At 43.5% G+C, this 135,836-nt stretch overlaps 2 protein-coding genes across 3 annotated transcripts; one reads left to right on the top strand and one right to left on the bottom strand.

The window, feature by feature from the left end:
• The first annotated feature begins 16,393 nt into the window (after positions 1-16,393).
• Positions 16,394-44,582, top strand: MATCAP2 (microtubule associated tyrosine carboxypeptidase 2). Of its 2 annotated transcripts, XM_058812498.1 has the most exons (7): positions 16,394-16,545; positions 24,105-24,754; positions 33,097-33,240; positions 35,337-35,469; positions 36,710-37,015; positions 37,531-37,628; positions 41,549-44,582. In XM_058812498.1, the coding sequence occupies exons 1-7, from the start codon at positions 16,521-16,523 to the stop codon at positions 41,708-41,710; spliced, it is 1,518 nt and encodes a 505-aa protein (XP_058668481.1). In that variant the 5' UTR covers positions 16,394-16,520; the 3' UTR covers positions 41,711-44,582. The 2 variants fall into 2 exon arrangements, with proteins under 2 accessions (XP_058668481.1, XP_058668490.1); XM_058812507.1 differs by lacking the exon at positions 33,097-33,240.
• Positions 44,583-51,729: 7,147 nt separating this feature from the next.
• Positions 51,730-114,732, bottom strand: EEPD1 (endonuclease/exonuclease/phosphatase family domain containing 1). Its single transcript, XM_058811713.1, has 7 exons — positions 113,597-114,732; positions 81,540-81,591; positions 64,728-64,838; positions 61,102-61,236; positions 59,669-59,801; positions 52,328-52,522; positions 51,730-52,230 (listed from the first exon to the last, which is right to left on the bottom strand). The coding sequence occupies exons 1-7, from the start codon at positions 114,448-114,450 to the stop codon at positions 52,031-52,033; spliced, it is 1,680 nt and encodes a 559-aa protein (XP_058667696.1). The 5' UTR covers positions 114,451-114,732; the 3' UTR covers positions 51,730-52,030.
• Between the last annotated feature and the right edge of the window lie 21,104 nt (positions 114,733-135,836).

Genomic DNA, 135,836 nt, shown 5'->3' with positions numbered 1-135,836 from the left:
CCCTTCACTGTCTCCTCCCCTCACATGATGTGGTTTAAGATGTCTTCTTGCCAGGCATACGCTAATGAAAAGAAATTCTTTCTGTAACAATAAATAACACAATACAAAGCACTGGGGGAACAGTTTTTGCTGGCTTGCATTTTTCATGGGAGTTAAGAACTTATACACTGGAGCCAGTCATTTTTCTTTTAACATGGCTTGAAGAACATTTTTACTTTGCCAGGTTTTCCTTCAGGATGTTTTAAAGTGTAATGACTGTTTTCAGGGGTGCATTTTCAGATGGTTATAAATGTTTGCACTAGCACTTTAATAAGAGTGGAGCATTTTTTAACTAATAAGGAGAACACTTGCCAAAGTGTTTTTTATCTCTGGCTTCCTTACAATACCAACACAATCAGAAATGTAAAATACTGACATTGAAAATGCTGATTACACTGTAGTCCACTGTGTAGCTCCATTCTGTAATTGTCAGAGAATATTTCCTAAAACTTTCTTTCTGCTGAGAAACTGAGTTCATAATGCTGATTCCAAAGGAAAGATGAGCAAAGTGCTTCCTTGAGCACAGAAAAATCCTGTCAGTTAGAGAAAAATTATTACTTTCCATCTTGTAATTTCCTTTTATTCGTTGTTTAATAACTCCAAAGTTGATGTTCACCTATCTAGCACTTGCAAACACATTCAATTTATAGCATGTAATTAGAATACAGTAGTGTAGTATTCCTTGTAGTGTAGATTTCCTTTCAAAAGGTGGTTTTGGCAGGAAAAAATCCACTCTTCCACTAATAAGCTGAAGAACTGTCATGATTCTGAAAGCCATTTCCCACCTAGTAGTAGCATTGCATGGGAATCCACAGAGAGGAGAAGAAAATGTGTGGCCTAGCACATGATGGTATGCATCATAATTTCTGGGCTATGGTTCCAATTAGAATTAATTCTTCCCCATGACTTCAGACAAAGAGGGAAGAGACAAGGTGACAGCCCTTGCAGAGCTTCTTGAGGACATCTCCTTTTTCTAGCCCACCTTCGTTTTTGCCTCTCCTGGATCCTGGAGGATGTATGGCTCAGGTCTGACTCTCTGGGTTTTGGCTATGTCTAAGTTGAAGTTATGCTGTAGGAAATTCCCCTCTTCCCAGGCCCCCCAGCAAGACCCCTATAATAAGGGAATCCTGCACCACACAAAAGCAGTAAGAATATAATATCCATTCTTTCAGTGATTCTGAAATGAAGAGCAAATTGTGCTCTCAAATCCTCTTGAATATCCTAGTATGCCATAGAGCTGGCCTGGAAAAAGGCAATTTCACCTCCAAACACTGAATAGAAGGGCAGATCTGTAGTCTGGCAAAATGCTGCAGTTTGGATTAATCTGTACTTTCTATTACAGATGTTACATAATCAAAAACATTTTGATGGGCAGCATTTTGGATATGTTCTCTAAGCCAAGCCAAAGGTGATTACACTGCTTTTGTCATCTCCTATGATAATCACAGAGGCAATTTAGACTGACATTATCCAGTAAAGGAATATATTTATGTCAGGAACAAGACAGGTTTCGTGAGAACTAACCCAATGTGTGACACGGATTAAAATTAGCAATGCTCAGAGCACAGGTCTCTCTCCTAATAGTCTGAATAGGAAATTCATAACCAGCTCCCCCTGTGGCAGCAGATCTCTGGGCACAGAGAGCAACAGGCACAACTTTCCCAGGCATTGTCCTGGGGAAGGCTGTGAGAAGATCAGAGAAAAGAATGATAAACAATTCTTATCTTCACTTGCTGCAGCTGTTGAACACGTGGACTGTATTATGGAGATTTGTTTACCAAAGATGGTTTCTTATTTGGCCAGTGGTGATGGTGTTTGGATGGAAGGACCAGTTGAGTCCATGTGTATCATGAGTGTAAGGGCAATGGGTTTCTTAATAAGGATAGAATAATAAAGTGATTGATCAGCCTGCTGACAATCATGGAGCCAATGCTAATTATTACTCTGCAGCAACATCACCCAGACTAAAACAATGCCAGACCCCATAGCCATTATAGCATAACTTTTACCTAGGACTATTTTTTCTGTTACCAAAAGGATTCATTCATTACTCTGCCTTGACAAGTGTAGTTGGGGGAAAATCCTTAAAGTGGATGCTGGCTGGGGGAATATAGTACAGAAGCTCTCTTATGAGGAGCAACTGAAGGAAAAAAATCTCACGGAAATCAAAGCTGGAGGGAAAAACAAAAACATTATAGGTTAATGGCTGGACTTGATGATCTTAGAGGTCTTTCTTCAACCTTAATGATTCTATGATTACGGGGAGAAAGAACTAAAATAAGATGAGTGAAAAATGGCAGACAACAAGGGAGGATAACAAAGAAACATAGGAAAAGAAAGAAGATGTATTAAAATGGAAAAGTTGTGAAATAAGGAATGAGATAAAAATCATATTTCATTAACAGCAAAAGACAGTTGTCAAGTGAACTCAGTTTCAGAAAAAGAACTCTGGTTGAACTCTGCTTTTTTTACAAAGCTGTAGGAGTTAAGAAATATTTGTGTTTCATGCAGTCTTAAAAGATTTATTGTCTTCAGTCAGTATAATATTGCATTTGTATCACTAAATCACAGAAAGTTTCTCAGGGCTGTTCATTTAGGTCTCCTAACTGATTTACAGAGGAGGAGGAGAATTAGACTTCTTTCTTTTGTGTCTCAAGGTAAAATACCCCCTTTTCTTTCTTTATCCATATTGTACAGATGTACCATTTGCTGACATAAAAATTCTAAAATTAAGCAAAGGGCATGAGAGCACTTAAGTGCTGTTGTGTTAATTTAGACCAAGATATTACTCTCAGTATCTGAGACTTGCTTGCAACTAGAACATAGTGCAAATGGAGTAATCACATAATCACATCAGCAATTTCACCAGCCAAATTACATTTTATGGTTTTGTAATATTTTCTGAACAATGGAAAAATTAGGACATTCTTGTTGAGAAACCATTTTTCACTAACCAAAAAAAAAAAGTGTTCTATCAGCTCTAGCTTTTTTTTTTAAAGACTCAGGAGGCTGAACAGGTGATAATTTTCTGACCTCTTGCCATTATATTATAAATAAATAAATAAATAAATGAAACTGCAGGACACACATAAAATAAATTATTTATAAGGAAGGCCAAGAATGCTACCTACAAAATCACCTGAAAGTTTTTAAAACCAAAATAGGTGCTTCAAATTAAATGTAGTCTATATGCTTTGCTAAATAGGGAAAAGATATGATAAGGATACAAAATGGGTTTTACGTGAGTTCGCAGTAGTTTTTTTCACTTTATGTATCAGCTCTTTAGAAAAAGTCAGCCATACAGTATAATTAAATCCTTTCTGCAAAAGTAGCATATTTACACTAGAGGGTGCTACTTAGACAGGATTTTAGGCTGCTCAGTGTCTTTGGAAAGCCCTTTTTCAACATTTGTAAAAAAATGCACATCTGAAATAAGAAACAGATGTTTCTTATGGGACAAATTCTACTGAAATTTAAATAAACATAACTGAAATTTTTTTTCCCACACACATACCCAAGAGGGACACTGGTCCCTTATGTCATCTCAGCTTCAGTACAAACTGCATATATAATTGCACTGAGGATATGTTAGAGATAAGTAAATATCCTTAATATTTCAATCTGTTTCTGGTTAACAAACTAATATGACACAGAAAATAGACTAACTAAAGGAATTTAAAAATAAGACCACGTCTTTTCATTAATGAGAAGGACTGAAACATCTGATGGAGTAAAACTATATTAGTAGTCTCTAGTACAAACATAGTGTTACTGAATGCCTGGGTGTGATATGACAAAGAGTTGCTTCACCTTACAATAAAGCATGAAAGAAGGCAAAGGGATTGGAAATGACCAAGAGGTTATTTAAAATAATTCTTCCTTAATTCTTCCCATGGTGGTGAGATTTGTGAGCACTCTGAATGTGTTTCTCTGCATCTCCAGGACCTTTGGCTGCCTCAAGTCAGAGCCCACATGGAGATGGTGCAGATCTTGGGCCATGAAGATAGCTGCTGCTCCCTAACAGCTGTTTGCAAGCAGGTTGGTATGGGCACATTATTTTCTTATATGTCTAATCCAAAAATCTCTTTTGAACTTGGCAGGTCTGTAACAAGGTAAGACAGTGTTTGCCCTGCTCTGTCCCCATCTCAGAGACACTGCAGTTCCAACTCTGGGACTCTACTAACACCATGATGAGGAGGTAGCCAGGGAATCTCCAAAACCAGTCAGGAGGTATAGGTGAATGAAGTCTGAAAATACCTCTGGTTTGGTTTACTCTTTTCCCCAACACTACTGAACACTTTCCATTGGCTGAATTTGTCACTGATACCACTTGGAAGGTGTTATTATTCACAGAATAAATAAAATAGCCTCAGCTGTTTTATAGCCCCATTTAACCTCATAAACTATGTGGGAATCTGCAAAGTAAAGCTCAATAGCAGTGCCAGACATGTACTTGGAAAAAGAGAGTGAGTTTATACCTTGGGTTCTGCCCCTCACTGAGTCAGTGTTTCTCCTTGAAAATACGTTTTACCAGAAGACCACCTTTTCCAGGCCAGGAAAAGTCCCTTCTGCTTTACAAAACCTGTCCTAACTATGAGAATCTGGATGTCCCATGAAATGAAGTGCTTTGATGAAGAAGTAACTCATCATTCTTTCCACAGCTATTGCATCACTGCCCCCTAATGTTAGCTGGAAGGGTCCCCTGCTCCCAGCACTGGAGCTCCTGCTGCAGGAGAGTGCTGGGCCCAGCACATAGGTGAGAGATGCCTCCAAAACTCCATGTACTCACACTTACTACTGCACAAAGAGTTACTTTCTTTCTTGTAAAAATCTGCTAAGGAGGTGTTTTGTGTTTGTTGGTGTCCTGGTTTAGGACAAATTAGGGGAAATCTCCAAAAGGGAGCCCCCCAAAAACAAAACAAACCTCCAACCACCCCTCCCCCAACACCGGGTTCGGGAAGGAATTTCTCGGAGGAGCAAAGTGGAAAACAAAACCTATTTATTTACAAGTAACAAAAGAACACTCCCCAACACAAGAAAAGAAAAGAAAACAGAAAAAAACAGACTGTGTGTTGAGAGGGCGCGGCGCTTCTCTGCAAGCTTCGGGTGTCCTGGACGTCTACAGGTCACGTCCGGAGCCGGTCCAGTATCTTCAGGGGAGGGTAAGAAAGAGGGAGCAAGAGAAAAGGAAAAAAAAAACAGCACAAAAAGCAGAAAGCAAGCAAGCAAAGCGGCTAGCCAAGCCAAGCAGCAAAAGCCAAAAGCAAAAAAGGCCTGGTCAAACACTCCCCCCTCTCTTCCCCGCCCCGCCGCAGCAAGACGGCTGGGGGGGGGGGCGAAGAGAGAAAAGGCACAGCTGCCAGACACAACACACGATATTGGGATAAAGGCTGTCAACCCACGACACTCCACCCCTTATCCCATATCGTGAACATACAATAAAAAACTTTCATTTCACTTACTTACACCTTTGACACTTACGCATTCCTCTCATCTTACTTGCTCAGACCTTTGACACTTACAGTTTCCTTCTGTCTCACATTCAACAAACAATGACATTCATATATGAGTCTCATCCCACAATCAGGTCTCCCTGAGGTACACACCGTGTTGTTCCATCTTTCTGCATTATCCACCATGTATAACCTGGTCCTTGAGCAAAGACAATCCCACGGATGGGTTTTTCTGTACTCGAGGCAGGGTTGATCCATACTGTCTTTCCCAACAAACCTCTGACATGGGCCACTGGGGCTTTATCCCCATCTACTATATTAAGGAGCTCACACTGAGCAGGACCCGCTCGGTTGGTGGAACCTCGAGTGTTAACTAACCAGGTAGCCTTTGCCAAATGCTGCTCCCAGTTTTTTAAAGACCCCCCACCCAATGCTTTTAAGGTGGTTTTTAACAATCCATTATACCTTTCCACTTTCCCTGCAGCTGGTGCATGATAGGGGATATGGTATATCCACTCGATGCCATGTTCCCTAGCCCAAGTATTAATAAGGTTGTTTTTAAAATGAGTTCCATTATCCAACTCAATTCTCTCGGGAGAACCGTGCCTCCAAAGGACCTGCTTTTCAAGGCCCAAGATAGTGTTACGGGCTGTGGCATGCGACACAGGGTAGGTTTCCAACCATCCCGTGGTGGCTTCTACCATGGTTAGTACATAGCGCTTGCCCTGGTGGGTTTGAGGCAGTGTGATGTAATCAATCTGCCAGGCCTCCCCGTATTTGTACTTAGACCACCGCCCCCCATACCAGAGGGGCTTCACCCGCTTGGCCTGCTTGATGGCAGCGCACGTCTCACAGTCACGAATAACCTGAGAGATACTGTCCATGGTTAGATCCACCCCTCGGTCTCGTGCCCACTTATAGGTAGCATCTCTACCCTGGTGGCCTGAGGCATCATGGGCCCATCGTGCCAAGAATAACTCTCCCTTATGCTCCCAGTCGAGATCTATCTTCAACTCCCCTATCTTTGCAGCCTGATGGACTTGCTGGTTGTTTTGCTGCTCTTCATTAGCTCTACTTCTGGGGACATGGGCATCTACATGGCGAATCTTCACAGGTAACTTCTCTACCCGAGTAGCGATATCTTTCCACTCTTCCGCAGCCCAAATTGGTTTTCCTCTTCGCTGCCAGTTCGCCTCTTTCCATCTCTTCAGCCATCCCCATAGAGCATTGGCTGCCATCCAGGAATCGGTATACAAATAGAGCCTTGGCCACCTCTCTCTCTCTGCAATACCTAGGGCCAGTTGAATAGCTTTGATTTCAGCAAATTGACTGGATTCACCCTCTCCTTCAGTAGCCTCTGCAACCCGTCGAGTGGGACTCCACACAGCTGCTTTCCACCTCCGTTTCATCCCTATGACACGACAAGAACCATCGGTGAATAGAGCATAACGTGTTTCTTCTACTGGTAACTGATTGTATGGCGGAGCTTCCTCAACCCGGGTCACTGGCTCTTGTTCCTCATCTGCGACACTAAAGCTTTCACCTTCAGGCCAATTTGTAATTATCTCCAGGATCCCAGGGCGATTTAACTTCCCAATTCGAGCGCGCTGCGTAATGAGGGCAATCCACTTACTCCAAGTAGCATTGGTGGCATGGTGGGTAGAGGGAACCTTTCCTCTGAACATCCATCCCAACACCGGTAGTCGGGGTGCCAAAAAGAGTTGTGCCTCTGTACCAATCACCTCCGAGGCGGCTTGGACTCCTTCATAGGCGGCCAAGATTTCCTTTTCTGTTGGAGTATAGTTATCTTCAGACCCCCTGTAGCTCCGACTCCAAAATCCCAATGGTCGGCCTCGGGTCTCGCCAGGTACCTTCTGCCAAAGGCTCCAGGACAGACCATGGCTCCCGGCTGCAGAGTAGAGCACGTTCTTCACATCTGGTCCCGTCCTGACTGGACCAAGGGCTACAGCATGAGCTATCTCCTGCTTGATTTGGACAAAAGCTTGCTGCTGCTCAGGGCCCCAATGGAAGTCGTTCTTCTTGCGGGTAACCAGATAAAGGGGTCTCACAATCTGACTATACTCAGGGATGTGCATCCTCCAGAAACCTATAGCGCCTAAGAAAGCTTGTGTTTCCTTTTTATCAGTTGGTGGGGACATGGCAGTGATTTTATTAATAACATCCACAGGAATCTGACGCCGTCCATCTTGCCACTTCACCCCCAAGAACTGAATTTCTCGGGCAGGTCCCTTGACTTTGCTCTTCTTAATGGCAAATCCAGCTTCCAAGAGAATATGAATTCTCTTCTCTCCTTTCTCGAACACTTCTATTGCCGTGCTCCCCCAAACAATGATATCATTAATATATTGCAGATGTTCTGGAGCCTCACCCTCTTCTAGTGCAGCCTGGATCAGTCCATGACAGATGGTAGGACTGTGTTTCCACCCCTGGGGCAGTCGGTTCCAGGTATACTGCACTCCCCTCCATGTAAAAGCAAACTGAGGCCTGCATTCTGCTGCCAGAGGGATGGAGAAAAACGCGTTAGCAATATCGATGGTCGCATACCACTTTGCTGCCTTAGACTCCAGCTCGTACTGCAGTTCCAGTATGTCCGGTACAGCCGCACTCAGTGGTGGAGTCACTTCATTCAAGGCACGATAGTCCACAGTCAGTCTCCATTCTCCGTCAGATTTTCGCACAGGCCAGATAGGGCTGTTAAAGGGTGAGTGGGTTTTACTGACCACCCCTTGGCTCTCCAGCTCTCGGATCATTTTGTGGATGGGGATCACGGCATCTCGATTCGTCCGGTACTGCCTGCGGTGCACTGTTGAGGTGGCAATTGGCACTCGCTGCTCCTCTACCTTCAAGAGTCCTACTGCAGATGGGTTCTCTGATAGTCCAGACAAGGTATTCAATTGTTTAATACCCTCTATCTCCACTGCAGCTATTCCAAAAGCCCACCTGAATCCCTTAGGATCTTTGTAATAGCCATTCCGGAGGAAGTCTATGCCCAAAATACACGGAGCCTCTGGACCAGTCACAATCGGGTGTTCCTGCCATTCCTTCCCAGTCAAGCTCACCTCAGCTTCCAACAAAGTCAACTGTTGTGATCCTCCCGTCACTCCAGCAATGGAAACAGGTTCTGTCCCCACGTGTTCCGATGGCATTAAGGTACACTGTGATCCAGTGTCAACCAATGCTTCATAGTCTTGTGGCTCTGATGTGCCAGGCCATCTGATCCACACCTTCCAAAAAACCCGGTTCTCCCGTGCCTCTTCCTGGCTGGAGGCAGGGCCCCTCTAAGCCAGATTGTCCTTCTTTCCTTGGGCATATGCCTTAGAAGTTCCTTCAAGGGGATCGGACATGTCATCGTCATCATTATACTTAACATCTCGGCTACGAGCGACCGGAGCTGCTATCCTTTTGGTGATACTTTCTCTTTTCTTCAAATCTCGCACCTGTTGTGCCAAAGCAGCGGTGGGTTTTCCATCCCATCTCCTCATGTCTTCTCCAGACTCACGCAGAAAAGCCCATAACTCAGTCCGTGGGGTGTACCTTCTCTCCCCATCAAAGGAGCGCCAGCGTTGGACACCAGGACCTCTAATTTGTACAGCTGAGATTTGAATAAGGTCCTCCTTAATCTCTTCCCGGAGTTTCTTATGATTCTCCTCAATTTTATCCTCTAGTTTCTGCAGTCGGGTTTCCACTGCTGCAATTCTGGCATGAGTTGGGCCATGCACAGCATCTGCATACGCTCGAAGCTTCTTTGCCATATCGAGCACAGTCTCATATGTATCATCCCGCTTCATTATTGCTAGGGCAGAAGCGTATTCAGGTGGCCCAAGTCGCACGAGTTTCCTCCACATTACAGGTGTGCATGGTACCAGGTCCGGATTTCTAGTTGTTGTGTCATCTGAGAAAATGAGCTCTGCCACCGCCATCTCTCTCAGGCGTTGGATCCCCTGTTCTATGGTCTTCCACCGTGTCTGCTGCATATAGAGATCATCCGTACACAGGTATCGTTCTGCTACGCTTCTTAGGACCCGTTCCCAGAGGCTGTGAGGGTTAGCCCCCCTCATCATACCTTGATCGATGACAGGATCATGTGACAGGGATCCCAAATGCCTCGCTTCAGTACCATCCAAAATCGTAACCTCCCCTGCAGCATCCCAAAGGCGGACTAACCAACTAATTATAGATTCGTCAGGTTGTCGTCTGTAATCCTTTCTTAGGCCTCTGAGGTCCTTCAGAGAAAAGGAGTCAATATTAGCTCCAGATTCTGTGCCCCTTGATGTGGCCTCTGATTTTGGTGAGGGTCCTTCTCCTGCATCATCATCCTCATCATCCTCCACCTTTCGATCGGTCTTGCCTTTACACTTTCCACCTCTTGTATTAGCTGCAACAGCCATGGTTTGGGGCCTACTGTCTGATGCAGCTGCTAGCCTGGAGCCTGGGATGTTAGCTGCAGCCTGGGTCACTGGGGTAGTAACTAACTTATCACCCTGTTCCCTTTCTGCTATCTGCTGCTCCACAGTATCTAGCAGAGTACGGTAAACAAATGCCAAGGCCCAGCTCACTGCAGTAATCCTTTCTTCCTTAATGTTACCATGGCACTTCTCCCTCAAATACTTTGCCACCTCGACTGGATTCTGAATTTGATCAGATGGAAAGTCCCAGTCCATAGGATCAGAAAATTCCTTTAAAGTCTGGCCCATGTCCTCCCATTTCCCACTCCAGTCAAGATTTTTCCTGCTTTGTTTTACTCCTAAGTCAGGAGTGTCTCTAACCCCTCTAGAAATCTCAGTCTTCATTTTATACACACTCCAGACAGTATAGAAAAGGCTTAATAAATTAAATGCCAGAAAGATGGTTTCTTTCAAACTCAGGGGAAATTCAGTATTTTCTAATAGAGATGTCAACAATTTGGAGGACAAGAAGGAAGACAAAGGCTGAAAAGCCCCTTCCCCTTCTTCTCCCCAAACAAACTGAGTAAACAACCATAATAACAGTCCATACATTCCTGAAATAAAGTCCAGCATTTTTATCCGACACATCATCATACATAAGACCAGCACAATGACTATTCTGGTTAGTGCCCCCCGCTTACAAAAGCTACTTATTAGGGCCAACATCAGAGCTATTTTTGGGTAAGGAAATAACCCCAGGGACCACAAAAGTATTAAAACTTCAAAAACCCCTAGGGACCAGAACGACCGGCAAGCTTCCACTCCAAATGACATTATGAATCACCGATATGCCCACAAAATAGCCAAAACCAAAATATTATTGTTATAGGTTTTTTTTCCACTGTTTTTTGGCCTCCTTTTCCCGGCCAACGCACCAAAAAGTATATTGTCCTGGTTTAGGACAAATTAGGGGAAATCTCCAAAAGGGAGCCCCCCAAAAACAAAACAAACCTCCAACCACCCCTCCCCCAACACCGGGTTCGGGAAGGAATTTCTCGGAGGAGCAAAGTGGAAAACAAAACCTATTTATTTACAAGTAACAAAAGAACACTCCCCAACACAAGAAAAGAAAAGAAAACAGAAAAAAACAGACTGTGTGTTGTGTTGAGAGGGCGCGGCGCTTCTCTGCAAGCTTCGGGTGTCCTGGACGTCTACAGGTCACGTCCGGAGCCGGTCCAGTATCTTCAGGGGAGGGTAAGAAAGAGGGAGCAAGAGAAAAGGAAAAAAAAAACAGCACAAAAAGCAGAAAGCAAGCAAGCAAAGCGGCTAGCCAAGCCAAGCAGCAAAAGCCAAAAGCAAAAAAGGCCTGGTCAAACACTCCCCCCTCTCTTCCCCGCCCCGCCGCAGCAAGACGGCTGGGGGGGGGGGGGCGAAGAGAGAAAAGGCACAGCTGCCAGACACAACACACGATATTGGGATAAAGGCTGTCAACCCACGACAGTTGGATATCCCCTTCTCTTTTTATAAGTCTGTTGTATAGCTTGGACTAGCAAAAAATAGGGGATCAAATAAACAAAGTGGAAGAGGAAAAGATAAGAAAGTGAATGGCAATAGAGAGAGGAGCATGGTGTTTTTTTCAGGCTGGTTAAGAAATAAGTGAATTGCTCACGTGAGAAGCCAAAAACAATGATGCACTACTAGGAAAACTTTGCTTTTTAACTGAAATTATCCCAGCACCACAAAAGAGCTGACCAACTTCAAAAGGCACAAAGTACAAATGTATAATAGATTGCCATTTTTTGTGGCCTCTGGTTTAATCCCAGCCAGCAGCCAAGCCCCATGCAGCTGGTCCCTCACTCCCCCACCAGTGGGATCAGGGAGAGAATGGGAAGTGTAAAAGCTAGAAAAACTTGTGGGTTGAGATAAAGGCAGCTTGATAGAAAAAGCAAAAGTTGCATGCACAAGCAAAGCAAAACCAGGGATTGATTCAGTGCTTCCCATGGGCAGGCAGGAGTTCAGCCATCTCCAAGAGAGCGGCGCCCCACCACACACAGCAGTGACTTGAACAGACAAATACCATCTCTCCAAACATCCCCCTCTTCCTCCTTCTTCCCTCCAGTTTATATACTGAGCGTGATGTCACATGGTCTGGAATGTCCCTATGATCAGTTTGGGTCACCTGTCCTGGTTCCATCTCCTCCCAATCTCCCATGCATTTCCTGGCCAGCGTGGCAGTAGGAAAAGCAGAAAAGGTCTCGGCTGTGTGAGCTCAGCTCAGCAATAACAAAACCTCTCTATATTATCCATGTGTTCAGCACAAATCCAAAACACAGCCCCACACCAGCCACTGTGAAGAAAATTAACTCTAGCCCAGCCAAAACCAGCACGGGGCAGATTGTATTGTGCTGCCTGTGCTGCCTGACCTGGTATTTGTGTTGCCACAGCAAGGCACCTGTGATTCATCTGCTGGTGTTTGCAGTTCAGCAGGCAGCTTGTGCTCGGCTGCCTGCCATTGCTGCCTGCCAGCCCTGTGTGCCCCTGCCAAAGGCAGCACCCTGCCTTTCTGAGAGGGACCCCTGCAGTGACAAGGCATTGCTGCACAAGTGGACAGACGGTTAGAGGAGGAAAGGTCAAGAGGGGTGAGTTGGTCCATCAGTCCATACTGAAGGAGTTGAATGCTTTACTGTGACTGTTATATTTTTATAAGCCATTTCTCTGCCATAGGAAAGCAGCCTCTTTCATTAGTAGGTATAAGTGCATTTGTGAGTGTACAATAGATATCTTAGATTTTTTTCCTCATATGATGGCAGACAACAGTCAGGTGCACTCATAGGTTCACATCACAGGGATCTTACATTGCTTTCACTTCTCTGTACTTTACTGCAAGGTTTGCCTATGTTTTGTTTGCCCTTCTTGCATTGAGTGTAGGGTTTTCAGCTTCCTTAGCATAAAGTGTGAACAAATTCAGTGGATAAATCAATCTGAATACTGGAGCTGTATCAAGTTGTGCATCTTAAAATAGCACTCCCATTGAATAAGTCTATGAGTAAGCAGCTCCCACAAGCATGTGCTGCATTTGCTGTGTACCAGGAGTGTAGAACCCAGCTGGAATCAGAAGGCAATGTCAGACATTTCTGAAGGAGCTTCTAGAAAGAATATGTCTGGAAGGACAGTCAGTTGGAGTCACTTGGTCAGTGAAATTGTTTGGTCAGGAGATACTCAGCCGGCTAAGTCATTAAGTGGGGAGGGAAGGCTGACCTTCCCACTCTGAAGGGCCTGAAGCTGTGCCAAATTAGGCAGAGTTAGTTAAGGACTCTCGTTCTCAGCTTTCATAGTTCATCAGTGATTCTTTGTTGTCATAGAGAAGTGGTGGAAAGATGGTGTGAATATGAGGGAGGAACCAAATAAAACCAATGTTAAAACAAGTGTGTGTACACATACATATATATATAAAATCCAAATGCAAATATACACATATATATTTTTATATGCATCTATATGTATGTGCATTTATATATGTGTGTATGTGTTGGAATTTTGCAGTGTTAGCTTCCGACAGATACAGAGATCAATAAAATGTGTGTCACTGCTCTTCCAAACTGTACACATTGCAGAGCTTGTTGATGCTAATATTCCTATAAAGATACTCCTCTGTGTGCAAGACATTGCAGTGTTTTTGATCAAGTGACGATGACATTACCTCTGAAGACATGACCACGTAAATCCGAAATTATCTGGAAGTAATGTTCCGTTAAAGCTGAAACACAGGATGCATGTCCCTTTTAATTCTGGCTTGTAACAATGGGTATAGATCCATTTGGACTGTGGAACTGTGTCATTTAAGCTGTATTCCACAGTGTGGCTCATCTAAACATCACAATTTGTCCCTATGTTCCTTCATCTTGCTACAAGTGCCAGCTGCACTGATAGCCTCCAGAAATTTTTTCATGACAGAATAGCTTGTCTTTTTCCCTGCTGTCTTTTCAGACAGACTTGCAAGATAAGATGTCTTTAAGGTCAGAGCTGCTAGAGGTACACTACACACACACACACACACACACATATATATATATATATATATAAAATTATATAATTCTATATGTGTGTGTGCAGCATTTTTGTCATGAGGTATTCAGTAATGTTTTTCTCAACTGACCTTTCCATGTTATGCTTTTCATCGACAAATGTGACAAAATTTGCTCGTAGATGAAGCAGAAAGCTGGGACAGGTGGCCCTTTAGCATCCCTCCTCTGTGCCTTCTGCTGCTATTGCTTTTGGCGTCCTCTTGCTACAGCCAGGAGCTAGTATGACCTAAAAAAACCTTCACGCCATCCTGCAAAGGAAAAGGCTAGTGGGGAAGGAGAAAAAAACAAAGTGGAGGCAGCAGATTCAGGGGTGACTGACTACCCAAACAGGGAAAAAGGACACCAGGGAGAAGCAGGCAGGAGATGAGAGAGATGGAGAGAAGGCATCCACTGGATGGAGCAAGGACAGAAGGTTGATGTGTAAAATACACAATGATAGCCAGTTAGTTACTAATTTCATTGCTATGGCATCCAAGTATATATAAAATAGCACCTCTAGAAGGAGAATTAGGGTCTATGCAGCTAAATGCTGGGAAGTTTCATTAAAATGGTACATTGACGTTATATTTTAGAAGTTGTCTATCATTTCTTCATCAGCTGTGCTAATTATTTGTAGTGCTTGAACAGATTGACTGGTTTTTGGGTTTTTTTCCTGTAATTGCCATGTATCACAAGCAAATTCTAACCCATTAAGGGATAGCTTTGTCTCTCTAAATTTAAAAGTGTTTATTCAGTTCCTGCAATTTGAGATTTGGAGACAAGCCTGCAAGTTCCAGATGCGATATTGTCAGCAAAATAGTTTAGAGGGTATTTTAGGTGAAACTTGGACATGTTGACAGAGCATATATCTTTTTGGATCTTCAAAGAATTTAAGTTAAAAGAGACATCAAATTTGTCAGCTAGGTAGAAGTGTGTTTGAGCACTGGCTCCTCATTAGCCAACTGAGAAAAAGGACACCTCAGTCTTTTCATAGCTGGTCTTAAGAGTACCTGGGTTTGACTGTGTGTGAAGCAATAGAAAATAAAATGAAAATATTTGCTTTAAACCCTTATTTTTGGTTTTTTTTTTTAATAATTGCCTGTGAAGACTGACATGAAAGCAGACAGAGCTCTCTGAGCAGTGTTTACTCAGTCTCGGGATTGCATACTTGCAAGTATGCATGTCTGTCTAAGAAGGATTCACAAATCTCGGTGAAACTTTTCCAGATAGGAGGCAGAAGGGGAACCTCTGAAGTATCAACAAGCTGTGATCCGTAGAATTTCCTCCACTGCTACCTGATGATACAGCCAGGTGTACTGGACAGTGCTATGGAGGGAATCTCTGTGTAGAGTACATTGCAGGTACGGATTTATTGATGAGATGGCAGATATTTAAGATACTCAACTAAAGCACCACACAACTTCCCAGCTCTCTTCTCCTTGGGAGATCACTCCCATAATCTGTGTTAAGCACTATTGTGCTGGTAAGTCACTTTCAATTAAATTGCTCTCTCCAATAAATGTTGACCATTTAAGAAAAGTAAACGCATTATTAACACAATGAAATGTATTGATGTGTAATCTGACTTCAGTACTCACCTTAAGCCTGCATGAAAAGTACAGAATCTTCCTACACCATGCCTACATTAATGGGTTACACAACCACGATTGCTAAGATAAAATAACTTGTTCCTATTTGATGTTCATTTTTAAAACGCGCAGATTGTATTTCAAGGAGTGAAAGGTTTCACAAGCAAAGCAACAGATTGCACAACAAGTAAGGCGACAGGAGGGTGTAATATAAAGTCTGTCTTCTACTTTAAATTCTGTTTACTACCTATCAGTGTATGATAACCATCAGTTACAGCCCTAAACCGTTGCCCTGATGCAATTCCTCCCTTCATGTTGCATGGGACATTCCCAAGCACAAGACCCGTCTCCTAGGGTGGCACATGTCCTGCTAAGCACCCTTGTCCCATGCAGTCCTTCCTCTGCCTCCCGCAGATCCAGCAGATAATTACCAATCACACCAACTATTACCAATTGCAGCGATGATGGTAGCTGATGATTATCAGAGGACTGCAGCCCTAGTCTGTGCGTGAGTGATGCTCGCTGGATTCCTGCAGAGGATGGCACTAAAGCCTGGCCTATGCTGCTGACACTTGGGACCAGCCGTACCGGTGGGATACAGCGCGCTGATGTTCCCGGGGGGCGTCGGCGGGGTGGCACTCCGGGACAACGACAGGTGCACTACAGATCCCAGGGTGCAGCGCGTCTGCGCCCTGCCCCCCCTCCAGCGCTCAGGCCCCGCGGAGCCCGCCGGGACTTGTAGTCCGCAGAGGCGGGCGGGCGGGGGCTCTGCCGGCGCGGCTCCCGCCTGCCGGCCCGGGGCCAGCCGCGCTCCCCGGATCCGCCGAGGCGGCGAGGCGGGCGCATCCCGCGGCGCCGGGCGCTGCCTCCCCGCCGCCTCCCCTCTGGGCTCCCCGCCCGGGAGCCGGGAGCCCGCCGCGCGGGGGGCAGCCGGCGGGGCAGAGCGGCGGCGCTGCCCGGCGGAGCACCATGCTGGAGTCCATCTGTGTCACCGGTGAGCAGCGGGAGCAGGAGCGGGAGCGGGGGCGGCGCGGTCCCCGCCGCGCCCGGGGCAGCCGGCCGGCCGCCAGCGCTTCCCCGCCCAGCAAGCAGGCATGGCCCGGGCGGCGCCGCGGGTGTCGGTGGGGACCGGGAAGGGCTCCACACCTGCCTGGCTCAAGGAGCGGGAACCCCCCGGTGTCCCCTGGGGACCGGGAAGGGCTCCACACCTGCCTGGCTCCAGGAGCGGGAACCCCCCGGTGAATGGGAGTGAGGGTATCAGGAGCCCCCCGGTGAATGGGAGTGAGGGTGTCACTTTGCGGGCCCTGCCCTGCGATGCCGAGGAGTGCGGCGGTGACACCCGCTCCGCTGGAGCGAGGGACAGACCATGCAAGGGAGAATGCCACTAAAACTGCTGGTTATATCTGGTGCTTACGCGTTTTGGCTCTACCCTTTGCTGTGTTCTCAGAGAAGTTAACAAATCCCTATAGGATGTGTGTATACAAACCTCTGTTACGACTGTATAACGATAATGTAGGCAGGTACGTGGTGCCACACAAAACTGGCTTCTTGTGCTGTGTACATACAGTTGCTGCTTGAAAACAGATGTTTTCCTTGTTTAAATTTGACATCCTTTCTTGTGTCATTTCTTCAGCTGGCTCAAGCCAATGTTACTTTTCCACAGGGAAATCTATCTACAAGAAATCTGCTGGAGGTGTCTTGGTGTGCCCTCATTCAATACCCTTGCAATCATAACTAAGATCTCTTGCAGCTACTCTTTCTCTGCATAATTGATATGCTGTTCCATCTGTGCATGGATATGACTAGAGTGTTACTCCTGATAATGGGAACAGAAATAAAGTTCCATGGGATCGATCAGAGCAACCCTGGAGATACGCAATAGCCACTGCAATCTGAAAGGATGAGATTTTGTGAACAGTAGTTATTTTTAGTCCATATCCTTCCATCAAAATTCCTGACTGCACCTGTATTGCAGAAGAAGCCAGAGACCTGCTTGGATGAGAGTTTCATCCTGTGCAGGTCTTCCTGCACAGGATGAAATCAGTGTTCTGTGATTATAATCCTGAGTTTATTACATCAGTAGGAGTTTGTTGTTTGATTTCATTAGAGCCAAGTCTTCCCTTTTATTGATTATTACTGTGCGCATGTAATTTAATTTGAAGGGCCCGAATTTGGAGTCAGTTACATAATACTGTATTTCAATATAGAAGTAAACGTGCAGAAAACTGCTTGCGGGTAGTTTTCTTTTTTTTTCTTTTTTTTTTTTTTTTAGGGTAGAAAGAGTACATCTCAAATAGCATTGTCATTTTAAAGAAGAAAATCCAAACTGCCAGTCATCCCTAAAATTGCAGAGTTACTTATGGACACTGACAGCTAATTAATCAGATATACAAGTTAGCTGATAGCTGAAACCTGCCCTTGCTTTTGAAGCTCAGAATAAAAGCTGGATGACAGATAACACCTTTACAGGAGAAAAGTAAATAGGTGGATATTTTTGGGTGGGGGGGGGAAAAAAAAGAGTCTTAGATGTAAAAGGTCCCAATATCATACAGGCTCTAGTTAATAATTAAGATGCTTGTGAAAATAGAAAGTAACTCAATGTCAGTGTTTTTACAGAAACTCATTGCCTAATTCTGCTGTTAATCCATGTTCAATCATAGACAAAGCTTCCAGTGCATTCTAGTTCAAGTTGCATGACAGCTTCTGTTCAAAACTGGAGCGTTTTTAAACTTTAAAGGGGTTTCCAGTGGTGAGGAAATAGAATATAGGATTGTGGGGAGATTCAGTTATGCCACAAATACAAGCCTGTAGTGTTTGAGAGGCAGTGGAACATGATAGGTTCATATACAACACTTTATGTTGCCTGCTTTTTTTCCGAATATTCTTTCTATAACCCTCTGCACAGACAAACCATACAGTCTAGAGCCCATAAACCACAGGGTGTTGTGAATCTATTCAAATTTTCTGAATATTGGAGATAAACATTTCTTTGTAATGTAATTGTACCTTTGCACAGTGTGTCAAAGGAAGAATCTTACTTGTCACATCTGTGTAGTTCCTTCTCATCTCACAGTTTCAAACTTAACTATTGCTTGTAAATAGATCACATACATTGTTTGCATTCCTATAAATTTAAAAGTTCAAGTCAGCCTTGAAATGATTTCTGATTTTGAGCAAAAAGAAACTCAGCCATATTCTAACATGGTAATGGTAATCTTAAAAACAGAAGTAGTGGCTCAGACCATTACATCCCAAGGATAGGAGGAAGTTCTCCATGAACATGTTTGCTAAGCACCTTAGTGCAGTTTGGACAGGATTTGCTCACTGTGCATATATAACCTGAGTGACAGCAGCTCGAAAACTGCAGGAGCTCTCTGCTATTTTAGAGCCAGGCTAGCCAGACAGAGATATCCGTGCCACAAATACCTGTCATTAACCTCATTCCACCTATGGAACAGGTATTTAAGAAGCTGCTTGGATAGTAGTTGCCCTGTAGTCTAGAGGAAGATATTATTTATACAACACACTCCAAAGGCTAGAAAAATGCTTACACTGGGATTTTACTATGCATATTATTGACTTATTAGCTCAATCCATCAGTTTCTAAAGGACAGACCAATATGACCTGGCTCCTAAATATAGCATAAAAATCTAACATTTTATTCTAACAAATAACCTCTGACAAGATTAGGCAGTGTCTGCAGTGATGCAAGGCTCCAGGTTAGTGACTGGGATGCAATTTATACATAGAATGTGTTTCATAAGTGAAGAATTGTTGTGAAATTTGTGGTTCCCACATATTCTCTGTTAGCACTCATGGACTCCCTTTTCCTGTACTGCTGTGACACTGGAATAGCTACCTGTGTATAAATTGAAGTTACAGATAAAACTCCTCTTTCTGCAAAATGAAGCCTGTGGTATTTTGAATTGTTCTGTGACACGTAGTGCACTTGTGTCTGCAGGATGGAGTAAGTCCAGTACTGCCAGTTCCAACTGATCTCTTGACAATGATGGGATTTTGGCTAGGGCACAACCTGCTCTCTTGTGAGATTCTTTAGACTCACAGGGGTAGTTGTCTTTGGCTGGCTGGCTGCCCTGATAGCCCAGCTTATGGAACTGCAGACATTGAACACCATTGCACTCAAGAGTGGTAGAGATCTACTCATTAAGCCCAAGACCGAACCAAGTTGCCATTAACAGGAGGGTTTTCTGTTCTTTGGTACCCTAAATTGTGACAAAACAGGGACAGGCAGCCCTTCTGTCCCCTCCTTGCTTATCCCTTGCCATCACATTGCACTCCCAATGAGGCAGATTGTTGCATGTAATATTTCACCTGTGTCTCTAGGATCATGTTTTTATTAGTGTTGTTGCAGAAAGGAACAAGATAGAAATAAATGGAAGTAAACAGGATGGAGAGAATTTTTTAGGAAGAGACTGTATTAGTTTTGTTGTGGGTTTCGGAGTTTTTTTTTGATTGCTGAAGGGCTTGTGGCTTTGTGACTGTTGAGTATTAGGAAGTGAGAACAAAGAAAAGAATCCTGGTACATAAATTACATGAGGGAGATTCTCAAAGGTAACTAGAGCCCGGGGCATGTGTTCTTTGACAGTTTCCTGCTGGAAAAACAGAAGTAAGTCAAGTCAGGAAATTCAGATTTGTACTTCTCAGAACACATGTAGCACATGTAGATGAAATACAAAAGATAAATCCTATGGGATCTGTAGTGTGATATCTGTATTCTGGTATGCAGGGTAGCGTTCCACTATAGCATGGTGGTTTTCAATTTGCCTTTTTCATATCTTTTAGAAATAATCTGTCCAACGGTATCCAGAATTTAAGAGCTGGGAATCACTGCTAAGCAATCCATGCAATTAATCTGGGTTGATAATCCATTCCAACTGGCTACTTTATAGCAGCACAGTATCTCAGAACTTTTTGTAATACTCAAGCAGGTTTTCAAGAGGCAGTGAATTTTTGTGCAATGAATTTGTTTTATATTGAGAATACTAGACCTCTTTTTCAATCACCAGACATGGCTAGTCATTAGAAACCCTTGGATGTAGTAAGTCAAGTTTTCTAGAAGACGGTATATTCTTAATTTGGTTGATGCCGTCCGATTTACAGATGTGAGTTTAAAATATGTTATAGCTTAAACAAATGTACTAGAGAAAGGATTTTAAATTTGGTGTTTGGCAACATGATTTTGACATAGTCTCAAATATTTTTTTCTCATTTATTTGGTTATGATGATCAGAAGACCTGTACAAAATTTTGGAATAGCAGTTAAATGAGTTCTGTGAAAACTACTTTGTTGTCTATTATAATATTTCAAATGTGCCAGATTACCTGTTGATTCTAGGTTTTGAGCACAAATAGGCATGGAACAGTATCCTTTAGTCAGAAGAAAATTAAGGACACCCACCCTTAGTTTGGCAGCTGAAAAATCACTTTGCTACGAGATTGCGCTTATAGAGTAACTACAGATTGGGAACAACTATTTTTGATATCAGCCATGTGCATGTGAAACCTGCCAGTGCATGTTCAGCACTCAGCCACCATTTGTGACACTTCAGGAAAATTCTGACTTAGGGTGCTCAGTGATTGTCTACATATAAAAGCATTTATTACTGGCCAGCTGTACCTCTTAGCTCTAACAGCTTGCTGTCATGGGTTTTTGGTATTAGATTGACACAAGCTTTGGGGGAGGGAGGCAATGGGTAGTTTAAGGTCATTTTGAGTTGTTTCCTTGAATTAAATTTCTATTTCTTTTTTATTTATAATTTCTTAGATACTTGTGTGATATTAGTTCTATTTGTTCCATTACAGCAGAAATTTAAGGCTTCTATATTCTTTGTGGCTTTTAAGAGCTGGTTAATAGAGAAAGTGAAACATTAATGCCTCTGGTATCATATTATTTCTTTGTCTATATTTTAAGAAGTAGCTGTGTAATTCCCAACTCCATTTTTGTCTACCTAAGCAAAGTTATGTGCTCAGAAATTTAATATGTGTTCAGACATTCTGGAAACCTTAGTTTTCACTTACCCTTCTTAAAAGTAAGGATTCTCATACTGTAGCAGTTGATACAGGTCTGAAGTCAGTCTCAAAGACCAGAAAATATGAACATGGTCATCCCATTCTGTTATCCAAAAAATGAGTCTCTCTTACGTATTTAGTTTGAAGGTGTTCTCCTTGTGATGGGGAACTGTGGTTTCTCACTACGACAGCTCATGGGAGAGCAGGATAAGCCATGTAGGCAGGTTGTCACGTATGTGATGAGAATGATCTGACAGAATTTGAACAGGAATGCCAAGGAGCATGCTCCTATGCCAAGCATGGAAAGAGGATTCACAGACTTATGATGGAAGAAAACTGAGTTTGCAGAGGATACACGTGCTTTAGTGAAGGGGAATAATCTAATGCTTCTACCTCTCTTCTTTCCAGTGGAGAAAACACCCTGGCTGCAGATCACTCATCACATGTTCATGCAAACTGGATCTCTGGTCTTTTTGGTTCTTAGGGCAGGATGTTTGGGAGAGCTGAGGAACACAGGTTGATATGGAACTGACAGAGGTCCAACAGCATGAAATACATTGTCATGGTGCTTATGTTGGGAGCAAAACTGAAATTTACTGTGAAAATAAATCCGAAATTAAGCCACTGTTGATTTTTTTTCCACTTTGGAGGCATTTAATGATCTCTTGCTGCTATTACCTTCAGAGTATAATTACTGTATGTAAAGTAATTACAGTTCAACTACATATTACTGGGGGATGAAGCTCAAATCCCTTTTGCAGGCTTTAATCATGCCACAGCCGTATATCCTATTCTGTGAATCTTTTTTTTTTTTAGGTACAGAAGTAGGAAATATTTCTCTGTGGCACAATTTATTTGTACGTGTAGTTTCAGCTCACCTAATGTTCTGGGAAGAACTGGTTGTCAAGAGGAGGGGTTAGAACCAGTGAAGTGAGGTCACTTCTCTCTGACAAGCCAGACAAATGTTAAATTCAGTTTTAATCCTCAATGACTTTTCTGTGCAGCCGGTTTGCACCAGGGACCAGTCTTCCCCAAAGGCTATGCCAGGGGTCAGAGCAAGAAAGGATGGTTCACTCTAATTAAAGAAACCTTATTTGCTTCTTGCACTTTGTTTCTTTTCAAGTGTTTTTTTAAGCCAGCTGTTATGGTAGAACAACTTTGATTAGATGAAACACACACTATTGTCTTAAGGCCTTTCAGGAGTGTAGCTAGCTGATCTCTCCTGCCTCTCCAAATATAGCTTATTGTCTGTATTAAGACTGAAACTGTATTAACACATGAAACTGAAGTCTTTTAAACATATATTACTATCCATATACTGTTGAAAATTGTTTAGAGTGGCTGGCCCTTTCTAATATTCACACCCTTTTCTGAGAGTAAACTCTGTGAATCAGATTTTGCAGATGAGATCACACCAGACTGCTTGTATCGCAGCACAGATCCCTGTGGGACTGCTCTGTAAACACTGCTCACATGCTCCTAGGCAGTTTCCTATTTTTTTAAGTTATTCTCTGTCCTTACAGAAAGCCTTCCTTGCATGATAAAGATCACTCAGCTCAAAACTATACATTTGTTAATGTAGCAGTAAATGTTTGTGAAGTCCTGCAGAGTCTTTTTTATAAACAACTAAGTTCTCACCTGCCAGCAGTGTAGTTGTGCATTGTGAAAAATGCATGTATTTTATGACTGGCTTTTTGCAAATATTAAAATTAATATTATATGTGTTGTGTTAGAAAGTAATGCTGTATTGATTCTCTTAAGTAGTGTGTAAAATATAGTTTTAGGTTATAAAAAATGTTACAATAGAAACTATGCTATGCTATGTAGGATAATTTTTTTAGGAAAGGACTTTCAGCGAGATAGCAGACATAGGACACCTAAATCTTTCAGAGAGAAAGAATTTGTTGTCCTCTTATCAGAAGAAACTGAACTTCTTCCCGCCTCGAAGGCGCTGTTCAGATTCAGAGGAAGAAGTTGATGATGACCAGACAGAATCCTGTGTTTGAATGGAATTTATGCATCATGTATGAAGTGTATGAATATGCAACAGGCTATTGCTTTTAGGCGTTAATCCTTTGTTAACGTGTGTCCTTTTTCGGGCTTATGCTGCCCAGAAAAAGGTACCTGGACGTCCGTAACTCTTTGTTTCTATTGTCTCATATTGTCCTAATTCAAATTGTCCAAATTATTATTACTCTAATTGTATTACTATTTTATAACCATTTTATTACTATTAAACTTTTAAAATTTTAAAAATAAGTGACTGGCGTTTTTCACACGCATGGAGATGCAGGCATAAAACTCTCATATAGCTGGACCTTACAAATCCAGTCTAATTGTTCAAAAGTGATATACACACTCAGTTCTCCCTTATGCCTAGAAGTCAAGATTAATGTGATGTGACTGCAGTTAAGACATTTTGTGTTTCCTTTATGTTGCAGTTTTGAGTCCTTAAGATTAGTTTCACTTTGTGAAAATCAAGTTTGTCCTCATTATTTCCTTTTTTTTCCCCCTAAACGCAGAAAAACTTCACTGGCCTAAGACAGAGCTTTCTAGGAAATCAGTCCTGAGTCTGGAAGTACATAAACTGAACCTTAACAATGAAAACAGCCTCCAGCATCCTCCTTCTGGCATCCTTAAGGACATTTTCACAACAGGAACCAGCAGCTACAACGTCCTTCTGCAGAGCAAAGAGGAGAAAAAGCACCACGCTCAGAAGCAGCCGTCCTCGCACCACAGGAAGCACCGGCGAGCCGCCGCCAAGCGGCCCTGCAGCCCGCGGGGCAGCCGCGGGAGGGCGCCGCTGTCGCTGCCGGCCGGGCGGCGCTGCGGGCCCCGGCAGCCGCCGCCGCTGCTCGGCAATGGCCCCGCGGCCGCCGCCCTCAGCAGCGCCCCGGCCCCGCCGGCCCGGCCCCGCAGCAGGGCTAAGAAGCACTCCCCCCTCGCAAAGCCAAAGCAGGCCCCGGCCTCCAGAGGCCACGGGCAGGAGGGCGAGGCCGCTGGGCAGAAGCTGTGTTTGCTGACTGCGATCAAGCCGTCCAACGTGGAGAAAGAGAAGGTCAAGTTTTTCGACTCGGATTTCACGTACAATCCTCAGTTTGAATATGAAAACCCTGCTCTGCCACATGTGTTAGCTAAGCACAGCCATGCGTCCGACAGATTTCTTAAGCAGGTAGAGTTGCTTTTACTCCCCTCCATTTCCATTGATTATTTCTTCCTACACCTACCTGATATTTGGCTTTGTTTGTGGCAAGTAATTTCTCCTTATTCTCCCCTGTGTCACAGACATCTTTTATGAAAAATCCTTTCCTTAGGATTTTTCCTCCCGAGAAGCTGAGAGGCCTCAGGAACAAAATGTAAACAATGATTATCTGCTGCTGTGGAATGCAACAGGTGGATCTGTGATTGGTCTCGTGTGGTTGTTTCTAATTAATGGCCAGTCCCAGTCCAGCTGTCTCGGACTCTCTGTCCGAGACACAAGCCTTTGTTATTCATTCCTTCTTTTTCTATTCTTAGCTAGCCTTCTGATGAAATAGTTTCTTCTGTTCTTTTAGTGTAGTTTTAATATAATATATATCATAAAATAATAAATCAAACCTTCTGAAACATGAAGTTAGATCCTCATCTCTTGCCTCATCCTCAGACCCCTGTGAACACTGTCACGCCCCTGCTCTTTGAAACATGCATCAAAGATGAGAATGCACTAGTAGAACCAAAATAAAATCTTATTAATAAAAAAAAAAATTAAAACCTTTCTGAAATTTACAGGATTTTAAGAGATTAAGGCACAGCTCCTTCTAAATGGGTTTACGTGAAACATAATTTAAAGCAAGGAAGTTTTTGTAGGCAATGAAGCAGGATCCAGTAGAGGAAAAATACAATGCCTAAACAGGCAGAGGAATAAGGCAGCATAGAAATCCTGCCAATCCTCTTGGTGACACAGGGATTGAGAGGGGATAGCAATTACTTGAGGTCATAGTTATTGGATAAGCATATGTTGATGTTACTTGTTTTAATCAACTTTGAAAGGGTATTTGGATATACATTAGACTCAATCAAACAGCTGCCAAATTCCATTCCAGAGAGAGGTAAATGTTAAGAAGACAGTTTTGGTTTTTCATAACTTGCAGCCACACTGGTAACATAGCTACAGACATTCCCATTCTATGTAACTGCCTTGGCTTCCTACCTGAATTACAAAAAACCTAAACAGCAAAAGCCCTGCTTTTAACTTTGACCTAAGTGACAAAACGCAGTGCTTATCTGTACAGTAGCAGTATTCTTCCCACTTTTGCTATTTTTAAGTGGTTTAGAAGATTTTTTTATTTTTAAATGATTTAGATCTTATTTAGGTCTGACAAGCTTTTCTAAACAGAGACTCTTATGTATTCAAGTGATACTTAACTTGGGAAGACATCCTGCCATTCCATGAGTTTCACTTCTTTGTGATATGAATATTTCACTTAAAACTAAAATTCCTGGTGGCAAAGATACATGAATTAAAAGGACTAGGGAATGTAAGAGCTGATCCCTGACTTGTGAACAGACTGATATTTTTTTTCTTCTTCTAAATCAAAGAATGTACAAAAGTGTTGCTACCCATTATGTCATTGTATTGACAGTCTCCATTTTCACACTGAAAATGTCTGTATATTTTAACAACTCAGTTTCTGCATTTTTATTAAAAATTTATTTTCTTTATGAGAAAAGGGAACAGCTGTTCTGTTCTTAAAATCATATTCCTTACATCCAAACAATGAACTAAATTGTAATGACACAAATAAAACTACTCCTTGACTAGAGCTTTTAAATAAGTTTTCCTTTGATTTTTTTTTTTAGCAATATTAGCAACATAGATGACAGCAAATCAACAGCTACTGATTTGAAAAACTGAATTTAATACAGATTATCCCTTTTAGCATGGGCTAGCAGAGCCTTGGAAGTCCTTTTATGCATGATGATTTTCTTGTCTTTGGTTTACCCTTCTTTTAACAAACACCCATAAGTGTAAATATTGACTATTTTAAGAATTAATGATTCCTCAATATTTTTCTGATTTGTAACTCTACCTTTTTCCCTGTCCGTAAAAAGTATGGGAAAATAAAGGCCCTGTAACAACTTTATAAAAGGCAGTAAAGGATTTAACATTCAAGGAAGGATATTTCTGCCAGTTAACAAGAAATATGTAAATTGTTTCACAAGATCTAGTTTGAGTCACTAGAAAAGCATGTATTCAAAGTTCAGCTCCTAAAAATACCAAACAAAAATACCTTGCACTTAAAAATCCCAAACCAGCAGCTTTAACTCATCTCCAAGCCCAGCAGGTGTCACTCTCTCTCTTTTATCTACAACTAGCTTTAGAAATTTTCATCTCCACGCAAATTTGAATTTAATTTCATGCAAATTTACTATCCAGAAAAAGCAGCATTAATCAAAAATTTTAATCAGGAAGTATTGTGGGAGCACTTGCTTTTCCTCATTGCTATTTTTTTTTCAGGCAGATTTTACTTGTCAGAAGAAACACGTAGGTATCTTACAGGAAATTCAGAAAGGATGACTTCAGTTGCAAAAAAAGTACTCAAAGTGTCAAGAGCTGGGTCTGCAGTAAAAATGCAACTGTGTGTAGTCATCCTTTTGCTACAAGAAGGTTCAATTCAGTTTTGTTGGTTTTTTTTGTTTGGAAGCATATTTGGCTTCTGTTTATTGCTCCACTTATTTTATTTTAGAAAGCCTTGGTAACTGTGAATAGTTATTCCTATTTTTTTTTCTATACAAGGTGCTCATGGCAACTTACACTTGCTTGCTCTTTTATGAGTAAAAAGCTGTAAACCCAGCTCTTACTGACTGAACCCACCATGTTTATAGGGGGCTTTTAGGATACTTAAGCAAAATGAGCCCAAAACCTGACATTTCAGAATTTTAGAAAATTTTTCAGTCATCTCAGAAATCTTTTTACCCACAGCTGTGCATAGCCTGCTAGGACATTGAGACAGATTGTGTTTTTGTATTGCATTTTCTGCATTTGTGCATGTCTGTGAAATTGGTTAATACAGCGTTACTGAAATATGTCTGGAAGACAAATCACACTCTGCCTCATTTATTTACTTTTTTTAAAGGAAAAGAGCACTGAAAGTTTGCAAACCATTAACCCAGCAATGCTGCAGTGGGGAGCACACAGGCTTGTGAGCACCTTCTTTACCCCCTGCCTCTGCTTAAATCAGAGCTTTTAAACCTTGGGCACAGCCCAACCTTTCTATTGATTGACTTTTCACAAACATAGAGAAAACATTTTTGAGTTAGCAATGCATTTGGAAAATGCTAGTTTTAGTGTCGTCCTTCTCATACGGTATTCTGTTTTTTTCTCCATATATACATTATGATATTTTCTTCATAATAAATATGTTCATGAGTCACACAATACAGTGCCCTTAGGGAAGTGAACTGGAGAATAGAAAATAGCATGCAGATTTGCACTCTTCAGAAGGATTAACATATCTGGTATTACAGAAGTTAATTTTCTTACCACTGTGTTTCAAGGTCACTGCAGAAGCTCTGTGCTCTAGAAGTTTTCTGGCTCAAACTACTTATCCTTCATTGTGAAATTTCTTAGCCCTCAAAGCATTTGTTATTTTTGCTCAGATGCTAGAGGTGGCAATATTTGCTTAGAAATAGTTGTTCCCAGTGTTTGCAGGGCAGATGAACTTAACAGTTACAATTTGCTGAACCAAAATCAGCAAGTTGTAATTTTAGGGACTCTGTTTCTTTGAATTGTACATGGCAGCAAGAATTGTATTTCTGTATACATTAAAAAAAAAATCAAAAAAACAAAAAACCCCCAACCATTTCATCAGATGAGTGATCCTCCCACAAAAGAGTTATACATTATCTTCCCTTGCTATACATACAAGTATAGCAGTTTTAAATTCATAAATAAACCAGTTACACCACATTGCATGTGTTTGTGTGACACCTTTTAAGGCAATAATAAAAGTAGCCTACAATTAGCAAATTTATCAGATGTTGGGGAAAAAAAAATCTAGGTGGAGCAGGAAGGCTAAGCAACATGGTATTCAACACTGAGTAATCCTTTGCTATGTCCAAGTGATGTCACAGCTGAGGCATGTGGAAGATTCAAGGACACAACACTGTCTGTATAAAGCACATAATTGTAAAACACCTCATTCTGCACTAGTAACAAATTCCCCTGCTAACTAGGATTTATGGATAAGGTGTGCTAATACATAACACAAAGCATGGCGGGCCATCCAAGTGGCACAGGTTCTCAGGGTCTGACACAAACAGCTCTCTTCCCCTAGAAGGGACTAATAGATCACTTCTGGTGATACCACAGTGGGAAGATAGCTTTACTTCAGAGCACAGTCTCACACAAAAACCCAGTGAGTATTAATTTCAAATTCTTTACAAAGCAATTTAAAAGTTTTTAATTGAAAATATTTCTACCAGCTCTAAATTACTTAAATGTGACCATTATACCACTAAGAGCAAGCATGCAGAAGAAAAAACCCCTATAAACACTAAATAAAACCCCAAATACTACAGCCTGAGCACACTAGAAATGGATACTTACCTTCCTCCCTCCATTCCTCTTGACCCAAACAGCCACCATTTTATGGCTGTTGATTAAACTAACAAGCTCAGCCTGGTACTAAATGTTACCTAATGATGCACCTTGGAAGCTTTTTTCTCCCCAGCAGATAAGTTATGCAGGAAGAAGAGCAATGGTGTGTGTCTACCTTATCTGTCTTACAAATCTCTAGCAGAGATTGCAACTCCTTTGCAGCAGAACTAAATGTAGGATGAGCTGACTCAAACAGGGAGCTGACTCCTGGATCACTGAGACCCTTCTCTGACTTGCTTGCCTCACACTACTCATAAGAAGTCTTATCAGTACATATCTCTACAATAACTCTCAACCATTGAGCTGAGTTGCTGGACAGGGTGATTTGAGATTCAGAGACCTACTTGGCTGTAAATAATTTGTTTTAAAAAGCCAACACCACCGTAACCTAATCCAGTCAGTGAAACAGTCTTGCCTTGCTCTTGTTCGTGCTTCTGTGTCATTGCTTTCTTGAGCATCAGTAGAGTTTGCTGTGCAAAGGGGCTTGTCTTATGAGTGCTATGTCTTTTGGCACTCTTTGGTAGTGATCAGAAGGATAAGCAGACATTTTAGGTAATATTGAAAAGAACAGGAATTATTACTCCTAACCAGTAACCTGGTACAGCCACATAGTTCTTCTTTTCTTCTATTTTTTGACTTGTTACTGAAGAGTTCACAGTTTGGCCTTAGGAAGTGCAGCAGTACCAGTGTTCTGCTGGCCCAGAGGCTGGAAAATTAGCTCACAGTTGGATGCTGCAGTAGGCAGCAGCTGGCATGCTGGTCTGGATTTTCCCCTTTCCCAGCAAGTTCTTGCAACAGCTGACTGAGTCATCTCACCTTGGAGGCAGGTGCAGAATCCCAAATTAAGGGCTTGGTGTTGTAGTCAGTGCCTGGAAACCAAACATTTCCCAAACCATTTCCCTTCTGGAACCACCCCAGCAGGAGTGGTTGTGGCAAGAAATGTGCAAACCAGGAGCATCACTGGGGATGGGGCTCACCCCAGTGTCAGGGCCATCTGCCACTCCCTGGGAATTTGTGGGCAATGTGTCTGTGTGTGAAGGCTCTCCCCTGTTGTTTCAGTGCTTCCAGAGCCACACCTGCCCACTTGGAAAGAATTCTTGGGACGTTTTTCTGTTTCACTTGAAACAGAGTCAAGAGAGAAGGTGATATAGGGGTGAGCACCCTTCTTAGTAATCTCTGAATATCTGTTCAGCAAAGAGGAGGTTTAAGCTTAACAACTTTCTCAGTATGCAGGAGCTCAAACTTGCAACACATATCTGGATGTGGATGGACTGGCAGGATGTGGGTTACCTAGTGTGGCACATAAAGAAGTTTCCCCTTGAAGTGTGAACTCTGTCAGGTGGAGGTAGGAGAGGTTGGAGTGGGTCTGTGTTTCTTGAGGAGGACCTGTGTCTGAGAACCTGCTGTTTGTATTGTGTTTTTGATTCAAGTGTCTCACAGCATTTAGGAAAGTTTCAACAGCCCAGGAAGGTGCCTGCAAGCAGGCAGGAAGAGTTAGAACTTGGGTCTCCTGACTCCCAAAATCATGCTGCCTTCTGTAGCCCAGAGGTCTCAGCTCCAGGGACTTTGCTGTTACAGACAGCCAGGCAGGAGGTTTGATGTGTTCAGTGCTCATTTTCTCACTGTTCATTGTGATGAGGTGGTTTTAGAAAACGCCTGCACTCCAGCTAAGGTTGGAGAGTCCTCTGAGATTTCACAGACTTCACAGAACCACTAGGCTGGAAGAGACCTTATAAAGATCATTGAGTCCAATCCATGCCCTAACACCTCAACTAAACCATGGCACTGAGTGCCACATCCAGTCTTTCCTTAAACACATCCAGGGATGGTGACTCCACCACCTCCCTGGGCAGACCATTCCAGAACTTTATCACCCTTTCCGTAAAAAATTCTTCCTAATATCCAGCCTATATTTCCCCTGATGCACCTTGAGACTGTGTACTCTGGTTCTATCAGTTGCTACCTGGAGAAAGAGACCAACCCCCACCTGACTACAGCCAGCTTTCAGGGAGGTGTAGAGAGTTATAAGGTCACCTCTGAGTTCATTTCAAACAAATTTAGGCATCCTAGAATTTAAATGGGTACTTAGTGTTTAGTCCTATAGATTTAATTGAAATTTAATATCAACAAGTTGTGAAGACAAATTTCATGCTGGAAGGTTGATTGACAGATGACTTCTTCCAGAGTGAACAAATAAAGTTAATTAATTGTTCATAGAAACCCAATATTCCAAACAACTAGTAGATGACATAAATATCTTAAGGATCTGGCACCTGGCAAAGGAGACTGAAGAACTGTTATCATGAATTGTTCAGGCTGCTGGCTGAGAATAAACTTTCTGGGAAAAGGGTGGGAATATTTAGCTTGCTTCTTTAACCAAGAATTTTGTATAAATCAGGCAAATGCCTCAGAATGTGCAGACACTAAAAGAATTATAAAACAGACAATGTTTTGAGAAGTTAAAATTCATAGGTAATTTTAAAAAGTTTATAGGGAAAAAACTGGTTTGGAAAAACATACAAGACAAAGAAATACTAATCATTAGGTACAATATTTCTTTGGCATTCAGGTAAGTGACATCTCCTTCATCAAAGAGCTATTAGACTTTAAGGATATGTCTAGCTGTCATTTATGGGTTTCAGTAGCAATTACTCAGGGTTGATTAGTTTCAACTTGAAAAACATTAGAGAAGGATTGTTGGTAGCTGTGAAAGATAAAAAATTAATCCAATTTTTGTGGAAAATCAGTCAACCTGCCAATGTCAGAATTTACATAGCTGTAGACAAATGCATTTATGAAGGGATATAAGTGTATAGTGTAAAAAGAGATTCAGTCTACAAGATTTTCACCTTTTAATGTTAGTGGTATTTTCTTAGCAAGAACATTAATTTTTTAAGGTAGTGCCAGGAGCTTCTATTATCAAGTCTCTGAAAAAAACTATTCCCTGTAGTTGGACTGTTGCAGGGAAAGGAGTTATTCCATACCACATTTTCTTTTAAGGTGTGTAATGATGTGCTGGAAAGAAGATAACTAGGGATGAGCATTTCACACCCCATCAATAAAATCTTCAATATGCATAGTCCAGATCATGGTTATGGGCATTGTGCTGAGCTTTGCTCAAGGGAACTTCTTCTAGCAGCAATTCATAGGAGAGTTGTTGATACTACTCTATTTATCTCATGAAATAGGCCTTCATTTTGGGGGGTTTTAAAAAAGTACTGTGGTTTAAATGAAAAGTTTAAATGAAAGTTCTGTAAATAAAAGTTCCTGCTCTCTCTCCTCCTTTCTCACCCAGACACCCATGGTACAAGGGATTTTATTGTAAGGAGATATTTTTGGTAGAGGTATTATTGTTAAAATTATAGTTACACATCTGCTTAATCAGTGTTCTTAAATTAGAACATGCCAAGAAATGAAGCAAGATGACAGTAATAGTTGATCTTTTTCAAATTCTTTGGAAAAACATAAAAAGAAACAAGCTGTCAAACTGCAAATGTCCTGGAGACCTGTTACATCTGTTTTACAAGGCAGTTGTGCAACATTGCCAAAATTAAAGAGAAAATAGGTATTATTTCACTAGACTGATAATCATCTAATCATCACACTGATGTATGTGGGTCTAAGATGAGTTGATCAGAATATTTTTTCAGTACTTTGGCATTAATGTAAATCTGAAGATGGCATAAATTCGTTGCGGAGCGTGTCGGCATGTATTAAATGAGTACAGCCTGTTAGTGAGACTGCGAGTGAGTTAAGAAAAGGAGGATTTTAAACTAAGGAAAAAAGAGAGATTGAGAAGGAGAGAAAGATTACAAGTGTCAATCTGGCATGGGGATCTTACTGCCCTGATATTTGCTGTTTTTTTCATTTTATAGTCCATTAACATTATGAAGCGGACATTGCAGAAATATGGGAGCTATGAAAAATTTGAACAGGCCACTGGAGGCAGCTTGCTGACCAAAAGTCGTATCTGGAATCATGTCAGGAAGTACATGGTGAAAGAAGGCTGTCTTGGTGAGGTAAGTCCTGCCCTGGATCAGGAAAGAAACACTTGTGTGGACAGACCTTAGACATTGGGTGGACCCAAGAGACCATCTGGGAGGCCTTTCCTCCATAATCACAAGAATATTCCTTACATCATACTTTTCTCAGAGCTAAGCCCAGTCTAATGTAACAATTGAAACGACACTCATTAATTGTGAAGGCTTCAGTCATCTCTCTGAGCCTGTTTCCTGGTTCATATATGCTTGTTCTTAAATTCTCTTCTTTGGGAGTACCCAAGAACGACACCCTTCCTTCCCTTCTTTTTTCAGCTACTTGGAGACCAGCACATTTCCATTTATTCATCAGTTCTGCCATCTGTTCTCCTGTATCAAATTATTTACACCAAAGGAAAGAGTTAAGAAAAGGCCAAGAAAAATAAGCAACAGCCCAAGAGAGTGATTTATAAGAAGCAACACAAATGAAAGTGACATAAGTGAATAAAAATGTCTGAAAGAACTTGTTGAGTTGGTTTAAGTGCTGTTTTTTCCTGGTTTTAACCATCTAATTTTTAGAGCCCTGTGGAAAAAAACCCTTATTTTCTATATTCAGAATTTTAGAAGACTAGTTTGATGAAGTTACATGAAATTGCTTGGAAAAGTCAGATGAAATTGAATGTATAAAAAAGGGATTAATCCAAATGAAATCACCAGATGACAAAGACTTGGATGAGATCACTGGCAGTGATCAGGAGGAGTCTGGAATCATAAGGCAAAAATTAATTTCCCAGAAACTAGGTTTAATTGGTAAACATAATATTATTAGAAGAAACTGCCAAACTCATCACACATTTTTGTGAGACTATGATTTGACAGTGATAACCAGACTTGACCTGGGTTTATAAGCATGGGATTAATAAACTACAGTTTAGAGCAAGCAGAAAAAAATGTATGTTTTGTCTTTTCTTGTACTTTTATCTCCCTCTTCATTTTTGGCCTGGTTTGACTTCATGGCAACTGGATCATACATCCTCATCCAGCAGCCCATGTCCTTCTTAATGAAATGCTTCACTTTTTCTGTGAAAATGGGGTTAATACATCATGCTTAGGATGGTCTAAAATATTAAAATACTCTCTTCAGCTGAAGAGGTGTTAATAAAGCTAAGTGGCACTTGTCCTTTAAATCTAAATGCTTTGGGATTTACCTTTTTTTCCTGCCTCTTAAATGTAAGTTTTGTGGGACTGATAGTTTGCTGTTGAACTTGAAGTTGAGGGTGAGTTTTGAGTACAGGGAGGTGTTATATTCATGCCTTTGATCTCTGGGTCCTTTTTTTTTTGGATACTAAAAAAGTAATCTTTCTTTAAAGTAGTATTCCCTTGTACTCTTCTGAGCAGTACTGTTCCATTAGGCTTTACATGAAGAGGGAAAGGTGCTTAGTCTTTAACAAAGAGTTTCACTTTTCCCTCGCAGTCACTTGTTTAAAAAGGCTTTTTTAAGTCAAATAATACAATATATCAATATGCATTAGTTTCCTTCTCTGCCAGTTTTTGTTTTTATTACCAGTTTTCCAAGAGAGAACAGGAAAGCAAAAGCTGTTCTGCTGTGTAGAACAAAACAATGCCAGTATTTCAATATTTCATGTAACAGGAGAAAATGTACACAGTATTTCCCTGTCTCATTCAAGTGGCTTTAGAATTGCAACTGAAATGCATTCAGACAACTAATTATATCGATACCTAGTCAATTTATGTGTTCTTGTCTAGTATTTTTCAGTTCTCAGTAATACTAAGATAATTCAACACAGGTCAAAAACTGGTATTTTCGCTAATTTATTGTGCATGCAATTGCTCCCTGCCCTCTGAGTCTAATCAGTGTTCCCTTACTAAATTTTTCAGTCTTACTTTGGTCTATGTTCACCCTTACTCACCCCATAAAGTCTGATCTTCTGTCAGTAGCCCAGGTGAGCAGGATAAACTCATTCCGAAGGCTCTCTCAGGTGACCGGTGATCGCAAGATAGAGTTGTGGAGGGTAAGGGACCAAAGAGACATGAAATAATGGAAGAGCCAGAGGAAAAAGCAGGATCAGGAGTGAGAAGAGAGCTTTTCAGTTCTGCCTGAACTCTCTCCTCTCCAGATCGTGGTCCATCTCACGGAGGACCTGCTGTCGCGAGCCTCCATGACGGTGGTGAACGGCCGCCCCACTCTCACCATCAATGTCTCCACCGCGCGCGAGCACTGGCTGGAGGGCATGCTGAGACACGAGATTGGTATGAGCATCACACCCCTGCTGCAGGCAATGGGGAGTACTTGCATGCATTCTTACCTATGGCACAGTGGTGGGCCAGGCACTGGACAGGTACACAAGGAGGGAACATCCCTATCCAAATGACCTGTGCTGGAGTTGTGCTAAAGGGAAGAGAAACCTTCTCTTTCCCTAAAGGCAAGGAGAAACCCATTGAAAAGGATTCCTAGGGTTCATGGACACTAGCATTTTAGGTCAGATCCAGAGGAAGCTTTCAAAGTAAGCCTACCAGCCAGTCCCACTTACAGCACTGAGGTTCTCATGCCAAAGGATTCTTGGAGCAGAAAGAGAGTAATCCTTTCAGATGATGCTAGCCCAGAGGCTCTGCTCCAGGGCATACCTTCTGTGCTGTCATTGCTTAAGGACATTTTGCTCATTAGAGCAATTTTTTTTAACTACTCTAGAGTTAAAAAAAGGAAATAAAAATAGTGTGACTGTTCAACCTCGGCTCCAGCCATGTCACTTTACAAACCTGCGTCTGTCACGCTGCACTGCTTGCAAATGTAGGTATGCTTTAGGTATCAAGAATTGACCCAGTGATCCTTAAACTGGTGTAAAATTGCTGTGATTTTGCATTACACAAGGTTGGCCCAGCCCTGTGGAAAATTTCTACAAATTTTTCAGTGCATCTCTTTCAACAAAGTACTTAAAATATTGATAAACTTGTCTAGTGCCTGAATAGCAACCGAAGAGTAAGCCTTGCAATTGCCTAGAACCACTGTTACTCACATTTTAGGGGACATAGCATCTTCCAAGGCTGCAGTAGTGCTGTTTAATCACCTTCAGAGGCAACATTTCTGCCCTTTTACTTTGATTTTCCTTCCTGCTGTTCCCCTACAATGCCTAGCCTATGCCAGATACAATTCAGCTTGTTAGACTTCCGAAAATTCCTTTTCACAGATTTAGGAAGTCAAGTCCTCCTGATAATTGCATTACTTAAACATTTTCAGGAGTTTCACTTGCAGTCAGCAGGTGAATATTTGCATGGTATATATATCTCTGACAAAATAGTCTGTTGTAGACACAACTGAAGTCATCACTTTTCCCAGTGCCCAGTCCTACCAGCTCAGAGTTCTGAAATGGGTATCTCCTTATATATTTTATAACTTTTTGTTAATCATTGGATGATTAACATGTTTAAGTGCCAGGTTCCTACTGTTCTAAGTGCCAGATTCCTCTTTTTCTTTTTTTTTTTTTTTTTTCAGGAACTCATTACTTTCGGGGTTTCAACAACAACAGCCAGCCTTGGTGCAACCGCAACGGCCGCAGGAAACACGGGTTAAAGCCAATCAACCCCACAGAAGAGGGGCTAGCGAGCATTCACAGCGTCCTGTTCCGCAAAGACCCTTTCCTTTGGAGAGCTGCCCTGCTCTACTACACGGTGTACCAGGCCAGCCAAATGTCCTTCAGTCAGCTTTTCCAGGATGTGGGCAAATTTGTCAAAGACCCCAACACTAGGTGGGATTACTGCGTACGGGCCAAGAGAGGGTGGACTGACACCTCACAGCCAGGTGAGTTCTCTCTTTGTCTTCTCTTGTTTTGTACTTCAGGGGGGCTTTCAGAACATGCACAGAGCTCCCTAATCATGTCACACAGTAAAACCTTTGCAAAAGGGAAAAATCGGACTCCACACTCTCTGAAATGGGGTCTCAGGAATTCTGCTATGGAAAACGAGGCTGAAAATGCTCTTCGGTGAGACCTTCAAGCTGAGTCAGTAAAGGATTTTTGTATTTTTTGGTGGAAATGGAACATAAATGCAAAACTTTGAAAAAATTCATACTTACAGTTTGACCTGCTTTCCACAGATGTAACATTGCCTGTGGTTATTCACAGGCCCTATCTTCTATGTTTGATTTCTTTTTCTGGCTAGTGGGTTTTGCCTTCTAGCTAGTTTTTGGAAAGGTGTTCAAAGTCAGGGATATAAATATCTAGTTTTTAAAAATAAAATTGCTCTGCTCATAATGGCTTCTGAGAACATGCCTTGACCAAACATTGATAGAGTGCAATGTATCTCCATTCCTTTCAGGCTGTTTCAATAAGGACCAGGTGTACTTGGATGGCATCCTCCGAATCCTGAGATACAGGGAATCCATTGATTTCCATCTTCTGACAGCCCTTGGAAAGGTGATTGAACTCATTATTCCCAAGGGTGCAGTTTTATCATTTCAGCAAGCCTGCCTGTAATGAACTATGAGTCACGGTGCTTTTACTTTGATCTAGAATTCTCTGCTCTGCACAGCACCTTCAATTACACTGTGCAAGTTGCAAGTATTTTGAGGTCCTAAAAATTTCTATCAGCTTGACCTCATTCTTCACTTATCAGATTAAGATTTTATGGTTATAGTTCTCAGACTTTCCTACCTTTATGGGATACTACCTGACTTGCAGTACAACAGACTGCCTTGGCCAAACAAGACAGGTACTAAAAGATGACAAAAGGAACCAACCATTTGACATTAATGCACCCCCTTCCACCACAAAGACTATTTAATCTCAAAATTTTCTCATTGATGGCAGGTGTTTTTAAAAAATGAGGTTTTTGTCCCCCCCAGAATAATGATATTTCTGCATTCACAAATTGAGAATGAATTTTAGGTCCATTCTAACTAACATCATTGCTTGTTCGTTCTCAGCTCATCTGAAAAAGTGCAGAAATTTTGTCACACTTCCTAAACCCAAGGATTGCTTTCACAGTTCATTAAGCAGGGTTCATACTCACATAAACAGGGAATCAAATTGGCTTGAGCTTGAATTTAGAGCTGGTATACCAACATTTCTGCCTACTTAGCAATCAATGGGTGATAAAGGGAAGGGGCATATTATGATAGAGGGTTTTGGTCCACATTTGAGTTTTCCCTTTACTGTCAGAATCATCCTTATTGATAAGCAAGAGCTATTTAGGTAGCTGAACCAAGTTAGGAAGCTTTGAAAATAAAATCACACTGTCAAATAAGTCTGACAAGTTTTTCTCTGAAATTTCCTTGGGCTTTAAGCCTGCTTAACTCCACACAGCTTCTGCCTACTAAACCACTGAACACACACTTCCTTTACTGCTTTATGCCTCTCTTCAGGGAGTCTGCAGGTTGTCAGGCCACTTGAAAAACACACTAAGTCATTCCTCATAAAATTACAGATGATCCACATTGCATGGCACCCACATTAAGGGTCTACAAACAGTTTATTTCTAGGAGTATAATAATTTATAAGTGCTTGACTTTACAACTTTTAAAATCAAGGGATCTTAAAATGTGTTCTGAATGGTTTAGTTTCAGACATCTGCAGTCAAGCTGGAAATTTGTGTATCAGGGCAATGTCTGTTCTCAGCATCACAGATTATCGAGGTCTGCAGAGATCTCAACATCCTCTAGTCCAACTTTCCTGCTTAAGCAGTGTCAGCTAGAGCCGTTTGCCCTGGAACATGTCCAGCTGGACATTGAATATCTCCACTGATGGTGACTCCATAACCCCTGTGGGTGGCCAGTGCCAGTGTTTTTCCACCCTCATTGTACAAAAGTGTTTTTTGTTCAGATGGAATTTTATGCATTTTAACTGGTGCCCACTGCCCCTTGCCCTGCCAGTGTGTGCTGGTGAGAAGAGTCCCATTCCCATGTTTATACACAATGATGATTCCTGTGAGCTTGCTTTACTCCAGGCTAAACAGTTCCAGCCCTCAGCCTTTCCTCACAGGAGGGATGCTCCAGTGCCTCAATCATCTTAGTGACCCTTCACTGAGTCCTCTCCAATATATCTTCTCATGAAAGAGGGAAGCATAAAACTTGCACTGGGATCTAGGCTAGTGATTTATCACCACTTTAAATGGGGGATTTACTTGGATTTTTTAGGTTGGAATGGGAGGATCATATTGTTCCAAAGGGAGTATTAAGCTTGGCTGGCACATTTTCCAGGCCCTGCCTTCCTGTTGCTTCTGACATTACTTACAGTGTAGAAGAGTGTGGTGTGGATACATGCAAACTGTTCAACACACCTAGAAGTGACTAAGGGAAACACTTGAAACCTGAGAAAAGGTGCTTCTTAAAAGGAGCAGTCTTAAAACTTCACAGGAAAGACATAAAAACAGGAAGCACTGCAAAATATTCATATGGTAATTGCATGCAAATATTGCCAAAGAGAAATAGAATGCAGATATTGGGTGCTCTTGAGTTTAGAAAACTACTAGAGTTTGAAAAAGTAAAAGCAGCAAAATATCACCTACTGTTGTGTTTCCCGAGAAACACACAAACACATTACAAAGAGCGTAAGTAAGCTTGTTTCAGCCTCAGTCTTTTTTATCTAGTGCAATGACAATAAAATGTGGCAAGGCAAGCAACCTGTTTCCACCATAGGATGGGATTATTTTTTTGATCTCCTCAGGATGTCAGCTTTGGTAGTTTTTTAGCAATTGCAAGGACTGGGGAAATGCATCCCATTCAAACCATATCTCAGATTATAGACGCATGTTTCTTGTTTGCAGCAGTAACAGAAACCTCTGAACATAAATATGAGGGGAGAAGGATCCTTTTTATTTCTTTAGGCAGGAAAAGAGGTAGAATTTAATTGCATGTGGTGCTGTGTGTCCAGACTGAGAGATGGTATGGTTTTGTGGAGCTCCTCTCTATCCACTTCTAAGTAAGTTAATTAGGTGTAATGCCACACAATCTTCAAACAGCAGTATCTTGCTGACTTGAATAAGCCTGGGCATGGGTGTCTGTTTTCTTAATTGGGTGCATCTTGTCCTTGCAACTAGGAAAGCACACTTGTGTACTGAGATGCAAATTGATTCTCCTTGTGGGCTTTGTTCCAGTTGTCATTGCTGAGATATGCACCTGTCCCTGTGGATCAGGTTTAGTGCAGTCTGGATTGCACTGTCCTGTTTTTGCAGGAAGCCCTTCCTGCCCCTTGCACACTGGTGAATCCTTCATATGCACTTCAATCGCTGCTGAGTAGAAACCATCACCTGCCAAGAGGGCCGGCTGCTTCCTGGAAAACCAGGCCCTACAGGGCTCAGCTCCTTAGGGGAAACATGGGGCAAAAAGGTTGGAAGGAGCAGGCTCCACTCAAGCCACCTGGCACAAAGCTCGTGTGAAGCACAGCAAGGCTGGGGGCATTGCCAGAGCATATGCTGCTGTCTGCAGGGTGCCCAGAACACACAGCTTGGAGACAAGGTGACAACCACGCAGATTTCATCACACTGGACAGCTGCCCAAGGAGTCCTGCTCTCTGCTCCCATGGCAGCTTGTGCCCAGCTAAAGCAGTCATCCCTTCTAGACTATCATTCACAGCATCTTGAGCTATTGTGATTTGAAGTCCTAGCTTTTAGAATCATAAGACTATGAAGATAGAAATACCAATTTTCCTTAGGGAAGAAAGCTACCAGATCCTCTAATAGCTGCAAAATGAGAGTTTAGCACCAATACCCAGAAGGCTCTGATGGCATGAGGCAAACCCAGTGTGCACTCCACTATTGAATGAGGAAACAACCTAAAACTGGGGTGCTTAGGTATTGTTCATGCTGTAGTTAGTTACTAGAGATGCATTTTAATTTAGCTTTGCATAAGCACATTTACTCATGAAAATGAAACAGCAAAGTTCAGGTCAGCTGGCACCATGCATTTCCCAAACTGTTTCCTGTGCCATGCCTGTGCTGCCTTCACTTTTTAGTTCCTTAGGCTTTTGCACAGCGTTTTTTCCATTCTCTTGTAAATCTTTCTGCCTTTTTGAGAAGACATTCCAAGACTCACATGTGCTCCATGCTTTCCCTCTTTATTCCTGCAGCTGCTATAGATGATTCTCATTCACATTCCTACAAGTCTGTTCACTGACTGAATCCAAACAGAATCAGGAATTATGAAGGCATTTGCTAAATTTACACTTCTTTTGCATCTTCCACTGAAGCGCAGAGTTGCTCATGTTTCCAAACGCTTCTCCAAGGTTTTAAATTCTCCTGCTCTGAAACATTTTCTCATGTACAGGAGAGAATTTATAGCAGCAACAGCAGAGGGGCAATGGGACTGTACTGCTAAATTGACCCCTGTCCTTCCTTACAGATCTCCTATGAGGACGTGGATCGCCTGAAGGGATTGGCTGTGATTGAGAACATGAGGGTGCCACACTTTTTGCAAGACCACGCCCGGTACATGGAACACTTGAAAAAGATCATGGAAGTCAATGAGCTGACTGATGAGGAGCTCCAGGATCTCATAAATTAACAGTATTAGACATCCATTCACTTACTGTGTGAGGATGTGCAACTGGACTTCCCAGAGCTTGCAAAAAGGGACTTATGAGGAATGGGAGGGAAGAGTGGCCAGAATATGTGGAATTCAGAAAAAGCCCCTTTATGTCCTTTTGCATTGTGATTGTATACTGATTATTTTTTAAAGGGATTGTGCATTTTTGTAAAATTTGGCTTAGAAATTCCTCTGCAGTGATCTGTCCAACCATCTACTCTGTTTTGTATGCTTGTATAGTGCTCAGTGCTGTCTCTTGTAATATATTGCCTTTTCCCTCCCAGGTTTAGAGGTGGAGGAAAGGAGACAGAGGAGAAATTCCCCCTTAGTTCACTTTTGTTTGCCTTATCTTTGGTCATAGCTGTCACGGTTCATAGCAATAGAACTGCTGTAGATTATGCTGCATTGCTGTCTGCATAACTTTCCCATTTAGTCATCACTGCAATGAAAACAGAAAGTTTAAAAACAGTGCACAGAAGCAGGTCTTTGTGCCATGGGATTGAAACCTGTAACATTACAAAATGTTTCAGGGTTTTGTTTTTTTTTTTGGTGAGAGGATTAGCATTTTAAAAAGAGAGAAAAGGTAGGTAGTGCTGTTTTAATGGTTGTAAACGGGTAGCAAAGCTTTCCCTTTCATTCCCTCAAAAAGTTACACTGTTTTACATCTTTATGTGTATAGTACTTGTTTCAGGAAGCTGAATTCTGGGAAGGGCCTCCCTCCTTTGAGGACAAGCATAGCATGTTTAGGAAATTCAGCATGGCAGTGTTTTGGAAGGAGGATCGAGCAAAACTGTGATTTCATGACCTATAGTTCTAAATAAATTCAGGAACACAGGGCCACAATCCAGCACAGCAGGCAACACTCACTTCTTCTTTGGATCACCTGAGCCCACAGAGGACCAGGTCACATTTTTGAGCAGTGCCCCCACACAACAGCAAGCTTGAGCTTGCAGAGCTCATTTCAGAAACAAGGTGTGACTGGGGGAGGGAAGACAACTCTCAAGTGCCCTATTCCTGTGTTCCAGTAGAAGTGCTGCACCACTCTGGAGCAACTTTACCTCTGTTTTAACTGCCGGTGCTATATCCAGGACCAAGGAGAGAAAGCTCCTTGCAGCAAAGAGAGCTTTCTTTAGTCACATGATGAATAACATAGATGATGCAGGAGGACTTACTACATAAGCTACATTTTCTGATTGGGGAGTGTTATGGAATTAGTGAGGCAAAGCATTCTGACAAAGGGTTTTGTTTTAGTAGACAGAATTTTACAAGCTGCTCCTGGGAAGCAGCTGTGGTCAGAGAGGCTGGGCAGAAACTAGTGGGAGCCTTGGACAGGGCTTCTGCCCTTTCTTATCCTGCTGCTCTTGCCCACTGGTAACAGGCCTGGCATGGGACAAGGTGAGTAGATGGAGCCAAGGTTTCCTCCACACCACATTTGCATGGACCTGAGCCACAGTATCCTTCCCCTCTTATCTGTTCTTTAATGTAACAAATGCAATAACTCTCCCACCTTGTTTGGTACCAGGACAGAACCAGACAAATCTTGAGAACATGTTTCCTGATCTGTAGGAAAATCTGTGAAGAAAAGGTGACAGCTGGCTAAGAGGTCTGAAGGTTTATGAATAATCCCATAAAAGCAGCTGCCTTTCAGATACTATTGCAGATTGTTTGCAGTGGCTGGCTGACTGCTGTGAAAAAGCAAATGCATTCAACAAGCATAAATTTAGTAAATTTAGTTGTTTTCAAGGCAGGGACAGAGAACTGCTTGCAGCAGCCTTAATTTTGTGTTGTCAGTATTGTTGAGGAGCTGAAAGCCATTCAGCCTCTGTATGCTGTTTTCTCTCCTTTCCTCCTTCAGGCTGTCCAGTTTGATCACTGGTGCCTTGGCCTGCCCAGCTTTGTTTTGGAGCTGTGCAGAGCAGGCACAGAGCTGCTGCAGCAGCCTGACAGGAGCCATTTGCAGTCAGTCCTGCATGTGTGCTCCAGGGTTTGGCTCCTTTGCCAGAAACAGCAAGAAAGTCACACATGACTGAAGTCAAGCCAAGGATTACAGTCAAAAGCTGTCTTTGGAGTGAACTGGGCAGAGATCATTTGAGCTACACTGTGGAAAAATCTGGCTCACTTTGCTGACCCTGGGGTATGCAAAAGGGACAGTCCTTTAAGAAAGGAACAATTTTGAACTGATTTTATGCTGACAGGAGAGATCCCTGCCTTTCTCCCATGACTTTTACATAAGCAAAGTGGTTTTCCTCCTCCCACAGAAGTAGCATCTTACAATCAAAGTGCTCGTGCATAATGTGTCCTCAAAACCAGGAGGCTGTGCTAGTCACACTTTTGCCACAAAATGCCATGCCTGCAGGCCTGACTCTTTTACACTCTGTAGCCCTATACACTACTACAGGCCTTTTTGCTTTACTTGAAGACCTGCAGCACCTTTTTTTGCAAAGCAGTAGGTGCCATTAAACTTCCATTCTTCATTATTCTAGAAATAGACTTGCCTGGTGCAAAGTTTGGAGTTTGGAAGTGGTCAGCATCCATATGTAGCAATAGGTGAAGCTGTCAGCTTCTGGTTTTGGCATTGTGTCATTCCTCCTTTCTAAAAATGTCTCAAATTTTGAAGTGTAGCTTTTGTAAATTTTCCTGAATTTTTGTTCTTCACTGTGAAGAGGCTGGTTACTGAGTTGTGGTTCTGAAGTTCTGTGATGGAGTGTGTGGACAGCAGTGAGCTCATGTCACTGCACAGTTTCATGGTGTCAGTGCTGTGTTGGCAGCCTTTCCTGGCTACCTGCCTCGGTTGTTTTGGTGTGTATCTATGTCTTGCTATGTTATTCCTATACAGAAACCTTGCTGGCATTGGAAAAGCCTCCCCGTTTCACCAGACCAATTTTGAAAGGCGTTTTATACAACTTTTACAAATAAAGACAAAATACTGACAGAGATGAGAGTACTGAAGTGTTACATCATGTTGTGTCAGAGGGTTGCTCTCTCCAGTGGCCTCGTCTCCACAGCAACTTGGACATCCTGTGTTGTGTGTGGAAGAGGGGCCTTTCTGACTCCTTTTCAAAAACATCACTTAGGGCTGGAGTCATGAAGGGTCTGTTGAAGTCTTACACTGGGTATGGCTCTCCCTGCTCAGTCAGAAGGCCTGGCTGCTCATGAGGAAATTATCCTCCTATTTTCTAGGATATGGTCTGAGGCAGCGTTGGAGCCTCTTTGCTGCAATGCAATTCTCAGCACCATCCATGTGGGAAATGGCAACTCCAAATGTTCCACTTTAACACTTTGATCCATCCCCAAAACTCCCCCTCCCCTGCTGCTTCATTCCAGTGCTCTCCATCCCCTCTCACATTATAAAATGTGCTTACTTATCTCCAGGGAGTCCCATCAGCTCCTTATGTGTAAGTAAGGGTAACATTCAAGGGTTGTGGTTCTTTTTAAAGGAAATATTTTCAAAGGCAATTGCTAATTTTCCTTGCAAGCCTGCTAAGTATTATCACACCATATTCCCTTTCCCTCGCTAGGAGGTTTGGAAAACATGGCCTGAAATCTGTTCCCTTCAAAGGCTCCCAAACCACCACTGTTCTCCCTTGCCCTGTGCATCTCTGACAACCCTTCTACAGCATCAGTAGGGGGAAACACAGCCCTCAGCCATCACTGGCAGGTCTATTTAAGTACTGAATAAATCTCACATTTCTTACAGGTGATCTGCAGGACCAATGCAGCTCTGAAGTTTTTTTGCAGCACTCAAGTGCCAGGCCTGTGAAGGTGGATGCCCTGCCACCAGTTTGAAAAGCAACTTAAGCACCAAGGTTCTCTGAAAGGAGGGAAAGATGGAACTCATTTATGCTGGAAACTGGGATGGAAATCTGGAGACCCATGAGTCAGCATGGAAGCTGAGAGACACCTTGTCTAAGCCAAGAGAAAGGCAAAAGGAAACAGCTGGAATAATTCTTTTGTCTGGGTTTGTTTGGGGGGATTTTTGTTATTTATTTATTTTGTTGGTCAGTTTGGGGTTTTTTAAGGGAATAGTCATTTAAAAGTGTCTTAATAACTTCTGCAATATATTAACAGAAAATTAAGTTAGAGGGGGTTTTTCAGTATGAAATTTAAAATGAGTGTCTGAGATACAGAAGGGAGAATCTATTTGGGCTTTGCTGAACAATTAGAGACTTCTCACAGTCCACATTAAATCCAGAAAATCTGGATATTGAATTTTAAACCCTTTCATTTTCATTGATTCCATTGCAGAAAGATGTCATCAGGACTACCTTTCAAGGAATATCCTTACTCTTCCCATTAAAATTGTCCAAATTAATTTTTTATGCTGCTACTGAAATGGTTTGTATCCTCCCCAATCACACAGTGCCCCTGAGACACTTTAAACATCTTTTTCTGAGGTGTCTATGGACAAGCAGGATGAAGTACAGTATTGTTTCAGCTCTTCAGAAGAAGGAGGTGAAGAAACTGAGGCTGAAGTTGGAACTGCACTGGCCACAGCCTGAAGCAGGAAAGAGCAGGGGTAGAGAGCCCACAAGCAGGGCTCTCATGAGTGAGCAGGGCCAGGTTGTACAGGCATGGTTTTGAAAAGAAAAAATTCCTGGAAAAAAATCCTAAAAAAGTTGGTGGCAGGAGAAATGCAGATGGTGGCACAGGAGGGGCTGGCATGAAGCCATGGGACTCCTGCCATCCCCCAGGGTCAGAGTGGGATGGACACCTCCCTGCAGGGACCTTTTCACTGGATCTGTGCAATTCCACAGCTGCTCCAATACAGCAGAGCTGGGCTCATGTTCAGGCCTGTCCTAGGAGTGCTCTGAAAAGGACACTTGGAGGGTCTCTCATTTATACTTTAGGGCCCAATTTCCATCCTGTGGCACATTCCAAGCCACAGGAGACCTGTCAGGCTGTTGTCTCCAGCTTACTGGCTTATTTCTGTCTTGTCTGACTTTTATCCTGCTCTCTAGCACTCATCCATCAGGCTGCTTTTTTTCTAATCCAAGTCCTTCACATTCCATTTTATCTAAGGAATATATTCACTACCATATCATGCATCTCTGAGCCTAGAAAGTAAATTTACTCCCACCCACCAAAAAATTCACAGGTGATCTGGAAGTCAACCTCTTCTTCCTCTCCTCCTGGCAGTGTTTTAAAGCTAAACTGTTCTGTATTTTTGATCTTCCCATAGAACTTTCAGCCAAGAAGCTTTTCCTGGCATGGGCAGGATATGTCACCAGAGGATCATGTGGAGAAGCCTCCAGTGGAGATCACTCCTCCATCTGTTGTCTCATCTCTGTCCTTCTCCATTTTCCACTCTCTAGTGCACACTCCTCCAGCTCCCAGCTCCCTTGGTCAGTAAAAGGAACAATGGCTGTGCACTTGAAGGAATCAAGTTAAGGTTCCCCCAAAGGAGGGGGTGCAAGGGTACCAAGGTGCTCTTTGTGGGAGCCTGCTGAGAACTTCAGGCAGTAAGAATGGCGGGAGGTAAATTCACCACCAAGCTGCAAGGCAGCTTCTCTCGTCTATAGACAAGGAAATAAGGAGGTCGGAAGAGCTTCCCTGAAGGCCACTCCCTAAAATCTGATGGGAAAGTGCTCTAAGACCCTGGCGATCCTTGTGTTTTCACATAGTTTGAGCAGTGTTGCAGTTCAGGTCTGTGCACATTCCATTTTTTTTCCCTTTTTAAATGAGGTCTTTCACACAGCTGATAAAGAGAACTTTGGACATCCCTCAGGCTGGGAACATCTGATTGTGCAGGGTTATGAGACGGCCAGAAGGATGGGTCATCAAAGGGTCATCCAGCAACATATTTCCTAAGTATACCTAAGCTGTAGGTACATCAGAGTAAATCCTGTTAGCTACTTTGATTTTACAAAGGAGCTTTTTTACCTACAGATGTGGAGGTAAAAATTGCTTAAGGCCTAAAACCCTAAAAACCAGGTAAGCAGACAAGGGCTCTGTCTGTAATTGTGGTCTTGTCCTGCTCTGTGGAATGTGGGAAGCAACCCAGAACTGCTGAGTGGTGACAGTGAGAGCTGTGCATGCCCTGCTGGCATGGCCCTCCAGTCACCCTGAGAGCAGCCAGCTCACAGAGACCTGCTGCTGCATCTCTTCTGGGCATGAAAAAGCTGCTGCAGGCTGTTTCCCACAAGAGCCCTGATTCACACTCAGTGTGACTCCTCATGTGGGGAAGAACTTTTCATTTTGCTTAGGAAAAACAAAGAACATAAGCTTCCTATAAAGTTTTTCCCCTCTACAAACTCTGTGCAAAAGTATTAAAGTCAGCAGTCAGGAAATGCCTGCATGACTTTGCTTTGCTTCCTGCAGCTAAGGAAAAGCTCATAACCTAAATATGGGACATTTCCACCTAATTTCTGAGTGCTTAAATTTATGACCTGATGTGCTCCCAGTGAACAGCAGCTGCTGACCCAGGAGCTCTGCTTACCATCGCATCTGGCTCCTGCCCGTGGCCAGTATGCTCCATCAAAACACCAGGTTTAAAACCAAAAATCAACTCCATGTCAGAAGGCAGCATTTAGATGTCTAGGAAAACCTTGAAGTCCTCTGGACTGACCCTTTTCTGCCATTTTCTAGGAACACTGAGCACTGACTCCCCTTAGGGTTTAAGAGTGCCAAGACCAAGGCTGATTAACTCGTACAGCCAAGCCTCCACTCCTGCCTGCTGCTTCAGGATTCGTCAACCCACTGCTGCCACAACCTGGTTCTTGGAAATTCATCTCCAGGACAATTATTTTCTTGTGTTTGCTCCTCAGAGGTTTTTAACAACTCTCCAAACCCTTCTATATCACTTCCTTTTTTAGATGGCTTGCAACTCTGCAGTGCAACAACACTGCAAAGCCAAGTGACCAAATGGACATTAGTTCAAGTTAGTTAAGTAAGTTATTTTAGAAAGCCCACAGGACAAAGCAGAGGTCTCCCATGAAGCAAATGGGCCAGAGCAAATAGGAAAGGAGAATAATTTGCTGAAAATAATTTAAAAGCTTTCATTGTGAGGAGCAAAAGGCCAAATGCTAGAAATGGCTGTCTCAGCCTTGGTGAGCTGGGTGCTGCTTTAAGCTTTTTCCAGAAGATGCTAAAAGGTAGAGAACTCAAATGTGTCCTTCCAGGAGCTGCCTCCCCCTGCTAGAAAGAGGAGTGAGCTCCCTGCAGAAGCCACCACAGGGACCATGTGCTGTCTATCAGCTGTCACCATGTCCCCTGGCCAGGGGAGGTCTGAGGCTGGCATGTGTCAGCAGGGGACAGGAGGCAGCACTTTGCTGGAAGGAAGAGGCCAAGGCTGCATGTGCAGTGGGCGGGGAAGAGCTTCACCAGCCTTCACTCTGCACAGCTGAGATAAATGGCCTTACAAAAAATTAAACCCAGACCAAATCATTCTCTAGCCATTGGTGACATTACTAATAAAGCGGGACCCTGCCTCACAAAATTTGGTCTCCTGAGGGACCCAAGATGTGTAAGGTGTATCCACACTTTTGTAAGAACGCTTCACTGCTTCTGTACCCCCTCCTTAGCTGCTGCCTTCCTTGGCACTGCCTGGGCACTAAAGCCACAGCCAGCTGGGCCAGCAGAGGTTGCACCAGGGGCATCTTGAAATAAAATTGCTGTTCAGGTTTGCTCCCACAGGGGCAGGAGGAACACAGCCACCACTTCAGCTTCTAAACAACTATAGAACAACAGATATCCTTGGGAACTCCAAAATCCATCAAACTCACAACCATCTCATCTTCCTCCAAGGTTGTCAGAAAAAAGCAAACTTCTGAAAACCAGTGAGACACAGCTGATTGCCAACATGAAGTAACCAGGTACATACCTCATAAAGATGCTCCATGCAAGGCAGAATCCCACCTGTAGGTATCCAATTCCTCCATCTTCCTCCCATCTTATCTCAATCCATTTTTTATCCACCAAGTAATCATCTTTCCAGAGCTCTCCACTGGGCTGAGGAACCTCTGGGCTACAGAGCAGCCTCATTAACTCTCCCTACAGCTCACCCATGGGTTATGAAGGGGGCTCAGCTCATTTCCCACACCTGCAGCCCCTGTTAACTCATGAGCCAAAGCAAGGGCCCCTGCAGCACCTGTGAGCACTGTCACCTGCTCAGGAGGCTGCAGGTGCTTCTCTCAGCTTTGGTGCCTCTGCACTTATTTAAACACAGCAGAATAAATGGAATCTGGCCTTTCCAAGTGTTATTTCTAGAGCTATAAAATAATTTCAGCCTCCAAACAGATTTATAGCAGGGAAACAATAGCTGGTGCAAGAGAGTGAGTGTGTCTTGGGTATATTACTGCATCTCACCTCATGGAATATTCATCTGACTAAAGCAACTCTATTGCATCTTTGCCTATATTTTTCAGTTATCCACTGAGAGTTTTTTGGGGAATCTGGTGCTGCTCAAATTAAAAGAGGGCAGCAAAATTGTGCTTGATTGAAAAGGACAAAGTTGCAGCAAGGATTGAGAATGAAAGCTGGAGCCAAGGTCTCAGCTACTTATATAATGACCAGAAATAAGTGCCTGCACCTTCTATTTTCAATAAGGAATGTTGAGCAACTAAAGGTACATTTTTGGGCTGATGTTCTGAGTTCTTAGTCATTCACTTGGCCTCTTGAAACATCCTTGAAATCTCCCTCAGTCTGAGAGTCACCCCCATGCTATGCCACCTTTTTCTAGGTTTAATTTTGCATACAGATAGAAAAGCTGTTCAACTGTGTGTGCTTGCAAATTAGTTATTATTGAAATTAGTTATTATTGAGTCGTTAGAAATGAGGTGATATGTCAGAAAGTTCCAGTAATAAAAATACTGCAAGAATATTTTGCTTTTTCACTCTAAAACCCTCAGTTACAGCATCTCCTTTGGTGTGGCACTGCTGTCAAGAGTAGTGAGCCATGCCAGAGAGCTTTCCTTTCCTCTCAGCAGCAAAATGTGTGGTCATCTGCAGCCCACAGCAGCAGGCACTGGCTTAGGGGGCAGCTCAGCGCCTTTCACACTCTATTTCTTTTGCAGTTGCTGAAGTGCTGATCTGTTTCCCTTCTAGGTCACTGGCTATTGATTGCTGCATGAAAAATCTCATGTGGGTGGCAAATTCAATGTTCCATTCCTGGCACTGCCAAGGCAGCGACTGAAGTGCCCCCACCCAGGACTTGCCCAGAACCCAAACCCCCTTGGAAGCAGCCCCATCCCTGCCATATGGACAATGACCACATGCTGGATTTATGGTGGTTGTGGTGAGTGCACCAGGCTTATGCAGCAGTGAGGCTCAGGAAAGGGATGCATGACTGCCTGGTCTGCCACAGGGAGAAACTGAAACCCTTAAAAAAGCCAATGGACTTTTGGAGGTCAGTGCATCATGTGGGCCAGCCCCTGCAGGGATCACATGAATATGGGCTCACCTACAGACCTCCAGGATGCATGGCCTGCAGAACACCAACTCCTAGACAAAGATCCATGGCTACATCTCACTGATGCCAGCTGCAGGCACAGAGGACACAGGCTGTTCCTGTGGGATGCCCAACAGGGAGCAAGGCAAAGGGCACTGGAGAAGTGGACCTGGCTATGCAGAGAGACAAGTTGGTGCTTTCCCAGCTCCTAAAAACTATTGGGCAGGAAGAAAACCCAACACTGAATGTTGCACCACACAAAAAGACAAAGTCAAGTTCCAGGAAGCTATTCAGGGGCAAAATGACCCTGCCAGCTGTGTAAGGAAGGAGGAAAGAAAGGATGAGGGGGTGCCCACATGGGTCTGCAGAGGAACAGTGTCTCTGCAGGCTGGGGCAGAGGCATTCAGGTCTCACTGCAGGTCACATAGGGACCAGCTCCAGCAGCTTTTGCAAGTGCTGAATGGCATTTGAGAGTCGTCAAAAATGTCCACCGTGTCTCTCTTTTTGGGGCCTCTCTTATTACCTCAATCTACAAGCAGGCAAAGGAAAATAACCATCACCTGCCCTTCCCCCTCCCAGCAAAACCCTGTTCAGCTGCATTTCAGCAAAGAGCTTTTCCAATATTAAAAGTACACTTTATTTTTCTGTACAATTCTTATCCAAATCTCCAGGTGTGGAAATGTCCACTGTGTCCCCGGAAAAAGCTGCAGATTGTTCTGCTGCCATGAGGCTCCGTCCCAGAACTGTCCACGAGGGGCTCAAAGCCAGGACCACCAAAATCAAGTGCTGATGCTTTCTAGGTGCAGCGAGGAGAGCAGGAAGGAGAGGGAGGGGAAGGCAGTCCTGCTCTGCTGTGGGGTCATGAGTGACCAGAGCCTTCCCTGGGTGGCAGGAGAGGCACCCTCGAGTTCACGTCATCGTTCGTGCTTCGTGTGGGAGTCGCTGCGTTCCACCGTCACCCCGTTCCCATTCCGCGTCACCTCCTTCCTGTTCCAGTCCTTCTCCAGGTAAAACTCAGCCAGCACGGGACAGTGCTCCGAGGCCACCCCACCCCAGGACCAGTTATCGGGGATCCATGGGTTTGTGAGCCCTTCTCGCACGACAGCCCAGTGGCCTGCAGCAAAGAGAGGCACAGGGAAACGTTAGGTGACACTGCCCAGAGCGAGCCTGACACAAATAAAGGTTACACGACTTCAAACAAGCAGCTCTACCTGTGAAAACCTTTTTCAAGCTCCGGCTGATCCAGATGTTATCCAGCGACTTGGACCCTTGTGGGTTCTTTGTGCTGATGTTGGTGAAGGTGCTGGAAGGGACCAGGTGGTGAAACTTCTCCTTCCTCAGGATGTCATGGTCGCTGCTGTCTGGGGCCTGGTTAAAATCTCCAAGGATTATTACATCTTTTTCTCCTGGAAAACAAGAAAAATAGAAAAGAATGGGAGGAATGGATATCCATCACTCAAGTACAAGAGGATTAATGGAAAGAGGAAAAGTACAAATACTGAATAAACAAAGTGATTGTATTCTGAACTCCTGAAAGAAATGCTGTTTAAAGCCCTTCTCACTGACTGTTCACTCATGGCCATTCTCTTCATGACAATAAAACCAGCCAGTATACATTTGATGCTTATTTTTAAATATAATCTCATTTATTATGGAGTCAAAGAATCTTAGGAAATGCTGAGTTGGAAGGGCCTCAAAAGGGTCATTGAGTCCAATTACTGGTCCGGCACAGGACATCCCAAGTCACACCATGTGCCTGAGAGCACTGTCCAAACACTTCTTGAACTCAGGCAGGCTTTGTGCTGTGGTCACTTCTCTGGGGAGCCTGTCCCCAACCACTCTCTGGGTGAGGAACTTCTTCCTAATACCCAACATAAACCTCCTCTGAACTCAGCTTCAGGCCATTCCCTCATGTCCTGTTCCTGGGCACAAAAGTGAAGAGATCAGTACCTGCCTCTCCTCTTGCCCTCTTGAGGATGTTCAAGATCACAATGAGATCTCCCCTCAGTCTCCTCTCCTCCAGGCTGAACAGACAAGTGACCTCAGCTGCTCTTCATACCACTTCCCCTCAAGGCCCTTCACCATCCTCATGCTGCTCCTCTGGACACTCTCTAACAGCTAAATTCTTTCCTATGTTGTGGCACCCCAAACTGCCCCCAGAACCCAAAGTGAGGCCACCACAGTGCAGAGCAGAACAGGACAATCCCTTCCCTTGCCCAGCTGGTGATGCTGTCCCTGATGCCCCCCAGGACACAGTTTCCCTCCTGGCTGCCAGGGCACTGCTGACTCATGTTCAACTTGCCATCCACCAGGAGCCCCCAGTCTTTTTCCCACAGGGCTGCTCTTCAGCCTCTCATTCCCCAGTCTGTGCACACAACCAGGGTTGCCCCATCCCAGGTGCAGAATCTGGAACTTGCCCTTGCTGATCTTCATATGGTTGGTGATTTTCCATCTCTCTAGTTTGTTGAGGTCTCTCTGCAGGACCTGTCTGCCCTCAAGGGAGCTGACAGCTCCTCACAGTGTAGTGTTGTTTTCAAACTTAGTATTCCTTCAAGTCCCATGTCCATTACTGAAGATGCTGAAGAGAACTGGGCCAAGGATGGCGCCCTGTGGAACCCCACAAGTGACTGGATGCCAGCCTGATGTCACCCCATTCACTGTAAATTTTTGGGCCTGATCTGTGACCTGGTTGCTCACCCATCATGTAATGTGGTTATCCACATGTGTGCTGGACGTTTTGTCCAGAAGGGTACTGTGAGAGACAAGCATTACTGAAGCCCAAAGATCAGTGTTTTTTCCTTGCTACTCCCTGTTAGTGACAAACTCAAAGACAAGCAGTTTTAGTCTCAGAAATTTTTAGAAATCTGTTCCCCTTTTTTGTTTCATTTTTCTGCAAGAAATATCTTCTGGCTTTAACTTATGCAGACATTGTTTTAAAATATATTTTCTTTAAGATTCAAGAACAGTTTTGTGAGGAACCCAGGAAGATGCAGCCTTATGCTGGTATACACCACAGTGCCAAAAGTGCAGTGTTCATTCTAACCTCTGCATTAAAAAATCCCAAGGAATAGGACCAAGGAGCAGTCTGCAAACCTGATGGCAGAAGATGAGGTGAGAAACCACACAGACACTCCCTGACTAGACCAACTTTCTTTTGCCTGGCTGACGGAAGGGATACTGCTCAACTTGAAACAGAAAATTACTTCAGTTATGTTTTGTTTCCAACCCTAATGAAGGAGAATAGAAACTCCAGACCCCGATCTCATATCCACGAGGTGTGCTCTCCTAGCCTGACAGATGTGGATGCAGACATCCCACCTGTGCCCTTGGGTAAGAGGACAAAGCACACACCTCCGTGCCCATCTCAAACCACTGCCAGAAATGTCTGACAAGAAAACTGAAGAAGAATACTGAGAGATGACCAGAGATGCTGCCAAGGCACTACTTGACACTCAAGAAGAATGGTGAAATGAGGCACAAATGCACAAAAAAAAAAAAAATCCCAAAGTTGACTTCAGAGAAGAGATCTATGAATAGCCTATAGGCTTTTTCTTTCCTGGGATTGAAATGTGAGAGGGGATGGGATGGACAGACTTTCTCTACCACACTCAGTGCTCTGGATAAACCTCCTCATTTTTGCTGTTGCTGTAGAAGTCGCTTTCCAGGAGAGGGAGCACAAGCTCAACAAAATCTATTCCACTCCTGTCTTGCAGTGCAGAAAAGATGAACTGGGAAAAGGCAAGAGAGCAAGCAAGATCGAAGGGATATTACTTACAAATACTTCAAAACATGGTACTTGCTAAGATGAAGAGGGGCAATGAATAGTTAGTGAAAATATTTGTGGTTTCTCTGCCCTTTCTAAGTCACAAATCATATTGTAAATAAAAGAAATTTAAATACTGTTCTATAAAGCATTCATTACAGCAGTCTTCCCACCTTTGAAGGAAAAAAACCCAACTGAATCTGAACCTGAGTTTTTTAAAGCTCCATCAGAGCCCAAAAGAAAAATCAGTCTTTTTCTAATGGGATGACCATGCCTACTGTGAGTTGGTAGTTGTGCATACATCTTATGACAAAGATCTTCTGCAAGATTTCTTGTTTGGCAGGACCAGGAATCCTGAAGTGTAACTTTGGTCCTTCCGTGCTAACACTTGCTTAATGGCCCAGGCAGCACTTGGCTCCTTCCATCTCCACACTATGCTGGAAAAGGCCATTACAGAAACCTCTGGAGCACATCCCTGGTATTTAAAAATGACAGACAGGCTGGGACCTTAACAGCAGTACCTTGATTATGCACAAAATCTAATCTATTCATCTATTCTATCCTAAACTACTCATGCTTTTTTTAGCAAATCTTCAAGACTACCTCCCTTACATGAAATATCTATGGAAAAACCCCACTGTACTTACAAGTGAAAATTTTAACTGACTGAAAATTTTAACCTTTCCATTCTGGAGAGGTTAGAAATAGCAGAGGATACATGATCCAGCGCTTGGATGCGTGCTTGGAAGGAGGTAAGAAGTCAGCTTGCACCTGACTGCCCAGGGAGGAAATCACTATATTCTTCACCCGTTTAGAATTTGCATGCAGAATAACTAAGCATAAAATCATAACAAAGTGTAAAGTTGACAGACAGAATAGGCTGGAGCTTGTTAAAGAAGCTGAAATCCCACTTGCCATTGGGGAGAGAAGCGAGTACTTTTTGTTCCCCTCTGAGAGGAGCTTCTGGGGCTTCTCAGACTGCAGAGGAGTGGGGAATACATCAGGCAGCCCTGATGTATTCCCCAACTTCATTTCCCCTTTGTCCTGGCTCACTCTCAGCCCTACTCCTACCTCTGCCAGCTCCTGCAACAACAACATCATGCATGCCAGCAGTGCAGTTTCGTGTCTGTCTGTCTCCCAAGACCTTGACAGACATCCAGCCATGAGAGGGAAGGAAGTGAACCTGCCTGGTTGTTCCCAAGTGTGTGACTCTGTCTCACTGGACACTCCCGAGTCTCTCAGCAGAGGCGGGGAGCAGAGCTGCCCACAGCAGCTGCAGCTCTCAGGGGTCTCATGGATGAGCCCCAATGGCTCTCAGCCAAACTTAGCAAAAGTTCTGGAAGAAATCATACCATTGTTCATTATGAGGGATGATAACTGATCAAAAACTGCAATCATGATGCCCACAGCTACAATCAGATGGAGAGAAAAACAGAAAATAAGACAATCCTATTGGTGCTGTGCAGTGATTCTCCTCTTTTGGAGGAAATGAGTTTAAGACTGGCAGGGCTTGATTCTGCCCCTCAGGAGCCAGAGGCTCCTCGGCTAATGCAATCTGGTCCTCCTCCTCCTCCAACAGACAGAGCAGCAGGAGCTCTCTTAGCAACCAATCTTCTGCTGCAAAGGTCCCTGACACAGACTGCACTGTCCGCAAGGACCCAGAGCCTCCATCTGTTGGGACGTGGTGGCATACAGCCCACAGCAGCCAGGCACGTGTCCTGTTTGTGACCTCTCAGCAGTGCTCACACACATTCACACCCTCTGGGCCCAAATGTGCCTTGTGCCTTGTCAATGGAGAACTCCTCAGGTGAAAAAATAAGTCTGGTCTGTTTGCAAAGGCATCTTCAAATTCACTAAAGCACCGGCAAATTTTGGCAGTGCCTGCGGGTGGCTCTTGGCCAGCGAAGCAAAGCAGAAGCTTAACTCAGCCCTCTGCTGCAGTGGCTGAGCTCTGGAGTGCCAAGGCAATCAGCTGAGGGACTGAGAGTGCCTGCAGAAGGTCTGCAGTGCTTTAATCTGCCTCTCTGCAGGAGCTGGGAAACCCTCCTTTGCTTCATGGCAGGGCAAGGGGCCCTCTGTAGGAGATACTTCCTGCCATGCCCTTTATCATGCTCTGGATGATTTCCCTCATGAATTAAACAGACTCTTAAATGCTCAAATCCTTCCTGGACAGAGTGACACACATATGATGGAAGGATGTGATGTTACATTGGCTGCTAAGAAGTCTTCTCAGAAGTCTTGTAAGCCCAGTCCCTGATGCATGGGTAACCCATGGAATATGGCCAAGCCAAGTGAGAGAAGATATCACAGAATCACAAAATGGTTTGTGTTGGAAGGGACCTTTAAAGATCATCTAGTTTGAGCCCCCTGCCATGGGCAAGGACACCTCCCACTAGACCAGATCATTCAAAGCCCCATCCAGCTTGGCCTTGAATACTGCAAAGGAGGAGCATCCACAGCTGCTCTGGGCAACTTGTGATTCACCACCCTCACAATCAAGAATTTCTTCCTAACATCTCATCTAAAACTACCCTCTTTCTGTTTAAGGCCATTCCCCCTTGTTCCATCACTACACGTCCTTGTAAAAAGTCCCCCTTCAGCTCTCTCATAGGCTCCTTTTAGGTACTGGAAGACTGCTGTAAGACATTCCCTAAGTCTTCTCTTCTTCAGACTGAACAACCCAGATACCTCAGCCTTTCTTCACAGAAGAAAGGTGCTCTAGCCCTCTGATCATCTTCACAGCCCTTCTGTGGACAGGTGCATGTCCTTCCTACGCTGGGGATCCCAGAGCTGGATGCAGCTCTCCAGGTGGGGTCACATGAGAGACAGAATCCCCTCCCTCACCCTGCTGGCCACGCTGCTTTTGATGCAGCCAGGGATGAGGCTGACTTTCTGGGCTGCAAGTGCACATGGCTGGGTCATGTCCAGCCACTCATCCACCAGCACTTGCAAGCTCTTCTCCTCAGGACTCTCTCAATGCACCCAGCACCCTGGTCCCTGGGTCCAGCCACCACCAGGACATCCAGAATAACATCTGTGTGTGCCCATGGGCACCACACTGGAGCCAAACTGGTGGAGCTCTTGGGAGAAGACAGAAGAGCTGCTGCAAAGAGGTAGCTATGAGCAGCTAACAGCCACTGCATCTCTCAAGTGCTGATGAAAGGAAAAAAAAGAGAGGGAAAAAGGATCCAGGACCCACCAATCTAATGGGAGAAATATGGAGATACTATACCCTGCGTCAAGGGAGGCTGTGAATAGTAAACATCGTTCCTCAAATGCTCACCTGTCTCTTAGTAAGAATAAAAGGTAATAGAACAGGCATCTGTTAGCAAAATGGGAACAGAAACTCAAATTTACTGCAGTACCCACACACAAACCAGTTCATACTGCCCATATTTTGTGGACTAATTTGGAAGAAACTGGAGGATGGTGGCCATTTTTAGCATGAAATTCATTTTGGCAGGGTAATTCTGTACTTCAAAGTCACATGTGTGCACTACCATTTCCTTAGGAGACCACACCTGCATCCCACAAGTTTGGAGGAATCTGAATTTCTTCTTTGGTGAGAGACTACGCCAAGAACAAGCGTGCTCCAGTAATGTGCTGGCCATATGAAAATATTAAAACATGAAATAAAGAGAACACCAACAGTCTAAATTTAGATGCAGTGGAAGTGCTGCTCAGTTGACTTCAGAAGAACTACACATTTATCCCATGTTTCAGTTCTGCCTTTGGGGATTAAACAAATGATCCTTTTGTTTACCTTCATCCTTTCCAATTTTAAAGTACGCGGACAAACACTTAAATCAGTAGCACTCAAAATAGCTCTGACTGGCTTCTGCAGCTCAAAAGGAACTACAATAGAGCACGCAGAGAAACTGCAAATACCTCTTGAGTTATACAAGAGGGACATTAACACTTCCAAGTGACCAAACTTGCTGAGCTGGGCCAAGTTGAAAACCATCACGCGAATAACCTTGCAACCCTTTCACATCTTTCTTGAGCAGTAAACAAAGGGCTGGACTTTTTCTGTTCCAGTAACAAGATTAGCAACATTTAGAATCTAAACTGCTTTGTTCTGCTTCGCAGGAAGTTAAACATAATTTGCAAGCTTCAAAGTAAAAAGCAAACTCACAAAAATGAAGTAAAGAAATCCAGCTGCCTATTTCAGTGCTCAAGCTTAGGTCTAAATTCTGGTGTCATTTCATCCTGGTGTAAAGCCAGAGCAACTTATTTCAAATCAATAAAATTATTCTACATATTACATCCAGGTACCAAAGCAGGATTTGGTATCTTTTTCCATTAGCAGCCATCTGCGAATTTACATTGGATTTTCCAAAGAGCTTCAAATTATTCAAAAATTAAATATATAGAACTATTTCTCTTGGAAGAAAAAAAATAAAGCTGTGCGCTTATATCAGGTAGGTGTCATTTCCACAAAGCATTTTAAATAAGGTCTCAACTCTAGTGACTTTTCTTTCCTTTGGCAGAACTTGCTGTTACAGTAGCACAAAACCAGAAGGAACCTAATTTGAAAGAATGGTGTCACAGCCAGTAGGATCTCCTGTGCTGTTTGTGTTAATTAGGAAAGACTGTAAGACAATGAGCAAGGAAAAAGCACGTTTGTCACGCTACGCATCACACAAATATGGGTAAAGACAATTGTGAGGCTGAAAAGGGTATTTCTGAAATGCTCACCGAGACAAAGTTCAGTCTTTTAAAAATTCCTTTGAATTAGAAAGTGTGCATTAGAAAGTGTGACAGCTGGTAGGAAAAACCCGTGCCTTACCTTTCAGAGTCTCCTGCAAACTCTGCGCACAGGCTGCCAGTTTGTGGCTGTCGTGGTTCTTGCCGCTGTTCTCCCCTGCAGAGGGCGGCAGGGCCAGGTGCAGGTTAACCACGGTCAGGTCATTCATTCCAACCTGGGGGCCAGGAGGAGAAATCAGGGCCTGCCCTTGGGGAATGGAAGGTCACACCACAAAACCACGTGCCAGCTCCCAGCAGCTTCAGTGGCAAATCTGGAGCAGTAGGACTCACACTGCCGTGTATGTGGTGTGCCTGGTGTGTCTCAGTGCGGGGAGGAAGAGGAGGGAGGCATTTGCGTTTTGCAGCTTTGTTTGCAGTAACCTCATACCCTCTCAGTTCTGGGGAAACAGTTTGCATTAGCAAACAGCTTCCTTTCACCACTGTGGTGAAAAAGTCAGCAGAAAGAAGTCAGCTGCTTATGAAAATCAGTTTATGCCAAACCAGTTGTTAACAAGCTACAAATAATGTCATGGTCATTACAGGGGCTAATTACTGCTGTCTTGTGATTAGCCCTGCCTTGTCACAGACACTAACCAGAAACTTAATGTACCTTGAAAGGAGCTGTTGGCTCCCTGCAATCTCCTGTTCACCTTCTGGGAATCACTTCAACCTATTTGTATGATCAATTATTACTAATACTTAATTTATTAATAATTATTCAATTAATGCTTCTCTCAAAGCATTACCAGAGATGTCAAGTTCCCTAAACTGGACCCTTTCATCACAGCCTGTGTGGAGATGGGCTCTCTCTGCTCATATATTTGCTCCAGCATATGCCCAAGAACTGGTTCCAGAAGTGATTATGTTCTTTTAGATAGGTTCGGCCCTAATGAAGAAAAACTTTAAAATGGAAACTCTGAAGTGTGACAGCAACAGAACATAGGCCAACCCAAGTCTCACTGAAGCACTGTACCTTATACACAAACATACTCATATATATATATATATATATATACACATACACACACACACACACATATATATATATATATATATATATATATATATATATATATATGTGTGTGTGTGTGTGTGTGTGTGGTGGGTGTGTGTGTATATATAGATATATAAAATTCATCTCCATTCTCCCTGCACTCATCCCTCTTTGTGGCACTGATGAATCCCAGTCCTGTGGCCTGGCTGCTATTGAGGATCCACTGACCCTCAGGTTCTCAAATACTCCCTTGCAGCAGGGTTTGCTCCCACGGGAGCAAGGGAAAGGACTGATTGTGGTGAACTACCACATGTATTAAGGTGAATTAAGCACCTATCCATAACCAAGCCATGGGACAGTGATAAGAAGGGCCAGAGGCTTATGCAAATTTTTATTTGTGATAAGGTTGTGTCTCTTTTCACCATAGCCAAATTCTTTATAGTAAAAGTTCTGCAAGGTTGGACTGGCACTGTGGCAGTTACCTTGAAATGTGCAAGATAAGGGTGAGGATATGAGTGCCTCCCGTTGCCATTAGTCTGTGCAGTCTCCTGAGACGAGGCATCTTTCAGCTCAATGCCAGCTGTTGTATCCCAGAGGAAGCCAGAATATTCAACTCCCTGGAATTAAAAAGGAAAAAGAGAAATGATGGTCACAAGATGGTAAAAACAAAACATTCTGCCCAAAGGCAGCCCCATATCTATCTATCTATCTATCTATCTATCTATCTATCTATCTATCTATCTAGGCTTGGTGCCTGCTGAGAGCAGGAAGCCCAATTGGCTATGCACAAGCATAAAGGAGAAACAGTTTCCTGGGCTTTTAGTGGAAGATACAGAGGACAAATAGGCTTCTTCAGTTCACCCCTACCAAAACTCCCACCAGATGTGGGAGGAATGCTTCCTGGGAAGCTCCACTGACTTTACTGAATAGTGAGTGTGCCAAGCTGAAACACTCATCACTCTGCTACTCACAGCCCCTCACATCTGCACACTGGCTAATGGACACCCAGCTAATTCCAGCACTGCCCCAGTAAAGCCAGGGATTTAACAGTCTGTTTTATCTTCCAGAGGCAGAGCATGGTCAGGACCACTGCAGGGCTGAAGGATGCTGCCCCTCGTGTGCGTGTTTGGGCTGACCTGTCCCCATTTCCTCCTACTCCAGGCAAGGCATTGGATACCTCTGAGTGTGGTCAGTAATGAGGTAGTTTGTTACCCACATGATTAATTGTCTAACCATGAGTTTGGTGTCCTGAGGTCACTGGGTGACTGCTAGGGCTTGCAGCAGATGATGCTGTGCACAGTTGCTCCTTCTCCCCAGGCTCCACATCATCTCACTGCCTTTTTTCAGCTGCAAGCTATAAATATCCCGGCCCCTTCAGTCTCTTAGAGTGAAATCTGGTCTAGACCTCTCAGCCCTATCAATTTCTCTGTCTTTTCCAGCTTGTATGTTTCATGCTCAGCTCTCTGCTCCTTTCAGCTCTGCTTCTATCATCTTGAATGGGATTTTTTTTGGATCACTTTATGATGTGGAATTGGCATTTTCAGAAAGCAGTCTGTGCTGGTGACACCAGCAGCAGTATCTAATTCAAACACTGTCAGCCTCTTCTCCCATCACCCAGACACCATTTCCCTTGGCATCATTCAAACTCACTTCCCTTAGCAAATCACAATTAAATCTGTTGTAAGGAAGAGTTTTCTCCATTTCAGCTGCAATAAAAAAGCGTTAACTGCTCTGCTGACTTCCCAAGAGCCTTGAAGGGATTCAGGCTGGTTCAAATTCTTTGGTAGTTCCTTCGATAAGTCACCTTTAAAATACTGACAAAATTATTCTACCAGTAAGAAGCCTAAGGTCTAAAAACTGATACAGGAAAAAATGTGAAATAATAAAACTGCTGTCAACAGCTGTTGGCTATTTCCAGGCTCCAGACTTTGTATCTACACGGCAGTCAAAAGTAACTGCCTGGTTGAAATGCCCAGACTGTATGGAAGGACAAGCCAGAAGCACCATTAACCATTTTGTGCTATTTATCCCTACACAGCATCCCAAAATCACCTTGTGCCAAAGATGCTGTGTCCTTGGGGTTACACTGTGTTGCCTCACTGCATTTGTGTACACAGTGCTCAAACCTGACAGACTAACTATCCCCAGAAAGAGACTTTTGGCTTACTGAAGGGTTCTACAGCTCAGCCAGATTCCTGTTAAAGCAGCTAAAAGGAAGAGTCAATAGATAAAATTTCTATTCTTAGTTTGGCTGCACATTTCTCCCATAACTTGGGAAACTGTTCATCCTTATATTCCTGTCCGTAAAACAACGTGGGTGATAATTCTTGTTTAGTCACCCTGTAGTCAAAGCTGCCATTGTTATCTTTGGAAGTACAGCTCAAGAAAGAACTGACTAAAGACTCTGAATTTAACATAGAAATTCTGAGATATTTATTAATGATTCTTAGTAAAAAAAAGAAAAAGTGGAGGGAACAACTTTGGCAACTTTGCACAGCTATTTATATTCAGTGTTTTTATGATCTGGCCTAACAAGAGATCCCAAAGGAAAACTCCAGCCACAAATAAAAATGTCCTGAAGGGCATTTACATTCTGCACTGCAATTAAGTGTGGATTGTGTTAAACTTCAGACACATTCAGGCACTCTGTACCTTTCCAGACTCTTCTTGACTCTGTGTGTCTTTCTAGCTAGAGTACAATCCTTGTGCTGCCCAGGTGGTGGGTTTTGGTTTGTTTGGGTTTATTTTCCCCTCATGCTTGTGTTTTTCTCAGAAGGGCAACAAAAGGAGGTGCACCTGAGAAAACATGAGTCCAAAAGCAGTGAATAGTGATGCAACCTGATTTGCGAAAGCCAAAATAAAGAAATGTGGATTCTAAGCAGCATGGCTATAAGACACAGCTGAAGCCACTTATTTAGTAATAACAGTGCTCGGAATGGATCATTCTGGATCACTAGATTGCTGAAGACTGTCCCATGTGCTAACAGGCACTACTTGTTATGTGACAGGTCTCAGATCCTGCTTCTACCCACGACAACATCCACACTGCAACAACTGCACCATGAGAACAGACCTGTTCAGCAACAACAGTCTCCAGCTCAAGCAGGGCACTCCTCTGGAAACTCATTAGCACCCTTAAAGGTGAAAAAGAGAGATTTCCCTTGGGAGAAACTGCTTTTGGGCACTGTCAGTGATGTCCAGCCAAGAGCAGCTACACTTTGAATATTTGAATATTGTCAAGAGTAGGCAGGTGCAGCTGTCACCACCTTATAAATCAGTACCTCTCTGCAGTACACATTTAACCATATATATATATATATATATATATATATATATATATATATATATACATTTAAATACATTATATACATTTCTACATTTCTATATTTAAATACATTTATATATTTAATACATTTAAATACATACAAATATATACACATAAATACATTTTATATACACACATTTAAATACATATATGAACACATATATATATATATATATTCCCATATATTCCCAGAGCAGAAGATGCTGCAGGGAAAAGCACAGTGCAGCACGGTGCAGATTTCAAATGGAGCCCACAGTATTTTTAACAGCTGTGCTGAGGACTCTGGGGAACACAAAAGGTAAACTCTTCTAGGTGAGGATGGCAGGCTGCAGGGCTCCTCTGAGGGCTCTTCACTTGCAAACTAGGAAAATGGCAGGAAAATGGGAAGCCCTTCCAAATGCCAGCCAGTGCAGCACCAGGGAGCAAGTTCAGGTGACTTGCACAAAAAATGTCAGAAGTATTGCAGCCTGCCAGGGAAAAAACTCAGGACTTTTACCTTGTCCAAAAGCATGGCTTTTCATCTATATATCTGTACTGTTTTTGTCCACCTCCCCCAAAAACACACACACCAAATACACACACACATCTTCCTCCTTACAAGTGTGCTACAGTTCTTCCAAAACATAAGTTGTAGAGTCAAATTAAAAGCTATAGGAACAGCCAGCTTAAAAACAAGAAATACAAACCTTGCCAAAAAGTGTCGCCTTGAACATTCAAAATATGTCCTTGGTTAGAGGGGGGGGAAAAAGCAAAGCCAAAGTTCAGACTTAGGGATTAATGTACCTTGTGTAGCTGGCCTGAGGGTTTTTCGGAAACAACACCCTTCCAACATCCTCTAGGGCCCTTCCACTTGCGGATGTTTGGCAGCGTCGGCTGGTTCAGCTCCATACAAAACTAGAGAGAGAAGAAAGGGGAAAAAATAACATCAGCTTGGAGAGGTTTTTTTAAAAATTGCAAAATAAAGTGTGTAGTAAAGCATGGTAAGAGGCACAGAGGAGCACAGGCTGTGCTGTCTACCTTCCCTGAAGGCTTGCAAAGGAGGTGAGCCACATGCCAGGCTGACTCACCCCCAAACTGGAGATAAATAAAAACCAAAATAACTCCGGTGCAAATCCTGCAAGGAGAACATTTATCCCTCAGACCGTTTTCCTCCAGAGCTACTTGTCTGATTGGAAAGGGGTTTCCTCTGTGCTGCCTCCGAAGATGCTGGCTGCACCATATCCCACCCCAGCCTGGGGCTTTACAAACAGCTGCAGAATCCTCCTGGGGGCAGGAGGCCTCCATAGCGTGGCTGGCCCCACTCCAACAGCACAGCCACCAGCACGACATGAGAGGAAGGGTGTAGGCCAAGCTCAGTAGCTGGAGCTTTGGGGTTAAGGCTCCTCTGACTTTACGCCAGGGACACGTGCTCCATTTCCTCTGTGCATGAAGGAAGCAGCTGCACACTTGCACGCAGCTCTAGCACATCCTTCTCATGCTTCCCAGAGCTGCTCACCTCCCTGGGCACTGCTGAACAGCCACAGCACTCAGACACCATCACATGTCCAAGCTCAGGCTCAGAGCTAGAGGAGCTGCATCCTAGTGCCCAGCAGATCAGAGATAGCAGAACTGTGGACACTGTGGAGAGCCCCTGAGTCTGCCTGTGTAACATCTTGAGATTGAAATAAAAGTAACTAATTAACTAAACCAACTAACTAACTAAAAAAATAAGTAAGAAAAACCACCCTGGAATTTCTGGGATCTGAAACTCCTTGGTGCAGACAATATGGAATACTTTTTGTTAGGAGTTTTTCAAAACCAGGCTCAATAAGGGATAGAGTCCTTTGCAAGGCTGATGTTGGCTCCAGGCAGGCTCTGGCTGGAAGCTGGCAGGGATGGGCAGCAGTAGGACACCCTGGTTGTGGCAGAGGTTCTGGCTGTGGAGAAAGGGGCTGGGAAAAACTCATCCCTGTGAAAGAGCAACAGGGACTTCCACCATGCATCATCTTCTTCTGGTACTAGAGAAACTGGGTTGAAATGCAGAAGCTTTCACCATCAAGAAGGATCCTCAGACAAAATCTTGGATCCAGAACACCCCTCCAGATCAAGCGGCAATTTAACAAAGGATTTGCAAGGCAAACAATAACCTCGTGTGCACAGTGACTCTTTGCAGTGGGAGTCTCTCTCACACAGTTTGAAGAGCTACAGAGCTGCACAGATAGAAGTATTTCCTACACAGATATCAGTAAAATAATGGGATAGTTTTTATGTTTACCTTTTGATTCAGAAACTAAAATCAAATCCTGATCTTTCGCTAACTCCCTTCTCTGCAAGTTCAGCATCCTGCAGGCTGAAGCTGTAGGCATTGATTCTCAGACACACAAAGCCCAGGCATCCATATCTGCCTCAGAAGACCAAGAGCTGTTCTGGTTGCACACCCAAAGCAAAAACGCTTGGCACAGCTTTTAAAACAGTTTTCTGATGTGCAGAGGTTGGCTGGGGCTTCTTATTCAGGATGCCACAGTAACATAACACATTGCTGTCCATTATGTACCTTCAGGCAGTGCTGGGGCTGGGCTGATTTATGGAACTCAGAGGCAGGTAAGGTGTTTGCACAGCCTGGGAACACAGCTCTGCTCTCAGCTGATCACCAGGTGCTACCCAGCTAACACAATAAATCACAGCAGCAATAATTATTCACTCCTGATGCCATTCTGATGCCTTCAAACAGAGTGGATTTGGTCAATGGGTTTTCTTACACTTAAATAATTTGAATAAGAAAAACAAAAATATTGTTGAAATTAGGAGTTTAAATGCAACCTGACAAATTACTTATCTCTAGGCTACAGCTGCCTAGAAGGTCCAGCCAGCACAAAGCATATGACAGGATTGAAAAAATCCTACAGAAACCATCTTTTTATTAAAAAGAGCATCTGCAGTTGACTAGTTTGAATAGTTTGCTTCCTTCAAATGGATTTTTTTTTAAGGCCTTGATTTGACTTTGTGGAAGCAAAAAGACAACAAGTAAGATTACACGGTTTGTTCAGAAGAAAAAGTCCATTCTGGGTATGGCTCCAGCCACAGAGAACTTGGCCTACAGCAGCTGATTTCAATCTGTACTCATTTTCCAAGGCTTACAGGCACACACATTTGAAGCTGTGACAGCATACTTGCTGAGGTCATGTTTTTTTGCTGAAGTGATAATGGCATTTTTCAAATCATCTTGTTCTGCCCACAAAACCCAACGTCAACCAACATTACGCTTTCCCTCATGCAGCAAAAATATACAGACAATCTCCTAGGCCACGTTGGGAATGAAAAAAAAACCCCTTTCCTCTTTTGCAAAGCTAAGTTAGAACTCTGCCAACCCCTTTGAGAGGCAGTTCTTCAAGTGGTAAAGAAAAATTAAAATCCCAGTTAATCAAAACAACTTTTTTTCCCCCCCCAAAATCCTCCTAAGGAAAAGAGCTCTAGCTTTATTTTTCCCTACAGCCTTTCAAGCTGCAAGTTTCCTGAAATTCAATCAGCCTCTTCATTATAACCTACATATACCAAGTCAAAGCTCGCTCACACACTGTGAGAACAACAGCACCCGGGCTTATTTACACAGATGCCCTGTGGTCTCTCCTCCAGCTGGGTGCTGGCTTTTGTGGGATAGGCAGTGCTGCCCAGGAACAGGAACACAGCAGCACCAGGCTCCAAGGCATGCTCTGAACAAAGGGAAGCCTGTGCTTGGGAGTGATCAGCCTCCTTGTGCCAGGTAACTACCTGCCCATTGGATTCAGTCTTCTCCAACCAAAAATTAGTCTGCAGTTCTATAATTGCCCCTGTCTGGCACACAGGGCACAGTAAGAGCCCCTACCCCAGGAACTGATACAAGCTCTGTTACAATTGCTGATAAGCAACACGTCATTTTCCCAAGAAAGGAGGATCCAAAGATGCAATTGCTCTTTGTCCACCCTGATAAAGAGCTGGCACCTGTCCCTCCCTGCCTGTCCAGAAGCAGAGACAGGTACTTATGGCTGACTTAGGAAGAGAACAGAGGGCAGCTAGAAGAAGCTTGAAGAAATGCACATTTGAGGAGAAGCGTGACTGGAGAAGTGAAGGCAAGGGGTCTTGGACTAATTTGGGAGCAGGGAAAAAAACGTATGCTGGGTTGGCACATGCTGGAGACCATAAGGCTGTTACAGTCTTCCTAACACACCTACCTGCCTCTCCAGGGCACTCCAAGAACAAATAACTTGGCCATAAAGTTTGGTCTCTTCCAGTGCAGTAACTCTGCCCCCTAGTAGAGCTGCCAGCGAGCACTCTGCAATTCTGCACACAAGCAGCTCCCACCATCCTCTTCTCCAGGATGTTCTGGTTACTTTGTGTTTTATTTTGGGGTGCTATTTGTGCAGCAGGGTCATCCTTCCCAGCTGATGACACCACTCCATGCTGAACATCTTGGCCTGCCAAGTGTTACTCCTGCAATGCCAGGTCTGGGGACCCCCCCGAGCCAGCGACCTCCCTTGTGGTGAACATCTGCTCAAAAAGAAGACGGGCTACTCCTAAACCCTGAGGAAACTAAATGTGACCCAGGAAAACAATGCCTTAGGGTTTAATAAATTACACATTTCTTATTAGCCAGGGATTGCTCTTTGGAGGATACCTTTGTTTCAGACCTGGAGCCAGAGCAGAGGCTGTGAGAAGGGCACAGGGAGAAAGAGCAGTGAAGGGGAGATTGCAGGGTGAGCCTGTTGTTGTGGCATGGTACATCTAGGTGCAGTAATCATCACCTGAGCTTCAGAAAGGCACTCAAAACAATTAAATATCCATGGTGGTTAACCACCACAGAAGCTGTCAGGCCAAAAAGGGCACTGCAGTTGAGGTTAACAACTAATTGCTTCATCAAAGAAAAGGTGATTTTGGTTCCTCTTAATTGAGAAGAGAGATGAGGACAGCAGAATAAATTTTCCCTTTCTAGATGTCACATATGCACAGTTACTTTTCTTTTAATAAGCACTAGAGGGAGCAGCTTTAATGAGTACCAAAGATAAGCAAGAATCTTCCATCAATTCCTTATCATCTCAGCTATGTGCAGATGTCATATTAACAAAGATTTTTCTTTCCATGGGGAAAAACACTTGCAGTTTGAGGTAAGGGCTGTTTTGTGCTACAGAGCATCTCCCAGTATGAAGGACTTGGTGCACACAGGAAGGATAAACAGAAGAGCTCTAAGACAGACCTTGTAAATTGGGCAGTGGCACTTCAGGAGAAGGCCCACAACACTCTCCAATAAAAATCCCACCCTGAAATATGATCTAATTTATTTCTGATAGAAGATTCAACAAAATAGACAGTGGCTTCATCAGACCATGTGGCAATGTTCATTTTTAATCCATACTTGATTTCCCTGCTCTATTCCTATGTACTGTATAAATTAAAAATTAAATGCACATTATCCTTTCCAATCTACCACAGGACACAGCTACAGTTGGCTCACCCTAAGGAAGCCTGACCCAGAAAGCCAGGAGCAGAAACATTACAAATATTTCCAAGAACCTGAAACCAGCACCTTTGGTTTTCAAGCAAAACTTTCTGATCTGACTTCCAGAAGATGAGTGTTCTGTTAGATCACATTTGTGGGGAGGAAAAGCTGAGTTGGGGGCTGAAGAGACTTGTGGGTGCTGTATTTTATTGCACTGGCTATTGAGGTAGGGACAGGTCAGAGGCTTTGGGACTGTTGCCCTGGTGTAGGCACACCCTGGTGCAAGGCAAGCCAAGAGGAGATCAAAGACACAGCGGGGCCAGGATGCTCAGCACACTTGTGCAGCTGGGTAACACTGAATGCACTTCCCACAGGCTGGAGCAACTCAGGAAGGGCACACAGAGCAGCATCAGGTGTTTCAGTGACATCTGCATTCTCCTATAACCACATGTAACAGCAGGAAGGAAGCCTTATTATGAATAAAGCCTGAAAGTGACAAGAATGTTGTCTCAGGCCTTCACTGCTTGTTTGCCTTTCTCTCAAGCATATCCCTTTCCTGTTTGCAACACAGTTGAAAAACACACACATGAGGAGGAGATGCATCCCCTGCCGTGCAGGATGCACTCACCAGCTCTATTCCACACAAGTAGCATGTAGGAAAACTGGGGTGACCCTGTGTTAAGTTAATGTATGTTCATTATTCACATCCCCATTCAAATAGTCCCTTTCAGAAGACTTCATTAAAGACTGCCTCATCTTTACTGCTTGTGTTGTTCATGTATTGATATTAGACAAAGGTAGAGGGGGGTCTGATAGGCATAATTATAAGTGTTTTCAAAGGAGAACAACCCCCTCCTTCAGGGAATCAGTTTCAGCCTTAGCCATATGTATATATTTGTGATGGAAAAAGTTTTATCTTTCTCGGTATTGTACAAAATTCTACAATGATGTTAGAGCTGAGGAAATAATTTTTAAAAATGCAGAAGTTTGGGAGAAAAATTCTAAGAAAAATCAAAAAATAAAAAATGAATCAATCCACTGAACAGGCAAAGGCCGTAGATTCATGCCTGGATAACTTATCTGCCCCTCTGGTCATGCCAGAGTGTCCTGTTTGTACTAGGTCATTGAGACCCAGGGCAATACCTTCCCATCCTTTTCTGTACTGGTTTGTTGTTCCTAGAACTAAATCAAAACATCCAGATTCATGACCAAATAAATTCTTGCTACCCTCCACATTCTTCACATTACCTAATTCGCCCTTCAAAAAGCTCTATACACTCATTGCAAGAGGTGAAATTAAGGCAGAGTCCTTCAGCATAGCGAAATATTCACCTCTTGTCTTTCTTCAGAAATAATACAGGACCTATAGGCCTGTATTATATAGTCACCACCTCTATATACCTTTGTGTGCTATGGATATACAAAGCTCATTTGGTGGGATAATGTGCAAATTGGGGTCCTAAAGCTTGGTCCCTCTGAAGGCACCTATAGCTTTTTCCTCAACTCAAGAAGGACTCATTTTTTTCCAGGAAAAATGCTGTTTCTGCTCCTTAAAGAGCACACCAGTAATTCAGACACCCACAGAGGAAGGATTTCTTTCCTCTGAAGATCAGATCCTCACTCAGCTCTGGAATGACAGCTCCAGGCACTACGCTATAGACCACAGAGCAAACATTTACCATACCACAGCCTCACCCCTGTTAGCCTTGTGGTGACCTGAATTCCCAGCTTTGCTGCAAAAACCACTTCTAAGCTTTATACTTTAAAAAAAGGAAACCTTCAGGACTGAGCTTCTTGAGGGGACAGGATGAGGAAGCTTAATTTTTCAAGCCAAACTATACATAGGCTAGAAGCTAAGTGGTGCAGTCCGTCTGCCTGTTTCAGAGGTGGGTAATTCCATGTCTCAGCAAAGCAAAGCATCAGAGGAGACCATCCTTTAAGGCACCCTGGGCAACAGCTAAATGCTGCTTGGCAGGACTGGAAGGTTTTTCAAACCTTCCAGCATTGTTTCCCACATGAGGTATCTGAGCCCCTTCACAAGCTTGACTCTCTTTTGAAGCAGCCCCTGGATGTGGATCCAGCTGGACACGCGCCCCTCTCCTGCCGCTGCTGTGTTACTCACCCATTGTGCCTCGGGAATGTGCCGGAAATAATTATGCTGATAAGTTTTACATTATCTCAGTTATCAAAAGTGGGTGATGGTTTGTTTCCATACACAAACTTCTTGGAATCAGATCACTTTTTCTTTTCCCTAAGTCAGGCTTTACAGGATCCATTGGGGAGTGGTAGGAGCCAAAGTCTGCACTCCCAAGTTACTTGTTTTCCCTTTTGAGTACTTAGTTTGGAAAAACTTATGAGTTTTACTTGCTTTGGAAAAACTTATGAGAAACAGCGAGTTTCTACACTGCCCTCCCAGATGAATTATAGCTCACAACAGCCACCCAAATGCTTACTTTTCTGTACTATTTAAGAGGAAATTACTGTTGCAATCTTTGAATATATGATTTAAAAAACATATTGTTGCCCATAAACCCAGTTCTTTGCTCACCTTTAAACACTGTGTTCCCAGAACAACAGTGCAGATCATTCACTGGCCTGTTCTCCTACCTCCATCCTAAACAAAGGTGATTATTTACATAAACAGTGTCTTTTTATAGATCTTCAAAAGGAAGACAAGGAAGAACCTTTGGCACAGAGCAGCAAAACAACAACTGAAAGAGGCAATACAGTAGCTCCACTAACACATTTTTAGTGCCTCGGACACTAGTGAAGAACTATGGGATGTTCAGCAACCTATTGTCAAAACTGAATACTCACTATCTTTCATTCAGTTTGCCATTTAATGGGAAGGTGTCTTCAGAGATGCTTGGTGGAAATCTATGCTGTCCTTTCCCTTTGGAAAGGGATGGCTACATCTACCAGGCCTTTATGTAGAACATTTGTGGGTTCTTAATTTTTCATGTTTTCATTCACAAGCTGAGTTTTTTTTCTTATACTTTGCAGGATGGACTCATTTGGCAGAAGACATTTCCTGACAACTTCTTTTCATACTCCTAAAGACTTTTTTTTATTTTAAACATAATTCATAAATTAGGGCTCAAGAGATCATCAAGGATGGTCACAAATTTATTCTTGAAATCTTTTCAAGACAGTGTTTTATACTTCATAAGTAGGCACTATAATCATTAACAGCTAAAATGGCATGCCAAGGGGATTGACCTTATATAAAAAGGAATAAAAAGATGCCCTGGTGACTGTGAAAGTGTCTTTTATATCACAATGGTTTTACCAAAGTTGACTGAGTTCAAGTAGTTGCACTATGTTGTCATCAATAGTACCCAACTCAACTGAGTAGCTATGCTAAAATCACAGAACCACAAAAATCACGAGCATCCATGCAGCAGTTGTCTGGAGAACTAAACTATGTGCTCATTTGGACTGGATATCAGGTACTGGGCAACCAGGAGTCAATGGCTTCCTGGAACACCTTTTTATGGTTTTGGTTTGTTTTTTGTTTGTGTGGGTTTTAGATGTTTGCTGCTTGTGGGGTTTTTGTGGGATTTTGTTGGGGTTTTAAGTTTGTTTGGGAGGGTTTTTTTTGTTTTTCCTTAGGGCCTGAGGGTTTGGTTTTTTATACTTAATCCTGGATCAATTATTTTCCCATGAAACCCAGGAATCTATTTCTGTGGTGTGGTGTAAAATGACACCACTGTGAATAAAACCTTACTCACCCAGGAACTACCAGGAGGTGACAATGAGTTTATCAGAACCTAGCCCTTAATAGAGAAAGCAAATAGAGAACCATCCTATGAAACATGAGATACAAAAGTGATAAGGAACAGTAGATTATTCACTGACTAAAAGCACCCCAAACAAAATGAGCTCTATCGATTTGCTGTCATCTGAATCTCCTCATCTGCATGCCACCTTCAGCCAGGGCAGAAGAGGAAGGGGGGGAAATGCTCTAATGTAAAAGAGGAACAAATAAAACTGAAAGGGAGCAGGCAAGTCCCAATATTTGAATGTTATTAATCAAAGAAAGCTGCTTAAGCATGTAAACTTAGGTCTCCCTCCATCTCATGATAATATCTAGAGGTAATAGCAAGTGAGTTGGGTGTTTTGTGGCTTCATTTCTTTCCTATTGTTGGTATTACTGTTTTCCCCAACTGATTTACATCTCTGCTTAGAGCAAGCATTCTTTCCCATGGTAAGAACACAAAAACAAGGAAGAAAGAAACATCTAATATGACTCACAACCATTGCCAGCCTCAAATATTTATTCTTCCTTCAGGCATTGATTACACCACCCTACAGAACACTGGGCCATCTTCTGTAAAGTTATTTTCATCTGCCTCACCTCCTAATTCCTTTTTGTTTTTAATGCTTATTATCTGGAGGACCTCTTCCAGGCTGCTAGCACTAAGCCATGTTATTTTACCTTTAAAAAATTAAAAAAAAAAAAAATCTCATACTCCTTTCTTTTTTCTTTTATAGGTCTAGCTCTTAATTCAGAGGACCCAATTTGACATTGATTCCTCTCTGAAACAGCTCATTCTTTATTTATAAGTTTCCATGAGTAATAATACATGCTTTTCTCTCTGTCCTTATTAGCATGCCCTCCACAGAGTCTACAGGATTGTCCTTCAACCCTGACCAAAGTTCTGCTCCAACAGATGCCATGGATTCTGGCTTCCCATAGAGAGCATATGTATCACTATCAAAAATTATTTGGGATGACATTAAAACACCCTTGCTGCTATGTCAATATATTAAAAAAGAAAAAAAAAGAAACAAAACCAAAAAACCACTCTTGCTCGAATTGCTGACTATTCAAAACTGTTCCAGTTCTTTGCACTTGCTTTGCCTTCTACCGTCTTCTAGAAGAAATCAAGGAAAAAGGACTAAGTCCCCTCTTACTTTTACTACTCACAACCAAACCTGAACACTTGCCAGCACTTATAAACGTGTATTTTCTGTTTCTCCTTGCTCTGGAAGTGTAGAGAATGACTTTGTTATTGGGTGAGTTTGGGATAAGACCAGATGATTTACAAAAAATGCCAAGCTGTTGGAACAAGCAATCTCCATACCACCACTGCTCAGAGAGGCTCAGCAGTGCTCTAGGGAAGAGGGCACCTAATAAGGGACAGCATTTTAAGAGAATCTGTGTTCCATGTAGCTCCCTGTGCTGTGTATATCATGGCTTCTAGTGTTTTTGTTATTGAAGTCCACTGATCATCAAAAAAGAGATGGGCAATGCAACTACAGAGAAAAAGCATCCAGCCAAGATCAAAGACACCAGCAATCCTAGTAGATGAAAGCCTGTGCTTCAAGTGCTGCTGACCAAGTGATGATAGTTTGCAGGTGAGGGGCCTGGAAAGATAAAGCAGTCACAGATCCTCCTGCAGAGAGCTACTGAAATCATCATGAACCTGGCCAGAACTGTAAGGACCAATACATGTCCTTAAACTTCCAGCCATCTAGATCCCTCCTAGAGAACAGAAAGGAGGAAAAATATGAAAGGCTGGAAGCAAACACAATATAGCTGCAGTGCTTCTAAGACAATTTAGTAGACATGATAATGCCAAAAAAGGCACCCATTTAGTAAAAAATGTTACAGCATTTGCAGCTCCACTCAGCCAAAAATTATTGCTTTCCAATTACAGCTATTCTTTCCTCCACTCTGAGATTTCATGAGCCCATGGGGTGCAGTCTGAAAAAAAATTAATACTTTGTATTCATGAGTATTACCTGCACTCAGGTAAACAAGCAAGACAATGGAGAAAGGGGGAAACACAGGAAGGGTGTGGGAAAGCAAAAGGGTAAAGTAATAGGGTATAAGGTGAGAAAAAGAATAGAAGCAAAATCAGTGGGATGATTTGGAATAATCTCCTTTTACTCTAAGTGATCAATAACTGACTCCATGGTGGCTTTGAAGGAACAGGGCAGAAGGACTTACATCTGCTGATGAACTCTGCAGAAGTCCATCCCATAGCTGAGAGACCTGACTCCAGCTATCCTCTCTAAAAATGGGGAGCAGGAAAATGAGGCAATGACAGGGCTGGAAGAAAGAGATCAAATGTCCTGATTGAGTCACTAGCCAAGTTGACATCTCCTTTTCCTGATCTCTGAAAGCAAGACTGCTGTTTCCTTTTCTGACTCTAGAGGACATCCAATTGTACGTAATTTTCAAAGGGGCCAACTGCTTTCTGGAAAGGATAGGTATAAGAACAGGCAGTAAATATAACTCCTTTTCAGCAACTAATTCATTCGTTGCAAATCGCCTTATGATCTTTTTTAACCAACAGCCCAAAGCAAGATTGCAAGATAGGGCTCACACTGTACAGAAGGATTATGGCAATTAAAAATATGCACACAAAGACTCAGTCCCAGACTAACTTCATTTCTGGGCTACATTAAAAAAAAAAAAAAAATCATCACATCAAATGCACCCACAACCACATTTATATCCATGCAAGCAAGATGCGATGTGCCTATGCTTACCCTTGCAAATGAAAACCAGCACCTCTCTTTCAAACACCAAAAAGCTCCTAGGGATAAACTTTCACAAATAAACAACCTGCTCTGCTCAGAGAGGGATTTTATAAAGAACAGAGATTACAATGGGCTTAATCATGATTAAACACTGATCTGGCTCAATCTACTCAAAAGCAGACAAAAGATAAATAAAAACCTCCAGCAGATGCATTTCATACTGGAAATTCTGGAACCTCAATTGACGTCATACTTTTTATGTTCTGATAATATCTGGAGGAAACAGTACACTGGATCAAGAAAACAAAAGCAAATTTTTAGTTAAAATTCTCCATGTGCTGTGTAAAAAGAAGGCGGCTACAGCAGAGAGCACACAGGGCAGCTCAGCATTTTACAAACCTCTTTTTGACTGCAGCTGAAATTGCACCAGCAGAGCAATGCTGCTAAAAGTAAACAAGCACCCCCTTTTTGCCTCATCTTGCCCTGTAAAACTGTGCAACAGCAGTCACTGAATTTCCCCTCACACAAAAGCCACTTTCTGATCAATGGCAGGCATGTTAAATTTCTTCTAGTAAAATAATGCCACATTCTCAGTACCACCTCAGTTGTGCTTCACTGCTTCCTCATGCAGATTGTGAAAATTCTGTGTGATGGGAAGGGGCTGAATTTAGCAAATATTTCCCAGATACAGACATCTGGTCTTTCCTATGGGCGAGGAAATCCAGGAAACTGATTCCATATCGTGGAAGACAATAGGACTGCTCATGGAGGTGGGAAAAGCCAAAAATGAGCACAGATTATAGACACTGTCTGTTTACAGAGCTAAGTTTTCCATTTAATGCAACAAGGTAAATATGAAGAAAGAGAAATGGCTCTTTAGATGGTGTGGGGGGAATCTACCTGGAGGAGAAGGCTGATCAGAATTTTCTCATTCTATCATCTCCAGCAGAAATTCCTGATGGATGACCAAGTAAGGTTAGACCAGCAGACAGAAGAGAGCCCTTCCTGTATTGAGAATGTGCATGGCTGCTTGCCCTCCAGAGAATTCATTCTGTGCTTCAGCAGCACCAGGTGAAAGACTTTCAATCCCTCTTGATTTGTGACCTCCAAAACTTCTCCAGTGAAGGTGAAAATCCCCACACAGACAGTGCAAGGAGACTGATAATTGTTTTGCTCTTTTCGCTTTCTTTTCACTGACCTCTTGGACATAGCTCACATAAATTAGCAGTCATTCTTATAGGCAGACCTTAATGGTGAAACTTGTGTAACTGACACTGATTTTCAAGCTGCAATTCATTGTCAACTTCAAGAACATCATCCCTTAACAAAATCAAAATTCTCACCCCAATTCCTATTATCCTTCGGCCCACCTAGTGTGTCTCATAGCAGTCTAAGTAGATCTCTTCCAACTCCAGGCAGAACAATCATCACTTTGCAAGTGAATTCCACACTTTACAAACTGCAGATCAGAATCACATGATTTGCATTTCCTAGATGAGAAGCCAACAAACTTCTCTGTGGAGTCAAGTGAACAGTCCTTTGTCATCTTGATTAACAGCAAATGCATTTACATTTTAATACACAAATAGGAAAATAATGGGTTACTGTTGCTTGCTCACAAAGCAGGCTTACCTTTTAAAAAACTGTCAGAGGATTATTGAATTGTACAAATTATTTATTTTCCTCTATAACCCGCCTCTGAAGCAGAAATGAACTCAAGAGCCCCTGTTAACACTTGAAAGATGCAGGAGGAAATGCTTAGAATGCAAAGAATATTTTTATTTTTCTTGTAAGATGGATGACTCTTCCTGCATAACTTACTGGCATCAAGCACTAGTGAGAACAATTACTTTGGTGTACATGCTTGCCTATTGAAAAGGGCTATGAGTTTAAATGCTAAAACAGTAACCAACTAGAAAAGTCACCTGGCCAGGCAGTTCAACCTAATTACTTACACAGATTTATTTTTAAACTATAAAAACAGCATGTTCCTTGGGAGAATTATTTTTTCCCCTTCCCCAAATAAATACAATTAACATTTGGCAAGTAGAATTCTTCTTCTGCAATTAAGGACTTGCCAAAATTAGATAAAATAAAGTACTCAAACACACAGTGGGGCAAGAGTGCCGCTGGGAGCGTCTCCCCGCACTGTGCTTCTGGAAGAGGAAGAGATGCTCCATACAGGACTCGGCACCAACAAGCCTGAGTGCCTGTGATACTTCTTCCTAAAGCCTGAGCAGCCTTGAACCCTTGTGGGGACGAGGCTGGCATGGCTGGAAGCCCTCCCATGGCACCTGGCCATCCGTGTTCCTCCTTGCCCTCGGCAAATGCCAGCAGCACTGCTGAAGGGAAGGCACGCAAGTAACACAATCCCACAGCAGCAGGGCAAGCTCAGCAAGGGGGCAGGGGGAAGCAAACACATTGATTTGAAGGCTCAAGGCAGGACAAAATACAGGTAAGCACAGGCTTGGTTTTAAGCTGCCTGCAAGACCACTCACATGGAGCCTGTGCCGGAATGGATCTGACAGACTGTGGCCAAAACAAACACAAACCCACCTCTGACACAGAACTTTCTCCAGGTAAAGGCTCTTGTTCTTCTTATGTGACCTGGTTCACTGAAATAAATTATTATTTTCCCATTCCTCCTAACAGCAGTAAGCGTGGTGCTGGGGCTCAGCTCCACAAGCAGCACCCTGTCTGTGGTGCTTGCAGGAGACTGCGGCACCCCAGAAAAACAAACCAGCTCATGAACAGCATCCAAGGGTCAGTCCAGCTTGTCCCAGTCCTGGACAGGCTGTAATTAAACCCTGGCAATCATGCCTCCTGTTTTGGCAACACAAGGCATTAATGCCACCAGTGTGGTAGATCTTGGGCTTAAAGGGCCATTTTGGCCCAATTTGCCAAAACGTTTGGGTTTAGGAAATTAAACAAATGGAGTCTTTGCATGACATAAAGCTTCTCACCACACTGTGAGAAGCTTTACGTCATGCAAAGACTCCATTTGTTTAGTTCATTTTCAATAGTCAAGGTGGAAGAAACATTTAAAGACACTTGAGTACCTAAGACAGAACAGCACAAAATCCTTTTCCAGCAAGCAACACGCCAACAGTTCAAGCAAGTTCTCCCAGCCTGCTCCAACAGTCCACTGGCTTCATGTGCCTCCCCTCGCAGTCTGCCTGTGTTATTCATGGCCAGAATAATTTTATGGCACTGCCTCAAGGCCCTGGTTCTCCAGAGACTTGCTGCACATGCATCCAATTTCAACGTGGCTTGATTTCATAGAGCTTATCTGCAGCCCCTAAGTCTGTTCAGCAGGGGGCTGCTGCTCACTCCGGGATTCCATGCAAGTGTCAAAAATATATAAGAACACTTTCAAAACTGGGCAGCAAATTTTAGAAACAAGAAAGTTTCTAAAGTCCAAAACCATCTACAACAGACTGGAAAGTGTCCTACAGGAAAAACAGTTTTAAGTTATCATGTCCATTGCTACTTTAAAAGAAACTTCCCTTTGAAAAACAGAAAAACCTATTTTAGAATAAATATGAAAATATTATCATTTAATAATATTCTGTATTCCTGCAGTATAATGCTGATAAATAATGACTTACAAATACAAAACAAAGCACAGTGTTCTCAAAACCTGACTCTGCAAGCAGGCTGGACAAGGGATTTTGTTCTATTCTGTGGGCTTCTTTCCCCTCCTGTACTTAAAAAATAAAGACAGCAAATTTCTTTGAACTTACATAATTCAAGCCTGTTATTTTCCATGGGGCTAAACTGGCCTTGTAAATTCTTTAAGCTTGGCATTGTATGAAAGCAGATATCAAATATTCAGAGAGCTCAATTTAGAAAGATCATTTTTCTGAGGCTGAGCCTTTCTGAAGAACTTCCTGCAGCGCTTCAGACAATGCCTCAAACTGCCATTCCCACCAGGCTGAGATCACTTAACCTTGCCAGGCCATGTTTTTGGAGGCATTGGGCCAAAGGGAAGTACAGGTCTGCTGGAAAGGTGGGAAGGGTACAGGGTATGAGGAGCCAGAGGATCCAACTGCTGCAAACAATGAAAATTTGCTAAGATCAACCTGATTTCCACAATGAGTGGTTGAGAACCGTGTCTTGTTCATGTGTGAAAAATGACAATGTCTCATGTGTAGTCCTGTGTCACTGCCTTTTATCAAAATCTACCTCTTCAAGTCAAAATCAGAGTTGACAAACACCAGTGAAGAGATGCCCCACGTCACTGTCATATTTTCTGAAAAAATCCCTTTGCCAGGATTTCTTCTCCTGGGAAGCTGAGAAGCCTCCAAGAAAAATGAAAACAATAATTATCTCATTTGCTTCTCCATGTTTTGCTGCTTTGAAATGTGGTTGGAGATTATTTATCCAACATGTGAATTGCTTTTACTTAGTGATCAATCACGGTCAGGCTGTGTCGAACTCTGAGGAGTCAGTCACGAGTTTTTCATTAGTATCTTGTTAAGCCTTCTGTAAGAATCCTTTCTCTATTCTTTAGTATAGCTTTAGTACAACACTCTTTAATATAATATCATAAAATAATAAATTTGCCTTCTAAGAACATGGAGTCAGATTCTCAATTCTTCCTTCAACCTGGGGACCCAGCAATGACCACAGCCCTGTGTGAATTAACTGGGGTGTACGAAGGATCTTGGTGAAATGCATCTCCAGTCAGTGGCAAAGCACAAGGCTGAAGCCCCCAGCTGCTCTATCTTTACTCATTGTTTCTAGAGTACCCAGCAGAAGCAGCCCGAGCACAGCACTGCAGGACATCCTCCCTCACACAGACAAGGATGTGTCCAAGGCAGGAGAAGGGTTGCTCCTTCCTGCCTGAGCCTTTCCACACTACTCGTAGGTACAGAGGGGCTGCTTGGATCAGGACCAGCTCAATGCCTGCTCTAGGACAGCAGTTTTTCCAACGGGGCTCAGAATCCACTTGTTTTCTTTGCATGCTAAAAGGTCACTCATGCTGCCTCACAGCTGGCTCCTTGCTCTTGAGGTGAAGTTGTTGGTGTAGTAAGTCAGGGTGAGCCACTGGTCCCAGTATGGGCACTGGGAGTCCAGTCCTACTTGCCAGGCCAGAAGAATCATAAAGCAGAAAGAAATTTGGTTCTTCATCCAGAAGCAGGCCATCATAGGACAGTTTGGGTTGGAAGGGACCTTAAAAGATCATCTGGTTCCAGCCCTCATGCCATGCGAGGGACACCTTTCACCAGACCAGGTAGCTCAGAGCCCCATCCAGCCTGGCCTTGAACACTTCTAGGAATGAGGCATCCACAGCCCTGAGGGACCTGTTCAAGTGCCTTCTCACCCCTACAGTAAAGAATTTCTTCCACTTATCTGACCTGAGCCTGCTGTGCTTGCAACACCCTTGGATGAAGAGCAACACTGGATTTATCAGTTACTGATTATTATTAAGCATTGCTTACCCCGAGCTTGCTGTAAAATCAGAAAACACCAAAAGCACACAGTCAGCTTAGACAAAACATTGACCCTCTGCCTTCATGCACTATGTAGCTAGGAAAACATCCTATTCTATGCAGCATGGTATTCCATGAAGTTAGGAAGAACAACTAACACAGAGGGCTTTAAGAGCTTAAATCTGTTATAATAATTGCATTAGATGTATTTTTAAATACCTTTTCCAATGCTTCTCTGTCAGCCAGCTCCTGCACAGCCAAAAGCTTGATACTGTAAGAAAAAACAGAGAGAAAAAGAGAATTAATCACTCTACTGCAAGCATTACAGAAATGGAAGAAACAGCAGAACTGCAGCACTGTTTTTATCCTATCTCTTGAAAAAAGAAATACAAGAAATGCTCATGATGAAACAAAACTAAGCAAGAGAAACAGTGACACTTTGTTTGCCTTGAATTAGCTGTCGCAAGCAGGTTTTTTGGTTTCTAAGTTACAAGCATATCTGAATTTGCCTGACAGAGAAACTGCATCAATCATTACTATTGCAATATCCCAAATTAACACCAAAGGATCTTCTGAATGACAAACACAGAAAATTATTCCAGATATTTCTATCAGTTGTAGTCAACTTTGTTCCTCAGTGTCAACAGGTTTCTATCAATCCCAAAAAAACCATTCCCAGGGATTCACAATATTACATATGAGGTGCAGGAATTAAGACAACCCAGCTCAGAGGGAGAAGAAATTTGAGGGAGAGATGAGGGAAATGTGCACCACCATTTAAAGTTAGGGTAGAAAGGTAATCCTCAATTATTATTCTTGTAATGCCCTTTGTTAATCAATCCCAAATTTCTTCACCTACTGAATCTTTTCTAGGTTTACCTCTAGGGGCTAAATCCTGCACCCTGAATTTCATTCACTTCAACAAGGTTATGAGATTCACTCAAACAGGATTCTACACCTGTCTTGCAACTGTACAGGCTCACTTCCCTTACCCAGTCTTAAACCCAGTCACTTAATATATTATCCTTGAACTCCAGAGGATAATTTCCTTTACCCGTGGTTACAAAAACATTTTTATGGCAACAGAAGAATTAAATGATGCATATAAATATTGTTTAAATTACTCTCACCACCCTGTACACAGACACAGTAAAAAGCCAGTATAGTTAAAAGCTTATATTCAAGAGGGTGTGAATAGTCAACACAGAAGCCTGCCAAAGGATATAATACAAAAAGTTTTATTAGCCTTTCAAATCCTCAGAGCAATACTGCATAATTCTTGAGCATCCACTGACACCTCATATGCTAATTATATACATCCATCCTGCAAGAGCAGCTGGCAAAGCATAGTTTTAGTCCTGTCTTTCTATGGCTTCCCACTGCAGGTATTCACAGCCTAATCCCTAAGCACCAATGTGCTTTCACTTTAATGGACTTCTAGCTTTCAGTGTCTTCAAGGTATCATAAAAAGCCTATACCATATGAATTATAAAATAGCCACAGACAATGAATTTCTAGTCTGCAGAGACTATTATTACTAAGACAAAGAGGGTGGAGATGGTTCAGAAAACAGCAGAAAACAGTGGGATAATCAGAAAAATGAAAAAGGTGTTCCATTAAAGCCCAACCACTGTGGTAGCAGGGGACGTGTGATTTGGTGTTACTGTTTGGTGAACACACTAGGCTGCACACACACAAATTCAGCTGAACTGGAAGGCAGCTAGGGAAAGTACAAAACCAATACAAGGTATTTGTAAACATAATTTTCCTTGCAATTCAGCCAGCATGCAAAATAAAAATGGGCCGGGCAGCAAGCAAAGAAGGCAGTTCCATTTAAAAAACACCTCAGTGCTGTGTCCAACTCAGAAGCAGCCTTAGCTGAGGCACCTTGGAGAACAATAACCCAGGCAGGAACAATACAGGCACAGTCAAGACCTCCCTCTGAATTCGGGAATCACCTCATTTTGAATTACTCACCTCTGTTGCAGTGCATTTGAGAAATACACTGGACAGCTGAGAGGGAGGTAGGCTAACACACACAGGGATGCACTCAGGGTGCTCACCTGGCTGCTGCAAAGGCGGCTTCAAGTCTATGCATACATGGGTTGGGGGTATGCAAATTACTGTTGTCTTTTTCTTTTTGAAGCTAGACTTTCTGATTACTTAATCAAATCAGTCAAGGCTGTGGATGCCTCTACCATTTGACTGATTTATTTCTAGAATGTTATATGTGAGTTATGTGACACTCAATAGCTACAGAAGAAAGATGTAGAGAAGAAAGATGCAAGTACCACTTTCATTAAAAATCATCATCTCACTGTAAAAACCTACCTTCCTTCCCATTTACACCTGTAAAGCCCCACAAGAACTTTTTCAACTGCTATGTATTTATTTTTTTAAAAGTATCCAGTCACAGAAAAGCAAGTAAGGAAACAGGACGCAGGAATCTTTTTACTTTATTTCGTTATATTATGGAGATGCTGTACCCTTGTTCAAGGTGAAGAAACCATACAAAGGGTTTACCTCTTGCAGAGATACCGCATATGCAGGGTCAGAATCAAATCTCAATTCAAAGCTGCTGCATGATTTGCAGCAACATTGGTTTGATTCCTGGAGAGAAAAAGACTTCCTCTGCTGTTACAAATTAAAAATCAATGTTTGCCCAGTACTTTACTCTTTTCTCCTCAGGTGACACCTGAAAATACCTCAGGTATTTTTTCTTGGTCAAAAGGAATCTGCAAACACAAGAATCAGCTGCAAGATCCTTCTTTCCTTAAAGCAGCATCACAGACACTCTCTCTGTCCATTGCATTACAGCCTGGAAAATTGCTCTTGATAACCAGTTATTTACTGCTATTTCTTCCAGCAGTTTCAAGCAACATTAGTACATGCTACTTTGATGCAATGTCAGCTTGGAAATGCAGCTTCTTCCAAGGCTGCTGCTTTGGGCATTTGATGCTTCAAAAAGATTTCAGGTGCTTATTTAGGCACTACATCAGCAATCTTACAACCACTGAGAGCAGCTCATAAATTCATTTGCTGTTTGTAGCTTTTTGATTCAACAAGGATTTCAAAGGAGATGTGAATACAGACAGTAACTGCGGAAAAAGAGGGGGAGGAATTCTCCAATTAAGAAAAACTCAAATTAAATGCAAATAGTTACCAAAAGCCAAAGCTGAAGCCCAAGCTCTTGCAGTCCACAATACAACACTGAAGTACTACTCTGTTTATGTATATCCTTGGCATTATTTCTTTCATCCTCAACCATGTTGTGCAACTACTAACTCATGAAAAACGTTGTAGAAAAGTCATATTTCCCAAAGAAACCTTATGGCTCCTGGAGAGTCTGCTCTAACTTCCCAGCTTTAAAATGTACTGGTTAAGAAGCTGTAATATGAGTAACTATACTGAAAATGCCTCTGCTTGAATATGAAACCCTATTATAAATACCCACTGACTGAGTTACTTACACAATCTATTTAAACAAAGCTATTGAAATTAATATCCTGGCACCCCAGGCACACTGAAAATACTTGAAAACATGCAGTGATCAGGATGAAGGACTCTCCTCCAGCACTGAAAATATGCAAACATGATGTGCTGTCAAGGAAACATGACTCCCTCTTTTTTTGGCCATGGGTGACGCACGGCATTCTCCTCTAAGGGAATTCCTTTTGGTTTCCAGAAGATTAGTCACAGTGCTGAGCAAATGCCTACAGCTTCAACACATTTCTACACCTCAGGGTATCATTGCAATCCTTTCCTCAAAGCCTTCCTACTCAAAAACAAGTAGCATTGGGTTTCTCTTTTTAATCCCACATACCCAGGAGTAATTTAAGTCATTCTGGCATTCTTTTGCAACGCTGCAAACTTGCAGATAGGTCCCTTGCCTGCTGATGGCTTCCTGTTCATCCTGAGCCATCAGGACCACATTTAATTTGCACTGAGCTTCACTTCCCAGCTTGAATTCATATTGCCCACAAAACCCCACCTGCTCTTGCAGTGGGGAATGTTGGGGCTCTCCTAAGAACCACTAGAGGGTCATTTGCCTGCAAACCAGTGAACCTATGGCTCTGCAGCAAGGCAGATGGGATGGTCTGAGACTGCTGCACAAGGCAGATCCCAGCTCCATCCATGCAGAATGCACCTCAGGTCTTTACCTAAGGAAGAGAAGCTGCTTCCTCCAAAATCAGTTTGAAGGGGTAGGAAGGTATTTAGAGTTACAGTCCATTTCTGGACCACCCCTGCACAAAACTAGAACTGCAGCCATTACAGACACAGGTCACCTGGCCACCACTGTCAAGAGAGAGGGTCCCCAGAGCAGAGCATCAGTGAGCACAGTGACCTATTTCTGCTGAGCTGAGCACAGCATGGAGCTGGTAATTTTGAGGAAAGGGAAAAGAGGAGAAAGTGAGGAAAATGTGAAGCATTAAGTTCAGCAATCAGAGACTCAGTGAAGTGTTTAAGTGAACACTTGGCCTCAGTATGGTGCCCTACAAAAGCTCAATTACATACCTTTGCTCGAGGCCTGAGTTTTTCTACAACTCTAGTGCTTTCTATCAGCCAGTGCATAAGCCTAAAGTTAACAACATTGAGAAATGCCATTTGCCTTCTCTTGCTTTTCTGTCGCCTTCTTCAGCATACAGCTGCACCAAATCTTGCTTCAGCTACTCACAGACATTATTATAAATAGCCCATGCAAAAACCACTCAATCCCAAACCATTTTGAGCAACATAAAATAATTCCTTTCTCCCATGCCTCTAGTCTACATACTCTTCCTCTTTGCTCTTGAGATAAGATCCCACAAACATATTATGGCCCATGGTGAAGTTTTAGGGAACACTTATATATCTAAGAGTAGAGCATGAATGCATGTAACTGAAGTGTTTACTGACAGACACATATGTGTTAGTTAGTTAACAAAAAGAACAGGACAAAACCCCTTGGGCCACCAAATTTGTATGTCAAAATTGTATCTGCAAACCTACCCAAACTGGCCTTGCTCCTAAATCTATTCTGCTCTAAGAGATGGGCATGAAATGTGAGAGTTGGACTAAAAAAAGAAAAAAAAAATGCAGCTGAGCTGTGCTAATGGTACCTGGAAGGGAGCACTCTCCATCAGCTGCCTGCTCTCCCCATTCCTCACCTTAATCTCCACTTGTGCTGTTGAAAGGGCACACTCATCACCATTCACAGTCCCTGTTTTTCCTTTGGCATTGCTGGATGATGGGGCGAGTAACTATAAGGATGGGGAAGCACCCCATGCATGTATGTGTTCCCTGTGAGGGCTGTGGTGGTCCCTGCTGCCCCAGCTGTCAACAGCCTGAGGTTAAGGGCTGTGATTAACTCTTTTCTGATTGTTTTAAGCATAGTTAGATGCTTAGAGAAATAGATGGAGAGCAGGGAAAGCTAACAGCCCAAAAGTGGCAAACACAGATAAACACAGATCTTGCAGATCCTTGTGACTTAAACAGGTGTGAGGAGATGTGGGGGGGAGTGGTGTGTATAGAAAGGGTGGGTTTGGGGTTTTTTTTGGTTTCTTTTTTTTTTTTTTTTTTGCTGTTTGGCTGTTTGTTTTAAATACAAACCTGCTGCTGGACCTTGTTGCTAATGACTAATGGGACCCAGGCTTCTCTTCCCAACTCTGCCTGGCCCTGTGATGAATACCTTGCACAAGGGTAGGTCAAAGAACAGGCTCCCACCAATAGCACCAAGAGCACCGAGCAGACTAAGTTTAACACAGTGAGATGATGGGAAGCAAGTCTGAGCACGCTGGGGCTGCAAAGGGATCTGTGGCACTCAGTTTTTGGGGCTGCCCACGCCGACCAGGGCAATGGGTCACCTTAGTGGGATGCCTTCACAGTGAAGGAGCAACTTTTAAGGCTTTCATCAATGCATGCACTGTAAAAATACATCTTATTTTTGCTGGCATATCCCATTTACAAAGTAGTCATTTCCCCCCAAGACCCTGTTTACTCACACCCCCATAAAAACAAAAGCAGAAGGAGGAAAGAAAAGCATGCTCAATGACTTTCAGCCTCGTATACTTCCTTCATCTACCCCTGTGAAGTTGGATGAGGAAAAAATCCCCAGTTTCTCCTTTTCCAATAAAAGCATCTGCATCTTCTCAATCACTCCTTAAATGGAAGGAAAAACTGTGTCCAGTGCCACATCTTAATGGCTGCTGGAAGCCACCAGAGAGTTTCTGAAGTCAGCTTAAGGGCTTGGATGGGAATACCATGCCATATTGCTTTGGGAGTAACTGCCAGCTAATGACACAACAAAATATGTTGGAAGATTCTCAGGAAAAAATGTATCCACAGTAAAAAGAAATAATGATAAAATCAGGGAGCTGCATTTCCTACATATTAAATGTATTTATATTTATCTATACTATAGATACACATAAAACAGATCATATACATGTTATATATAATTTTTAAAACATTCATATATATACACAACTATAAAATAGGTGAATTTATTTAGGCTACTTTTTTTGCAGCTCCCTCATTGGGATGAAAGCAGATACTCTTCAAAGTCTAGTCATTGCTGATTTGCCTGCAGCATGGTCTGAAACCAAAAAGCAGATCAAGGCACTGCAGTTGGAAAGGGAACCAGGAGTAAATGGAAGGAGCAGAGAAGCCAAAATCCATCAAGCAAATTGGCAATGCAGTGCAGGCCACACAAACACTCCCACCCTGACGTTTGCATTCACGGATGCTATTACATTATGTGAGTGATTGAAGTATTTGTCACAGGGAGAAAGGAAACTGTAACGGAACTAGAAGAAGGAAAACATGAATTATGGATGGTTACTACTGAGAGTTGAAGGGGGAGAACAAGCAGCATTACAAGGCAGGAGGCAATTGAAATAGTTAATTTCTTTCTTTTCCTATTTCAGTGGTGCCCTGGATTCAGGGATGCTCTCCTTGTGCTGTTCTCTGCCCCAAATTTGCAGCAAAGCCATCCCTTTGCAGGACCTATGAACTTTGCACTGAGTATCTGATATATGTTCATGTGATGCTGTGGTGTCAGTGCAGCTGTATCATTGCAGGGACAGAACGATGATTCATAAACTCTGAGCATTGTGCATACCCAAGGCATGAGAGAAAAACCAAAAAGGCTGCGAGAACAGCAACCTTCTTCCTAGACTTCTGGAAGGGAATACAACATTCTCACAATGACCCAAACCACAACCAACTGCAGGAAACACGTGAATGATCATGTATGATGAAACCTGGAAGCCTTCTTGACCACCTCCTTGGAAACACCCAACCCAAGCTATTTCCAAATGGATGAAATCCATGCTGCTGTGCATACAGACTTCCACTAAATCAGTAAGCAGAGCAGGTCACACTCAGCAAAATTAAGAGGGGAGCTGCTCAAAACTCAGAGAATCTCTGCGAGGCTAAAGAAACATCACCCTTATCCATCTACCCAGAAAAGGTGTCTCCTGAGTTGTGAGGCAGTGATGCTTTATCAGGACACTTGTGCAAATTCTGGGAGGTTCTATCAGAGAGAGTAATTTAGGAGCAACTGGGAAGACTCCCATTTACCTCTTTTTCCACACAGAGGATCAGATCTTGAGCCTAATTGTTTCCTTTTTTCACGTGAGGGGGGAGAAGACAGGGGGGAAGAGACTTTCTACCTGTATAAAGTCTCTCAGAAGATTCCCTCAAACTTTAACACTAGAGGAAGTGCCAGAAGGGTCATCCTTTGGGTGCATGCAATGCACATGTAAATACTGTTCTTTCTTTCATTAGTAGGTTCATAAATCTGCATTTGAGGTGCAGAGTACCTTGAAGTCTCAAGCACTGTGCTAACCGTACTTTTCAGAAACACTTGATTAAGTTAGAGGCCATCCTATGGCCTTTTCTCTTGATATCCTGTTATTACTCTTTTCTGTCCTTCTCCAATTCGGTCTCTGCAAACTGGTGCAATGCCAAGAGAGTGGCAGCAGTTAGAAAAGTAAAAGTCAGGGAAGACTTCCAAGGTCCTCAGAAGAAATGCTGGTTATTAAGGGCTGGGATACATTGCACTTGATTGAACAGAATCAAAGCTGATTCCTGAGAGGCAAAGGTTAATTAGGCAAATGGCTCAAAAGGATCAATCTGTTCTAACCCATTATTTGTTGATTTTTTTTTTTTAATTTTAAAAGAGTTTAAAATAGACTAGGCAGCTGAAAATATGTCCCAAATTCCCAAATGCATGAGATGAAACCACAAAAGGCCTGAGACTGCCAGGAACATAATGACTACAAAATAGTAACCTAATGAATAAAGAAACAGTAAATCAAATACCTATATTAAATTATACTAAACACAGCAATCTTGTCCATGCATAAATACTACCAGGAACCAATTACATAGTGGCAATGCAGCTGAACTCCCAAAATCATTCAAAACTCAGGGTGACAGTCCAGCAGGCTTCTTTGTCACCACCTCCACTGATTGTTCCTGTGACAAACACTTCACTACATGATAATTCAGGCAACAGAAGAGAGTACTACTGCAAGTGTCTCTGTGTATGTGTGTTATATTTAGGCACAAAAAATTACACCAGTTGTTGCAACTCCCTTCTGCCAGACAGCAAACCAAAATCAGTTCCCTGCATTAAAAACAAAAGGGGGGGAGTTGCCTTTTAATTCATATAATGATAAAATGCACTTTTCCTCCTCAGTATTTAATTTCTTATCATATTTAGCTAAGAACAATAATGTCTTCATCCAAACCAGTTCACCTTATGCTCAGTTGTTTTGAAGTTGGGCAAAATCCTTCATATAATGCCCACAGTCACAGGATTTTAATTTTTAATTTTTCAAAAGATGCCTTTTTTCCTTATAATTCTGCAGGAAGAGAAAGACTCACAGAGAATGTTGTGTCTGTGGCAACATTGATTTCTTCTGAGTCATTAAACTGGACATGAACAGCTTATTTAACTTGCACTGAATTATTCAAATCTGTCCAATAAGGGAGGAGAATCAATACTGAAAACAAAAATTTAGAAGGTCATAAAAATCAAAGGTGACTTACAGCTTCCAAATATAGGCATTATATTATAGTGTACGTAGTCTCTGGCATTTGGCTCTTTTTCTGGATTTTCTGAATCATTCCTTGCTGGGGTAGAGTCTCCTAGTTCCAGAAACAGCACCTTTTCCCACCCAATCCTGCCTTACTGCAGCAGTGGAAAAACTGAGTAGTCTCTAGTTAAATAAATGGATATGCTTGGAAAGGGCACACCACCACACTACCATTCTGCCATGAATTACAAAGCTTCCAGCAAAATTATGGGGCCTTGGGATGCAAAGTGGTTATTTGGGATTCTACTTGAAAAATATGCTTCTGTGTCCCTGCAAAATAAAATGTGATTTGAAACAGCCCACGTCCCTTTCTCCGCTAGGTATGTGAACCATATGCCATCAAGCTGTCATGTGAAAGCTTGTCATGGCCCTTTATTCAGCCTCAGAAACCCAAGGCAGTATTACTTTGCTATATATGCACAGCCTCATCTCAGAGAAATGAGTTTACACAGTGAAAGGCAGTTTGCTTTGCAAAATACTTGCTCAAGAGCAATGATGCAGCCTTATGGTAGTACAACTACGATCAGCTGGTAACACCTGAGTGCCACTAAGGTTTATCCTGATGTTGTGCAAAGAGTATTGAAGCTTCCTGGCTGAATCTGGATACAGAACTCTGCAGGTTTTTACACCACACTCTTAAGAAAGAGACTGACCCTCAAGAGCTGGCTCCTACCTCGAAGAGGCTGGCGAAGCGCCACAGCCATTGTGCATTTCATATGCGCATCTTTTGCAGAAGACTTCATGCCAAAATGGAATTGTTTAAGTGGTGGAAGACACTGAACACTGGATATTAAAACATAAGAATGTACATAAGAAATGCTCCAAGAGACCCTACAAAATTACTGAGAGGCACTGTGATGAGGGAAAAGGAGAAACCAAGAGCAGTGCTTTGGTCAAGCACTTTTCTTCATGGCTCTTTCATGAGCAGCTTATCTTGTCTCACAAATTCAAGGACATTTTGACAAAAAGGCTAAAATGAAGTGCATCATTATAACAGGTGGGAACAAAGCAGAAACTGCATTAGCAGACAGCCCGTATGTTTTAGGGACTTCCCACTCTGTGGCCAAAAGCCAGCCCACCTGTATTCCTAGAGTGGAGCTTGGGAAGCTGGTGACAAGACCTTGACACCAGTGTTCTGCAAGGGCAAGGGGCAGGCATCCAAAGACTTGTCAAGGTGACTGAGATCTTGTTGCCGTGAAAGGGGGGAAAGTGTGGGTTTAACAAGATAACACTCATGCATTATGCCTCCAACAAAAGTCTCCAGAGCAGGCCTAGCCTAACGTTATCGAGTCTGCATGTCAACAGTGCAGCGTCAGTCAGCACAGCCATCTGCTGCTCCACACACAGGAATGGCGTCAGGACCCACCGCCAACAACTGGGGTGCTCTCCTTACAGCATCTATCCCAGATGGTGAAGGAAAGGTCACAGAAATGAGAATTCCTCAAAACTGTCACTCAGCTAGCCCACGCAAAGGTTACTGAAAACAGAGCACCCAAGCTTTGAATGAACATGAATACTCACCCTCCTAAAACAGAGGTCAATTGCACAGTCCAAAACAAAAAGTGAAGAAATGGAAAACTGTGAAGAGGAGCAGGCCAGAGGCAGCAAAGGCAGAAAATCAGTTTTGCATACCAGTGAAGATGATACTCCTCCATCTTGCATGCACCCAAGCCTTTAAATGTCAGAAAAGGCACAGAAAACATCTCAGCCTTCTGTCAGTCTTCACTACTATTTACAAGTGGTGTTGATCTTAAGCCATAAAGAATTTTGTTTACACTGATGTAACACTACACTCCTGCGTTGCCAGAAATGCAAAGAATATTGTAGCCAGAAAACACCAGTCACCCAATACTGAGGTTGCATCTGCAAGAGCCCACAGAAAGCACAAATTAGATAAGAAAACTACCTGTCAAATAAGGGTAAGAAGTTAAAAGCCTTCTTTCCAAGAGCTAATTAACAAAAGTATCCTATCAGCTTCATCTACAACATCACATGATACTGCATTAGAAAAGGGAATTTAGCTTATGGGGCATTTGGAGTGCCATTTATATAACTTTAACCCAAATAACAGAGCAGACAGTCTATCAGTCCAGTTGTTTTGTACTTCAGTAATGACTTTGAAGTGTGATGAGGGTTATGTGAAGCTTAAGCCTCTGGTTAGCCAAAAGCCACAACTGCATATAGCCTGTGCTCCAAGTATCAGAGTACCACGGAAAGGTTGGGATTTAAACCTCCCGTGGATGCATCACATAGCTGTAACTCTAATCCAGGAGCAAATACAATCTGTCCTCAGCTCTCAAAGTCAGAAAAACTGGCTGAGTCGACACTCTCCCGGCCAACAGCTGTCCTCAAACCAGCCTCTGCTCAGTTTGCTGACAGACATACACCAAGCAGAAGGGACAGACCATGCAAAAAGAAAGTAGAAGCAATGCAAACATGCAGGCAGGCAGACTATGGCCTATTTCCACAGGCTGCTACCTTTCACTTTTTGCACTGCATCTGAGAAAATTCCTTGAGACTGTGTGTGGCAAAGAGAAGACACTTCTATTAACCAAATCCTGTGTTCCTGTCTCTAGAGTACTGCAGAGCCACAAACACAGGAGCATTGGTCAAAAGAGACCATTTGATGCAGCAGTGTCCTCAACGCAGGGCTACCATGAGGTCAGCTGTAGTCTTGAAAACCTCTAAAACACTAAGACACCATGACCTTGAGATAACATCTTCCAGTGCTGCACCAGCTTCTGACTGAGGAAGCTTCTTTTAATGTCTGTTTTAAAGATCCCAAACCAACCAACTGCCCACTTGTAAAGCAGGGCAGGTTATTTTACCTGCAGTGCTGAGCTATGGGCTACCATTCAAGCTTCACAAGGTCAGTGACACAGCTGAGTTTCTTCAGGATCTTCTGGATTCAAGGGCTACCATCTGCTACAGTGGCCACTCCCTCAAATGACACACTCTTATACAGCATAATAACTTATTACTCATCATAAAGGATAATTATCCTGCATGGCAAATATCTGCTGCCACAAACGGTCTTTGTTGACAGAGGAACAGGTTTATCTTACCAGATACAGGGGTCAAGTAATGTTTTTCTTTCCCCTGCCCCAACAGCAGCTTGTGCCAGATTCTTTAAAGACACATGGTAAGGATGGCAAAGGGTTTTTCCACTTTCCCTGCTGCTCTCATCTCTCATAACAGGATGTCACCTCTGTCCACGTAAGCATCTCATCTGGTGGTTCCCAGGCTCTCTGGGCTGCAGCCTGCTGTCAAGATTGAAGCTGCCCTCCACAGCAGATGACATGCTGTTGTGAAATATTTGACCAAAAGATACACAAAAGGGATGTCTCACCAACGACGAGACCACAGTCAAATCAGTCACACCCCAGGAATGAGGTAGGTGGAGGGCAACTAATCCTTTATTTGAGCTCCTGCCTAGTCCTAAACTGTGTGGCATTTTCTGGCTTGGGTTTATTAATGTGCCATGTTAAAAGTTTCCTTGAATAAAGCACAGCAGAAGGTTTTTCCCCTTGTTGTATAATGTGCTTAGCAAACAGCACAGTTGAGTTACTTTACATTCACTTATCACAGCAGCCTCTTTGTTCTAGTATCTTATGACTTTGAGATCAGGACAAACTCCATCAGTTAAGGAGCCTCATTAAAGTGATCTATTTCTCCTAAAGAAGAGGAAAAATCTTAAGTTTCTGTGATGGAAGTTATCACTGGGAGTTTTAAATTGTGGAATACTTGTATGTGGAAGAGTAAGTTTCAAATCAAGAGTGTTATATGTGTACACACACAGAAGCTTATACTGCCTGTGATAATTGGCACTGTTACAAAAGCAGATCTTTTGGTCAATGTCTGCACAAACACTGTGCACAGCAGCCTGCCTAGTAAACGTTTCCCTGCAGCAGAGGTCTGTGTGCAGAAGCATGACAGCTCACAGTTTCCCCTTGGTCCAAAGGAAAAGCCATGTCCTGTGGAAGCTCAAGAGGAATGCCATCAAAGTGGAGCCTCCTGAAACTCCAGGTGAATGGGCAGAACAGCAACGAAGCCAGAACCCCATGTAATTCCTAGAGCACTTCCTACAATTTCAAGAGCATGAGTCATGACTTTATAGCCAACAGAACCCCTGCATTTGTCAGAGTGTTCAAACAAATAAAAAGCAAACAAATGAGAATTAGTGTCAGTCTCCAAGTGCCCCTGAATTTGATAAGGAATAGTACAGCACAGCTGAACAAGGCAGGCAGAGCAGCATCATGCTGAAACACAACAGCACTGCCCAGGCACCTGCTCCCAGTGCCAGCACCAGGACCATGCTGGCCACATCCACCCTCCTGGGGTGACCCCATGGCAGGGCTCCATCTCCCTCACTGGGCAGCAGGACTGATCAAATGCCAGAGGTGACCACCCAGAAAACTCACCCCATGGCATGTGCCCACCACACAGCAGCTCTCCTGCCTGGGTAATTTCAAGTTAATGTCTCCATACACCATTCCCTGTGGACTTGCACATGCTCTACAGAGGCAGCAAGCAGTGATGGCCCAAATAGCCAAGGCATAGTCTGGCTGGCTGTCTCCTGCAGCTGCAGACAGCATGGTCTGAGCAGTCACCACTCCTGCTCAGCAAGCTGTATTCAGCAGCTGGTTAAGTGAAGCCAATTTACTTGGCAGACAAGAAGCTCCCAGATTAACCTGGATCAGCTCTGGGTGCTGAGAAAGAGTAACAAGAAGCTAGCAGGAGATCTCAGGGACATGTGCTGCTTCTTCTTCACAGATCAGAGTGTGCTTGAAGCCACAGAGAAGTGAGTGCACTCATCCAGCATCGTGTCAGAGACGAGGTGGGACAGACCCAGAGTGGCTACAGTTCCCAGCCACAGTCTACTCCACTTAGACCACCTCATGTTGTAGTTCCTCATTTAGGCATTTTACAGTGCAGGAATGCATACATTTATATAAGTGCTAATTATATCGTGTACAGGGCTCCTACTTCCCACTTAAGGACAGCATTAATGCATTATTCACTACTTCAGCATTTACTCTTCACCATTTGGATGATTCCTCTGATTTTTGTCATAGCCCCCCTTCCTCCTCCCTGTCGCCCCCCACAGTTCAGTCAAATAGCTCCTAGCTAGAATCTTGATTACAAATTGCAAGCCCTGGTTTTCAGAGGATTAATTATGGAGGCAGAGGAAAAACCTGGTGGATGACAAGTGGTAGTTTAGAAGCCCAGGAGAGCAACAGGAAGTGTCAGTCTTCTTCTCAGCAAGGCCCTGTTAAGCAACAGAAGTCTGTTTCTTTCTCAAAGGGCATCAAATAAATCCCCAAACACTGAACAGCTGCAGCTTAATCCTACATGACCATATGCTGTTTAAAAAAGAAGCCAAAATAAATAAAAACTCAAACCAAAAGCAGAACACCTAAGAAATCACAAAGGCTGGGAGGATGTAAAGGGGCATTAATTTTATTTCAGAGCTCTCAACAAACACTAATGTCTGCAAACGGTAACAACTGCTGCAGTGCACAGCCAGCATGCAGGTATGTAACCAGTTACAATAAAAAGTTGTAGAAATTACTATTACATAAATTACAGAGGACTGCATCTATGGAGGAATTCTATTTAACCAGCCTGCTAGTATCCACTAAGAAAAAAAGGAAAGATTTAAGGTCTAAAGAAAAGAGGACTTGTCATATCTGCTTTACCAGATGCATAATAGTGGACAATAAACACGATTCTGCTGTGTCAGCTTTGTCACCAAAGGTTTTTCTTTAGAGAGCGTACAGGTAAACTTAAAAGTAAAATCCCGAATCCTTCTAATTTTAAAAGACTGTGAGCTTGTTGGGGATTTAAAAAAAAAAAAAAATCTTTTTAAAGCTCTTCAAAGAGCCATGGAAAGGAGATTTTGTTAAACACATGATTCTCAGCATCTTCTTATTTGTGCTACACAGTGTGTGCAGGGCAAAGATTTAAGGCGCTTTGCCTGTGAGTGGATGCAGCCTGCCATGAGCTGCAGCAGTGTGCACTGCCTGAACTGAAATAACCCTGCACAGGCAGGGATCCAGCCAGACATCTTAGGGGTTACTAGGATTCACACTGAAAGAGAGGAAACACTGACTCTCACTCCCTCTCACTAATAAAAATAAAAATTGCCAAAGGCAGCTGTCTCCACATGGTTAAATTCAGCTGGATAGTATTGGGTTGGGATTGCATTGCCACAGGACTGAGTAAGAGGAAGTTCTCTTATCTCCCTTGGTTAAGCAAAACCAGCATGTCTTTTTTGCTTTACAGAGAAAAAAGAAAATAGCACACACATGACACAGCCTCTTTACTACTGTAAGGGAAAGAAGTTCCTGATGTTATGCAAGTCCTAGCAGTGTAAGAAAGGTTAATAGAGTTTACTGAACTTTTAATAGGGCATAATTCTAGCATACCTGCACAGCATCAAAAGGTGATTTCATTCCTTTTCCTGTTTATTGCTCCATAACTCAAGGCTCAGAAAGGAGAAGTGGTTTGGAGGCAGAAGCCATTTCTCCTTTCCATTCACCTTGGCTAAGCATTCCAGGTTTTTGCAGATGTGCAGCACACATTAAGAGTACTGAAGCTTCCAGACACATTAATCACTTCAGTGGGACTGATGTTGGTTTGCAGTCCAGGTGGCCAGGATACCCAGAAGAAGGAAAGCCTCCACATCCACGTGTTCTCCTGATGAAGGGGAGTCCATGGAGCAGCAGCTGGGAAGGTACAGTGCCCCACCAGGCTGGCTCCTCTCATACACAATGTCAATCAGGCCCTTGGGGCTCCCTGAATCTTTATCTACAGCTGAACTGCCTGTGGTCCCTTAGAGGCTCACCAGCTTCACTAGCCTAATCAATAAAACACTAAGCAAATGATAACCCTGCTGTGGCATATACATATAAGCCAGTAAGGAAAATCACAACTGTTTCCCCAATGCCTGAACCCAATATTCAGGAAAAGACTGGCCATGTCACAGATGATGAAAAGAGAGCAGGTACAGCAGCAGTCAGTCACTTCACTGAATAAAAAATCCGACTGCAAGATGGCAATTCTGGCATCTCAGTAAGGTCACCATTAAGCAGCACCATCCTTGGGGATAGGAGCATAAGGAAACATAAAATGAGCCCTAATGGAGCAAAGAGGTAGGATGGGTCTCTGGGTGACGCCATAGATCATAGTCAACCTCTTACCAAGGATGCTCAGCAAGGCAATGATGACAAGACTGGGTGGTCTCACTTGGAGAGAGGTACAAATGACCATGTAGAGACACAGGAGGATGAGGAAAGAAGCAGTACCCTTGGGGAAGAAAGGCTACAGAGGCTGCAGTCATGCCTTCCTCTTTTAGGAGAACATCGGGAGGAGATCACAACATACGTTACATGTCTCATGATATAAGCACAATGCTAAGGACAGCTTTCCCAGAAAAGTGGGGTAGAAGAAGGGAGCAGAAAGGAGAATTTTAAATTGTCCTTCTCCTCTTCAGAGAAAAGCACAAATAGTTCAGGCAAAAAAATTACACATTTTAGTAGTCAGCACGGGCAGAAGAGGCTGAGCTAACACTGGAACAGATCTTCAGCAGTGATGCTACTCCCTTCATTCAAAAGGATGGCAGGGTGCTCTTCCCAGAGCTTGGGTCACTACAAAACCTCCCACCAGCTGAAGTTTGCTGACCACAGCCAGAAGCAGAGAGATAACCTGTTCAGATGAGCAAGCAGGGACAACTTGTGCGTGCACAGATACAAAGACAGCGTGCAAAGGGAGTTTTGTTACACTATGAGGCAGAACCAACACTTTGTTGGGATCACACTACCCCTCCTCTGGCAGGAAAACATGAATTAGTCAACATTGCCACAAACCACCACTTCACAACCAGCTCTGCACTGAAGAAATCCCTCACAAGGCAAACCATCTGATTTCCTAAGTCAGCAAAGCCAGCATGCTGGGCTTCTGATTTCCTCTTTGCCCTACCCCCATCCCAAAACACAATAATGCTTTAAAGCCCTCTTTCAAGAAGGGAAATACCCTTCCTGTCTACAGGATGTGAGGTAAAGGGATGTGGGTTAGCTGGAGGAGGTGGAGCAATGTGTCTCCGACGGCTGTGCCCTTTACGTCACACCAGGATGTGACCCAAAGCTCACAGTGGCAACCCATAGAATCAGAGAAATGTTTAGGCTGGAAGAGACCTGCAAGATCACCAGCTCCAACCATTAACCTGACAGCAGCAAGTCCATCACTAAAAGTGCCCCTAAGCACCACATCTGCACATCCTTTAAATACCTCCAGGGCTAGCAACTCAACCCCTTCCCTTGGCAGCCTATTTCAATACTTGACAGCCCTTTCAGCGAAGAAATTTTTCCTAATATCCAATTTAAGATCATGCATATCATTGTGGGATTTGACTGACTATCCACCTCCCACTTTAGCTGTCCAGTCTCCCAGGAACACAGCCTTTTCTACAGGACATGCTCTGAGGGATGAAAGCAAAATGTGTGAGACCACAGATCACAACAGACCTGCAAAGTTGTTAAGTGTAGCTCTAAGTTAATTCTGCTATTTTTTCAGAAACTATCTTCACCATTTTTCACTATTCCTAAGAGGAAAAACTTGAAAGTTAGAGCCTGACACTGCAAAGGAGGCTCCAACATCTATTTAGGGAATAGATAGGACCCACCATAGATCCACCATTAATTTAGGGATCCCAGTCATGCTGGCTGGTGCTCATGGCTATAGATGTTTCCAGGTTCTCATCATATGAAGAAAACCTGAAAAAACCCCAGCTTCAATCCCAGCTTCCCTCTCCTTAAATATCTCCTTCAGTGCTCCAAACACACACAGCTAATAACATCAGAAGGAGCAGCAGAGTGAACAGTAGCACAGCCAGATGTACCAAAAGTTCTAATTTCACCTGAGCTCCTGACCTGCTAGAAGGCAGGAAAAGGTGACAGAACTTAGCTGGAATAAATCCCCTTTACTCTTCTTTCCCTTTGGACCGGTGAATGCCTTGAGGGATGTGCAAAGTCTTTTGGAGCCGCACCTTCAGGCCACCATCTTATAAATGACACAATCCAAATCTCCAAGGTCAAATCCCTGCACTGAAAGATGCCCTTGTAAAGACATCTGAATATTTCTATTTATTCATTACCTTGTTCTCTCTCTCTCTGCTTGTATCTGGGTTTGGGGAAAAAAAAAAGCCACTTCAATAGGAAGCACCCTCCTCCCTGTCCCATTAACCTGCTTTTATTTCCCCAGGCTACCAGCACACAAATGAAACAGCAAACCAGGTGTGATTCAACCTCAGCATGGCTGCAAGAAGGGAGATGGGGGAACGGCATTTCTTCCTGCTGAAACCCATCCCCACCACTGCTAAACACTTGTGCTTCTTGTTGGCAAGCCAGCAAGCAGATAAATGGAGCCCAGCCACAAGCCAGCCTGGCCAGCCAGGCATCCTCCCTCACACAGCACAGAGCCAAGGGCTCATCCCACCATCACACCATGCAGCCGCCCTCTGCCTTGGCTCATCGATAATTCAGGGTTACGCTATTCCCAGGAACCGCCGCTTGTGTTCCCGCCTGGAAAGCCAGCAAGGGAACATGCTAGCCTTCCGAAAAACCATGCTCTGGGAGAAGGAGGGGATTAGGAGGGAACAATGTCGGAGTGTCTTCAGTGAGCTGGAAGCAATCCCAGCTCCTAGCTGCACAATGACATGCAGGAAGGAGTTTTGAAAGCTCCTCAGTCACAGAGGACCCCTGCGTGCCAGGCTCAGAGACGTCTGCACATAAGAATGGCCTTTACAGCATAAGGATGCAAGAGGACTACAGACCCCCCTATGCAGAGCAGCCCTGGCCAAGGGGGGAATGGTGGCTCAAGTTTAGCTTTTCCTTTCTTGGCATTGGGTGCTAATTGTGTGGCCCAGATCCTTAACCTTAATTTAGGTCAGGGGTTTCGGCACAAAACAGTCTTAGAAACACCAGATCTCTGTGGGAATGAGAAAGTCTGCTTTATGCAGACCCAGAGCTCTCCAAATATTGGAGCTGAAGTGCAAATGTATCTTGGAAAGGGATGACAGGAGGAAATCATGCTTGATGGGATGCACATACTGGTGCAAAATTATGTCTTGTGCAGCTTTTGATATGATTTACATGTTTTGTAACAAGATCCAAGGCAAACTCTTAACAAGTTCAAGTCAAACAAGCTCTTAACAAACGACATGCAGGGCATGAAAGAGGATTATGTGGATGCTCGTGAAGATGTTCCCCATAGGTTCTCCCTGACGCCCTGGCCCCCCACTGCCATACCCTGCATGCCTCCAGGTTGTTGCCACTGCCCTTCCCAAGCTTGGTAACACCCCAAAAATCAGTGTTTTGGTGAAATGGTGAAGCTGGCAGCGCAGACACCCCCAGGGAAAAGGAGCAAGAACACTGAATGCTGAGCCCTGGTGACAATTTTTTAGTGAATTCAATAGTGCACATAAGCCAACATAAAGAGGGCACCAGTGATTCTTCTCAATGGTGTTTACAACCTGCAGGTCTAAAAAGTCATGGAGGAGAAACTATAAACCTTTAACAATGTTGATCCCACTCCTGTTTCTTGATTATTCTGAGGAGGAAGTAGTCATTGCTCCATGGAAATCATTCCAGATTATTTGAAGAGGTGTGCCTCACACAGATTTTGTTAGCATGACTGACTGCCTCCTAAAGTTGTGCTATAAAAACAGCCTATAAAAACAATCAAACCAGTAATTTAATACCTATGGGCAATAACACAGTACTAAAATATATCTTGCCATTCATTGTACCCATAAGGCAGAATGCCAGTATGAAAAACAAGACATAAAAATAGGGTGACAGGGAAACATGCAGAAGTATTTGATTGGATGAAGTGCTCAGTAGGATGAAAAAAAGGGATAATAAAACTGTCCAAAGTTTAACCACCAATTCAGTGGGAAAAAAACTTCTAGATATGACAGCCTTTCCAGGAACATCCCAGTTTTGAGGAGTAGACCTGGGAGGTGAAACTTGAGCCAAGCACAGGGAGTAATAAAAAGGGAAGCAACAATCTCTGTACTTTTTTTGGATGCTGGATTCATGCTGTTGTATGACCCTTGCTCCTTGATAACATGAAATTGGCCTGCAGCAGATAAATACACAAGGAAATCTCATCTCCAGAAGAACTGAAGTTTTTAGACCATCATAGTTCCACTCCTACTGAAAAACACACTTAGGTATGAGTTAAGTGAGTACACACACTTTGTGCTGGTCTGGCTGAAGACTCCAAAACAATAATCAAAAATATCTCACCAAGCACTCTAAAAATTGGGGCACAGGGAACCTTGTGTGGGCAACTCAGGCTTTCTCCTACTAATACCAGGGATTAGCCAAATCAATTTGGCACTGATGATGAACGACACCACCATGACAAAGCTGATATTCCTCCAGTACTTTCTATTTTTAAGAGATATTCTGAACAGAGTGCTGTGTTGAAGAGCTGCTAGACAAAAAAGATTCTTCTGATATAAATTCATCAGTCTCTCCTCACAGAGCTGACATCTCCAACACTATCTTCAGGAAGATGGGATGCATATGGAAGAGGAACCATAAACTGTCAGTGCAGCACGCACCCGCACAGCATAATCAGATAGGAAAATATACTGAGTACTCACGCTGCCAAGTGCCTAACGTACACACAAACTCCTTTAAAACAACTGCTCGAAGAAGTTAAAAATAATACCACAACCAACACATCAGGAAGCTAGCAATTTATTTCTCTGCAGAGCTTTTAGTACCTCTGAGGAACAGAAATGGAAAACAAATACTTTTTTCCTTTAAAGCAACAGTACAAGAGCCTCCTCTAATTGCAAGAATTCCTAACACCCTCAGACATAAAAGGCAAGGCTGCAGTTTTCAGACAGCTTTTGCCTGAAACTTGATCTATCTTAGAAGGCACTGATTTTCAAACTGCCTGGCAAGAGGCCTCAGCAGAGAAAGAAATGCTGCAACACATCTTGGAGTAAGAAGATGGCATTAGAATGATTTGGGGGAAGTATCACAGATGATCCAAGGAAACTGAAATTCTCAGCCTTGTAGGTGAGAGATGATTTCATTCAACCTTCATGGTGTGAAAGCAAAGGCTTGATCAAGCAGCATTTGAGATAACTGGAAGTGTTCAAGGTATGGCAAGACTTGAACATACCAAAAAGCCAGTAAAACCAGTGAAAAGGCTTTAGATTCAGCAGGGGTGGAAAGAGGACGTGGAAGGGGGACTCATGTTCAGGTTGCAAGAGCAAGCTTCAAATATAAGGTTGAAGATAGAAGCAAGCCTATGAGGCAACTTCCTTTATACCTATAGACAACCAGTATACAGATATCTGTCCAGTTTCTTGCTTTCAGTTTCTTTTTGCCAAATTTCAGAGCTCAGCCGGGCAATATAGCTCACCATCATCCTTGCATCCAGCTCCTCAAAAGTCTGCTGCATACACACACGCACAGAAAACAAAACAAAACAAAAAAAAAGAAAAATGGATAGAGAAGCAAGTCAAACCTCAGCAAAGTCCAAGTGCTCTCAATTTAAAATAGAAATGGGAAACACCACATCCTTGGAGGTGGCTTTCGCACAGCTTCCAATGCTTCCAGAACTTTCACTGACAACAGCACAGAGTCAACATTGTTGAAATGTCTATGAAATATCTATCTGTGTCTATATCCACCAGCTGATGACTGAAACTGTATCTTGTCCTTTAAGCCACGGCTTCCTTTCATGCAGCGCTGCTTTGCACTAGAGAACTCAGAAGCAATAAAAAAAGACATTGTAGGGGTTTCTTGGTAACCAATGGGTAATCTTCACCAAGAGACCCCTCTGGGATGTGCTGGAAGTACCTCTGTGCTATCTGCCAGCAGTACCAACCCCTTTGCCCTCACCCAGGCCACATGCTGCTTATTGCTCAATGCAGTGTTTTCAGGAGAGCAGCCAACAGGGATGGCAGTGGGCAGCTGGTAGTCCCCATTAATTATGAAAGGGGACGGTAAACACAGCTATAGATAATGGAAAGAGCTGTACAAAGGACTAGCAGGAAGATATAGACAAATAGATAGTGAAAAATTGCACTGTCATTGCTGCCAGAATCGTAGGAAAACTTGGGCCAGTCAGAATAAAGGTTGCAAAGGGTAGTCAGGTAACACTGCAGTATTTTCTTGGTAACATCATTTATTTTAGCTCTTAACTCACCAGCAGCTCTGGTGTTTTGTGTATGGGGCAGAATCTCTTGCAGACACAGTGTACTTCCTCTCCTGTGTATTGTGGTGCTGGTATGTGCCTCACCACCATCAGCCCCACATGTCACAAGAGGGGAACAACTCAAAGATTTCCCTAAGGCAATTTTTACCCACCAATGTGTCTGGTGGAAGAGCAGTATCTGCCCATATTAGCCTAAATGGGATTACCACTGGAAATTTCCTGCCCTGTTAGAAGAGCAGACTGTTTTAAAACAAGTCATATAGGTTATTCCTAGCTAAGAGTATCCTCCCTGACAGGGGTTCACATTATTCCATGTTTCTGCCTGCTTAGGAGTAAAATAGAAGAGTAAGGCAGTCATTTAACATTCTACAGGCAATAGGTTTGACAGCAAACCCGAAGAACTTGCCCTGCATGTATGAAAGGAAAACTTGCCTGACAGTTCATTTTTCAACACCTCATTAAGACCTGCTCTTGACACAACACACTGCAATTCAATGGCGCTGAGACGGAACCACACTTGGTCTTATTTGTTTAAACAGAACAAATAAAGAACCCAAATATAAGGTTTCTAAGTTAACATCCAGTGTGTATCCAACAGCACGCTGCTTCCAGTTTGGCAGAAAGGTGGCTAGCCTTTACTCCAGCCCAGCCCGAGCTGGAGAGAGCGGGCACTGACCGGCAATTACCTCCAGTGAGCCTGGAGCAAGCCCTGGGCAGCCGAGCGCACCCGCAGGGCTGTGACCGGCACAGCGACACGGAAGCGGAGGGGAACCGCGCAGCTATAAATACCAGGGAGGGGAAGGATAAGTCCGAAGGCAAAAGCAGCAGCTCCTTTATTCCTCCCGCCCTGTGAAGCAGAGGGAAGGGCGGCTCTGCAGGACTGGCGTGCAGCAAGCAGGATGGATTTGGGGCAGGAAGGCTGCCACTGCCTCACGCAGCCAGAGCAGAGCTGATCAATTAGCTGCTCAGGAGCCCATTAACAACCCGTTCAGCTGTGAACGGCTTGGACAGCTGTTGTAGCTAAATTTGCACAGGAGATTGGTCACATTACCTGAAACACCTCTAAAAACAGGGAGAAAAATAGTCACGCAGAAGGAAAAGGAAATTTCCTGGTTGCTCCTCATTATCTGTATCCGTAAGCCTACAGTAAGAGCTGCCCCCAGGTATAGCCTTGCCCATTGGGATGTTCACCACAAAGAGCAGAAGGGCATTACTGTGCTCTCCTCGCAGCTCCGTGACAGACACAAGGACAGAACAGACAGACAGCCTGCATGAGGGTCCCTTCCAGACGGCCTCAGTCAGAGGGATTCCAATCCACTCTGCACAAGCAGGCTGCATTAATTCCACTGCACTCGCAGTGCACAGCCAGTATCCACAGTGCTCTCAGCCATCCCTAGCACACACAACAATATAACCCCAGATGTATTTTTCCATAGGAATCAATTGTTTTTTAAATTATATTTTTACACACAGTTGAACTTTTGGAACATGCACGCACATGGGGCACCTGCAGGGTAAACTTATTTCTCTTACTCACTGGCCTCTAACAATTTCACCACAGGCACTGAAAATAACAGCTTGGTGCTGACTCCGGGCTCCTTCCTGCACAAACCCCAGCAGCAGGGAGGGAAAGGAGGTCAGCAGCACTGAGCCTCCCCGCCGGTGACCAAGCCGTTTAAAACACTCGTGCCATTTGAAAATGTCACATGGTCTGATCAGGACATGGATAGGCTGTATATGCCAGGGGTGAGATGAAGCAGTCCATTGACAGAAAATATCCTTTTTTACCACAGCTGCATATTCCCTTCATATTTATCCCACCATGCTCTTGGCACCTTACAAGGCATTTTGGAATCCACTGTGGAACACTCAAGCCTGAGATGAGGGAGAGGACAAACATGAGAAGGGAGGTCTCTGGTAGGTCTTCCCCTCCCCTCAGCAAAGCCATCATGCACTTTTACTCTCTGATAAATCAGTGGGGATCACCAGCTATTACTCAAACAAAGCACAGTACCTCTGCAAAATAATAATGGGAAAAAAATTTGGAAGTGAAGAAGCTATGGTGTTCCTATTTTTAAACACTGTTATTATTAATGTGCCATGGCTCTTGTCTCCATCACCACACCATATAATAGTCTTAAGAAATTACTGCAGCATATTGTAATTATTTCAGTAAGGACACTGTGCTTCCATCTGTCAGCTTCCACTTGCATTACAATGAAGAACAATGAGACTTAAAAATAAAGTTACACGCACACTGTAATCCATGACCTATCACCTCTTCTCTCCTCATCCAGCCAAATCTCGAAAGCATGTTCCCAAAGAAACACTAATTAGAAACTAAAGAAGCAGGGTCCTCTTAACAATGAAGCTGTAGGAAACACATTGAAGCTCAATTACATCAAGAAGGATGCAGCTAAATTTGAAAAAACCCTGTCCAAAATATTCCTGTTTAACACTGCTGGAGACCCATGTTCACAGTGAGCTAGACCCAGCACTTGGTTGCAGAGACAGTGTTTTCCTCTAGTAAACAGCAAGTGACCAAGCTTCTGCTTGCACCTTGTCAGGAACTGAGTAGTGCCTTGGTTCTTCTTTCCCAGTAAGAATTAGAAATGGTCTTATTGCTCTTTTAAAAGACAAAGTTAGAAAATCACCCTTCCTGCAGCTGTACTGCAAGTTCCAAAACCACAGGAAAAAGTCACGAAGCATTAAATATTTCTGTTTATAGGACGAAGCCCTGTGTGTAGACACCTAGTCTGTCTCCTACAGCCATGTGGCACAAGATTTCTGAGAAGTCAAGCAGAATGAGGTTATAGTCTTGTGGCCTCTGCTTGTGATTCAGGAACAGGCAGTACAGCATCACTTAATAATTCACCAATTTATTACCATAAATCAGCCACAACCCATTTAATCTTTGCTTTGGAATTAAGCAAACCTTGCAGGATCTACAGGAATAAGCCGGCAGCTCTGGTTTACCAAAATACCTGCAATGTGCAACATTAATCCAGTGACACAAAATAACACGTGCAAAATAGTGAAGCAGGCATGGATTGAAACTATGTGGCCATTAAGTGCTGCCAGATGTATCAATTAGAAGTGTTGGGAGAAAAGAATAATATATGAACCAGCTCTTTCCCCGCTAATCTGTTTCATTTTAGTCAAGCTTTATGGCACAAGTAACAGTGGCAAGGCAGGGTTATAATTTTAAAAATGAGAAGAATAATGTTTATTTTATATGGATAAACCAGTCTTTAACTACACTATTTTTCCAGCCACATTCTCAACTTCAAAGCAGATAAAACTGACTGGTTGGATACAGCTCTTGAATGTTCAGGAAACACGCTGAAACTGCAGTTGTGCAAAGTTAAAACAATGCCCAGACCTCCATTTAAAACAGAAAATCCCTGGAAAGGCTTCTCAGGGGTAATTTCAAGGGCCTGTGCTACATTCCTGTGTCATGTCTGAGGAAGGAAAGCTGTGGGGGCTGTGGCAACAGAGACCAAGCAGGACCAAGCAGCTAGCTCAGTGCATTCTCCTCCGAGATCTCCTGCAGAGCACGTGGCTCCAGATGCCTTCTCCAAGTGTCTGGACACAGGGATGGCATCCACCCTTCAGAGTCTTGCTGCAAGTCCACCCTCTGCTTTTGATCTCTCCTGCAAAGACCCAGGAGCTGCAAAGCATCCCGAACAAGCAGCCCACCTCCTGCAGGCAGAACAGGTGATGCCCTTGTAGAGGGGCTCAGTACTGCATCCATAGGAAGCAGAAGTTTGGAAATGGAATCCGATTAGCACATTATTTAATTAATTTAAAACTGACATCACTTGCTCCGCCAGCAACAGTCCTGAAAGGGGCTGGAGCCCCTACCCAAGATGAGAGCAGTACCTCAGAGGAGCCCTAACCCCCAGGGAGAGGGCAGTGCTCTTTAGGCATTAAGCTTGGTGGCATTCATGTGATTTTACACAGGCAAAGGAATGGGCCAAATCCTGAACAGGAGTAAATCAGTTGAGTCTCATTTCACTGGAAAATACATATCTCAGGGTCTGACCTGCTGCTTTCCCATGCCAGATGGTATGCAGAAGGCAGTTCAAGGCTCCCACTAGTCTCCAGTAGGTAAAATATCATTGGTCTCATGCAGGCGGAAGAAAAAAAAAAAATACCAACAAAAAAAACAATCCCCAAAACAACAGCACTTCCATCACCCCACATTTTTGTCCTCTGAGGCATCAGAAAGTGCAAACTAATGGTGGCTTTATATGCATCATTTTTTCTACTGCTCATTAAAATCCCTTTGTGAAGTGCACACAAATGATATCATCTAACAATTCCTTTTTTTCCTTAAGTTTTCTCTGAAGTTGCAGGAGGCAGGATTTCCTCTCTATTACATAAGGAGAAGAGGGTGTATTTGTTCTTCTGCTGCTTAAGACATATTAGCATGGTCAGGTTACTCAAGCCAGCCCCTCTTTCCTGATCTTTCTTGCAGGGGAATTATTCTTGGCAAGGCTCCAGCCTAACACAATGGAGGGAAAACCACGTAGCTTTACAAAGAAAGAGATATAAAACAGATGCACCTCAGGGCTTTGACTGACCACTGAGAGCTTCAGCAACAGCATAGAAACAACAAATACAAGCTGGTGATGGACCTCTGAAGTGTGCAAGTACACCCATCACTACCACCATGATAAATTACCATGATGTCTGCTCTGTGGGGGTGCAATCTTTTTCCATCATCCTGACAGGAAACCCAAGACAATCCCAGAGGCAAGGTGCCACACCATACCCCTTCTCAAGCAAATTAACAAGGCCCAGTAGCAAAGAGCTGCCCCTTGTAAAATCCCATCTCTCAGCTCAGACTAAGAGACTGGAGAGGAAAGTAAAAGTCCCACCCTGTTTAGCGTAGAGGAACAATGGGAAAAGTGGTTCTCCTGCCTCCAGCCCCTAGTGCAAGGGCCTGAGCAAGATTACGTTTTCCTCATGTCTTAATAGGAAGAGACTGCTTCAGAGGTTGGCTCAGAAACTTCTCTTTTTATTAGGTGACAAGCTTAAGGTCTCCTAGGGTAGGTAAGGCTAAGAAGAGGAACTTTCAAGTATGGTGGCACAGCAAGGGTTACCCAGGGCCTGCCTGTCCACCCTGCCTCCCAGGAAGCAATTTTGGGCTGAGGTTTACCTACTGTTGCCCCAGCTGGAACACTGATTTAAGCCCCAGACACAGAAATTGAGATTAATTTCTTGCCTTTGAGAGACCTCTATGCATCTAACTAAACTGAACACAGCTCACCAGTTACAAACCTTGGGAAGAAAAAAGGACTGACATGTTCCTAAAGCTTACTGTCCATGCCAAAGAAAAAAAAAAATAACACCAGTGCTAAGTCCAAACCTTATTCTGCTATTTGTATTTGTTACTCTATAGACATGCAGGTTATAACTCTTTTTATAGTGAAAAGACTCAATCACTGGAACAACCTCCTAGAGGTTTTCAAAACTCTAGCCTGTGTGATTGGACACAGAGATAGATAATTTCATCCAGGCTCCCTTTCCCAGGAAAGGCTGGGTCAGATGATATTCTGAGGTCACTTTCAACCTGAGCTCTTCTGTGGTTCTGCAGTTTTTGCAATAAGTGTTAAGGCTTTATCACTTACACTTTTTGCATATAGAAGATGTAACCACACCAAGAAGCTGCCCAAAGAAAGCAACAGAAGAAACAACAGCTTGAACTGCTTGACATCTGAAAGGAAGCAGAGCTAGGCTCTGTGGACCTTTGGACCCACAATCATCTTGACACATGGTCCCCCTCCTTTAGACAGAGTATAAGTTCTGGCCTTCAAACCTTCCATCAATTTTCACTCAGTCAACTGCAAAGTGTGCTTCCAAGGGAAAAAAAAAAAAAGTTTAGAGGTCTTCACAAAGTTGCTGTTCAGTATTATAAAACATCGTGAAAACTAGTTGGAAAACCTCCACTGGAAGTCAGGCTGGGGAAGGTGCACAGCTGATCACTGCCCTTGGCTACTTGCAGACTTCGAAGCACAAAGCCAAACTGGAATTTGCACATCTAAGGTGCCCTGTCTGTCAGTGTTGCTCATGCCTGTGCCACACTTCTTCATGGGATCATCCAGCTGGCACCCTGACAGCCAGAGAAAGCAGTGACAGGGTGTCACAGGAGCCACGAGCTCAGTGTATGGCAAGGAGGGACAGGCCTGAGGCAGGTATGGATAAAGAGTGGCCAAAGTACCTTCCCTATGGACCTGGGGTATGGGGCAGTTCTGAGGTGCTTCCACCATCCTTGTCCAGAGGAAACATCCTCTGGGGTTGGAAACAGGGGGCTACTTATTCTCCACAAAAACACTCACTGCCTTTGACCTGAACTTGCCCTTTTAATCATGCTACTCTAACCCTACATTTTTCTTTATTTTTTTTGGTGAGAAGAAGCAGTTGGTTCCCCCATTGCCCCTGAGAATGGGGAGGACATGGAGGTCAGATAGAGAGGATGACCTGCATCCCCAGAGACAGGCCAACTCTGACTCTTTGTCAATAAATCCCAGAATTTCTGAACAACACCTGCAAGAAACACTGCAGGTTTGGGCAAACTCACCCCAGACTTGATACTTCAATCCAATTATGTGTCATGCCCGCCTCCTCGTTCATCATGTTAAGCTCTTCTAAAATTGCCCTCTAGTCCTCTGAATGAAAACACCTCACTCCTTCACTTCAAACACTGTGATAACCATAGATCCTTGTAATATGAGAAAAGAGGGTGAGGACCTTGCTGTATTTCATTATTTTCGCACTACAGCAATGAATTTCAAAATAGCTTAGTAGTAGTCATGCTTACTGATTTAGTGTACATTCCCTTCGCTGCTCTCCAGAAATTTAGCACTTCTGGGAACAAGCATGAGACTTTGAATTAAGTTCTTTTTTTTTTTTTTTTCCTCTACTCCCTTCAGCAGGTTGCAATATGACATTTTCTTGCTTTTTGTTTGGTTTGAATGAAAGTCTGGCCCTCTTTCCTTCCTACACAACTGTTCCCTCAATGCAAAGGGCTGGAAGACAGGAGGAGCACAGCCTTCTACCTCACCTGGAAAGAACCAGTACCATGGTTAACACCTGAAAGAACAGCCCCAAGGGGTTTTAAAGCTACTTGCTGTGACCATGTCATTAAAACACAAAAAAACCCCAACCAACAAATTTTTTAAAAGCAAACCCCAAAGCAAGCCTTTTAACTGGCATAAAAGACCGCAGTTCATAAAATTTAGATTCTTTGCTTCTTGTTACACAGTTTTACTGATCATCTTGACTTGCTGTTCTTTATTTCTGGACTTAAGAAACAAGGTGAGGCAGCTCCTCCAGCTGCAACAAGACAGTACTCCAGCTCCTGAGAGCATCCTGGATGACCTGAGCCCAGCCCTGGTTCCCTGTAAGGAACCAGTATGAAGGAGCACACTTATTCCTGCACATCAGGAATGGGCAGCAGCAAGCAGGTGCCCATTAGCACAGCACATGAGAGCACCTACTGTCAGGCCAAAGATCCTTCAGATCCACCTCCAGCTTGGGTCACAGCTGGAGACTTGAGCAACACACGTGGGACACCCACAGAGCACCTTGAAAACACACCCATGGATTTTGTGAGGCTGAAAGCTGGTGAGCTCTGTGCAGTGATATATTCTTGCCTGGAGAAGCAATAGGTGAATTTCTCCAGCTGACTGTCTACTGAAGTTGATTTACCTGTGCAAAGATTAGTTTGCAAGGCATTCTGTCCATTCCCAGGGTACTCAGCCTGAGCTGGGAGTGAGACCACAGAGCTCAAAAGCAGAATGCAGGCAGATTCTGGCCTCAGCTGAGGCTGTTTTACAGCTACAAAGCTCCCCTGACCCCATCAATGCTCACACAAGCAAGAGGAAATTCCTCCCTGAGTTGCTGAGTATGGCTTTTCCCAATGTATATATTTTTCCTGCATAGTGCTGCTCTTTTCTGTTCCCACATTTATTTTCCCAGCAAAGTTTTGCAGGCTTGTCTGTGGATACACATTGCTCTCATTTCTTTCCAGCTTCTCACGTTGTCACAAATTGGATCAAGTACAGAAAACAATTGCATCGCACTCACCCTGTGATTGATGACACAGATATGTGCAATAAAACAGAACAAAAACAAGCACTTCTACCAGGCTCCTTTGAAACTTCAAAGTATCCAGGAGACATTTTACAGCACCCAGCACAACTAAGTGCCTGTTGGCCAGGCTGCACAGAAACTAAGCACCATGCAGTCTCAGGGCAAAATTTAAACTAATTTCCACTCTACACACACAGTGACCAGCTTGGGCTAAGGCAGCTTTATTTTAGAAGCCACTACATCTTCCTGGTTTTTGTAATAGGTGGGTCATCTTGTCTGGAGCTTTTCCCCCCAAAATGCTGAAGTTGCAGAAGTGACAGTTATCACTTTACTGGAGGAGGTCCTTAAAAATCCCTTACTTATGTATATAAAAAATATAAATAAATCTCCAAAGTCACTTTTGCTCCAAAACTGGATTATTATAATTATTATGAGACTAGAGATAATCTGAGTTTCTATCCCCAGCAGGTCCACTCCAGCTGCTTACCAAAAAAAACCCCAAAATAAAAACAAAACAAAAAACAAACAAACAAAAAAAACCACACCAAAAAAGAGAAAAAAATAGCAAGAGAAAGTGGAGACAAAGAGGGAAGCACAGGATACCTGAACTAGTGAAGCAGAATATTGACAGATGTTAGGCTGAAGCCATCAGTGTAACATCTCAATAACCCTGCTGGTTTATCATCATTTTGGGTATCAGACAGTGGTGGCTGTGAGATGACAGATGTTTCCTACGTGGGAGCACCAGGCTCCCAAGCAGTGCACGGCAGAGGTATCCCTGGCCACAAATACTGTACTGCAGCACAGATTTCATATCACTGCCACCCTCCTGCTCGCATGCCTGACCTCTGCAACCACACCAACAAGAGCTGTTATTCAGCATGTTATTGGAAAAGGACAGAGATAACAGCTCATGAGCACTTCCCCTCCCCACAACATCCCTTTTGCAGAAGCCCAAGAGTCCCCTGCCCCTATTAATTTCCTGCTGGAAGTCTGAGTCACAGCCAGAAAGAAAAGTAACTTTACCTCTGTTGTAAACTAAATACCCGATCAGCTGGGACAGATTTGACACATGAAGAGGAAAGGGCTGGAGTTATTTCAAAACGCTTATTGCAATCTGCATTTCTGTGTCCAGCAGAAAGTTTAGTAAGACAGTCATCCCCAGCACCCTTGACCAATTACACACAAAAAAACAAAACCCAAACTCCCAGCTTTGCATTAAGACCTGAAGTACCATCCTGTTAGCCACACCACCAAGTGCTCAGTGCGGTCAGGGCACAAAGCCTGGCGCAAGGACAGCACAGCCTCCCCAGGCAGGTGCTCCATGTCTCACATCCCCAAGGATGAGCAGTCCCTCCAGCTCAGGAGATGCCCCATGACCTCTCATTAAGAAGCTGTGTCACCCTTGTGGGACGAGCTGTGGCATTCCACACCTGTTACACAGCTCTTCTCCTGCTACTGCCCCCCAGCTTCTGGCAGGAAAGGCAGCTCTCCATGACCTGTTCAAAAGGCTCTTAATGGAGAAACAATCCTTGACCAAACATTAACAGGCCTGAGGTGACTGTGACAGGCCAGTCTCCCCTGCACAGCTGTGTGTACACACACACACCCCTCCTCAGGAGCTCCACTGCCCATCGAGGGTTACAGCAGCTTTATGGAGGGACAGCCACTACAGTCCCAGCGTTATGACTCGAACACGGTTTCATGCAAGAAGTGGGAAACACTTAGTAATCCCAGGAAGGAGTCAGTCCCACTAGAATCACAACAGGACTCAACAGTGCCCAAACCTCAAAGGCATGAGCCTACAATCCTGCATGGAGCTGGGCCTGCAGGTCAGGTGCTGCCTCCTACCTGTTCTCCAGCAGCGTCATGCACACGACCTCCCGCACGCCGGGGTTGTTGGCCTTCTCCACGGAGCAGCTTTGCAGGTTCCACGTAGCCACCCTGAAGACGGGTCTGCCATCCCTCACCCCCCCAAACATCTCCACAGAGGGGCGAGTGGAAATGATCTGGGTTGGACCCCCGGGAGGAAAGTCCAAGTCCTCGCTCTGCAGGCTTAGAGAGGTGGGGCTGGGGTGAGGCTTGGCCATGAAGCTGAGGCCACCGTTGGTATTTGTTGAAGGGGGCCTGGAGCGCTCTGCAAAAATCTGGTGCCTGATTTTGTCCAGAAAGGAGGAGTTGATGCAGTCCATCCTCACCAGGTCCTCGATACTTTTGAAGGGCCCGTGCTCTTTACGGTAGTCCACAATGCTGTTGGCGATCTTCTCAGTGATGCCACGGATGCTCATGAGCTGTGCCGGGGTGGCCGTATTGATGTTGATCTTGGTGGCGGACAGGTGGTGCTCAGAGGCCGGGTCCTTGCGCACGGAGCTGGGCGAGTGCTGCGCCGAGCTGCCCTTGCTGCTCACGCAGATCTCGAACTTCACCTGCTCCAGCTTGGCCGCCCCCACCCCGCTCACCAGCGCCAGGTCCTCCACTTTCTTGAAGCCGCCGATGTACTCGCGGTACTCCACGATGTTCTGGGCCACCACTCGGGTGACCCCGGGCAGGGTCATCAGCTCCTCCTCCGTGGCCGTGTTGATGTTGAGCCTCTCCTGGTTGACGAGGATGTTGCTGAAGTTGCACGCCGCGCTGAACTTGCGGCTGTGGCACAGGTCGGCCGGATCGCGGGGGATAGAGCGGTGGCAGCCCAGGCTGCCCCCCATCTCACCGCCGCCACGGGCCGCTGCCGGAGCCGGGGAAGCGGGCGCGGGGCGCTGCCGGGGCTGCCCGCCCGCCGCTCATGGACCTCCGCGGGAGCCGGGCGGCGGCGGGGCAGCTGCGGACAGACCCCGCTCCGCCACACTCGCCCGGTCAGCGGAACCCTGCGCCCCGCCGAGGGGCCCCCACGCCTTTCCTCGTTCTTCTTTTCCTCCTCCTCCTCCCTCCTCGGGCACCGCCGCTCTCCGGCACAGGAGGAGCTGCTGCAGCCGCTGCCCGCCCGGCCCCACTCCGGCCCCGGCGCTCGCAGCCGCCGCTGCCCCGCGCCCCGCCGGCGGTAGTAGTAGCTCTGCGGGAGCCCCCGCCCCTCGGCCGGGCGAGGCGGGGCCGCCGCCGCCGTCACCGCCCCCCGGGCGTCACCCGCGCCGCGCCCGCCCCCGCCCGGGCACCGCGGGCACCGGCCCGGCCCGGCCCGGCAGCAGCGGCACCGCCGCCACTCCGCACGGAGGGATCCCGGCTCGGCCCCGGCGGGGGGATCGGAGGAGGAGGGTTGGCCTCCTCCTCCTCCTCCTTCCCGCCTGGGCACAGGGGGACTAAGAACGTCCCCAGTGCTGTCGCCTGGCCGCTGAGGGCAGGCTTTTTCCGTGCCCAGGTCTCAGGTGTTTAGACGCTGCCTGCAGCATTACTGTCCCAGAAGTTCCCTGGGCTCGTCTCTCTGCATCTGGTGGGGCATAGGTGTGTTTTCAGACCTCATGAAAGCCTCATCAGTCATCTCCACTGGTTTTGTGCTCTCGCAGGCACTATGCTTTTATACACCAGGGTAAAGTCTGCATTTTTTCCTTTCTTTTTTTTTTTTTTTTTTAAATTTAACATCTCAAGCAATTATAAGAGTGGTGAACAAACTGAAACTCCCCACCCACAGAATGATGCTTTTGGACACATTAGGTCTATATATTAGGTCTGCCTCAGCCGAGGTGTTGGTCTGCAGCATGCCTAGCCTTTCTCTGACAGTAACCACATTCTGCACCAAAATCGTGGCTGTGTATTGCCCGTGTGCCTCAACTGGATTTAACACAGTTTGTTCATGTGCTGAGAGCCACAGCAGCCCACCACAGCCCATTCTGGGGAAGCCACTGAAATATTTACCCAGTTTCTACTGCATCCAGTCCCATGCTGCACTGTCTGCAATGTTATCTGTAGCCAAATTAGCTCATTTGAAACTAGCTTGACTGTGCCCACACAGGAGTGACTGCAATGTCAATGAATCAAAATATAATCGGTGGGTGTAATTGAAAGGAAGGGGGAACTGAAAGAAAGAGCAAACATATGATTACAGATGCCAGCTATGCACCCTGATGCTGCCTTGTGCTGTCTCTCTATGTATTTCTTTTAGCTGCACAGAATATGGTACACATGTATTTTCAACATCAAGACTCTTGGTTGGCCCCCTAATGAAATGAAACTGCTTGCAGTAGCAGCTTGTACATGTATTTTTCATGGCATTTTTAATGGAAATTGGCATTTTTAATGGAAATTATTTGCTTTCACCTGAAATAAAAAGTTACATTTATTCAGCTTCTTGGCGAAGGAGAATGTGATGTGCTTAAGGGGGTGCAGGCTGCCCCAGGCTTTACCAGGCTCTCAGACTGCACAGGGGCATGGGTGCTTTAACCCTGGCTCCGGATACTCTGCTGCGCATCCCACATTTCCCTTTTGCTTGCCCCAGCAGTGGAGTTAGCAAATTACAGGAATGGCACTGGCTGCATCAGGGCACTGGCTGCATCAGGGCATTGGCTCTCTGCTGGCTGCTGGAGTGCAGAAAGTGCTCACTCAGGTGATTAAATGCTTCCATGTCTGCTGGAAAGTGCTCTGTGCGCTGCGATAGCAGCGGCCAATGCAGCAGGAGTCATGCTGGGCCTGTTCCTGCTGGGACCGTACCAGCACGGAGCTGGAAACAATTAACCATTGAAATGAGTATTCTTTGCAAGGCAGTGTTATTACAGTAATAGCTCCACAAGCTGTTATCTCAATGGAGAACACACTCTTTTGCTTTCTACAGCAGGTTGTTTTGCATTGATCCAGGCTCATTAACTAAGTTTTGAAGCTGAAAAGCCCCAAAATCCATCTGAAGCATCATCTATGTTGCAGGCAGCACTAGGTTTTCTGTGTTTCAGAAAAAAAGGCAGGAGCATCTTCAGAAAGAAAACAGATGTCCCTTTTGTCCAGCACTTTCTGTTGACAGCAACTATCCAACATTTCTTGAATCTGCAGCACCAAATTAACCTGTGAGACTGAATGCAGCTGAGGAAGCAGAGCTCAGAGGGATGTAACAAGTGTCCCATCACCTAATGCTGAGTATGACCTCATGCTAATGTGAAATGTGGGCTGGGGGGCAGGGGGAGAATGAGGGGATTGTCATCCATTAGCCCCAAACCTGTATTTTTTGTTCTTGTTGACATTTCCAGGAAGCTTGCTGAGATCTGAGTCAACCTTTAGCACATTTCAGGAAAGCACCAAAAGATGTTAAGAGGTTTTGAAAACTTAAACAGAAAACAAAGGGAAAAAAGATCAATCAATGGCCTGACATCATTGTTAGGCAATCCATTAATTTGAGGCAATCCATTAAAATGAGGTTCAGTCAGTAAATTATTGAAAAAACAATGGCAAAATTATTGACAGCCAGTGTAGGCAACAGAAAATAAATCTCGTGAAACCCAGGTAAGTACCAGATTTTACCTTTGATCCAATCCTGAGCTCAGTGTATGTAAATTTATTCAAGAAGAGATGGATTGATCATGGTCTCCTGGTGATCACTGGCTGGCAGGTAGCCTCCCTGGTCTGCTTGGCACCTATCCTGGCAAGGGGCCATGAATCCAGGATTCCTGAATCTCCGTCAACCGCAACAGGTTTAGAGGGCTCTGAGACACCATGGGTGGCTTATTCCTCAGGATCCTCAGCTTGCTGCCTACTGAGCAGCTGGCTGCTGGCCAGGGCTGGCTTAGAAACCTCTCAGTGATAGCAAAATTGAGTTTCACTGCTCTGAGGATGTGAATGGGGAGGATCTCACAGGGCCAGGCAGGCTCCAGCAGTGAGAGGTGTGGGGGGACACCCTCAAAATGCCCTGGGAGCAGCCATCACACTTCCTGCAGAGCCTTTTTGTGTTTCACTGGACAGTGCTGCAAAGCAAGGTGCTGGAGAACAATGGTTTTGCCATTTGTTGATCTTGGACTTGCTTTGCCACTGTCCACAGCCCTCCTCAACTGAACATCTCACATCCTGTCCCCCTAAACTGGTAGTGAAAGAGGTTTCTGGATGGCTGAGTGGCACCAGAGCAAGCAACTGGCCACATGAGAAACCCAGGGGAAGGGTTGTGTCACCTGCTTGCCAGCTCTGGAGGTCTCAAATGCCTCTTCCCTTCAGGAACTCTTCAAAGAAGAAAGAGCAAAACCAAACATTTTCCATCTGAAGGAGGTTCTGCAGTACTTCAGGCCTATAAATGCAATGTTTAAGGATGATATGGGAGTGCTTGAACCAGATGGAGTGAGAGCAGGTACTGGTGAACAATTTCTTTTGTCACAATTGATGCAAAAAATCTGCGTACAGGCCAATAGATTTTAAAGGCTAACTTATTAGCATTTTAAGTTCGTCCTTAAAGAATCTATTAATCTATTTTTGCATGTTTTAACATACCTCATCTACACTGCAGAGGCTCTAAACAAATAAACTGAGTTTTATGATGAGGGATAGAAGGAGACAGAAGATATTACTCAACAGAAAAAACACAGAGTTTGCCTTCAGTGTTCAGGCAGCAATTGCAGTTCCTACCAGCCCACCATGTGATAGCAGTGCCTTTTCCAGCTCTCACACAGCCTTGGGGGGCTTGGCAATCACACTTTTACACCCTGTGTTTTCAGACCTGCTGCACTGGGCTCTTAACGGGCAAGAGCTCGAAAAGGCAGCTGATTAACTGCAGTGCCTGTATTCTTATTAAAGGGAGCTATTAAAGTAATTGTTTTCTTTCTGCAAGGACATCTTCAGCAACACTTGTAACAGATGCCCGAGGGAGAAGACAGGCACTGTTTTTATGAAGACAAGTAATAACAAGTAGGAGTTAGCAATTTCATAAGCTGTGGGCCTTACAAAGGCTGAATCTTGGCGGCTCTTTCCCTCTTTGATTTTCTGGTCTTTATTAATAAAACTGAGTCTCCATTAGTGTCTCAGTGGGGTCACTAATCTGGATATCTCTGTTCTAAATGGCCATCAATATTTGTGGCTCTTTTAGAAACTCTGTATTTTTGAGACATTTCACCTTTTTCAAATTCACTTGAAATTAGCCCACTCTCTAATAAAATCCCTGGGGAAGGGATGAGGGGTAGAGCAGCAGAGCACACAATCACATGAGGTTTTTCTTGGGAATCCAGTGTCTATGATGTGAGCTCTTTTTCCTATAAGGCATTCTATACAGCTGCCAAACTTGTTGCAAAAAAAGTGATGTCACCAGTGCCGTGTTGCCAGGTTATGGGTGTCACATCCTACAGAGAAATACAGTCAGAAGGGTGAGCAGAAGTGAGTCATCCTCATACCTTGATTAGTGCTTCACTTGGCTTGGGCTTGAGTCTGAAACACAGACCTCTGCCTTCCAGAGGAGATCTCAACCAATGGCTCACCAGTAGGACAGCTCATCCTAGAGGGAAACAAAAGGAACCCAAGCTAGAGAACACAATCTCCAGCAGAGCGTGGGATGCATTTTCCAGTTTCCATAGACAGCAGTGGGGGATTTGATTCTCATGCCCCACATCTGAGGTTACTCAGATACCTCTTGGGGCACAAGGATAGAAAAGAACTAAAAAATCTAGTCCTTCCTTGACCCCAGGCAGACTCATTGAGGCCACGCTTACAGAAGCTTGCCTACTCCAGGCCTCCAGTGGTGGCATCTCCTGAACTTCCCAGATGAGAAACATGGGATGTGGTGGAGCTGTGACCCAGCTAATGTTTTCTTCGAGGCCTAGTCCATCCAGCCTCCAGTAAAAATGCCCATAAATCACTGCTGTGTGAATGTGGCACGAGGGAGAGTCAGAATTGGTGACTTGTGAGCCAGGTGCCTGAGCTCTCACCCAGGGCAAGCTGTCTGTGGTTCCACGCAAAGGCAAGCATCAAGTGGGGTTTTGTGGAAGAGACACAGGCAATGAGATTTTAGACATCTCAAGAGCCAAGCAGGAGAAGAGGAGAAATAAACCAATATGCTGGAAAGGGTTGTTAGTATAGCTTTCAGCACTTCACACAGCACTTGGGTCATCAGCAGTTGTACCGTCAGCCCCTCAACTGAATAAATACTGTTTTGCATAATTTGTAATTTTATCCTTTACCTGTAGTTACTAGGTTACCATAATTAATTTCCTTGCTAATAAATTTTAGAGAAACGTGTAAAAAATCCATATAATGTTTACCTTTTACTTTTCAAAGAGTTTAATGACCATTAGTTAACTCATGCATACAGCTTTTTAACTCAGTGATTCTGCAGTTGCCGTAGCAGCCACTGCAATTCTGCCCAGACTTATATAATACTTATAACTTCTGCTGTTTGGGGGGTTTGCTTTTGGTTTGTGTTTTGGGTTTGGTTGGGAGTCTTTTGTTATGAAAATATAAGGGATTAGTCTCTACTCCTTGAACAGTTGTGTTTCAGACCCTAAAATTATTCAGATAGGCAAAACCTGGACTCTTAGTTCTCCTAATTTCCTCATCTATAAGGAGGGGTCAGTCAGGTTTCTGTGTGGTTTACTTGTGCCACGTTTGTTTCCTGTCTTTTCCCCTTCATGTATATAATTCTGTTTGCTGAGAAGAAAATAAGCCACAAAGTAGAGTCAAACTTTCCCTTAGTTCCAAATTCTCAGAGATCTGCAGAGGATAGAGCCCCAGTATAAAACCAGAGCTCTGTTGAGGATCAGATCATTGGTTTATGAAACAGAAAATGTTTTGATTAAGACTCTTCACACAAAACATAGCACACTGCCTAAATTATCATCTCTGCAATGCTCTCCTGAGAAAATATGTCTCTCACATTTCCTGTACCAACAATTAAAATGGTTTAATGGCTTCAACCACTCCCAGCAGACTTTGAACTTCTCTGAGGAGCCTCCCTGACAAGCAGCACAAGTTGCCTTGTTGTTACAACACCTTCAGTGAAAGCTCAATCCAATTCCCATGAAGACAAAGGAAAATGTCCAGAGTGATTTAAAAGGCTGCTGTGCTGATTTGGGCAAGCAGGACGGCCTGCACCATTGCTGGAATTGACTCGTGTGGTTCTCCATCTGAGAGCCAGATTTTATTGAAATGAAAGCATGCAGGAGGAAGAACAGCAAGACAGCATAGAGGTCTTCCTCTAGGAACAGGTCCTGTAGGATGGCTGCTTGGAGGAGACAGGTGAGCTCAGGTCAGCAGCATCTGGGGAATGGGCAGCAGAGCATCTGAGCAATGCTGCACCAGTGGAGGACAAGCAAGCCCCTGAGCACTTGGAACTGAACACCACTGAGCTAATAAAAACCAAACCGAAGGACCTAGCTTTGATCACGGGAAAGACCCTGGCACAAATTACATTCCTTATGTAATGTAATTAGCTGTTCAAAAAAACCCCACCAGCATGGCTGTACCAAACTAACTTTTTTCTTTGATGGGACTACTGACTTGAAGGATAGGACAGAAAGAGCTGATTAATGACAGAGGGTGTGGGAGACCATATACTTACAAAGCTTGTGGGTGGAGTCAGAAAGCCTGCAAGGACTTAGGTGGGTAGGTTCAAAATTCAAAAGCCAGAGGGCAAAATCGACAAGATGAATTTTGGTAGAGACCTAGGGAGGAGAAATCAACATCATCCACTCAAATTGAGTATACCTGAGTCACAGATGGGTCAGGAAAGGCTCAAAAACATAAATGAGAGTCATCAGGGTGGCCCATTTAGTAGAGACCAAAGTTTATTTCTAGCTTATCTCACTAATTCCAACAGCATGATTAAGAATATAGCTGTGCATTGACTCAGCTGCACTCAAGAACATGGTGCTAAGAGCCACCATGCCAAAGTATTGGTGAATTGCTGCCAGATGTCATACACATTGCAAAAACCAGAGTTCTCCCAAAACAAACCCCACAGCCCTGAAGTGCTTACTATTCCAAGGCTAGATACTAGTCCTTGCTTATGCCCAGTAATATGTACTCTAATAATTGGAAACACAGGAACTCTGAAGTTCTGTTGGACAGGAATAAAGCTTACATATTCTGGGGAATTTGCTGCCTAAATAAAGGTTTAAAGTAGGTGTGATATTAGAGTATTCTTTTTACTGTGTGTGAAGTTTTAGCTGAGGTCACATCCACAGCTCCAAACCTTGTTCCAGCCAAATAACATGTTTTGGAGAGACTTTTTCAAAGTTTGAAGAGACATGAGGAAAAATAGCTGCCACCATGTTACACAAGCTTTTGCATTGTGTCAGAGCACGAGCTCCCCACACTCTGCAGGCCTCTCATTCCTGCTCACCTGGTGTGTGCTCACCACCATGACTCACCACAAAAACAACTCAGCGCATCTTGGTTGGCTGTCATTTCCATTCAAACACTCTGCTGGGTATTGTGGGATGTCTGTTTTTCCTGTGATGGATTCTCAGACTTTGCTGTGGTTCAGGAATGGCTCCAGCACCTCCTGCTTCAAAAGTAATCTCACCAGGTATCCTGAAATCAAGTTCTAATCCTTCTCCCAAGTGTCCCAAAGCATGCAGTTGATTACTTCTGATTTCCCACCACATGTAGCCATGTCACACAGACACATTCTTGCCAGCCAGTAAACGAGCCACATTCTTCTGTGTTAGTCATGGAGCATGTCTCCTTTAACCTGTGCACTTGCAACTATGGCATGTGGGCTGCTCCTCCCATGAGTCAGGGGATGTTCTTGTTGCCTGACACTGCAAGGTGTTGGGCATCCCTGTCCTGCTACCTACCAAGTGACATCAGGGAATGCTGGTAAGCCACCAGCATGACTCTTAAGACAGGACAGATTCAAGATGGGACACTCAGTGGAGCCAAACTCAGAGAAATGGTTAGATGAATGACTCACTTAAGCTGACTAAGGCCCATCCCAAACGTGTCTGTTGCTGACTCTGACTATTTCTGACTGTGCATGCAAACTGTGGTAATCAAACACCTTTGGGAAGACAGCTGCTGCTCCTTCAGTTTAGGTACCATACTGCCATCCCAAACTGGATGAGAACTCACTCCACACTTAGGATTGACACTGAGGGCTGACTGTATGGTGGTGTTCCATGGGCTAGTGTCTTGAGCTTCAGAGTGTCAGTACCTACTTTGGATGTGCTCATTCCCTTGGTCTGCCTGACATCCAGCATTGCCTTGGCAAAGTCATAAGGCTGCCCACACACAGTTCACCTCTTAGACCATTAGATTTGCCAGGTATGGCTTACCCTAACCAAGCAAGCAGTTGTTACATGCACTGTCACCTCCATGCTGCACAGGAATGCGGAGACTGATTTTCACCAAGCCAAGTCATCACTCCTACTATTTATTTTTTTCACCTGCAACTTTTATCATGGTGTTTCACTGCTTGCCATTGTTACTCCTACTAGTATCCATCACACCAATTGGAGTTTGCAGGTTTCTAATGGCTGCTGGTGAAACTCTGCGAGGTCTTTGGATCTGAGCCTGCCTTGCACACTGTGCACGAGGATCTGCCATCTGCACTGTCCTCGTTGAGTCCAGCCCTCTCTAGTGTGAGTGTGACTAGCTGGAGAGTGGGGGATTGCCCGCTGTGAGAAAGGGTATCAGCATGTGGCCCTCCCAGGGGCTGCTTGGAACAGGCAGCCATGCACACTGAGAGCTGGCAAGGGCCCTAAACTGCATTCACATCAATCGATCTTGACACCACCTGCTTCTGAAAGGGCTGATTCTTCCAAAGACAAACACTCGAGGTTTCTCCCCACCTTTGCCATAGGTTGAAAAGAAGTGGGGAAGGAGTTTTGCTCTGTCTGTATTCTCTTTTCTCAATACTTTTAGATAAGGTGACACAAACTTGCAGATTCCCTTTGGATTCAAGCTAGTCATTGTTTAAGGCACAATGATAACTCTGTATCACAAGAACAAGTAATGAAAGAAACATTGTTAGAGAAGAAATCCTCCGAATCAGAAAGGCACTGTGTTTTGTCCTGCATTAAGCTCTGAATTTCATTTGGTTTTGCTGGGTGGAGGCTGTGGCAGGGACAATGTTGGGTGCACTGCCCAGCAAAAACATTCCACCAACTCACTGTAGGATCATAAGTCAAAGTGGATACCAGAGACAAATTCTCTGCAGCGTTTGCAAGTCCCTCAGCGGTGGCAGGGACGTTCTTCCCCTTGGATTTCAGGAAGGGTTAGAGATTCCCAAGAGATCAGGCCAGGCGTGGTGCATGTAAACAAAAAGGCAAGACAAGAATTTGTGTTAGCATAAACCAAATAGGGGAAAAACACAACAACAACAAAACAAACAAACAACAAACAAAAAACCCCACCCAAACAGAAAACAGTAAAAACCATCTGTTTATATAAAGATCAAGACAGGTTTCTTTCACGTGATTCAGGAATTTCACAGTGCTTCCTCTAACTCACATTTTTAAATCAAAATGTTCAAAAGCATTGCATTAAGAAGTTTCAAATTCCAGAACTGGAACATGCAATAAAAAGTCAACTATAATCTTGGTTTTAAATGTTAAATTAAGCTTTTAAACAAACAAATTAGAAAATTGGAATATCCCAACAAAAATTCCTTGATTAGCATAGTTGCTCTTGCTCAAAGTTTTGGATGTTTATGATATCAAACAATTGCTCTAAGCTCATTGTTAAAAACTGCCCCCAGACTTTTAAGGATTTTTTTTTTTCAAAGCAGCATGAAAAACCTTTAATATTTGACTGATTTATGTTGCTAAAGGAATCATCTGTAAGGGTCTTCACTCATTATAGTGTGTCACTTTGTATGATCAGATATTTAATGCTCAAGTATTTTAATTTCTGGACAAAGTACAGAGGCTGCTCACAGATAAAATATCCAACACTCTCCAGAATGTCTTCCCAGTTGCCTCTGACTTGCTTTCACAGCTCCTTGACTCATATGGTGTCACCACAAGAGACTTATACTCAGGTCCATTTAATATCGAGGAGCAAATTATCCAGGAGAAACTTTGCTTCCCACCTTCTGTGCCACTAACTCACGTTTCCCTTGGCATCCACCCCTGATCCTCAGATCTGTTTATGCCCTGGAGCTGGCACTGGCAGAGGAGCAGCAGCAAACCCTGAGCTGGATGAGGAAGCATGGGATGGCACAAGGATTTCTCTGGGTATCCCAGCATGCTCCCACTTTTATCTCCTCTTCACAGCTCTGGCTATAAGGCAGTGCCAGCTCACTGCTGTGGTGTTTTTGCTCTTCCTGACAAGGAAGAGACTCCTGCCTATGCCTCTGAGGCATTAAAGCTGTGTTGAGATTCAACTTCAGTGCTTGGATTGCTGAGATGGAGGAGAGTCCCTTATGCCTGGATGCAAGAGGAGAAAATCCATTACTGCTAACCATGGCCTGGCTATTAAGAGTAATAGAACTAATTTTAATAGCATTAAACTCTTGAAATGCATTAAATTTCAGCAGAAAATTTTGAATGATCTTTCCCCTGCAGATATGCCCATGACAGAGGTGCAGCCCAAGGGCAGGAGTCCAGAGAACCTGAGGAATCACCATCCTTGGAGATATTTGAAGCACAGCTCTTTGTGGTTCCAAGTAACTTCGACCACAAGGTCAGACTAGATGATCTCCCTTTCAACCTAAATTATTCTGCAGCTTTGTAGAAAATGGTGGTGTTGGACTTGTTGGCATGATAAACAGGAGCTGGGGGAGGATTTGGTAAGCTGCAGAGAGCACAGATATTGAGAGAGAGAAAAGGGAATAGAGCAGGGGTTGTATGGCATTGATAGTTTTATATCCATTCTTTGCAGATCCGTGGGGATAACCATCCCATTTTAAACAATAAAGTGGCTTACAGCTGTATGGTTTGGGGTTTTTAGTTAAAGAAGATATGTGATCTAAGCTGGATCAAAAAAAAAAAAAAAAAAAAAAAGAAACAAGCAGAAAATCCTCATCCATCTGTTCTCAAATAATTAAGATTTGTTTCTGATTCTGCAGGAATGGATATAGTGATTTGTTAATACTGTATGAATAAAATCCACAAGTTCTGAGCCAAAGCTCTGTTGAAATGGTGCAGCAGAGAGACTCCCTAGTCAAGGGAGTCTTCTTCTGTGGGAGGAGAGGAACCTTCTCTGGAAAAGGAGAAACAAGGCAGCTTGCAACCAGTGACATCACAGAGCTCCTATTCTGCTCTCACTCTGCATGTTATATGGGGTTAATTTTAAGAGAGAGAAAAAAAAACTGCAGGGCTGCCTTAGCCAAACAGGGAGAAGTTCGATCTCTTCAGAACAATGGAAGCAAAGAGAACTCAAGGGAATTATTCATCTTGTAAATGGAATTTGATTTTCTAATGCGAACAGAAGGCTTTAATTGCAGCAAATTGAAACAATAGAACATTTCCTTACTAAAAAGTTGGAGGGCTTTTTGTTGCTATGATTACTATGTGAAGGGGATGTTTGTGATTAGAAGCCCTAGCCATTATAGGAAGGCTTTACTTCAGCCAACTACTTTGTAGGAGTTACCATAATTGACAACGGGAGTGTTTTCCCGTAACTTACTGCTCTTACAGACCAAACACAAATGCCATGATGTGTGATGTACTACACTGGAACAGAAGGGGACAGATACCTCTGGGATTGGGAAAGAAACACTTTCTTCATTGGAGAGCATGGCCCCAAAGAGAAGCAACACAAAAAGATCTCCATCTGCCACAGCAAATGGAATTTCCCATCCCTCAGAAGAAATATTTCAAACACTTAAGTCACATTATAGTTCTGTCCAGTACTGCATGAAACATCTTTGCTAGCTCATGGTCATTACATTTGTTAGTACCTAAAAAAACCCCCATTATTCTATTGTATTTATTATGACTAGTTGCATCACTAGGATAGCCCAGGGCTCAGTGGATATGATATGGTACGATATGATATGATACAAAACATTCTGGTCTGATGTTCAAGTTTAAAATGTTTATTTTAAAGTTTATGCCATAGCCACACTCCCATCATGTGCTGGGGCCACATGTACTGGTTGCTGGCATCACTTTTGGAAACAGAGGTTCCAAAGCTTGAGAAAACTGAAGGAAAAGAAGAAATTCCCACACTACTGTGAGACTTTCTGAGTATGACAAAAATGCATGCTGTGTTTCTTAGAGGCTGCAGTCACATTAGAGCTTAATTACATTAACATTTAATGCTTAAAAATGTCAGGAAAGGACTAGGGGGGGAAAATAAATCAGAACTCAGGGACAGAGACAGATGAGATGCACACAAGTTTAAATGCTGGATTTGTATTCCCAATGAGGAACTGTTACCATTATTTTTGCCTCATGCCAAATTGTAAAAAAACTTTGTGTGTTTAATCTTAAAATGCCCTCCACCTCCAGCTTGCTAAGCTAGTTGAAGCTAACCAAATTGAGCTGCCACTTGAAAATGACTTTGTTCCCTGAAATGTTGTTTCATAATGAAAATTGTGATGGGGATAAAACAGATCATGCTCTTCTGAGGTCTCAGGGCTATCAGCCACGCTCCATTTAGCCTTAGCAGTCATCTGAGCAGGAGCTTCAATCTCTTTCACAGGGAGTAGATGTGCTCAGAGCTGACTTGGCAACTGATGCTGTGCCTGAACAACAAGGAGTGAGTCTAGAAGGCTGCTGCTCATGCTCAGCACCTTGTTTCTTGAGCCATGTAGCTCAGAACCTTGTGCCTTCAAGAGACTGGCACCTGTCAGGCTGAGAGGAGACTGAGCATACAGTCAGTGCATCCAGCTGAGAGAATACAGAAGCTCTACATGGGGACAGTCCCTGCTAATGGAAGAGGTTCTATGCTGCCATTCTTTTAGTCACAAGATTTCTTGTCACCATGATATTTTCTGAAAAATCCTCTTTGCCCAGGATTTTCTCCTGGAAAGCTGAGAGGCCTCAAAAGAGAATGAAAACAATAATTATCTGATTGCTTGGGAATGTGGTCTGGAGATCATTTACCAACAGGTGGATCTTTGATTGGTTCCATGTGAATTTTTAAAATTAATTAATGACCAATCACCATCAGCTGTGTTGGACTCTGAGGAGTCAGTCACGAGCTCTCATTATCGTTCTTGTTTAGCCTTCTGATGTATCCTTTCTCTTTCTTTAGTATAGTTTTAGTATATCATGAATAGAATAGAATAGAATAGAATAGAATAGAATAGAATAGAATAGAATAGAATAGAATAGAATAGAATAATAAATCAGCCTTCTGAGAACATGGAGTCAAATTCTCATCTCTCACCTCATCCTGGGGACCTCACAACATCACAATTTCTCCTATCAGCAGCTGTACAGAAGACTGATCCTGGTTATCTACTTCATAAAAGCCAGATGGAGTGTTTTTCAAGCTCTTATTGAGGAACAACTTGGGATTTTTTGGTTTTTGTTATTGTTTCAGTTTTTTTAATTATCATCCCCTCAAATATTAGTGAGGATTCCTACAAAGTATAAGTTGTGCAGTCCTAGAAAGTCCAGTAAAAGCCTGTGCTTTGTGTTATTTGCTGAATGATTCTCCAGTGGGATCACATTGCCAAGAACTTGGGATTTCACAGCAAAGTGAAATTACACATTAGAAGAAAATGCCCATAAAATATGTTCATTTTTAATGAAGACATTAAAAAGCAACTCAGAGCTTTGTCTCCTCACTTCTGTGCCCAGATCATTACATTGCTACCGTAATGATCCCAAGGGTGGGAACCTGAAGAAGAGAGAGGCCCCAGTGTCTCTATGTTAGTGAGATTTCAGGGTTTTGATCTCTTCATTTAAGAAATTACTTTACAGTAATGGATAATAATGAAAGTAAAGTGTCTGAAAATTTTGAGCATAAATGTTTTTGAGTGGGGCCAAGGACTGTATGGCTCATGAGTCTCCTCACCATACATAAAACCCTAAGAAGGTTCTCTCTCAGACTTTGGCCAGCAGGGCAGTGGCCTGAGGTCTGAGGCAAATGAAGCAAAGGATCATGAATCTCTGAACACAGCCAGAGAGTGGTTGTAGAGCAGCACACAGAGTATTTAATCTTTCCTCTCTTCTAACAGCAAGGTTCAGACATAATATGTGGGTATCCTGTGTGTCCAGGACAGGACACGCAGGGGAAAACCCTTTAGGAAACTACCAGGGAAGGTATTTTCCTGGAGGTTTCTGATGACCTCAAGCCACATTAACAAACTCCTCAGAGGCACTTGCTCTGCATGATCCAAAAGGAGCAGGTCTGAAAAATTCAAAAACTAACCATGTGGGATTGGGAATCATTTGCTGAGGTCCTTTGCCCAATCTTTCTAATCTATGTGCTTAAGGAACATCACAGAAATGTTTTCTCATAGCACCTTTGTTGCAATGGAAGTGCCATTAAGCTCTTTTTACCACTGAAAAACAGGGGAATAAAATAAAATGCTTGAAGTCTCAGAGCTTGATCTGCCCCAGGCTTTCCCCTTGCCCCTTGGAACTAATGCAACATACAAGCAACCCTGTGAAGTCAAGCTGGGCAGGATAGAAAATTGGAACAGCAATTTGTTTTGAGAAACACCATTTGGGCACTGCATTTATCCTGCATGAGTCAAAGCAAATATTTTCTTCCTTCAGTACCCTCTCCTGCCAGCTCACCAATTTTTCAAGACAATATCCATAGAAAGGTATTTCTGTATGCATGTGAAAATTAAATGTCATTGTACTGTAATGGCTGGTGGCATGGACATATATTGTATTTGAATCCTTGCTCATTATGGCTTTATTTCTGGACTGTGAAATCTTGGCCACCTGACTCTTAGATTCATATATTAACAAGATAAAATTATATACCACAAGGCTTCTTAGATAAAAAGCTTAGCTATGCAAGAGCTTCTTATTATTCCTTTTATCCTTTGCTGTGTCAGAATGAATTATAGCATCTAACTTCAGTTAAACCCCCTATTCAATACCTAATGCTCAACAGATAGGATAACATTTATTTTGTTTTGGAGTTTAACTTTAGATGAGGTGACATGCAACAGAATGGAGCACAGACACTGCAAAACAGTCCCCTGCAGTGTGACAAATTACAGAGTGCAAAGGAGCAGTGCAGAGGCAATTAAAAATGGAATATACCCCTGGAAGCTGGCATGCTGCAAACCCATGATTAACCCATGATTAAAACTCAACCAAGCTGAGTCTTCAGTAATGTTTGAGCTCACATCTAACCATACAGCAGAGCATGAGGGGAAGAAGTCCAAACAAGGAGAACTTTGGTCTGGTTCTGTGGCAGTGGTTATTTTTCTGTAGAAGAAAAAGGGTCACCCTATACAACACCCTTCCCTTCCTGTGCCATTATTCATGCAGTCATTCAAAATCATGCAGTATAGCTGAGTAAGCTGGAAGATCTTGCCTGTGCTGAGACCTCCTTCTCCATGCAATAAAGTTTCCAAGCAGCTGCTCATTTTGCAGAGTGTGCATAACCCCACTGGCTTTAGTGGCCTGATGGTCCTGCATGCATGTTTGTGTTTCTTTAGCTGGAAAAGGGCCCCTTCACATGCCCCATTTGCCTGGCTTCTAAGAGGCTGCTTGACCTCAGGAACATGACCTACAGACTTACAGGAGCTGGGATTGTCAGCAGTGTCCTTTAAGCCTGGCAATGCATTCAGCAGTTGGCCCTGTCCTCTGGAAAAGATGATCTATGCTGCAGCTACAAAAGGCAGCGCAAGCAGGGGGACAGGTGGATTGAAATATATAAATTAAAATTTTAAATGGCCATGATAATAGAGCAGGAAAAATGTTATTCCTCCTCCTAGCTTAGACTGGGGGGTGGAAAAGACAATTGGCAAAGTCCACTTCAAAAACATGCTAAGACAAAAAGTTAAGATGGGCCTAACTCCGAGTTTCACATCTGTTACCAAGGCATTATATAGTCTTGTTCAGCAACTAAGTTATCACACCAAGGCACTGAAATTAGTCACACAACAGAACACTGTAATTCACACTGTCAAAGCTATTTTTATTCACTTGGAGCTGTTTTTATAGACTGACATAATTGGACAACAGGTATGTCAAGCCTTTACTGTGATCTTATCTTTACCAAGCCTATTTTGTTTTCTTCAACTGATCTTCACCAAAATCTCTATTTTGTTGTAGGAGAGGTTGAAACACAGGGCTCTGACAAACAACCCAGCACAAAGAAAGCCAAGGAAGCCTACCTACCTCATTCATGGAAATCAGGGGCTGCATTTTTCTTTCTCTGAAGCGAACATCCTCCCACCAGAGCTACATTATTGTTAAGACAAGACCTATAGTGATGTTTTATACTGGACTGAATATCAGTTATAAACACAAGACATGAACAATAGGGAAGAAGAAAGAGGAGAAGGGAAAAAAAAAGAACAGAAAAAATAAAACAATATACTTTTTATCTAAATATTCACCTTTCTGCAAGCTCTTGACCCAGGCAGCTGGCTTTTGTTTCCACATTCACCTTCAAAGTCCATCTGCAGACCTGACCATACACAGCCACAGATCTTCAGCGCACACATCATGTCAGTGCAATAGGATTTTTTAATTTCTTTACCTTACCACTTGTATGAGGTTGGCCCAAGAAGTTGTGGATGCCCCAACCCTGGCACTGTTCAAGGCCAGGTTGGATGGGATTTTGAGCAACCTGGTCTAATGAAAAGTATCCCTGCCCTTAGCAGGGGATTTGAGTTAGTTGATCTTTTAGGTCCCTTCCAACCCAATTCTCTGATTCTATGTTAGCCCACACAGCTCATCTTTACGGAGCCAAGCAATATCCCAAAAGAGCAAGAATTTATCTGGACTTCATCATTATTAGTATGCTCAAATGGTAAGTTTTTCACAGTGCTTCCCGACTTGCAGACAGACTGACTTCTTGCGTTGGCCTCATCATGGAAATTGTTACGATTTAGCCTCATTTCACTCAATGGGCAATTCTAGCAGAGAAATTAAGTGAGAGTTCTGCAGCCACACAAGGCCACAAACACTGCTGCTTGGCACAGTAGACTGTGCCTCAGCAAAGCTGCACCTACAGGGGCATAAAGTCACCAAAATGAAATTAAATATTTACTTCCTCCTGATTTCAGCCTGGTCTAGAAAAGCAGAAAAGGGAACCTTTGCAAACCATTCCCAGCTTTGCTCTGAGAGGTTCTGCTCAAAAGCAGCTGGCAGCTGACGCTTAAAACCCACATTGATTAGAGCTGACCTGTGCTGAGTTAGAAAACCTGATGCTTAAAGAAGGCAGCAAGTAGAAGTAGCTGCATCCCATGTCATTAGGAGATGTTTCCCCCATAGAGCGCTAATGAGCTGGCACAGCTTTGGCTTTCAGTGGGAGCTCCTCGTCTTCCTGAGACTGCCTGACAAACTTCCCCAGGCACAGGCTACTTCTTTGTCATCCTTCCTGCGGTGTTTAGCCATGGCCAGGGATAACACAGGCTGCTATAACATGAATAAGGAAAAAAGAATATCCCACTGTGCTGCTGACACCGGGAGAGCTCGCTGCTGTGGCAGACGAGGCGATAATAATTCTACCAGCCCTGATGGGGATCACCGAAATGTCAAGGCTGATAGCTGCCCTTTCCCTTCTGACATGATCATTAGCCCCTGGGAAGGAAATAAATTACCGAGCCACTTAACACCTCATTAGGAGTTAAAACTATGTATTCAGCATCTCCAAGTCGAGTTTTAAAGCAGCTTGGGTGTTTAACAGCCAGCTGTGAAGTTAGCTCTGGAAGTATACAGCTGGCTGTTTCCTTAAGGGAAGCTTCTCCTTTAAATACCTCCAAATCCCAGGCAAACAATGTTTTCCATTCTCCCTGCTTAGCTGTACTGGTTTGGGATGTATAGTCTGTCTGTATTTATAAATAACCCACTTTGTTTACCAATTCTTTTAAGTATTTTCAGGAAAGGAAGGGAAGGAAGAAAACTAGGAATATTGCAATTGCCTGTCTGCCCTCATTAACCCAGTAATTATTGCATTGTAATTCAATTATTTCTTGTACTTAGTTCCAGATAAGAAGACTGCAAAGGCAATAATAGCTTCAGAAGTTTCCTCTTCTCTTTTTTTCTTTTTTGCTTTATTCTCTAAGGCTGTTTTTCTCTGCCTCTGCATCATTCTACGCTCCTCGTTATGTTATACAGGGAGCTTGCTGCTGTGCATTGAATCAGAGCTAAAAATAATTATCTTCCTTTTTTTGTAGCTTTAGATTGTTTTAAAACCAAGATCAGTTGGCATTTGCATGGTGCATACACTTTGAAAGCTAAATAAGTTTTATCTTATTTTGTCCAAATTAATAAAATTGGCAAACATGTTGTGACCTATTACTGCAAACTATGATGCTTTAATACCCAAATCTGATGACTCAAGACAGTATCAGAGCAAATGCTGTGAAGTATAAACCAGCTTTTGATGCTCTTTGCTGTAGCAATGGAGCTAGGGGGCACAAACACAGAGTTCCCATGCATGGAACTCTTCCTACCAGAAGTATGAATGGTGCAAAATGGTCAGGTAGGGCTGGAGCTTCCAGGTGGGACCAGCTTCCTTCTGCCTGGGGCAAAAATTACCTGTCAGTCTGGGCTGCTCTGTGGAAGTGCAGTGTTTTGGGCTGAACATCACCTGTCATCCTCCTGGGTTTGTTGTGACAAGAGGTGCAACCACAGTGGCCTCTCTGAGGGTGAGGGCACAGAGCTCTTCCTCCCTGTGGTTTCACTGCCGTGTCTCATCTTCCCTCTGCTGTAACCCCAAGGCTATGGCTTGGTTATGAAAACACAGTTGTCATCCACCACAGGGTGTTTTTCTGTCACCCACAGCATTCCCTGGCTCAAGAGGGTGTCATTTGCTCTCCATTCAACTTCACATGCAAGCTGGATCATATCCAAAGGCTGCCACCAGTTCATTTGCTAAGGGGTCTTCTTTTGCTGACAGATCCAAGAACAGATTTGAGTTGAAGAAAAGCGACTCTAACCTGCTACTAGGAAGGGGGATGAGGATGTGGTATTTGAATAGAGCTCCTCCTTTTAAAAAAAAGCAAGCCTCAGGCTTAACTTGGTTGATGTAATTTCCTCAGTCAGTGTATGTTGGACCAAACTGGTTTAGAATTGTATCTTGAGCCCAGCTGTAAAGCAAAAATTATTAATCCTTCCACTGCTTGATACAGAACTGCATTTCAGAGCTTAAGAGCTTTCCTTACTTGGGGAAGAGTGGTATATTCCTCCTCCTGACACACACACCCCCACATAGCTCATCAGAGCAACTGTGTGGAGCTGATGCACCAAAATCCTGTTTTCTAAACCAAATGGCAGCCACCATCCTTCCTCTGCTTGGTGTTCGAGTCTGTATCACTTAGGTTTGGCAAGCTCCAGTGACATCTGTGTGTGCCAGATCCCACCACAACAGCCAGGTGCTGAGACTGGACCTGTGAAGGGCCATGCACCAGAGCAGATGAAGCATCATGCTCAACAGATCAGCTCCAAAAATGGGGAAAATATCTCTGGTTTCACCCTGAGGAGCTGCATGTAATCTCAATGCATTTATCTTGTTCATAAGCTGGCCTCTTCTCAGGGAAGCCAGGATGTTTTGGGACCTGCATGAGAAGGGGGAACTTCCTATCTGATCTCATTGATGTCTCTCAGATGGGAACAACCTGCATTTGGACAGCCCAGCAGGGCTTTTTGGTCAGCTAAATGGCTACTGCCTTATCTCTTGTGAGCACTCCAGAACCAAATGGATGGAGGAAGAAGAAAATGAAGAAAAAGATTTTTTATTTTTTCCAAAAATAAGCCTGGGAGAACTCTCCAGCTTCCAAGAGTGATTAAGAACTGGTTTATAACAACTGTTCTCAAAGCCAAATCTTCCATTAGCCTCCCTCTCCCCAGAGGCTTTTCTGGGGGATTATTTTTGAGTCCCACCACAGTTACAAATGGGTAACCCATGTCCTTGCAAGCAGTGTTACCTGCCCCAGCAAGAGGGTGTGGGGGAAGCATAACCCAGAAGAGGAAGAGGGGGTGGTGGATTCTGCTGAGCTTGACTTAAGTCAGGCTGAGTCACCAGCAGGGATGACAAAAAGCGGATGGAAATGTCTCCTTCAGAAAGTTTTTGGAAACTACCAGGGTCCTCTGAGACTGCCTCAGGCCTAACTCTGTGTCTGAATTCAACATCAAACTCTGTTTCAGGCAGTGCACATCTTTGGGTGCAATGTGAAGTTCTCCTCAGTGCCATGTTTTTTTTCTAAGGGACACACAGGACCATGTTAGCATACTAATAAATGTCCTTTAACATCGTGTTTCCAGAAGGTTTTAACACCCAGCATCAGGAATGGGAATGGCTTATCTTGCAAAGGAACAAGAGGGACGGATGCCTGCTGCTGTCCTTGGGGTGGGGGGGAGTCTGTTCCACTCCTTGCCTTCAGTCCTGCCTTGGCAACAGCAAAGGAAATTATTCTTCATGTTCTGAAACTGCAGACATTGACTTACTTTGCAGATTTTCCTTCATGCTTGGCAGCAAGCACCAAGGCCTGGTGTGAAGAAGAGAAACTAGGTCTGGTGGCAGCAGCCTGAGCCTTTTAAATGGTGAGAGCTGCTTTTCCCAGAAAGTCACTGGTGACTTTCTAAATGACCTTGGCATGCAGCAGTGTGACAACCCAGCTGACTGGTTTGCTATAGCAATGTAATTTCCAGGTTTACTGCAAGGAAATCAGAGAAGTCCAGCATCACATTCTTCCCAGAGAGGGGATGGCCAAACAGGACTCCAGCTGATTTTCCTGTGCATGATGGACTGTCTCCATTTAATACACCCCAGCTCCCTTATCAGTTCTGCAAGTGTGTCTGTAGCATTTGCAATATATCCAGAAATGCTGTAGAGCAGCAGGATTATCCTTAGGGATGGTAAGTTTCTCTGACCTCATTTCAGATCTCCTCAGGTATTATGGATTGGAAAGTTTGTCTTAGATTCATGCATTTCTAGGGGTGCAATAAAAAAATAGTTAATGGGAAGAAAATAATGCAGGGAGGGAATGGTAGCCAGCCTTCAAGCCAACAATATAAAAATATTATGAAATTAGAAACTGAGATGGGAAAGAGAAAGTTTAGCAAGTCCCTAGCAGGCTGTGCCTTGTAGAAAATACATTGGCTCTCGAAGGAAGAGGGAAGATTACTTCATCCTTGGATCATCATTTGTTCCCTAGTTAGAGCACACT

This window comes from Ammospiza caudacuta, chromosome 1, assembly GCF_027887145.1.
Source record: "Ammospiza caudacuta isolate bAmmCau1 chromosome 1, bAmmCau1.pri, whole genome shotgun sequence".
NCBI lineage: Eukaryota > Metazoa > Chordata > Aves > Passeriformes > Passerellidae > Ammospiza > Ammospiza caudacuta.
The sequence above is the reverse complement of the archived record's forward strand: the minus strand, read 5'-3'. Positions and strand labels throughout refer to the sequence as shown.

Excerpts from the sequence above, each read along its gene's own strand:
- MATCAP2 (XM_058812498.1), top strand. The coding sequence starts at position 16,521 with ATGCTGGAGTCCATCTGTGTCACCG. Across the intron at positions 24,755-33,096 it reads CCGACAGATTTCTTAAGCAG|TCCATTAACATTATGAAGCG; the intron begins GTAGAGTTGCTT and ends TTCATTTTATAG. Across the intron at positions 35,470-36,709 it reads CATGCTGAGACACGAGATTG|GAACTCATTACTTTCGGGGT; the intron begins GTATGAGCATCA and ends TTTTTTTTTCAG.
- EEPD1 (XM_058811713.1), bottom strand. The coding sequence starts at position 114,450 with ATGGGGGGCAGCCTGGGCTGCCACCGCTCTATCCCCCGCGATCCGGCC. Across the intron at positions 64,839-81,539 it reads ACAGAGAAGCATTGGAAAAG|TTTTGTATGGAGCTGAACCA; the intron begins GTATTTAAAAAT and ends TTCTCTCTCTAG. Across the intron at positions 61,237-64,727 it reads CCTCAGGCCAGCTACACAAG|GGAGTTGAATATTCTGGCTT; the intron begins GTACATTAATCC and ends TTTTAATTCCAG.